This window comes from Cyrtonyx montezumae, unplaced genomic scaffold (assembly GCF_038088225.1).
Source record: "Cyrtonyx montezumae isolate F1298 unplaced genomic scaffold, pur_monq_1.0 scaffold_30, whole genome shotgun sequence".
NCBI lineage: Eukaryota > Metazoa > Chordata > Aves > Galliformes > Odontophoridae > Cyrtonyx > Cyrtonyx montezumae.
Genome location: NW_027072035.1, coordinates 2186356 through 2308251, shown reverse-complemented (window position 1 = coordinate 2308251; position 121896 = coordinate 2186356). Strand labels below are relative to the sequence as shown.

Genomic DNA, 121896 nt, shown 5'->3' with positions numbered 1-121896 from the left:
GTGGGGGCCGGCTCGCCCGCCTCTTTGCCCTTCCCTTTGCGAGGGAGGCCTCGCTGCGCGCTGCGGGGTCAGAGAGGGACAGCGCAGCGGCCAACGACCCCGCGGGTTAAGCGGGAGGCCCCGGCTGTCCGCTCTGCCCTCTGCGCCGGCAAGGAGGGACTGCGCCCTGGGAGGCATAGGAGAGACGAGACGGCCCTCACGCGGCGGCGCAGCCGAGCGGGTGGGGAGGGGCGGCAGGGGGCGGGCAGCAGCTGGGGCGGGCCGTGGGCCGGGCTCTCGTGTTGCCAGGTGAGCTTCCCTGGTGTGAGTCCGGAGAACCGCGGTTCGGCTCGCAGCGGCGCGTCTCGGCGCGCCCCAGGCTCGGCCGCTCTAACACTGCCGCCACCATGGCGAAGGCGGGCAGGAAAGGATGCAGCTGCCCGGGCTTCCTGAGGAAGAACTGGCTCCTGCTCAGCACGGTGGTCGCCGTGCTGCTGGGTAAGTGAGGGAAGGAGGGAGATAGGGAGCGCGGTGCCGTCGGCCCCTGCCCGGTCCTTCCCGGAACGAGCCATGCCGGGGCTCGAGCAGTGCAAATGAGGAGAGACCAAGGGGATGGACAGAGCGCGGCGCAGGGCGGCGGCTCCACGGCCCCCGCCAGCGGTTCTAACGGCAGGCGTGGAATCGGCCGCCCTCCCTCGGCGACGAGAGGCTAGGCGGGCTGCGGCGCGGTGCCATGCGGCCGGGGCGCGGCGTGGCCTGGCCGTGACTACAGAGAATAGGTCTGCGGTGACAAGGAGACGCGGCAGCAGGCTGGGCCTGGTTCCCGTGCCTCCATCTGTCATAGGCAGTGCTCGTCGCAAAGTCTGGTGACTAGCAGTAAGTAAAATTGTATGAGGAAAGCCCGCAAAAGCACTACGCTGCTGGAAAAATGGGAACTCTTCATACTTTGTTATGGGTCTCAGTGGGCCATGCCAGGCTGAGCCTTATGCTGTCTTTTCATCGGTAGAGTGACAGAAGACATGCTGGCCTTAGGAGCATGGTTGTGAGTGGCCTGTCAGAGAAAGCTGAAAGCCTATGAATGGGGACTGCCCTTGTACAGCCAGCTAGAATCATGGGATACAGCTGGGCTGACAGTGCCTTCAGTTTGATGCAGACTGGAGCCTTGCTGCAATTGAGGTTGCTGCAGGAAGGCATTGTAACAGCTTCAAGGTGGCCTAACTGGCTCGAAAAGTTTGTCGGTGGCACACAGCTTGCAGTGAGGTTCTCTGGGATGTCATTTTAAGTATAGGATTGCTCTTCAGCTTGCTGGCAATTTTCTGAAGGACAAATAAATTGAATGCTGTCTGATCAATAAATGGGCAAAAGAGCCCAAATAATCTGCCAAAATGACTAGTCTGGAGAGACTTTTCCTTAGGGCATAAGCCACACGCCTTCTTTGTTATCTTCTGGTGATTATTTTCATGATAAGCAAGGGGACCTTCCTTTACGTAGTTGCTTCTGTAGGGAAGAGCTGCTTTGGATGCTTCATTAATGGTGCTTGATGGCTTTGGATGCTTCTCTTTCAGGTGGTGTTTCTGATAAGGATTCTGTCTGGAATGCAACAATTTCTGCGCATGTTTGTTCATGAGAGAATTACTGTTTAAGAATTCTGATCAGCCACTTATAAGCTATGATCAGAGGAGTGCGTGTGTATATATATATATATATATATATCACACCTCCAATATATATATTATATATATATGTGTGTATATATATATATACATACAGGTTTTTTCCTCCGCACATTTGGTAATCAAAAGACCTTCATTTATTTTTACTTCTTTAGTGAGTGGAAGGATATCCGTAATTTCTATATACCAAGGACAAAGAGATTACACTGGAAATCTGTCTAACAACTGGAGATGTATCTGTGTGTGTTTTTGTATGTGCAGTCACCTTTTCATATGCTTCTGCCAGGTACTCTTTTATGAGTTTACACACATATCTTGCAGAAGTAGACAAAATGTATTTGCCTCTCATCATCATCATCAGTGAGTGTGGGTAGAGTACCAACCTAAATACCACAGAGCCTGGTAGCATGGGAGTGTGGTGACAGTTTGCTTCTAATCCCACTAATACCCATTGGACATTTGTCTTGAGATAGCGATGGACACCCACATTCATACCACATCTTTGAACTTTTTTACCTGCTACACCATAATGATAGTACAGAATTCAGGGGAGCTTTGTAATAGGGCGGAGTAAGTTTCTATAAAAATTCTTTGACTACATTTTGTAATGAGCTGTGTGTCTTTTGTGTTTGCAGTATTCCTAGGATGTTAAATAAAATCCTTATATGGATGGCTTAGTTGCCTTACATGTTGCTTTTTATGGCTTATCTTTTTATAATATACTCAGAGTCTACAAATACTTTCTAATTACATACTCTTTTTTAATATGCATTGGGAAGTTATTTTGAGGTTTATTGGTCAGTGTAATTTGGAGCAACAATGTTCATAGACAGAAGTATGTAACTAATCATTTTTAAAGCAGAAAATATGTTCAGAGTTTTCAAAAGAGTGCATCAGTGAGGTCTGGAAGTACCAGACATACCATATTGTGTGAGTGTAATTCAAAAGCTGTCCAGCTGTATTGAAAAGTGCCTGATAGTCCTGCACTTTGATGACATCATGCTCAGCATCCTAGCAAGGTGTGCCTGTATTTGCTAGTAGCCTTCCTCTGTGCTGAAAAATTTTCCAAATTATTTTCTGTTCTCACCTCTGTACAGGTAGAGACCTCCCCTAACTCCAGACAGCTTATCCTTTAGGAATAGTTACATTGTAATTACATTTGAAACATTGACTGTATGCCTGCCACTTGAATTTTTGAAAACACTGGACTTTGTTTTACTAAACAGTCTGCAGGGGGAAATGATTTAAAGTCTGTTCAGAAAATAACAGTGTTGCATATTTTTGGTGAAAACATGTGAATATATTACTCAAAGAAAAGGCTGCTGGAGACGTGATTACATATTTCTCTTACCTCAGTAGAAATTCTGTTTTAGACTACCAAACTAATTGAGGAGGGCCTTTAAAGTCATGCTTGGAGTTTTAAATTGAATGAATTTCAGATGCATGGCTAATTCTGAGGCTACTATAATTCAAGGTTTTTTATAATAATTTCAGTGAGAGATCTGTCTAAGTAGAGGATCTCAAATGTTCATTCATTCTTAGTATGTACTTAAAGTATGCACTATATCCTCTACGTTTACTGGTGACTCAGGAATGAAGGCTGAGCTCACCTACACTTTTTCTGTCTTGCTGACCTTCAGTCAGAGGTCAGCAAGACAGAAAGTCAGGAGTCAGGGGGAGAGGTTCAGGAGAGCAGAAGCTTTATGTAGCTAACTGGAAAGGAGAGATGTCTTGTGTCTTTTTGTTCTTTTGGACTTTCTGAATGCAAGGCAGTTGGGCTAGCAAAAGCAATTTACAAGTCAGATTGCTTCAACATTTCTTTTAATAAAGAAAGTTATAATTCTTCCAGTTTGTACAATCAAGTCGGAGTAAAACATAAATATCCCTGAAATTTACTCACCCTGAGACAGGTTTCCAAAGGACAATTGAAAAGGAATAATTTAAGTCACTTCATACGATTCTCATCTATTTTTATCATTTTGTTTCCAAGAGGTCAGTGCTGAAACACCACCAAACCAGTCATAAAGGTAAAAAATCTGATGTGTAAATATTGATTTGTTTAATCTGTGGGTCATAGCCTAGTAGCATGTATTCCTGAGCAATTTTTCATCAAAACAGTTGTTTTTCTTACAGAGAAAGTTAGTAGGAAAGGAGTATGAATGGTAAATACTGTAGAGTTAAGCACTGAGTTGCTGTAACGTGTCAGGCTTTTTGTCACCGCCGTGTGGAGGTGGCCGAATTGCACTGCCGGGAGGAGCGGGCGAGGGAGAGCAGGGAGCTGTCCAAGGTAGCTCATGTCTCGGGAGAGGGCCGTCATCAGAGCAGGCGAAACAGCAACGAAATTAGGAATCGGTACACGGTGGCAGTAGGCAGAGATGAAGTAATTGAAAGAGGGAGAAAGACGGTGATCATCACCAGCATGTCTGAATATCTGCTTTTGCACCTCTGACGAGGCAAGAAAGCTTGGTCAGTCTCTACAGCTCAGGCACCTTGTATGTGTTATTCTCATCTTGGAAGATTTTGACTAGCATCACACCTCCTTTTCTACCTGCACTTAAGAAAGAGAGTTAAATACACAAAGTTTTGATTTGTAACATAAATAGTACAGAAAATTTAAGCTGTGTCACTTGGTGGTACAACTTTTTCAACACTTTTTTTCAGGACTTGATGGTACAGCATCCACCTCTTACATCATTATGATATCACCCAAAAGCTCATTTACCAATTTTATTCTAATTTTAATTAAAATGATTATATTATCTTATAGTACTGTGTTTTAGTATCTCCATATAGTAATTTTATTTTTTCATTAAAATGTCTCTGTTAAAAACAAATGAACAAACAACACTGTCTAGTGTTATAGTTTATACCTACTAACTGTGGCTTGAAGGGGTAGGATTCCCCTGTAATCAGATGCAAAAGAATGCAACAATTGCTTTTAAAACACTAGTTTATTTAAAAGTCATCTGCATATACTAGCATTAATGGAGGCCCACTGGAGTGAAGACAAGAGCAGAATAACTAGTAATATTGATTTACTGATGAACTCTTGCACATGGAAGACTGCTATAAATGCAGAGACCACACAGTATTCTTCTGGATGGGAAGTTTCATGTACAGATGTAGCCCAGAAGCAATGAACCTCATAAACCTATAAAATCTTTCAATTTCTGTTAATAATCTGCTTCTGTCTCTAACACAGGTATAATTTAAAAATGAAAGCCCTGTTCTGAAAATAGATTAATGCTTCACTCATTCATCTCCATCTAATCATACCTTTACTGAAAAAATAAATAAAAAAAAAAGAAAAAATGAAAAGAAAAAATGTGGTTAGGTTAGATTGGGCTTTCTACTGTACTGTTTCTGTCTGCTTACACAATACAGTATCAGTTTTTAAAACAGTGAAGCAGATTAACTAAGTCTTACTCTAGTGAAAACTCTTTTGTCCATAGCAGAAAAATATAAATTTAGGGAGTATACTAAAGCAAAGGAATTCCTGTCCTGTTGGTTTCTGACAAGATGTATAGCAGACATTTGATTTCTTTCTGAAAAAAAAAAAAATATTAATTTGAAATTTATAACAGGTGAAGACCAGGTATCCTGCATAAATTGTCAGTATTTAGACGAACTCTAATAGAACAGGAGACTCTGATTTCTTCCTTGTTGTGATTTAGGGCAGCAGAGGTGACACTTGTGACATTTTATTCCTCTCTAGGCAATTGTAGTGCTTACCTTCTCATTCTTCTCTATTACACTGTATGCAGTTTGGTTCAGAAATGTGAGAGGCCCAGTTATTCTGCGAGAATATCTGAATTTAATTTTTAAAGCAAAAACTAAAATACAGAATGGTCAATGGTTTCATCTGAGAATTTTGCATACTACTGAAGAGCAAAAACTCTCTGAGATCAGAAAATAGCTAACAAGTGAAAGTGAAAATAACATCTAAGCATTGTGTCTTTTCTATAACCTAAAATCTAACTCCTAATCTGCCTCTAAGAAAAACAAATACAGCTTATACTCCTTTTAGCATGTAGAGTGTTTTCCTATTGTCTATGGGTTGTTTTCTTTTGTTGTTTTTGTGCATTTCAACATAAAACTTATATTTTACATTATACGTGTGAAGTAAAGCTGTCTCTAGTAGCTGAAACTTTAAACAAAGGAAGCTTTTGAACGAGCAAGTTTCTGATCAATTTGCAGTCCACAGAGCCCCAGAGTTAATAAAGCTAATAAAGTAAGTGAAATATTGCTTTCCAAATATTGCTTATCTTTTTAATTTAGTTGTCAAACCATTCTCAGTGATATGAGAAGATATGAGAGGATCATGGAATAGATTATCCTGGAAGATACACTCAGTCACATGGAATAGAGAGAGGTGATTCGAAACAATTGACAAGGCTTCTCCAAGGGCAAGTCCTGCCTGACAAACCTAGTGGTGTACCACTATTGCTTAAAGACAGTGAACAAGGGAAGAGCAACTCACATCATGTATCTGTATTTCAGTAAGGCCAGCAGATGTCCCTCTTTATTGCAAGGGAGTTGGAGAGGACTTCGAAGGTCATCTTGTCCACCTCTAAGTGTTCTGTATTTATATGAAATAGATTATTCATAACATTTCTCCGTATTTTTTCTGTATGTTAATGGACTGTTTGGGTAATTAACTTCTGTAAGGCAGTTCTTAACAGGGTTCCGAACAGAAATAAAGCACAATTTTAAAGTTTTTTCTTTCCTTCAATTGTATTGTTTTATTATGGCTTTATCAGATAGAAACTACATCTGCACATTGAAAATATTTGAAAGATATGTGTACATGAAATTCATCTAGGATATATTCAGGTGGATGGAGACTTTTTGGTTATCACAGTACTTTGCAATTTGTATGTTCCAGTCCTGTGGGAACACTGGTTATGTAGAACTATAGTCACTTAATAGCCAGTCTTCTGTGATTTTATTTTCCGTTTCCTGGCTGAATGAAATACCCTCAAAATAGACATCCTTGGTTTGACTAATGGTGTGGTGGCTCCTTTGTAGGTCTGCAGTGTGGAGAGGCTCATCAATGTAATCACTGACCTGACCTCATGTTCTTGTAGAAAACAGAAGTTTCATAACTTTGCTGGTTGCAGAGACCTTTCTACCTGCTGTGAGGGGGATACACCAGAGTGGAAAAGCTGGTTATTCCCCTCTGGCAAGTACTTACTTGCATCTACTGCATTCCTAAAGGTCCATTATAGAGATTTACTGTCCACCTGAACTTTCCTCTCACTCCACAGTCAGATGACAACGTGTTATTTGCATGAAGGAATTTATAGCTGCTGAACTAATTGCAGGTTAATCAGCAAGAAGATCCAGTGAAGTCTCACCACTGCTGAGAAATGAGCATAGCTTCCCCCTGTACTTTCCTACTAAATATTTTTGAGTAGACCAATGTTTCATTTTGGAGCCAAATACTTCTAGAAGGTTTTCCAAGATGACTGTTCTTTACATGTATTTTTAATTAAGCTAGTAGCCTTGGCAACGACAGCATTTGGAGAGTTAAGATTTGTTGCTCTACAATTAAGCCTCAGCAACTCTAAATCCTACTTCAATAGTTGTCTGTACTTTTCTAAGAATATTATATATTTTTTAGTCAACTTCACTATGTTTATTAGAGTGTTCTTCATGAAGTAAAATGGGAAACATGAAACATGTGAAGCAAAATGCATAACATTACCACAAGTTAAAAGTAATCAAAAGAGAGCTGGATTAATAGGTCTACAGTAATATTCTCCACCCTCTGTTTTAAAATAACAAAGTTGGCACTGTGTGCTCTTTTGTAGGCAAGAAGTAGCTGGTAATATATGAAAAATCTATTGAGAGAGCAGAAACAAAATGCATGTTACAAAATATTTGTAAAGAACTCTGAGTTCATTACAGACTGCACACATATTGCCTGCATGGACTGCAAGTTGATGTATTTATATTGAACGTTTTGTACTGTGTTCCAAATCAGATCAGTGAACTTTCTTTTGTCTTTATTGTCTTATGAATCATCTGTTGTAAAGATAACAGATTATCTTTACAATTAAGACCCATCAATGTGATATAAGTAGTTGTATTTTAGTTTGCCCTTCGAACAGCAAAATGTGAAAATATGAAGAGCTTAATCATTTTGTTGATAACACAATCCGTGTTGCTGCAGAACAATTAAATAATATCCGAATCGATCAATGACACTCATCTGCATTTGTTTATCTTTCAGTGCCATTATGAGAGTTAAATACCCATAATTTCCCCACTATCTTATCAGTATTGGGTAGAATCAGCAACTCTACTCCACTAAAATGAGTTCCTACACACCAAAATTACATGGAAACAGGGAATAGTAGTACTGTGTCTTTGACTGATATGAATCAACCAGTGTGGCTTCACCAAAGGCAAGTCCTACCTGCCCAACCTAGTAGTCTTCTGTGGTGGTGTAACTGTATCAGTAGACAATGGGACAGCCCCTGAAGTAATCTGTTTGGATTTCAAGTAAGGCTTTGAGCGTGGGCTTCTGTAGCACCCTTCTCTCTACATCCAGATGAGGACTCAGTAAGGGAGAGATGTGGGCCTCTTGTAGTGTGTCCAGAGAAGGGCCACAAAAAATAATCCAAGGGATGGAACACCTCTTGTACAAAAACAGGCTGAGAGAGTTGGGACAATTCAGCCTGGAAAAGAGAAGGGTTCAAGGAGGTCTTTCGTTCTTCAGACAGGAGCAATAAGGAAAAAGTGGGCAGAGTATGTTGTGACAGGACAAGTTTTACAAAAGTGAGAGATTTAGATTGGATATAAGAAAAACTTTTTTTACAAGAAAAATAATGAAGCACTGGAATAAGTTGATGAGAGAGGTAGTGAATGCCCCATCCTTGAGACATTTAAGATTGAACTGGACAGGGCTCTGAGCAACCCCATCTAGCTAGATGTCCCTGTTCATTGCAGGGGAGTTGATCTAGATGACTTTTAAAGGTCATAAGTTCATAAGTTCATAAGGTTGGAAAGGACCTATAAGATCATCTAGTCCAACCATCCTCCTATCACTATCTCTACCCAACTACTAAATTAAGTCCTTTAGCACCTCATCTAAACGCTTCTTGAACAGCGCTAGGGATGGTGCCTCAACCACCTCCCTAGGCAGGCCATTCCAGTGCCTGACCACTCTTTCAGAAAAGAAATGCTTCCTGAGGTCTAATCTAAATCTTCCCTGGCGCAACTTGTGGCCATTCCCTCTCGTCCTGTCATTACTTATCAGGGAGAAGAGGCCTATCCCCTCCTCACCACAACCCCCCTTCAGGAAGTGGTAGAGTGCAATAAGGTCTCCTCTGAGCCTCCTCTTCTCCAGACTGAACAATCCCAGCTCCCTCAGCCGCTCCTCATAAGACTTGTGCTCCAGACCCCTCACCAGTTTTGTTGCCCTTCTCTGAACACGCTCCAGGGCCTCAATGTCCTTCTTGTAGTGAGGGGCCCAAAACTGAACACAGTACTCGAGGTGCGGCCGTACCAGAGCTGAGTACAGGGGGATGATCACCTCCCTGCTCCTGCTGGCTACACTATTTCTAATACAGGCCAGGATGCTGTTGGCCTTCTTAGCCACCTGGGCACACTGCCGGCTCATGTTGAGCCAAGCATCAACCAACACCCCCAGGTCCTTTTCCTCTCTACATTCTTCAAGCCATTCTGCCCCAAGCCTATAGCATTGCATGGGGTTATTGTGGCCAAAGTGCAGGATCCGGAACTTGGTCTTATTGAACCTCATCCCATTTTGCTCAGCCCAGCTGTTCAGCCTATCCAAATCCCTCTGAAGGGCCTCCCTACCCTCAGGCAGTTTGACACATCCTCCCAGCTTTGTGTCATCTGCAAACTTACTGAGGGTACACTCAATTCCCTCGTCTAGGTCATCAATAAAGATATTAAACAAGATGGGCCCCAAAACTGACCCTTGGGGGACACCACTCGTTACAGGACGCCAGCTGGACTTAACTCCATTAACCACTACCCTCTGGGCACGGCCCTCCAGCCAGTTCTCCACCCAGAGAAGAGTGAACCTGTCCACACCACGGGCTGCCAGTTTCCTTAGGAGAATACTGTGGGAGACCGTGTCAAAGGCCTTGCTGAAGTCCAGGTAGACTACATCAACAGCCTTTCCCTCATCTACCTGTCTGGTCACCCAGTCATAGAAGGAGATGAGGTTGGACAAGCACGACCTGCCCCTGGTGAACCCGTGCTGGCTGGGTCTGATCCCTTTATTGCCATGCACGTGTCGTGTGATTTCCCTCAATATCATCTGTTCCATAACTTTCCCTGATACCGAGGTCAGGCTGACAGGCCTGTAGTTCCCCGGGTCTTCCTTACGGCCTTTCTTGAAGATGGGAGTCACATCGGCAAGCCTCCAATCTTGTGGGACCTCTCCAGATAACCAGGAATGCTGATAGATGGCAGAAAGTGGCTCGGCAATCACCTCTGCTAGCTCCCTCAGCACCCTTGGGTGGATCCCATCTGGCCCCATGGACTTGTGGCAGTTCAGATGGAGGAGAAGATCTCTGACCGTCTCTGCTTGAATCACAGGGGGTGCATTATGCACCCCGTCCTGGACTTCCAGGTCAGGGCAAGTACCATTTGGATAACTGTCCTGTCTATTAAAGACAGATGTGAAGAAGGCATTGAGAACCTCAGCCTTTTCCTTATCATCTGTGGTTATATTGCCTGCCTCGTTGAGTAAAGGAGGGAAATTTTCCTTAGTTTTTCTCCTGCTGTTAATATATTTGTAAAAGGGTTTCCTGTTCTCCTTTACAGCAGTAGCCAGCCTAATTTCAAGCTGGGCTTTAGCATTTCTAATTTTCTGCCTGCAGATCTTGGCCAGTTCTCTGTAGTCACCCCAAGTAGCCTGACCCATCTTCCAGAGGACATAGACTCTCCTTTTCTCCCGGAGTCTCAACAAAAGATCCCGGTTCATCCACACTGGTCTTTTGCTCCTCCGGCTTGATTTACAGGACTCCGGGACTGCCTGCTCCTGTGCCTTTAAGATTTCCATCTTGAAGAGCATCCAGGCTTCCTGGACCCCTTTACCCTTCAGGAGCAAGTCCCAAGGGACCCTTGCAACAAGTGTCCTGAACAGGTCAAAGTCTGCCCTCTGGAAGTCCAAGGTAATAGTTTTGCTAGTCACCCTCTTGACGGCACCCAGAATAGCAAACTCCACCATTTCATGGTCACTCTGGCCAAGACAATCTCCAACCTTCACATCCCCTACTAGTCCTTCCCTGTTAGTGAAAAGTAGGTCAAGCAAGGCATCTCCCCTGGTAGGCTCTTGCACCAGCTGAGTCAGGAAGCAATCATCCACACATTCTAGAAATCTCAAGGACTGCTTCCTCTGCGCAGTATTGTATTTCCAGCATATATCAGGGAAGTTGAAGTCCCCCATGAGAACGAGTGCTGGCCATCGTGCAACATCTACGAGTTGTTTATAGAACATCTCATCTATTTCTTCATCCTGACTAGGTGGTCTGTAACAGACCCCCACCACGATGTCACTCCTAAGGACTATCCCCCTGATCCTTATCCATAAACACTCTACTTTGTCATTTCCAACCACTAGTTCTTCAACATCAAAACACTCTTTGATATAGAGAGCTATGCCACCACCCTTTCTTCCCTGTCTATCCCTTCTGAAGAGCTTGTAGCCATCAATCCCAGTATTCCAGTCGTGGGAGAGGTCCCACCATGTTTCTGTAATAGCTACAAGGTCATAGTTAGCCTGCCTCACAATGGCTTCAAGCTCTTCTTGTTTATTGCCCATGCTGCGTGCATTGGTATAGATGCACTTCAGCTGAGATATCTGCCTCGCCCCTTTTTCCAGCACAGCCTCCTTAGGCTCTTTACTGGAGAGCCCTGTTTTATCCCCTTCCCCCGTCACAGCTAGTTTAAAGCTCTCTCAATGAGTCCAGCTAGCTCCTGTGCTAGGATTCGTTTCCCCCTTTGGGATAGGTGTGTCCCATCAACAGATAACAGGCCAGAAGCCGAGTAAACTGTCCCATGGTCAAAAAACCCAAAGTGTCTATCTCTACACCAACCTCTCAGCCAGTTATTCATCACTTGTGTTTTCCTAGCCCATTCTGTGTCCTTCACCGCCCCAGAAGGTATGGAAGCAAACACCACTTGTGCTCCCACCCCTTGAACTAATCGCCCTAATCCCCTAAAATCTCTTTTCATAGTTCGCAGACTTCTCTGAGATATTTCATTGCAGTCTGCCTGAACTACTAGTAATGGGTAGTAGTCGGTGGGGCGTATCAAGTCCGGGAGTCTTCTAGTAATGTCCCTGATTCGAGCCCCAGGGAGACAGCACACTTCCCTGCGGTTTGGGTCTGGTCTGCAAATGGGGCCCTCAGTTCCCTTTAGAAGGGAGCCACCCACTACGATCACCTTCCTTTCTTTCTTAGTAGCAGCAGTCTCAATGCACGGAGGTGACTGCCTTGCCATTGGTGACCTCCTGCGGGAATCTTCCTGCACTTCACCCCTTATCACCTCTTCAACTTCCAATGCTGCAAATCTATTGCTTAGGGGTATCTGGGGGCACTGGGGAGGCAGAGGGGGAGATCGCCCACGGCACCGAGTAGGGACTCTCTGCCAGCCCTCCCTATCCCTCAGATATCCCCCTTCTGCCCTACGGGGACAGGTCAGGGAGTCCACCAGAAACTGTGGGGGATCTCCCTGGTACCTTTCTCTCTGGCACTCTAGGGAGTTACTCCACCAGTCAATCTCCCTCTCACAGTCCCTGATGGCCCTCAGTCTCTCAACCTCCTCCTTCAATTCAACCACCATGTTAAGCAGATCTTCCACCTGCTCACACCTTGCACAGGAGAACTGCTTAGCACCCTCATCTAGTAGTAGCAGGCTCTGACACTCCTTGCAACCAGAGACCTGTGTAGCCACACTTCTAGGCAGACCTTCTGTCTGGGTCGCCACAGCCTTCTTAAGGCAAGCCCTCTGTCTTGTAGAGACCATGACAGAAAAAAATAAAAACAAAGAAACGAAAAAAAATTGAGAGTAAATAAATAAATAATGGTTTATAATAATATATATATAGATATGAATTGTAATGTGATACTTCGCGGCCCTCCCTGAGCCCTTCAGGGATATACCCCTTCAGCCCTAATCAGCTGAGGAGTGTGGGCGAGGGCGCTGAAACCCTGGCAACGCCTATGCCTCGTTAACACCTACCTCGTTAACACCTGCGCCTCGTTAACGCTTCGTTAACCTCTCGCGAGAACAGCCGTTGGGACTCGCTGCTCTCACTCGGTTCCCGAGAGACTGGAACCTCCCGAAAACCCACCCTGTACCTCAATCAGCCACTGCAGCTCCGGCTGTGCCGACTCCAAAGCAGTTGATCACGAGGACTGAGCGGTACTTCCGGGTTCTGATCGTTTTAAATCCCCCGCCGTTTCCCTGGCAACGCCTACGCCACGTCAGCCTCTCGCGAGAGAGAGCTGCCGGGGTCTGCCGGGACTAGCTGCTCTCACTCGGTTCCCGAGAGACTGGAACCTCCCGAAAACCCACCCTGTACCTCAATCAGCCACTGCAGCTCCGGCTGTGCCGACTCCAAAGCAGTTGATCACGAGGACTCACGAGGTCCCTTCCAACTCAAATGATTCTATGTTTTTATGATTTTTTGTTTTTCAGAGAGGAACGTGGTGTAATAGAGTAGGTCATTTACAAAATGTCTGATTGTTCTCCACTAATACTTACTGGATTTGTTTTCCTTATCTTCTTTATGGTTCATTCCTAAGGAACCTTCCCATAGTAATCAAAGTAGTGAATATTTGCTTTTTCTGTGGAGTCATCCATTTTTTCGGTGGAATAATAACTCCCTGCCAATTAACATCATACAACCCTATGTCAAGACTGTCATCCATGAATGCAAATAACATTTTAGGGAATTTCAGAGGATCCTGTTGATAATTATCATATTCTAGCTTATATTCTTTTTCAATTAGAAATAGCACTAGTCATGTCTTTTATGAGCATCAGTTACTTCTTTCTAAGTCGTAAGTTGTTTGACCTGCAAGAGAAAGTAAAGAAAGTAAATCCAAGAAGTGTCATGTTGTCTTGTTCTCCAAGGTATTATTATGTTGTGAAGACTATTTAACCCACAATGAAAATTGTATAAAACAATTAACTACAATCACTTCATACTGCATGCCCTGGTCTGTTTTAACTACTTTAGTGGTTCTGAGCTTTTAGATGCAAAATATGACTTGCACTGACTCCTCATTTTTATGCAGAAGTACCCTCAGGATTTAGCCATTACTGCCTGTAATCCAGAAAAAAGAATTGTAGATAGTCTCCTGGCTCCTAAGCGGACAACACACTTTGACAAGTTTACTGTGATTGTAGTACAGTCTCTGACATTCCCTTTGTGAGCTAGTATGGATGAGTAGAGATATATATATATATGTATTTTTTTTAAATATGTATTTCTTTTATTATTCATTTCCAAATCCATGGAATGATCTCTAGCATACTATTTAAAGAGAAACATAGTAGTTTTGTAGTTTTTCCAGTGCAGATAATATGCATTTTTCCTCACAGAAAGTTTCGGAATAACAACAGTATGGAAGTTAGCTGTAGGTCAGGTGATGAATAAATGAGTTTTCACCTGATGTCCAAATGTCACAGAGTTAGCTTTGCAGATAAGCAGAATCTACAACTTAGTGATCTTCCAAGATATGTTTTACTAGATTACCACTCAATGACTGATAGTCATCTGGTCCCCAAGCACAGGCAGCCCCTGCAGCCAGCTACCTCAGTTTCTCTGTTCACCATGACACCATATGGTGCAGAATATTGCTTTGGTCGGTTTATGTCCTATGTCCTGGTTCTGCCTCCTCCCAGGAACTTGTGCACATCCAGCCCCCTACTGGCAGGAGGGCAGAGAAAGCTGAAAAGTTCTTGGCTGTGTTTTTGTTAAGGGCTGCTCTGCAGTAACTAGAAGATTGGTGTGTTATCAGTATTATTCTCATGCTAAGTCCAAAACATGGCACCATAACAGACATTAGGAAAGGAATTGATTCTGTCACAGTTGAAAACAGGACACTGAGTAACACGACAGGAAAATGAATCACGGAATTGTAGGGGTTGGAAGGGACCTCTAGAAATCATCTAGTCCAACCCCTCTGCCAAACCAAGCTCCCTAGACTGGATTGCTATGATATACTACATAAATTAAGAAGTAAATTATTCCATGAAAGTAATATAAAATAGAAAAAAAGCTAATATCTCAGTGTACATATCTGCACTGGGCTAGTGACATTCCTCTCTGCTTCTGGCAAGGGCATAGTACTGACACCTTTTGTCTAGATTTTCCTGTTTCTGTCATGAATAATGCATTGTGGATGTCCATCTTTATTACTTTTTGAGGAATATATCTAGCATCAGGGGCATTTTGCATTAGCAGGTCCAGAGCAGAAGTGGTGGAGTCTGGCATTAGAACGAGGGTGGTACAGTTACATGTCTGTGATCTTGTTATGAGGCATGGAGATACTATTTATCTTGCTTAATGATATATGAAATGAAAATATCTTGCATGCTTCAGAAATGCAGTATCATCTGTACAACAGCCTTTTAAACTTGTATTTTGTATGTGACAAAGAATGCCCTATACCCTATTGTAAAATGGAATTGCACAACTTTTAACAGTTATATTGTCTAGTATTGCTGCAATTTAAGTATATGCCTATCCATCACATGAATAGTCTGAAGACACAAGGAATGTTCAGCTTTTTATATTGATATTTCCAGGACCAAAGCCTTAACAACTTCAATATGTGTAATCATTTTACAAGCTAACTAATGTTACCTGGGCCTATCTCAAAGTTTAGATTAATTATTTTCAACGCATCTAGTTTAGCCTCTAGGTTAGAAGTAGAGATCATAATGTCTTATCATTCACTGATGAAAGGCATTTACATAATACTGCAAACATCTTCAAGACTATTAAGACTGAAGATGTTGCAAGGAGTTTGTGTTCTCTGAGACAGATAAAACCTATGTCAGAAATCTTAATAGTTGCTTAGAGCAGTATATCTGCCTGGAATGGTTAACATTTTTGTTTTCTTTCTCATTATCATTAGAGAGTTGTTTGCTTCTAATCTTTGGTTTTCCTTCAACTTGTTTCTGCAGGTGCAACTGCAGAGGGAAGATGGTTCACTGTATTTGTCTCTGCTGTTGGAGGCAAATTCTGTGAAAGTAGCTAGTTTATATATTTTTGTCAACTAACTTGCAGATAGTAAAACAAATCTAGCACAGAATGCCCCCATGATGAGTCTTTAGGGAAGGATTTTTCAAAAATTCCTACTTTACAGGTGACAGTGTTAACAATTTTCTTCTCTGACAGATTATTTGATATGAAATCCTTGTTTATTTCCTTCAGTACCAACAATACAGATAAGTTATCTATGGATTTGCCTAAATCTGTTGGCAAATTATTTTTTGGTTTTGTTTGCCTCCACAATTTCAATCACTTAAAATGAGAGACCTATAAGCTGGTTTACTCTGTGCCAGCTTTTTGTGTATTATCTAATGTAATGCCTTGTGTTGCATTAAAATAAAACTAAGGGAAGAGGTAGGTTTGAGTAGGGCACTAGCAGTGTTACTGGGGCGCTTCAAGTTTGCTTGGGTCAATGAAGCTGGTAAAGGTAGGATGAAAGTACTTGAGATTTTGTACTGCAGAATACACATTACTGATGTCATTAAAATAAAAGGGGACTGTAAACAATTACATTAACTGAAGTGAAACTGTTAATAACTTAGTTGAGGTCATTCATATTAATAAAGTCTTTCAGCACTCAGTGGGCAGTGAAATCTTCTAAGTGGCTTTGTTGCTCATTGAATCATAGAGTTAGAAATTAGATCTCTTAATACTCAGTTTACCCAGGTCTATAGCATTTCAAAGTTCATATGTAATACAGATGTGTCTTTTTAAAAAAAAGTCTGTAACAGAGATAGGGTATAAGATGCTGAAGGCAAACAAATACTTGTGTAAACTGTTATTTATTTCTGTAAAAGCAGTGAAGGAAAAAGAGAAGAATGGATAAAGAGTAAGCAAACAAAATATAATCCATTGATGTGCAATGCAAAATCATAAATTCAGGAGTATCTTCAGAACATGCACCTGCAATTGCTTATGGAAACAGTAGTAATAATACTTCCTGAACACTACTGAAAATATTTCCTATATGAGGAAATATGTTTTTTGCTTTTTAGCTCATGTTGAAATAGAAAAATAAAGATTTTACCTGTCAATCTGAATAAGTTAATCTTTATGCCTATGGTTTATTTTATTTTGATAGAATTCTTACCTGTGGTTTGTCTAAACAGCTAGAATTATTTTTTATTTCATTTAATTTGGAGAGGATGTAAAAAGGTGCCTTATATCATGGCTGAATCATCACCACCTGGGGAACCTGAATGTCTGTAAGTCTGTGGTGCCGAAGAAATAGGCTGACATAATCTCCAAGCCTCTCTTGATGATACTTGGAAAGTCATGATGATCAGGTGAACTCCCTCATGACCAGAAAAAAAGGCAGTATCATTCCCATTCTTAGGAAGGGTAGAAAGGGTGACTGTGGAAGCTACCGATCTTTTAGCCTCACCAGTGTGCTGGGAAAGATCATGAGGCAGATCCTCCTGGAAGTTATACTAAGGAACGTGGAAGGAGGGAGGAAATGCAAGATAACAATCATGGCTTCACTAAGGACAACTCCTGATTGATAAAGCTATTGGGTGTTTTTTGGTTTTTTGGTTTTGTTTTTTTTTAATTGTGGTTTAACTGTGTCAGTATACAAGGGAAGAGCCACTGATGTCATATATCTGACCTTTGACAGAGTTCCCCTTAACATCTTTCTCTCTAAATTGGAAGTATATTGATTTGAAGATTATGCCAAGCTTTGTGGTGCAGTTGACCACACGTGCCTCAGGGATGGGGGGCCATCCAGAGTGACCTAGACAGGCTCATGCAGTGCACCCAAGTGAGCCTCATGAAGCTCAACATAGCCAAGTACAAGGTCTTGCATATGGGTAGTGGCAACTTGCTCTATCAGTACAAGTTGGGGGACAAAAGGATGGAGAGCAAAACTCTGTCAAAAATGGCTTTAGGGTACTGGTGGATGGCAGGCTGGACATGAGCCAGCAGTGTGCCCTCACAGCCCAGAAATCCAACCATATCTTGGGCTGCTTCAAAAGAAATGTAGTGAGCAGGTTGAGAGAGGTGATCCCCTCTCTCTACTCTGTGCTGGTAAGACTTTACCTGGAGTATTGTGTCCAGACATGAAATCCTCACTACAGGAGAGACATGGACCTATTGGAGTATGTCCAGAGGAGGGCCACAAAAATGACCCAAGAGGTGAAACACCTCTGTGAGGACAGGCTGAGAGAGCTGGGGCTCTTCAGCCTGGAGAAAGCTCCCTGGAGACCAGATAGTGGCCTTTCAGTATCCAATGGGAGGGGATGGTCTCTTGAGCAATGTCTGTTAAGACAGGACAAGGGAAACAGTTTCACACTACAGGAGGGGAGGTTTAAATTGGATATAAGGAAAAAAAATAGAGTAAGCATAATGTGACACTGGAACAGGTTGCTTAGAGATGTGGTGGATGGTTCATCCTTGGAGACATTCACCGTCATGCTGCATGGGTCTCTGAGCAACCTGATCTAGCTGTAGATGTCCATGTTAATTGCAAGGGAGTTGGACTAGATGACATTTAAGGGTTTCTTCCATCTCAAACTATTCTGTGATTCTGTGATTCTACTGACCCTACTGATTGTTTGGTATTTTGTAGATTGTTCATACAAAGGAATCAGTGTGAAATATTCTTAACAGTATTTCCATTGATCAATTTGCTGAAAGTAATTAAATCAATTTAGTGATTGTAGTCACTCTTTTCTTATTTCATAGAGTCAATTACTGAAAGTATTGCTGCTGAGTAAAGATATTTTCATCAACACAGATTATCCAATATTTTTATCACTTCATTTCTTAAATGTGCAATGAGGCTTCTGTATTACACTATTTACTAATGCTAGTTAGAGATTTTTGAGAGCTAGAGAAAGAAGGCAGAGTGTCATTGCTGGACTGGACTGATAATCAGAAGTACGGTCAAGATTTTTCTAGAGACACATCTAAAAAGCCATCCAACTTCACAATTATGTGTTTATTGCTATTACTGTCATCAATATATAGTACAGAAAAGTAATGCCCAAAGGAAACATCTCCAATTTGCTGTAGAAGTTCCAACATAGCTGTAAAAATACATCTATTCCTCTCTGTTTCTTGTTTTCTTTTTCTTTCTTTTCTTCCCCTTTCCCCATGTCTCTCTTATAAATTACTGCTAAATTTTGTTACGTTGTGTGTTTTTTAGGTATTGGAGTTGGCATGCTGGTACGAGAATATGGCAAGCTGTCTAACCTGGATAAATTCTACTTCTCCTTTCCTGGGGAGGTGCTGATGAGAATGCTCAAACTCATAATTCTGCCATTAATCATATCAAGTATGATAACAGGTATGATTGGAAATGGGCTGTTTGTATATGGGATTATCACTGTGGTTTAGGTTTTCTTTCTCAATGAAATAACCTTTAAAAACAACTTGATGAAACTAAGTAATGAAAAATATAGACATATACATTTAGATTAGGCTTCTCTATTTATAATGAAAGTGAATTTGGAAATATTATCACTATTATTTGATAATTAAATTAATAAAAACTATGAGGTAATAACTTCCATGTTTATCAGTTCTTCCTGTTTTCAGAAGGGGCTTCAATGGTTGCAGATTTTAAGCATAAAGCTGCAAATGTGTATTTTTGGGTACAGGATTAACTATTGTAACTTGCCTCATGTCACCTTTACATAAGGAGACCTATTGTCATACCTTATGGTCATAGAAAGAGTATACTTCTCACCTAACTTTCCCTAGTCTCTACAAAGTCTTATGAAGTACCTTGCATGAGATCTGTCATTTACTGAATCCCTCTGCATATCCATTAGATTCACAATAAATAAATAGTAATAAAAAATTCTGTTAAATATACATGGCTCAAAGGAGTTTTGGGGAAATGCAAGAGAGTTTATAGAAAGAGAGAAAAACTTCCTCTCTTGGAAGAAGCAAGCAAGCTCTTGTCATAGTAAAATTTTCTAACAACTAATCCGTTAGGAAATTTTTGGAAAGATCTGAAGGAGCAAACTGAAAATTAAGACAGAGAATTGTGTGTCAAATAAAATTGCAGACAAAAAGCGAAATGAAGTCAAACAAACTTATCTATATTCTTCAAACCTTTCTGAGGGAGCAAAGGTTGTGACTATTTTCTTTTAGCTTACTACAATGACTCATTACATGTTTGTCACTACCCTCTTCAAGATCTGTATTCTGGACCTGCTTGCATGTCCAGGTATTAGTTATTTAGTTGAAGGGTCATGGAATACATAAGATATTTAATTGCAGAAAAATGAGAAAATGAGAAAGGAATTTAGGTCATACTATGAAAATGCTTTCAAGGAGTATAGGAGTCAAATATAAGCTTCCAAGTTCCTCAAAGTTCATGCCAAAAGTATCACTTATTTCAGCAGCTCACCTTAAAATGAGCCTATGACAGGAAGAGCCTAAGACAAGCTGTGGAGGCCTTTGGGGCATATCTGTAATGCAGGGTGATAGGAACCCAATGTTAGAATTGAAAGGAAGAGTGGAAGAAGGTTCAATACAGACATATTAATTGCAAGAGGCACAGTAATAAAGGGCAGCAGAAATTAGTCAAGGTATATGTCCAAAGGAATGAAGGGGGATGAAACCATTGTCAGAGTATGTCAAGGACTGAAGAACAGAGGTCAAAATAAAAAAGGCTTGATATTTTAATTAATGTCAAAACAACAGTATTGTTATACAGAAGAAGAAAGGAAACTGAATACAAAAGAGAACTAAGCTGTACTTTTATGATAGTGAACGTGAATTTTTGACAGGAGATGCAGGAAAAAATGCCAGAAGAAGACTAATACATTTCTTTTTACAAGTAACATTTGATTTATTGTTAAATTTGGGCCTGTGTCTTCAAAATAAGAGATATAATTAGGATAACCATTATTTTAATAGTTTATTAGATATATCCCTGTCTGCCTCCTGAAGGAAAACAAGAATTGTGTTGTTAAAAGTTCTGTGCTCCTATTTAATGTACATTCAAGAATGAGTAAGCTCCATTTTTAACTAACATGGACATGGATTTTAAGGACTTCAGATGACTGAAGTTACATTCTCATAAAGAAAAAAAAAAAAAAGATAATGAGATACTTTGCTTCCAACTCAGGCATATCTAATTTACATGAAAAGGAACTTATTTTTCTATGCTTATATGTTATGCTTTTAGGTAATAAAAAGAAAACAAGACAAATAAATGAAGTTTTTATTGCACATGTAGAATTTCGTTGCTTTTGAAGCCAAGACTCCTTGAAGCCTGTGTGCAAATAACACTAAAATGTGTATCAGACCAAATGTACTAGGTATGTCTTCACATGATGGTTTTTGCTACTTCACTTTCACTGGGCACTTGAATCTTTTCTTCTGCATATTGGTTAGATATTTCGCCTATTTTAAAAGAAATATGATAACAAGTTAAGCATGAGAATTGCAAGTTTGAGTTGAATAAGTAAGCCTGTGCATTACCATGAAGAATATTAGCCATTAATCCTCTTTCATACAGAATCTCACAGAACAGTTGTGTCTGTAAGGGATCTTTTGATACCATCTAATCCATATCCCCTGCTTAAAGGTCAGCTAGGGTAGACCCTGCTCTAGATCATGTCCAATCTGATAATGAATATCTTCAAAGATGGAGACTCTACAACCTCTCTGTGCAGCTTGTTTGACCATCCACACAGTAAAACAGTGTTTTCTTGTGCTGAAATGAAATTCCATGGTTTTTGGCTCATGTCTTGTGGCCTCTTGCCCTGTCTCTGGGCACTGCTGGAAAGAGCCTGGCTCTGTCTCCATTTCCTTCCATCAGATATTTTTTAGTATTAATAAGGTCTGCCTAAGCCTTCTTTCCTCCAGAGTGAAGAGCCTGAGCTCTCAGCCTCTCCTCATGTAAGGTATGTGTCGGTCCCTTCATCATCTGTATGGCCATTTCTTGGACTCATTCAAATAAGTTCCCTTCTTGCACAGGGGAAACCAGAACTGGACACATTGCTCCAGGTATGGCCTTGCCAGTGCTGGGTAATGACCATTTCCCTCTGCATGTTTTCAGTGAGCCTACTAATATGGCCCAGAAGGCTGCTGGTAACCTTTGGCATGAGGTTACATCGTTGGCTTATGGTCAGCTTGTTGTTCAACAAGACCCTCAGATCCTTCTCTACTGAATAGTTCTCCAGCCAGCTGGCCCCTAGAATGTACTGATGACTGAGTTTCATCCTACCCAACCCTTTGTATTTCTCCTTGTTCATTCTGTCACACAAATTCTCCAGCCCAGGCAGTGTTTCTGAATAGCAGCACATCCTTCTCATCTATCAGCTGCTCCTACCAGTTTTGTGTAATCTGTGAACTAGTTGATGGTGTGCTCTACACCATCATCTGGATTACTAGTGAAGATATCCAGAAGTGCTGGTCCCTGTTAGGACACCTTGGGTCACTAGCCTCCAGCCAGACTTTGTGTGAGACCCTCTTGGCAGCTACTAAATCAGTGTTAAATCCACCTCACTACACACTTAGCTCACCTCTACTTTGTCAGCTTTTCTAGGAGGTTGTTATGAGAAAAAGCATCAAAATCCTAACTAAAATCAAGTTAGACAAAACAGCCTCTTTGCAGTTCTGAATTTTAGCTCCTAAGCAAAATGGACATTTTCAGAAACTACTGCATAGGATAAAAGAACTAGCAGAATGAAAAACTAAGATCCAGAATGCATCTTCATCTACACCTGTAAGCAAGGCAGGCACCTCATTGTTAGTATTAACAACACAGCCTGCATTTGACTGTGAACTTCCCAGCAAATAAGACAAAGTATTTACCTCAAAAGTAACCTCATCATTATTTTCTAAACACTGAATGTGCATGTATAGCGCCTCACCCTGCATGCTGTCTGCATTGTAGGACCAGAGGCCATCTGAGTATGCTCATCTTTTCAGTATCTGTACATGATGCAGGCAGGAGAATGTATGTTTTCAGAACCCTGTTGGGTATATATCTGATGATAAAAGCTGTCCTGTGTACATGTTCACGTGCTCAGTTACAGCTGTTTAGAACAAAACATATGAAGCTACTGCTCTAAAATTAGTGACAATAAGTGAGACTTTTGTGCACACACTTGTAGTTCAAAAGCTAAGGGGATTTAAGTTAGCTTACCATGAGAGTAGGTTAAATGTTGCCAAGTTATGTCATAGCAGCAGGCTAAGAATGCACAAAGACACAATTGTAGCTGGCATTTGGTGTATATTTCTAACCAGACCTTGTACCTGGGTCCATGGGCACCTAGAAAATTTTGTTGCCTATAAAAGCAGGAATGTATTTTGTGAGTCTTAAGTCATGTCAAAATGTATTATTTTGGTTACTAGTAACATTTTTTCAGAAGATGTTACTGAAAATGCAGTCTGTAGTTTTCCTTTTGAAAATTAGAATGTCTTAGTCTGGCAGTGTCAACCCTGAAAAGCATCACCTTATACATATGCTTTTAGGACAATGAACTGCCTACCTATCCATTTGGGATATAATGATGAAAATCATTTTTACATAGCAGTGATATTTATTGTGGAAGTGACTCCTTGATGTTCCAAAAAATTCTGCAGTTTTAAGTAATAATAATTATAACTTGTTGGTGCAATTCCCATGTTAGTGAGAAAAGATCTCATTAACTTCTTCAGTTAGAGCAAGAGCACTCTTAGACTCTATCCAAACTGAAGACAAAATTCTCCCTCTTGTGGTTAGATAGAAAGCTTTACAGAATGTTGTTCTCATTCACATACTATGTTTCTCAGAGTGTAAAGGAAGGAAAACATTACTTGGTATTGTAATTTTACATTACAATGTGAAATATACAGATTTTTTCTACTTACCTACATTGGAGGCTAAATTGTTGCATAATAAAAGACTAGCATAAGAACTAAGCATTTGTTTATTTGGAAACAATTGAAAAGAATGTTTAATAAATCTTTGGAGGACATGAAACTCTGAGTAGTGAGATGCTCTTTTAAGTTAGTCTGCCTTAGAGACCAACTTGTAATAATTTTCTTATCTTAATTATTTTAATGGATGTCAGATGAAAGTTTTATTCATTCTGGCCCATTAGCCCATACTAATAATTCAGTCCAAAATATGTAGTCTTTTTCTATCATCCTTAGATTGCTATCCCTCAAACTAACTTATAGTATAGTGATGCTCCATTCATGTGGAGGAATTATGTGTATTTTCTACTTCCCGCTATAGTGGCATGGCAAAATTAAAAATGAAGAGCCTAACGTCTTATTCAAGACAACTGCTATAGCATACGGAACTGTGCTGAACATGATACCCAACAAGCCAGATAGGCTTATTTGAAGTACTGCTTTAAAAGAATAAATGATTATTTTGAAAATACCTATTTTTAGGTGCCCTTTAGGGATAAGAAAAGAGGAGGGAATCTCCAGCATGCTTACTTGGAGCTCTGGGGCTTCAATCTAATCATTCCGGTCTACCTAACAACTGGGAACAGGGTCTCAGTTGATGGCTGATGGAAGGTTTCTTGAACAGGTTGATCGTTCTTTTCCTTTGTTCACAGTTGTACAATTTTGTACTACTATGTACAATTTTGTACTACAATTTTTGATCTACTTTGTGAAGTTACTAATTTGTTTCCATTTTGTGAAGGGAGATAAAATGTACTAAGTAGGAAACATCAGAGTTGGAATGCAGTGAGAAAAATGAGAGTATTAATAGGACTGTTTTTATTCCTCATGTTTGTCTTTAAACATCAGAAGAGTTCAGACAACTTTTTGTTTGTTTGTTTGGTTGGTTTTTTTTTGTTTTTTGTTTTGGTCTACTATCTTAATAATTGCCGTTAAAATGCATAGTGGATTCCAGTAAGACTATATCTTTTCTCAGAAGTAGATCTGCCAGCTCCATTGGGAACAAAATATCACAAATTTAAAATACAAAAGGACTGTAGGAAGGGAAATGGTGGGGGAACAATTTTCTTTTGGTGTCATCATTTCTGGGTGACAGTTACCTCAGAAGTTTCCATTCCTACCAGTCCAAGAAGTACAATTATTGAGGGGTGCTCTTCTATTGAGGAACTATTAACACACCTGGTGGTTTACCAGTAAAGAGACTAATTTCCACCCAATGGGGAAACCCTTAAGCCCTTAGCTTAATATACTCAGTGACTGCCTCTTGAAATATCTCTGCTCTCTTCTGTTACCTTTCTGTGTTTTCAAAGCCACAAGAATATTAATAAAATATATACCAGGGCATAGACAGATAACTCACATTGTTCCTTTGTATCACGTACACTGCGCAAAGGATGAAAGGTGTTACACTACTGTTAATGAGTTTTACTTTCAGTCGTACTGAGGAATGTGTGATGTCCTGTCCTCACTATCCATGTGCAGTCATTGAAGCAGGGAGGACTGCAGAATCGTGCTATTAATGGACAAAGCTTTGTGCCCATCATCTTCAGATAACACTTATAACATTCATCTACTCCTTTCCCATCAGTATCATTGACCTTGCACAATGGAGACAAATTCTATATTATTTAAGGCTTTTAGTTATGGTGATAAAACTATGAAATATACTTAAGGCTCATGGAGCATGGTTACCATCAACTGTAAAGGGCAAAGAGCTCCAGCACAGCAGCCATTCTGCAGCATTGACAGCCATTGCCTTCTGTCCAAGCTGTGTCACTACAGGGCTGCTAGTGGTTTCACTGTGTGTGAATGTGAAGTGAGTTAGTATTTTCAGCTTTTCTGTTCTGGAGCTCACTAATTCTAGTGTAAAAAGACTACATTCACTTTTTAAGTGAAGAGACTTGAAGACCAATTAAGAAATGTTAAAGTATTTTTAATTCACTCTACCACTTCCTGAAGGGGGGTTGTGGTGAGGAGGGGGTAGGCCTCTTCTCCCTGATAAGTAATGACAGGACGAGAGGGAATGGCCACAAGTTGCGCCAGGGAAGATTTAGATTAGACCTCAGGAAGCATTTCTTTTCTGAAAGAGTGGTCAGGCACTGGAATGGCCTGCCTAGGGAGGTGGTTGAGGCACCATCCCTAGCGCTGTTCAAGAAGCGTTTAGATGAGGTGCTAAAGGACTTAATTTAGTAGTTGGGTAGAGATAGTGATAGGAGGATGGTTGGACTAGATGATCTTATAGGTCCTTTCCAACCTTATGAACTTATGAACTTATGAATTAGAGTCTGGAAAGTAAAACTTGTTCATCTATGCCTTTTACCACCTACACTTTCAGGGTAATTCAAGAAGTTTTAGTATTCTTGAGTTTTCTATATTTGAGGTATATTTATTTCACCTGCAACACTGCAGGGGCTATGTTTGCTGCATTCATGAACTGAACCTGATTTCTTATGTAAATCTTGCTACTCTGTCCAGCCTAGCAGATTGAGGAATCATCTTCACTCCTTATAGGTTTCTATTAAATTCCACATGAAGAACATCCTGAAAAGGCCCTAACTTGAGTTTTCCTAACCTCTAAAAGCTTTCTAGAAAAAATTTTAATTATCCTACACGTGTGACTGCTCACGTGTACCGTGAAAATGGAAAGCAGTACTGATACCTTCCTTCTATATGTGTAGTACAATTAGTTCTATAGCAAAAGATCATAATACAATACAGCAATATTGATTTTGCCAGCGGCTCATGAGGTGGAACAGCAGTCACTTAACAAATTGACAATTGGGGTCAGAAATATTTCTGAACATCTTACCTGAACTATTCCATTTTATAATGAATTCTTTATTTGCCATAAACTTTAATTGCCATGAACTATTAATATCCCATTTATTTCCCCCCTTTCTATTTGGTATTTAGAAAGTTCATAACAACTTTTTCAAATCCTTCTTGAATCATTCAAGATGACCTGTTTCAGTATCTGGACAATTATTTGTAATTGTTACTGTGTTTCCTGCTTTGCTCTGTTTCTTGAGAAAAAAAAGAAAGAAAGAAAAAAAACAACAACAAACTCACTTTTTTCAGTGCCACTTCAAAGTCAGAAGACCAGTATTTATCATTCTAATCCAATGGTAGCTTTATTAGATCATATAAGCAGGAAATAAAAATTTTCTGTTTCTAAATGTATTTGTGTTTGAAGTACTAAAATGGCACTAGTAGATGCTTATTCATTACTTGCACACATTTTCTGCCCTTCCCCCTCCTCAGCCACTGATTTGCAAGATTTTGTCAGTTAATTTATAAGGAATTCTTATATTGCACTTATACAACAGTACTAGGTGAATAATTAACACACTTAAGAGAAGAAAAAGATTAATTATATTTCTGTCAAGTTTATTAAAAAGGCATTGCTACCAGCTGTCATAAAAAAAACTTTCCAGTAAATTTCAACAGACAGGAGAACTACTGTTATAAAGGAACTGATAGAATAGAAATTGAAGACTTCTAGTAACAAACACGAAGACAGTGGTGGTAGGTCACCAAAAATTTCATTTGAGAGATTGTATACTACAGAATTGGAGTCTTCCAAGGTATGGTTGGATTTCTGGGCTGTGAGGGCACACTGCTGGCTCATGTCCAGCCTGCCATCCACCAGTACCCTAAAGCCATTTTTGACAGAGTTTTGCTCTCCATCCTTTTGTCCCCCAACTTGTACTGATAGAGCAAGTTGCCACTACCCATATGCAAGACCTTGTACTTGGCTATGTTGAGCTTCATGAGGCTCACTTGGGTGCACTGCATGAGCCTGTCTAGGTCACTCTGGATGGCCCCCCATCCCTGAGGCACGTGTGGTCAACTGCACCACAAAGCTTGACGTAATCTGCAAACATGATGAGAGTGCCTTTGATTCCACTGTTGATGTAATCAGTTCCAGTACTGTAAGGGGCACCACTTGTCAGTGAACTTCATGTGGACATTGAGCCTTTGACCCCTACTCTATGGGTACATAATGATGTTGCAAACTGTTCCTCATGCATTGAATAGTTTAACCATCACGACTGTATCTTTCCTATTTGTAGAGAAGAATGTTATGCGGGCTGTGTCAAAGGCCTTACTGAAGTCCTGATGTATGACATCAGTTGCTCTTCCCTTGTCTACTGCTGATATAGAGATCAGACAGGATATATCCTTGGTGAAGCCATGGCAAATATTTAACTATTTCCCTTGTGGTATTTCCACTTAGTTTCCATATTGCCTTCTCCTGTTGTCTCAGTTTTCCTTTTTTCACTGCCATAAAATTTCAAGTATGCTGCAGTGTTGTCAGCAGTTTTCAGAGTGGGAGCTTTGACCCCCTTTTAGCTGCCTGTCCCTCTAATCTAGCAATGCTGTTTCACACTGTATCATGGTTATGCTTACTAGTATCCTCATCCTTCTTTAAACTTATTTTAAAGCCCTACCAACGAGTTCTGCTAGCTTTTGTCCAAGGACTCACTTCCTTCTTTGAGAGTGGTGAAACCCATATGGTGCTTGCAAGCCTGGTGCCATATATGCCACTCCACTATCAAAAAACAACGTTTTTGTGGTAGTATGTTCTATGAAGACAAGTGTTTGTAGATAGGGTTCTTCCATTTCTTTCTGTGTTGTTACAATCTACAGAAAGCCGATATGAGAAGTCTACCTGAGCCTTCATTTCCTTCAGCAGACTTCCCAAAGCTTGGTAGAGATAGCTGAGTAGAAAACTGAATTATTTGTTTGATCCTGACTGTCTTCCTCATCTACAAGAGAGGTATACTCCATTTCCTAGAGATTCTAAAGAGCAAAGTGAAAAATTGCTAAAGACAGACTAGACTCTTCAGTCCTTGGAAGGAAAAAACAGTGATTCCTAAGAAACTAATTAGTAAACTTATGGTTCAAGGTAAATATGGAGAAAGTGAACTCTCAGAAGATGAACTAAAGTCAGAATAAACTTGTACTGTAAGTTCATTCCAACTGAAGGAGTAGAGAAGGAAAGAAAAGGTTCAGAAACTGACATGGAAAGAAGAAAAAATGGCAGGTGAGTCAAGGGTGGCTTCAGTTACGTATAGGCTCTGAATTAACTACTGGTATGTTGATTACTAATACAGGTATTATTGACTGAAATTTATAGAACATGACCTTTCCTTCAAACTGTCATCATGTGAAGTACATAAGGAAGTAAAAATGGACAGATGATAGCTAATTTTGGCACTGTTCTGTTTTGGAAGACCTTAGAGGAACATTCTTCACATAGGAAATGATGAAGTAGTTGTATGGTGCCTTACAAAAGCAAGTCAACCAAAACTGTTATAGCCTATCAGGAAGAGACTGGATAGGTGAAAAAATGTTAGTTTTAGTTAAGAAGATTCATAGATTCATAGATACATTAGGTTGGAAAGGACCTACAAGATCATCTAGTCCAACCATCCTCCTATCACCATCCCTACCCACTAAGCTACTAAATCAAATCCCTTAGCACCTCATCTAAACGCTTCTTGAACAGTGCTAGGGATGATGCCTCAACCAACTCCCTTGGCAGGCCATTCCAGTGCCTAACCACTCTTTCAGAGAAAAAAATTTTCCTCAAATCTAATCTAAATCTTCCTCGGCACAACTTGTGGCCATTCCCTCTCATCCTGTCATTAGTTATCAGGGAGAAGAGGCTGACCCCCTCCTCACCACAACCCCCCTTCAGGAAGTGGTAGAGTGCAATAAGGTCTCCTCTGAGCCTCCTTTTCTCCAGACTAAACAATCCCAGCTCCCTCAGCCGCTCCTCATAAGACTTGTGCTCCAGACCCCTCACCAGTTTTGTTGCCCTTCTCTGAACACGCTCCAGGGCCTCAATGTCCTTCTTGTAGTGAGGGGCCCAAAACTGAACACAGTACTCGAGGTGCGGCCGTACCAGAGCTGAGTACAGGGGGATGATCACCTCCCTGCTCCTGCTGGCTACACTATTTCTAATGCAGGCCATGACGCCGTTGGCCTCTTGGCCACCTGGGCACACTGCCAGCTCATGTTAAGCCGAGCATCAACCAACACCCCCAGGTCCTTTTCCTCTCTATATTCTTCAAGCCATTCTGCCCCAAGCCTATAGCATTGCATGGGGTTATTGTGGCCAAAGTGCAGGACCCGGCATATGGCCTTATTGAACCTCATCCCATTGAGCTCAGCCCAGCTATTCAGCCTATCCAAATCCCTCTGAAGGGCCTCCCTACCCTCAGGCAGTTTGACACATCCTCCCAACTTGGTGTCATCTGCAAACTTACTGAGGGTACACTCAATCCCCTTGTCTAGGTCATCAATAAAGATATTAAACAAGATCGGTGCCAGTACTGACCCCTGGGGGACACCACTCATAACGGGATGCCAGCTGGACTTAACTCCATTAACCACTGCCCGCTGGGCACAGCCCTCTAGCCAGTTTTCCACCCAGAGAAGAATGAACTTGTCCACACCATGGGCTGCCAGTTTCCCCAGGAGAATACTGTGGGAGACCGTGTCAAAGGCCTTGCTGAAGTCCAGGTAGACTACATCAACAGCTTTTCCCTCATCTACCAGTCTGGTCACCCAGTCATAGAAGGAGATGAGGTTGGACAGGCACGACCTGCCCTTGGTAAACCCGTGCTGGCTGGGTCTGATCCCCTGGTTGCCATGCACATGCCATGTGATCTCCCTCAAGATCATCTGCTCCATAACATTCCCTGATACCGAGGTCAGGCTGACAGGCCTGTAGTTCCCCGGGTCTTCCTTACGGCCTTTCTTGTAGATGGGAGTCACATCGGCAAGCCTCCAATCTTGTGGGACCTCTCCAGATAACCAGGAATGCTGATAGATGGCAGAAAGTAGCTCGGCAATCACCTCTGCTAGCTCCCTCAGCACCCTTGGGTGGATCCCATTTGGTCCCATGTACTTGTGGCAGTTCAGATGGAGGAGCAGGTCTCTGACTGTCTCAGTTTGGATCACAGGGGGTGCATTATGCGCTCTGTCCCAGAATCCCAGGTCAGGGTGAAAAGTAACATTAACTTCTAGTCTAAGATCTTGGATCATCAGGCATGTTGATGTCTGATGGTATGTAACTCACCAAGAGGGGCAAGAATATACTAGGCAGGAAGCTGTCAGGGCTCATCAAACAAGACTTTAAACTACATTTGATGGGGGAAGGAGATGAACTTCTGAGTGACAGAAGAGACGCGCAAAACTGTCTCTTCAGGAAGAAGCAGGGAAAAAAACTCAGATTTGTCCCAGAGGAATTTGGTAGGATTTCTCCAGGAATAGCTCTGTATTCCTGATAGCCCAGCTGAAGTGCCTCTACAACAATAAATGCAGCAGGGAAAATAAGCTGGAGGAAATGGAAACCATTTGCAAATAGAAAACTATGACCTGTGCTAATTGGAGCCACAGAAACATAGTGGGGTGAATCACACAACTGGAATACTACAATTGAGAACTACATACTTCTTAGAAGAGAGGCTTGTCAAGAGAGATAGGGGAGAGACAGGCCAAGGAGAGTGTACCCCCTCTGTTAAATAAGAAGGGAGAACTGGCAGTCAGACTTCTCATGCCTCTCTTGCCACTAAACTCTAGGCAGGTTCTGGGGAGCAAAGTTTCTCCCACTGTAAAACCTGAGTAAGTTCATAACCATCTCATGTGACAGTATGTTTACAGATATATGGGGCTGGATGACATGAGTTCCAGAGTTCTGAAGAAAATGGCCGATGTGGTTGTCAAACTGCTCTCCATCATATCTGAAAAAAAGTCCCTGGTGACTGGAAAAAGGGAAACATCTCTCCTATTTCTAAGAAAGGGAGAAAGAAAAACCTGGACAGCTACAGGTGGGAGAACCTCATGTCTATGCCTGGAAAGGTCATGGAACAGACCCTCCTGGAATCTATGTTAAGGCACATGACAGATGAAGAGACGATCTGAGACAGCAAGCACAGCTTTGCCAAGGGCAAATCATGCTTGACCCATCTGGTGGCATTTTACACTGGAGTGACAGCATCTGTAGACAAAGAAAGGGTAACTGATATCATCTACCTGTATTTGTGCATGGCCTTTGACTTGGTCCCACACCACATCCTTATCTCTAAATTGGAGAAAAGTGGATTTGAAGGTGAACTATTTGGCAGATAAGGTGTTATTTGAATGGTTTCAGCCAGAGTTATATTTAACAGCTCTATGTCCAGGTGGAGACTTGTTATGAGTGGTCTCTCTCAGAGGTCTGATTTGGGGCCAGGACTCTTTAACATCTTTATCAATGACATGGACAGTGAGATTGATTGCATTCTCAGGAAGTTTGCAAGCAGCAGTAAGCTGATACAGTGGACGGGGGGAATGACTTCTCATGGGATCTGGACAGGCTTTAGAAATGAGCCCATCAGAACCTAGTGAGATCCAACAAGGCCAGGTACAAGGTGTTGTACTTGAGCTGAGGCAGTCCCAGGTGCACATGCAGACTGGGAGAAGAATTCCTTTAGTACAGTCCTGTGAAGATGGACTTCAGGTTCTGGTGGACCATCAACTTGACATGAGCCAGCTTCTGTGGAAGGCCAACAGTATCTTGGGCTTCATTGAAAAAGGGGTGGCCTGCAGAACAAGGAAGTTGACTATCCCCTCTAATCTGCCCTTACAAGGCCCCATCTGTACTACTGTGTCTGAGGTCCCCACACAAGAACGATGCAGAGCTGTTAGAGTGGGGTGAGAGGAGGGCCATGAGGATGGTCAGAGCACCTCTCTTATGAAGAGGTTGAGGAAGCTGGAGTCATTCTATCTGCAGAAGAGAAGGCCCCTGGGAGATCTCATTGCAGGTTTCTAGTACTTGAAGGGAGCTATCATGGTTTTCTATAAGTATTCCATATTATGACATTATGCAGTGAACTAAAGGAAATGGGACAGCTGCTAAGGGGGAACTACAGTTCCCAGAATGCTCTCATTATTTCCACTTTGTTTCCACAAGGTAGATACAAAGTAACATAGTCATTTAAGGAGGTACCTTTTAGCTCCTCCATGCAGAACTTGAGTACAGTTAGGAGGCACTCCTTTACCCGTTTGTTTGATTTATTACTCTTGATTCCTTCAATATTGTATTATCTCACATTCCTTTACCATTTGCAGTATGGATATAGTTTGCTCTTCATCTCTTCTGAGGAGCAACTCCTCACTTGTCTACTGGCTTCCCAGGGTGGGGGAAGGTGTGAGTGGAGAGAGCTAGGGGACTAGGCCCCTGTTTCATACAACAATGAGAAAAATTCAACCCATGACAGTTATTCATACCCAATATGGGGCATGATGGCAGTGAAGATAATAGATTTGACCACAGTGCACTGTGATTTTGATGGGAAATCTTCACACCATACCAACAGCAAAACTGTTTTTTTTTTCTCTCTTTCAACACAGTTTTTATAGGGATTGCATACATCATGCTTCTTATTGTTACTTAAAACCTATTGGAGCATTTCTAAGACCACTCTGTTTTTTGGGGCTGTATGTCTATATATACGACAGCCAAGAGCACTGGTGGTGACAGCCATCTGGTGCTTGTATACTATCTGGCACAGTTAAGCATTAAAAATTACACTCTAGAGGGTGTTTGTACTTCCTCCACTGCCTTCTCAGGGAATTTGCCAATGGAACAAGGGATACTCAAACATTTTCAATTTTAATTCCTCCCACATTTTTCCTTTTCTCCTCCTTGACATTTTCTCGTATTTCTGGAATGTCCAAACTAGCATAATGATAAATTCTCAGTATCATTATCAGTCAGGGATCTTCCCCAAAGATGAATAATACTGAGTGGCAGTGGATATGGAGGAATCTGGAAGAAAACTTAGAGGAGTGGGCACACCTATCATTATGAGGCTTTGCTCCCAAACACCTCCCTGAAAGTTGAGGCAAGTATTTAAGAGAGGAATATTGTAACTGGCAGATCTAAGAAGGCTCAAATTATTTGGGACCTGGCTTATGCTTATCGGGCCCTGTTTCAAGGGAAAGAGAGTGTCTCCAAACCTGCAATGGAGAAAAAGCCTGTGCTGGTGTCAATTGCCTCTATAGAAGAGGCAAATTGCAGTGAACCTCAGCTTGTCTATAATGGAAAGAGGAAGCAAAGAAAGAGGTAGAGAGAGAGACAGATGAAGCAGAGGGGCCAGTGAAAAAACAGTGAAAAATACTGGCAAAAACATCAGTCGAAACAAGCAAAGATGAGGAGATGAGAGATGAGGAGAGATGTCTGATCCAAACGCTTAAGCTTGAGTGTCGTGGTTTGGACTGGTCCAATATTGATAAGGGACCCATGGATCCAACCCTGGGAAAGGTGGGAGGAAAAGGTGGGGAGTTGGGCCTGGATGAGAAAGAACAGTGCAGCGAGCAAAAGGGAGAAAAAAAATTGTTTTCTAAATGTAGTAAAAGAATGTGAGATAATACCTTATAATACAATATGATTGAAATTTCCAGCTGGGATCTCTTACTTAAGGGCCTAGTTTTTAACAGAACAGTTGGCAGAAGGGATGATCAGGCTTGCAGCTTCTGCTAGTGAGTCCTGACAACCATGAGGGAGAGATATCCTTTTAGAGAAAATGTTATGCCCAATCTAATTAAATGGATCACAGTGGAAAAGTTTATCCTCTGCCTAAGAGAACTGGCTCTGGAATTTGCTGTATGACAATGTATTTTTGCTTGACAATCCACATACAATCCATGATCCTGTAAGAGTTAGGTGTTCACCAGTTAAGTGGCAGAAATTCATACTCTTTGTACCAGAAATGTTTGCCAGTACACTGGTAGTGATGGAAAGATGAATGAGAGACCCTAGTTGAGTAACTTGATTACCACTCATCAAGAATATTAAGAAAATTTTACCTCCTCTGTATGGGCCTGTGTCTCTCAGCTGTAGAGGAAATGTCCAACAAGCTCTAGATGATCAACAAGCATGACAAGTTTGTGAAGCTTGACAAATTTGACTGTGAGGTCCAGTAATTTAGAAACCCTGTATTCTACTTTCCACCTGTATGAGCTAACATCTCAGTTATTAGAAGCAGATGTCCTTGGGATCTTCCTGCTCAAGTGAGAGGTGACAATGAATATACTCCATGTGTCACCTTGTAGTTTTAACTCTATAGTCATGGAGAAGGTTTTTCCCCCTGTACTCAGCTCTGGTACAGCCGCACCTTGAGTACTCTGTTCAGTTTTGGTCCCCTCACTACAAGAAGGACATTGAGGCCCTGGAGCGTGTTCAGAGAAGGGCAACAAAACTGGTGAGGGGTCTGGAGCACAAGTCTTATGAGGAGCGGCTGAGGGAGCTGGGATTGTTTAGTCTGGAGAAAAGGAGGCTCAGAGGAGACCTTATTGCACTCTACCACTTCCTGAAGGGGGGTTGTGGTGAGGAGGGGGTCAGCCTCTTCTCCCTGATAACTAATGACAGGATGAGAGGGAATGGCCACAAGTTGCGCTGGGGAAGATTTAGATTAAATTTGAGGAAAAATTTTTTCTCTGAAAGAGTGGTCAGGCACTGGAATGGCCTGCCTAGGGAGGTGGTTGAGGCACCATCCCTAGCGCTGTTCAAGAAGCGTTTAGATGGGGTGCTGAGGAGTTTGATTTAGTGGTTTAGTGGGTAGGGATGGTGATAGGAGGATGGTTGGACTAGATGATCTTGTAGGTCCTTTCCAACCTAATGTACCTATGAACCTATAAGGTAGGAAGTGGGATGGAAAACCCACCTCAGTCCTAAGGACATGGATAATGAGTTACAGCGGAGATTAATCACAGATGAGGGCTCCTCCATGACAATTGCTGCTCCACTTACTACAGGACACTGTAGATGTTCTGATTTTGATAATCTTTTGCTGCACATCCATGAGAAATGAGTGATGGGTTCCGCAATTGGAATTAGAGGCATCCTGCCTCCAGCCAAAGGGAGAAAGGGAACAATTGAGTGTATTGGACTGTGTAGATTTGATGGCTTGGCACATCAGAACCACAGAGCTATGAGGCTCTGGTGAACACTGTTGCTCAGTGCACCCTAATGCCATGGAAACAGCAGAAGCTACCTACATTTGTGGAGTGACAGGGGGTTCTAAAGAGTGGACTTTGATGGTGGCTGACATGAGCCCTACTAGAAAAATCTGGCAAAATCATCCTACTGTGTCTGGCACTGGGGCACCATGCATCCTTGGTGTAGACTACATTAGGACAAGGTATTTCAAGGACCCAAAGGGGTATTAATGGTCTTTTAGAGCAGCTGCTTTAGACAGAGAACATTAGGCATGTGTCTGCCTTAGCTGTCCTTTACAGAGGACCCTTCCGTTGTAGGATTGGTGCAAGTAGAAGAACAGCAGGTACACTAATGCAGCAGTGTGCAGGCAGCAGTATTGCACTAACCAGAACTTCCTAATTCCCATCCATAAAGTTTTCTGTCAACTGGAGAGCCAAGGAGTGATCAGCAAGACTTGCTCACCCTTTAAAAGCTCCATAACAAGTGTGAAAAACTAGTGGAGAGTAAAGGCTGACCATAGACTGTTTTGGCCTGAATGAAGTTACACCACTGTTAAGTGCTGCTGTGCTAGACATGCTAGAACTTCAATATGAACTGAAGTCAAAGGCAGCCAGGTGACATGCCACAGCTGACATTGCAAATGCGTTCTTCTCCATCCCTTTGTCAGCAGAATGCAGGCCTCAGTTTGCCGTTACTTGGAAGGATTCAGTATACCTGGAACTGTTTGCTGCGTGGGTGTAAACATAGGCCAACAATCTGCATTATGCTAATCCAGACTGCAGTGGGGCAGGGTAAAGGTTCTGAGCACCAGCAATACATTGATGACATCATCATGTGGGGCAATACAGCAAAGGAAATTTTTGAGAAAGGGAGAAAATTATGAAATCATAGAATCATCAAGGTTGGAAAAGACCTCAAAGATCATCCACTCCAACCATCCACCTTCTACCTGCTACCAATAGTTCCACATTAAGCCCTGTCCACTAGTACAACATCTAAACACTTCATGAATACCCCCAGGGATGCTGGCTCCACCAGCTCCCTGAGCAGCCCATTCCAGCACCTGACCACTCTTTCTGAGGAGAAATTCTTTCCTAATTTCCAACCAGAACCTCCCCTGGCACTTAAGGCCATTCCCTCTAGTTCTATCACTAGTTATGCAGGAGAAGAGGCCAACATCTACCTCACCACAACCTCCTTTGAGGTAGTTGTGGAATGCTATAAGGACTCCCCTGAGCCTCCTCCAGATCAGCCATTATTCATATGACCAGCTTTGTTGCCCTTCTTTGTTGCCTTTCTCTGGACATTCTCCAGGGCCTCTATGTCTTTCATGTAGTGTGGGACCCAAAATGAGGCGGTGCCAGGAGAAAGAAGATAATTAAATTTGGGAGATGTTGAGATTTCTTTATTGATTCTTCTAGCATTTGGAATTCTTCAGTTAAAGTAATAAGACATAAGTCAATTTGGAACAATTTTACATTTTGTTTTTTAATCAGCATGTGAATTAAAGATGAGAAGATGTGAAAGCCATGCCATTCTGCTCCTTAAAAATATTTGTTTCCATAGTTTCATTACAATAGTGAACTAGATGTTAGTAGTACAAGGGAACTGTGCACAAGTTGATGTGTGACAAATTTCAGTTATTTCTCAACATAAATATTATTAGCTATGAAAGAGAGGATATCAAGGAGGAAGCTGTGATGTGGCTGCCAATTGTCTGAAGGCCCTTTAGCTGGACTTTTCCTTCCAGCACTCTGTAACATTTAAGGAGAAAGGCCTGCAAACAGTTCTAGTATCTGGACAAGTGGTATTGATCTCTGTACAGGGAAAACTCTTGTCTTGATCATAAAGTGCAGTGCTGATGGCTAAAGGAGATAAGCAGCCCAGCCTTTTGCTAATTATATTTAATGATTAATTTGTTGTGCAGATGAAGTGATATGGCAGAAGGAACAGATTCTGTCAGCTTCTGCTGATCTTCACTTAATTTCTTCTGGCCTTATTAGTAACTGTGAGAACAGCTAGAAAGTACTGCAGGAGATGATACCAGAATTTTTAGAGCAGAAAAAAAAAGCCAAACTGATAAGGTATGACTGCTGCTGTTGAACAAAGAAAATCACATGTAGTTTTTTATGTTGTTTGGGAAAAGGATACCTGGAAGCATAAACCTTTGTACTCTGCTAGGACAAGTCTATAATTGTATGTCAAATTCTTAGGGATGTAAATATTAACCCTTAGGCTTTTGGTATGATTGTAATCACTAGAAGTCAGAAGAGCCTTGGGATTGTTTCTAGTACTTAATGTGACCCTGTTCACTTCCATATCTCACAGGAACGCATAAGATCTGCATATAATACCCAAAGTGTAAGCCTCCTTTATTCAGCTGAGGTCCCTGTGGCATCCCTCATTCCTGTTGTGTTCTGATGCTGTCTAATACCCTGTCAGACAAAATGATTATAAGTTGTGTTATTTTTCCCATCCTTTCCTTAAATCGGATAAATAGGAAGTGCAACATTTGATTTTGGTTGGATCTTGAGGATCTGGGACAAGAAAGAGAAGATAACAGAGAATTCATTTCACTTTTTGTTTCCTTTTTCACTCCTTTGTTAAGTTTTTTAAATTAGACAACACTGGAGGAAGAAAAAGAGATTAAAAAAATACAGATAGCTTTGAGTTGGAGACTCATCATAGGGAACATGGAAGTTGAGGAGCGGGAGACTGGGCTATTGATTTCCAACTTTGGCTCCAGTTATTAAAGCTTTTATTCTATTCTCCAGTTAGTAAAGCTTTTATTCTATTCTACTGAAATCATACATATAACAGTTAGATAGATTAATAGATTTTAACATCAGTTAGCCTACCTTTGTGATCATCTCTCTTAAGACTTGTGTTTTATACTCACAAAATTGCATTCCATGCTTCAGTGTCCATGGCTGTTAGAATATCTCTTGAACAAACATTTAAGAAACTAATTTGAAGTACAACAATTTTGAGATGCCCAAGTATAGAGGAGAATCCTTCATGCCTAATAAAATTCTGTAAACTACAATTGCAGTCAATCTTCCCAAACCTATTTAAACAATATAAAACTTGGGGATATCTCAAGGAAGGAGTAAATAAAATAGATGTAAAAGTTAAGTGGCAATCCACAGTAGTTACAAAATTTTAACTACAGTTGTTTTGTGGTCTTCATTTACAACACTTCAGGCTTTCCATTTTGAGTAGGATATGTGCCACCTTAGAGGAAGTTTTCATATGAGCTAAGTCAGTTGTATGCTTTGTTTGTTCTTATCAAATCTTTCAGTTATTTGACAAGAAATTACAAAAACATGTTGGTTTTTTTTCAATAGAAATTCTATTATTAATTGGTTTGAGAAGAAGCCCCAATAATTATAAATTAAAATGCTGTCAATTACTCACTGTGATGGGATATGTCAGGAAAAACAACTATTTTTATATATTGTGTTTTCATGTACATTAACAAAATAAACTTGTGCAAAATTGTCTGTAGAATGGATTCTACTTCATTCCCAAAAGGAATTTTAATCCTGAATGCAGTTTTCTTGCAGAGAACAGCTGTCTTCCTAAAAATTCCCATACCTGTCATACTAAGAGCAGACTTATATGTACTCAGTTGTGTCTGCCTAACTTATTTGCATGTTTGTATAGGTTCTAGGAAAGCAGTTTCAACATGGCATTGTAAGCACAAGCTAGCTTCTAGCAGGGCTCACTTGCTCACAGAATCATTATCCAGTTCAAAAATTCAGGGACAAAGGTTACTATTAATTATGCCTCTGTACTTCTTAGTGAATATAGTAGTTTGCTAAGGGATTTCATTTGGAGCCAGTAGAGTTTCTTTCACAGGAATTTGGTATCTTACTAACTGTAGAATCCTTATAAGTGAGTACTCCAGGGAAATAACCTTGCATGATTATTAGGCTGTAGGCTGGCTCAGCAAGTTTATCAGGCAAAATATTGTAAAGCAAGCTTTGTGAAGAAATCCTACTCATGAGAAGAGTATTATCTGACCTCCACTGGCTATCTAATCAATATTGACAATCCGCATAGCAAACTTTAGTTCATATTTCAATTATTCATTATAAAATAGGGATCTTTGACAGTAACAGTTTGTTCTTCTTTACAAACATGAAGTAAAATCTTCTAAGTTAATAGAGCAGATGAAAAATTTTCAGCATGGATAACCATTGAAATCAGCTCTTCTATTGTCCATAGAACCCATTATTCATTATTATTTATTTCAAGACTTCTTATTATCATAATTGCCACAGCTTAGCTCACCACAGTGCAAATGTCCTCCTTTCCACTTGGTTTTACTCAATTGCCAAAGTGAGAAATGAACATAATGGCCTTGATTGCATGTCCACCATGTTGTTTGCTCCTCAAATAAGCTCTATGCTGACAAGTTACTATAATAGCTGCAGCAGTGCTTTTTTATTATTTTTTGTTTTATTTATTTTATCTTTTTGTGCACTGATCTGTGCTCCATAGCAATATATAATACATTTTTTTGTTATTATTTGCTGTACAAGTGTGCTAGTCTTTACATCACGATTTCTGCATGTGTATGCAGTTCTTCTGCAATCAATCTGACTATATGCTGTCCAATATCATCAAAAAGATGATACAATAACCTTCATACTCCCAGAGTTGTTTGCATTTTCAGTAACAATTAACAGTACGAGTAAGGCATTATATGAATGCTCTAGGTACAAGTTGTTACTGCTGCAGTATATATTTTGAAACAGGTTTTAACACACAGTTGAAGTATGCTTGCTGCAATCCCTTTTCAACTCAAAGATCAGAAAGTTACATTATCATTAGAAATCTTTGATGCTTTCCCCCATAGCTTTTGAAACTTATTCTTTATGCAAAATCATACATCTCTGAGACTAAATATCCTCATGGTATTTTTTCTTTCCTATATAAGGGAATCTGGCCAGTCTTTGATAATCTGACTCAATAAACATAAAAGTATAAGTGGATCACAAATGTGTAATAAAAAGTTAGTAGTGAATTATTAACTAGTGTGATTATAGACTGTCAAGTTTTACAGTCACAATGCTCATTTTGCCCTTGTTACTGAATTGTATGCCTACAGATACTACTGTAAAACTTCTAAACAATTAAAAAGTACTTCCTGAGCAGTCTGATGTAATATTTTTGCCAGTAGCCAAACTGACCTCAGAGCAACACCTTTCTCAGCACTTTCCCCACCTCTTTTAACAAAAACTGACCTCGGTTCCCAGCAATGAGGAGTGGGTACTGCCCACATGCAGAAAAACTAAAGTAGCTAAACCAGTTAATACAGGCAAGCCTGCTAGGAATAAGCCTAGCATGTCTGTGTGTGCCTGTGAACAGCCTGTGACAATAGCCCTCAGCAGCTCCTTTCCTGCTGTCCTTAGTTTTAAAGCTGAAATGTTACAGGTTTGATGAAAGTGAATTTGTTATTTAAGTGACAATACAAACAAATTGCAATGTAATGTCATTTAAACAGAAGTCTAATTCCTCACTCACATCAAGGAATCAGAAAATACAGTTACCTTATTTTTCCTAGAAAAATACAGTAAACCATTGCAAAGAAGCAGAAGCAAATGCCTGCTACAGAAATTTTTCAGAAATGCAACTGGCAATTAAGAAATATCTCAAATAAGGAAGTATTTCCTGAATAGAATTAAACCTCAACAAAAGTATTAAATTTCTTCTTAGAATATTTTTAGCATTTTGTTTTGTGGTTCTTTTTGCAGGAGTTGCTGCTTTGGATTCCAGCGTTTCTGGGAAGATTGGTTTACGAGCAGTCATATATTACTTCTGCACTACAGTCATTGCTGTAATACTAGGTACTCTGTGATAGTTATATGTTAAAATCCTCAGCATTGCCTAAACAGTGTACATTACTGTGACAATACTGATTTGCCAAGACAAGCATGGTGAGAAGAGACGGGAATCATACAGACATTATTATACACACTTGTAGCCAAATGCAATGAGAAGTTAGTCCTGCTGTTCATGGTGGAGCTTTGTTCATATCCAACATGTAATCACAGGCAATTTTGCTTTAAATTTCAAGCCATATTAAAAGCTGTCTAGTTAGGTAAACTGTGACCAACAGTGCAAATAGGAGTGAACATCTTTTTAAGGCCTTTCTTAACTACAAAGTAAATTTTCTCAATAGCAATATGATAGATTCTCAGATCCAAGAAAGTATTACCTGTATCACTGCTGCCCTTGTCACTCCGTTCCCTTCTTAAAAGGTTGTTATCTTCTTTGCCATTACTGGGTTCCACTTTGACCACTCTGAAGTCTGCATCTCTCACGAAAGTTCATTCCCTACAATGAGCATTGAAATGACCACACACCCTCAGGCCGTGTTCTTAAACAGGAAATAGAATTAAACTCTGCTGTCAGCTGCCATGTCACTTGTGTCTTATCTTTGTGTTCTGTTGAGCCTGAGTGAATACTGTGTGTAGATATCACACACTAAAAATAAACTGTAGTATAGTTATTTGAAGAATAATATATGCATTGTATGTTACCTGCTTGTAAATCAAACCAATATTTAACAGTATGAAAAAATCAAATACAGACATATCAGACCTGAATCGTTACAGATGTTAAATTATGGAGAATAGTATGTCACTAGGTAGGATAGTATCTCATCTGTCTGGGTATGTCTGGTGAATACTGTGAGAAAGACTTAACAAAGACTGACATGATATATACATGGAACTGGCTTTGAAATTGTCTGCGCCCTGAAAGAGAGATTAAACCAAATGACTTTCAGAGGTTAATTTGAGAGGCTAATCTGAGGTGCTGCACAATAGTATATTACTTTTTTTATTGTACAGAGCTATGCAAATGTAATTCTGCTTTTATTCATGTCTGTCATTAGAAAGTTTTCATTATATCTTGCTGAAAGACATCTGGATGCCTTGTCCTTCCTGCAGTGAGATTTAGTAGTTTGATTTACTTCAGGTTTGTTCAGATTAAAAAAAAAAAAAAGGGAAGGGACTGGTATTTCTAATAACATTAAAAATGCCTAAAATGAAGCCACTAATGTGAAGATGCGTTACATTAGCTAATGCCTCTGCTTGCAGTGTGAGCTTTTCCCCTGGTTCTTCTTCTGCAGGGATTGTCTTAGTTGTGACCATTAAACCTGGAGTGCCTCAAACAGCAGATGAAATAGACAGAGTGGGGAGCACCCCAGAAGTCAGTACCGTTGATGCCATGCTGGATCTGATCAGGTAAGTTTTGTTTGTTTGTTTGTTTCTGTACCCTTGTTTTGGGGTGTGGAATAATGATAAAATTGTGTACTATAATAATAAAAAATATATATGAATAATAAATAATAAATAACATATACTTAAAAAGTTGAAATGCATAACACAATAAACATGCTTTCCAGAGATGTTGGAATGAATAAGGAGAGAATAACTTGTTTGCTAACAATTTTGATGTTTTAGAGCATATTTAAAGTGATTTGTTAAAAATTGTTGCATCAACATTTTCTGAGGAACCTGATCACAATTTTTTTCTCAGTAGACTCCTGGCAAATAGTAGACATGTATATTGGATAGAATAAAGCATCCTCTATAAAACTGCAGAATACTTTTTTTTCAGGGTTGATTGGAAATGGAAAAATTCTAACTTGTTTAAGGAATTCAGTAAAATTAACAAAAACAGCAATAGTGACTAAGTACTTGTTGCCTCACAAGTGTTTCTGAGATCTTTTTTTTCCAAATGTCACTAGTCTCTATTCTATATCACTATTCCTGCCCTCTACAATTTTTTCTTTATCTATCATATAAAATAAACTGCATTCTATCTAAAAATGATCTTCTTATCATTCTTAATTTTGTGAAATGTGACTGACATTTGTAGATACAGCCCCAGTTTCACTGTTTTTTGACATTTGTTGCATGTACATATATTCCCATGTGTATATGTATGTGTGTATATGTCTTGAAAGAATCTTATTTAATAGCAAACGTTTATAGCCATCTGGTGCATCTCTGTCGCAGCGCAGATCAAGGAAGACCTCTTTGGCATGTACACACCTTGATTCCATGACCACACGTGACAATCCACAACTGTCCCAGCTTCTATCCCATCCTGCATTTCCTTGGAAGGTGCACTTAATTCCTTGTGGTCATTTGCAGCAGAAACACACTAGGGCACTATTTGATCAGCTGCATAAGAAAACCTAATGCAGTCTGCTACCAGTAACTTCCACATTAATATGTCCTTGCATATTCAAAGGGCTGATGAGAATCATTACATAAAAAAGTCCTTCCATAACAAGAAGCAATGTGAACCATAATTTAGACTACTTGGAGTTTTTACTGCACTTTGTAGTAAACAAATGTAGGACTGTAACTTGGGAGTTATAGTTGAGATCTAAAATTCTGTTTAAAAAGAACTATAGGTATTTTTCTATGTATTAATCAGATTTAAGATCCAAATCCAAACTGTTGTAAAGAAAGATGAAAATCCCAAGCTTATACAAACAACTCTTGCTTTCACTTAAATTTTTCTTTAAAAACTTAAAAAATAAAGACAAGAGTTTGTACAGGATCTCAAAGAGACACAAAAAATTCTCCTGCATTATAGAAATTGACTTTCTCTGTATGAGGTTGGTTATTCAATTAACACCTAATTAATGCTGTTTTCTACAATTGTTTGAATGTGAAATTGGGCACTGGAAAGGAGGCATATAACTGTGTTGCACTGCTTCTGATCTAATTTCTTAACTTCTCAGTGAATGAAAATCTGACACTGGAATAACATAAGTCTTTCATAATCAAGATTTATTTCTTATTTCAAAACTACAATAGAACACTAAATATATGGTGCTTCCAGTACAGTGTAAGTTATTCTTTTTCTCCATATGTTTTACAATTCACATGTAAGACTTCAAACTGTCTCCTATATTTCTCATTCAATTGGTGGAGATAACAGAGTAGAAAAAAAAAAGGAAAAAAAAAAGGACTAGTAGCTAACAAGCAGAAAAATAAAATATTGAAAAATAAGCCCAAAGATTCTATAGTACAAAAGCAGCCAACTGATCATTAGAAGTCCTGAATCTTTGATTTTTTATGGATTGGTTCTATCAGCGCAAATTACATTTTTCATGGATGAAGAAACACAGTCTGATCTGTCAAGCAGATTTTACAATTTTAGTTACATAAACAATTTGTTTGTAGTCTAATGTTGAAATTCTTCTATTAAATAGGAATATGTTCCCAGAAAACCTTGTCCAGGCCTGTTTTCAACAGGTGAGTTTAAACGCCTTTATTTGTTACTATAAGTTTAACTGCTGACTACAAATTTCATCTCACAAAATTATGTAATGTGAGAATTCTTATAAATCTAGGATTAACTTTATATCCCATAGAAATACTTCTTTTAAGGCATCATTTTACTTTTCATTATGATAAATACTCTGTTGCCAGCTCTGGATCAGCCTTTGCAGACGTATCTTTTTTTAGGACTTGGATACAGAAATAAACCATTGTGTTAATACATTTTTCCATTTGGGGACAGGAGGAGTTTCAAGAACCATGTCATGAGAATTTACTTCCTAGTTCTTAAAAATTCTCTGTTTGATGAAATCTGTATAACTAAGCCCTCATACCTCTGTATCTCACATCTAATATCCATTTCTAGAACTGATGATTCATCCTGAGGGAAAGGAGACATCTCTTTTGGAAGTAGTGAGATTTGAAAGATGAAAAAGGAAACCCCCATCTGTATAGCAGTCTTACTTTAAATTCAGTCATCTTTATCCATAAATACATCCAACTATATTTTGTGATGATCTCTGTCTTTACTTTTTGTCTTCTTCAGTGGCTACCTACCAGTTACTCTGAAGTTTGTATGTGAGGTAGTTTACCTTTCCCATCAGAAAAAAGATGTCCTATGCATGACACTGAGTGTATTTCCAGTTTACAAAACTTCTCCATGCAGATTATTTCATATGTTAATAACGTTAAGGGCAAGTGTTGTGCCTTTTTAAGCTACAAGACCCTGTATTAAACATTTTGGAAAGAACAGAAGTAGTCTATCTTTTCACAGGCGACATAATTGCTGTATTGGTTTAACTATCCTGATAGTAGGATGCTGTAAGCATCCTTTATAGACAGTGAGACTGTCACACCTCCTCCATTGGTGTAGAAGATACAAGCAGAGTGGGTTGAATCAGGTGCATCTGCACAACAGATCACTTCTAGAGTGGCTGACAATGATTCTTTCCATACTGGCTGTCTCAGAAAAAAAATTGCTTTGTCTTTCACTGGAGCTATGTCTCACCCCCGGCAATACTGTAGCAGATACACCAGATGGCTAGGAATCTGGAAAGCAGAGTTCATAGCAGATTACCATGAATCACTTTTTTTTGATATTGTCAACGGTTTACGGGCAGGTTCGGCCCGGTTCCGTGACAATTGGTGCAGGGGACCCACGGACCCACACCCCAGGAAAGGGGGAGGGGGAAAGGGAGAAGGGAAAAGGGAGATGGGCCTAGGAACAAAACAGCGGCAACGATCTGAGGAGGAAAGCTAATTTACTAAATAAGATATCGGAAAGCAAAATAACACAATATAATACAATATAATTGGAATTAAAGCTAATAAATCAAATAAAATGAGCAAGAGAGAGTGTCCGATAAACCGAAGGCCTTACGCTAACGCTGAAGGCGGACGGCAGCGAGCACCCACTGCTGAGTCGATCCCAAAGGAAAGAGAGTGTCCCGTGACCGCAGACAGTTTTTATCTTTCCCTCTGAGCGTAAACACGTAAGAACGCAAAGCATCGCAAAGTCCTCTGGGGAATGGAGTTCTTCTTCTCTTCTGAGACAGGTATACCTGGAACTATCGATGATGGATCATTAACTCTTTAACTCTAAATGCACTACATGATGTTATGATGTGGAATACCAGTACCAAAAGTCATAAAACCATGACAGATATACAGAATCAGAAGTAAGAAAAACCATAGTGGTTCATATTAATTGGGAAATAATGTGTGTGTGTATGTCAGGTTGCTTCATTTTCTCCTTATTTTTAGTGGGCAGTTATGCCTTTGTCTGTTCTATGGTTTCCTCATATTTCTAAATGAGATCTTTTTTTTTTGAAAAAATTTTTTCAGTATAAAACCAAACGTGAAAAAGTGGAAGCTACAACTGTCGAGGATAAAAATAGCTCCACATTCACAGAAGAACCTGTTACAACTGCTACGACAGCAGAAGTTTCAGAGGTGCGACCTTTATTGTTGTATTTCATTATAGTATATGAAGTGAGAAGGAAGAATATAGATTAAATTTGATATAATAGAATGGCTTGTGTTTGAAGAGACATTAAAAACTATTCAATTCCAGCCCACCTGTCATGAGCAGGGTTGCCACTCGCTAGGTCAGACTGCCCAAGACCCATCCAACCAGGCCTTGCATATCTCCAGGGGTGAAGTATCCACAGCTTCTATGGGCAGCCTGTGCCAGTGCCTCACCATGCTCTGAGTACAGAATTTACTTCTAATATCTAATCTAAATCTCCCTTCTTTTAGGTTTAAAATGTTCCTTCTCGTCCTATTATTGTCACTGTGTAAAAAGTCAATCTCTGACTTTTTATGAGCTCGATTTAACTACTGATATTGCAGCTAGTGACTGAGATAAGTAAGGACATGGTACACAGATATATCTTAGGAAGAGCAGAAAATGAAGTAAGTAAATTCTGCTGGTGATTTAGAGGATCTTCAATTAGGTTTAAGAAATTCTAAGAGCTTTACAGGTAAATAAGCAATATTAAGTTTCTTAGTATATTATATAAGAAAATGGTGGATTAATATACTCTATTGAATGTATATGCAAATTACTTGCCATTAATTAAGAAGAACAGTTATTACTGGAAGGTTACATATATATCAGCAGAAGACGCTTAAGCAGCAATTAAGTAACTGTGTCCCAGAAAGAAAGGAAGAGAAAATAATATTTTTTAATGAAATGGAAAGTAAAGTAATGGTAAACATTTGTCATGTAATAGTTTGCTATTCTGTAAAAAAAAAATTAAAAAAAGAGACAAGTTTCTGATTTGACGTCTGAAAAGCGTTTGAGTGTTTAAAGTTTGTAAATGTAAGAAAGGTATTCAATATACTGTAAAGACAGAACTGTGTGCAATAGTAAATCAATATTCTTTTTACTGTAGTTCTTCCAAATTTCATCTCATATGTAATAAGATCATGAAAATATGGGCTATATGAAAGGACATGAATTAAATCCTGAATGCAGTGCAGAATTCCATCTTTCATAAGTGAATATTACATAAACACAGAAGAATGCACAAATATCTACCTAGATAGTATGTTTTTTCTATGTGATGTGCTTCTGATTCTGCTGTAAAATATGCAATTTTACTGTTTTCAGCTGAAAAATAGATTTTTAACTGGAGGCAAAATCGGGCAGTTGCATCCCAGTTCTTACACAATTGACTGTTTTCATAGATCTGGACAAAAGACCTTGACTTGCTTAGAAGGGACCACAAGGATTCCACATCAGTTGAGTTTTGTTCCTCATAGTAGGAAGTAAGTCTTGAATATATTGAAGGCATGACTGAGGATACCTGCACCTTGCCATTCTTTGTGTCAGAAGTCTGTAAAAGATTGCTTTACTCTCACTTAAGATTTGGCTGGATTGCTCTGCATAGCTCTAAAATACACAATTTTTAAAGGATGTGTATTTAAGAACTAGTATTTAGTTCTATCTTCATTCCTGAAGTTGTCCATGCAGCACTGTCACAATGGGAGTAGAGTGATTGGGGAAGAACTTTACATCTTTTCAAAGAAGGTCTAACTATGTTTTCATTTTAGAAGTCTTCAAAGTAAACTCAGTGTTTTCAGATTTAACTTTTTTCCCTTGAATCTGATACATAGAACAAAACTGAAGAATATAAAATCGTGGGCATGTATTCCGATGGCATCAATGTTCTTGGCTTGATCGTCTTTTGTCTTGTTTTTGGAATGGTCATTGGGAAAATGGGAGACAAAGGACAAGTTCTAGTGGATTTTTTCAATGCACTGAATGAAGCTACGATGAGGATAGTTCAGATAATTATGTGGTAAGTCCAAGGACATACTGGCATTTTATAACAACTCCTTGAAGTGATTTTTTTCATTAAGTGAAAATATAGGAGCAGACTTATAATGCTTCTTGTTTGCTTTTGTATGTGTGCTTTTCAGCAAGCAGCTTTAAAGCAGTTTCATTTCTACATAATTTAATCCTTTTCAGGACATTAGAGACAAGGCTTTCACTTACTATATACTAAAAAACCTGTCCCACTGGTACACAACCTTTTCAGGCATTGTCACTGGAAGCTCATATCAAGATGTTGCAACTGTGCTAATGATTAGAGATCTGTAGAAGCATCACCACCCACATGTCTTCCTCAGTCTTGAACACTGTTCCCTATTATGTTCACAGGGTAGTTGTTCTTGGTGCTGAGTTTACTTAGAAATATAAATTAATGTACAAGCATGCAACTGAGCAAAATCTTTAGTGATATGAAAGATGTGATTTGGCATTGTTTACCTTGTGCTAATAGGCTTTGTGAGATAACAGTCTTGAAGGATTCTCACGTAATGCTCTTAGGGAAAAAAAAAGTGCTACAACTCATCTGATAGTATTTAATTGGACTTCATAGCAATTAACAAAGCTTGAGACTGTGCAGTAGTTGTTGTGCAGATCACAATTACAGGATCAGCTTCATAACCATGCTCAATTCTTTCCAGAGTCTGATCCTACATTCAAGCACATTGTGCCATTCTACTACTGTACTCTGCTCATACTTGCCTGTTTCTCTCTGAAAGTAACTTAAGAGTTCTTTTTCTTTCATGGATTTTCCCTCCATTACAGCACACTGAAACTTCCGCAAAACAGTAAGCATAGCTGCACAACTTCTGTCTACCTTTAGAGGTAGTTTAATTTCTGCAGCTTGCTCTGTACTATACAGCTGATTCAGTAAAGCCCTGTGGAATAGGCTGCCTCACTCTGCAGCTAACAAGGCTCTAGAGTTTGCACATGCTACACATACAGGCTTATCCCCATAAACTCACTATCCTTTGTCTTGCATCTGCCCAAGTTAGTAGCTATAGGCTTCCTATATCTCTAGAAGTATGGGAGCTGCTGCTGTGAATAAGATAACTTTGGACACTGACAGTGTGAGGAACTAGTTCTGCTTTCACCCTGTTCAGAGCCCAGAGGAAACTAGGAACCTCTATTTTGCACAGGAAGAATGTGCTACTTTATTAGTGAGGTAAAACACAGACATTTTAATAAATTAGCAATTAAAAATTTTAAATCTGTAATTTTCATAAATTCATTGATTTATAAATGATTCTATACTACACTTAATCAAAACTGAAAATTGACGTCTTGTCTGTGTCACACCCTGCGGTGTGGTGCTAAAAGAGCAAAGCAGAGCTGGTGCTAGTATAATCCCAGATTTTTGCCTTGAATCTCTCTGCTGGAGGCCACAGCTGATGCAACTATTAATTACTACTAGAAATGGCTTTGCACAAACTCACTGTGGAATGAAGCTCCTCCGTCAAGAAACACACTGATTACTGTGTTGTCCCAATATATTGAAATCACTCCTTAATGCATGTGATTCACACGTAGCCTCCAGCACTGTAGGACAAGAGGAAAAGCAGGAGACCTTTCATGTCTCTGTGATTTCAGACGGCACAGACTTTGGTCTCCGGCCTGAAAACATACTTTCAAATAAGATTATAGCCACTTATAACCATTTTCTAATAGGGCAAAACTCACTCCTTTTCCCAGTCTCTATGTATTCTGTGACACCAGGCCATGCAGTATTTGTTAGACTATGAACAGAGTTAAATTTATTCTGATTTCTCTGTCTTTTTTCACCTCTAATGAATTTTCCTGCAAGTGAGTGAAGTCAGATGTATAATGAAGTATCAAAGGAAATTCTTAAATCTCTTAAAAGTTATACTGCACAAGACAGTATTACTGGATGAGCATGCAGTATTTCTGAGAATAAATTTTAATTGTTCTGCTTTTGCTTTGTAGGTATATGCCAGTTGGAATTGTGTTTTTAATTGCTGGGAAGATAATAGAAGTTGAGGACTGGGAAATCTTTCGTAAACTCGGTCTTTATATGGCAACGGTATTAAGTGGGTATGTTATTTTGTAAAAAAAGATATTAAATGTGTACAATTTTGAGAAGTCAGTTGATTACAATTTAATTATACACAAAAACCAGTGTCTTCTTCTAGATCAGATACAAAAATTCCTGGCAGTGAAAATCATGTTTTGTTTTAAAAAGTGAGTGTTTTTTAGCTATTCTTGTATTCATTACTTCATCTTCTCATCTTGATGTTGAAACAGATTTTATCATTGCATTTTTGAAAAGAGTAATGTTTATTTTAGAAACTAGAAGAAGTTGGGAAAGGATAAGGCTGTGAATTTTGATTAAAAGGGGCTTTCTAGGACATTGAACATACATGAATATCAGGATAAAGTTAGGAATCAGTACGGGAGCTCAGAGCACACAGTATGTCAGTTCCACCACCCTATACAAACACTAGTAACTGCACTACACAATGAATTATGCTTAGCCCAAATGATGTTTAGCCCTTCTCACCTTGACACAGAGCAGGTTGCTGATACTGATAGATCACTTTGTTAGTTTATCTTTCAACACAAAAGTAGCTGGTGAAGCTGCAAAAACAGCAATTGCTATCTGTGTAACATAGCCAAGCATCAAAGCATCTTTTCTTTTTGTAGACTTCTGATTCTGAAGAGCAATATGAGTCAGAGGCACTGGCAGAAATTCTTTTGCAGATTCGAAATTTGAGAGGGGGCAACTTAACTGCTCCAAGTTATACAGATTGTAATACCAAATGATTATACATCTCCAAAGAATATTACTACAAAAAAACTCTTTGGAAATATACATGGTTATTACAGTCCCAATAATTTAAATGCATTTAAATTGCTATTTTTGGTTCAATTAAGCATAACTTCTAGGCTGTCTCGGTTCATTGCTGTAACATTCACTCCTATAATTCCTTTATTATACTAGTAACTTAATAATTTTTATCTAGAGGTGTGTGTTCTATCTAGAGGCCAGCATGTTGAAAAATCAGTTTATGTTTGTGTAATACATAATGCTAGTTTCTTTACGTTTCCATTTAATCTTGGAAAATAAATCTTGTTTTTAAAGGATTCAGAAGTTTATGTTTACCTCAATCAGTCTAAATTATGAAGACACTTTCTACAGAAATTATAAGTGAGATAGGTAGAAGTCATTTATAGAATACTACTATATAATAGATGCAGATTTTCTATGTTTTTATATCTTGTTAATTCAGAGTGGGAATATGCTAGATGGTTCATGACTGCCCTTTGGCTTCAGTTCCAGATCAAATAGCAATGTTAAATATGATAGGAAGTTTTATACTTGCTTATGTATTAATGGTTACTATTTGTGTTATAACAGGGCATGTCTTTCTTAGGATGTGTGTCAAGACACCATGCCTTTTCCATATTAATTCCTTTGTAGAGTAAAGAATCACCACATACAGTCTTCTGTTTGCCTGGTAACTAAGCAATGCAATGGCACACACAGCATGGATGCCCACCCTTATACCCTTGGCAAGAAAAAGTCTCTGTTCCACTGAATTCCATTACACAGTAATAATTTTCTGTGATGGCTTCTAGAATGTCATTTCTTTCTCTTATGGGAAGATCTGAAGAGGGTAATGCTCTGTGTTGCAGAGAAGGGCAAACATTATTTGCAAAACTGACTATGAAAGAGGGCACATTATAATCAGATCATAGAAATGAAGATAACGCTGTATGTACAAGTTCTATAATTGCTGCTTGCTCTAAAATTTTTGACCTTCAGGAATGCCCTTTTTCCCATCTCTTGTCAAGCAGAAGTTGTTTTGCTTTTTCTTTGTTATGAATTCTGTTCCACCATATTTTTGGTTTTCATCTTTATTTGCCTTATGTGTCTGTGCTGTGTTCTATTTGTCAGCATCTTCTGTAGCTCTCTCTCTATCATCCTTACTTCAAGTTTGGTCCTGAGAATTACAGGCTTCCTCTGACGTGTTTCTTGTTTTCTGTAACAATAAAAATGCGCAAGATCACTAGGGCTACTATTTCTTATCCTCATCTTCCATTCCTTTTCTATTCCTCTCTAACTTGTTTTATATCTCACCTACTTTCATGGCCTTTCACATCTTTGTCCCTACTAGCTCTTACCCACCATTGTCTGAAACACATGTCAACATTGATTTAGGTCAGCATGAGGCAACAATCTTACCCTAATTCATAAGCCTTTTGACTTGCCTGGGCTGCAGTAAGGGGAATTATCTTGGGTTGCAAATAAAATTCACTTTATATATATACATAAAAATTTATATTTATATATATACTTTTAAAAATATTTTTTTATAAAAGCATACAAAAAAAGGGAGCAACAAGAACATAAAACTAGTGGGAAGTTTGACCTTGTATTTACCAAACTAACATGACAGTCTGTTTGGTGGAAAGGGTTGCAATTCTTACTGACTTCTCAAGGAATTTCTGGTGAAATTTTATTCTTCTGTACTTCATCCTTGAAAATAGTTGTTCACAAATGTATGTACTGCCAAAAAGCAGTGATGTGAATAGAGTGACTGTGAAGTAAGGACATTTCTTTCTAATAAGATAGGTCTTAGAAACATGACCAGTTTTTTATTTTATTTTAATATTTAATTGCAACTCTGTGCATTCCATTTTAAACTTTGCAGCTAATTTATTAATGTTGACTGAAAATGAAGTCACAAATTACCAAAAAATTGATCATTTTTTCAGCAATCTTGAAATCTATTCTCAAATTCCATTATCAGAATAGAAAGCACTGTTGCATATTTTTCACAGTTCACAGCACTGTTCAGCCAATGTATCAAAATGTATAAAATTATTCGCCTTAACTTGAGTTGACATTGCATTGCACTTTATCTTCTCTGTATCCTGGTTTCTGCCCAGACAGTGCCAGTTGCCCACTGATGTTGCTGAGCAATGGGTGCATGCCTGGGGCTGTGCCAGGCTGCTCAGTGGGGAAGAGCCACCGCCACAATGGTGCAGGAGGGCAGCTGCAGTACAGGCTGGGCCAGAATGCATACTACTGGCAGGCCCCAGATTGCACGTGCCTGCCCTAATGCATGTGCTCCAGTTGGCTACTAAATATCTTCAGTCTGTCACTTTCTATCATAGCAGTGCAGAAGTAGGATGTGTTAGCAGTCACAGAGAAGAAAAATCAAAATACGAGGCATAAGGGCCAAAATCTCACAGTCTAAGGGATTAAAATGAAAAAGGAAACTGCAGCAAGCAGTCTTATCTATTTGTCTCATCTGAAAGCAGAAAGTCAGATGCATTTCATGAGTGCTGTAAAGTAAAACAAAAACTTCTGCCTTTTGCTATGAGTTGCATTTCATACATGTGAATAAATACTACTTCTATTTCTTTTCATGAAAATCAGTAGCAATGAAACTAATGCACACAAACATTGTTTTGGTTAATGCCATGTTCATGCTGGCAGTAGTTAAGTGAGGATCTAAAAGATTTTTGCTTGGAAATCCTGTTTCTAGACATTAATATTGCTTGAAAAGTTTACTCTCATCAACATCTTTGTTAAAACACCCAACAGTATTCATGCCTATATATTTTTTTCTCTATGTTGTGAAGAATTCAGTTTGTTCTCAGGCACCGTTGTATGAATCAGAAGTTTTGATATATATTTTTAGAAATTTTTATTGATACATATTATGTGCTCTCATTCACATTTTACTGAATAAACCCTTCTATTAATACGGAATGAATAGCTACATTTTGAGGTGGTTTGCTTTTGTTGTTGTTGTTTTTTTGTTTGTTTTTATGATGTTATGGATTTCTGTACTATTAACTACAGCTTTGTTTATTGCCTGATGTTGGCAGAACAGATAGTACCATGATATATTGCTATCTTTATCAAATACTCTAAAATAATAAATTGATATTACAACATAGTATTGTTCACAAGAACATTATGTGAAGACAGAATAAAAAAAAAATCCTGAGGTCAGGCCACAATTCTGGGCTTTATATTTCCATGCCATGATAATTTATCATCAAGAAGAGCTGATGCTGCCATAATTTTGTGACCTTGGAACACAGAAAACATTGCACAGATCTTTTTTGTATATTTCATTTCAAATATACTCATAGCAGGCTATTTACCTCTAATGGTAATGCCCACAAATTAAGACACATCCAATATCCAAGCAAATACAACTGAGCAATGTGTAACACCAAGAGGACAATCTGGTCTTTTTGCATGTCAACAGAATTAATTATAAAAGGTTATAATTTCAGAAGACAGTATTTCAGCACCTTGCAACATGAAAGGTGGTAGAACGATATATATTTCATTTATAGTATCTGAAAATATCATAGAATAACAGAATGGTTGAGGTTGGAAGATAACTTTGAGATTACCTAGTCAAACCTCCCTTCTCAAATGGAGTCCCTCATAGCATGTTATCCAGGATTGTCCATACAGCTTTTGAGCATCTCCAGGGATGCAGATTCTGTAACTTCTCTGGGCAACCTCTTTTACTGCTTGATTACTTGCACAGTATCTTTTCCTCATGTTCAGATGAACTTTCTGTGTTTCAGTGTGTTCCCATTGCCTCTTGTTTGCTTGGTACCACTCTGAAGACTCTAGTCACATTTTCTTCATACCTCTCCTTCATATATTACACACATTGAGCAAATCCCTCCTAAGCCTTTACTTCTCCAAGCCATAGTGGCTCAGATGCCTCTAACTTCCCTCATATGCTCCAGTACCTTCATTTTGTAACCCTTTACTACAGTACTCCAGTTGAGACTTCACCAGAGCTGATGGAGGAGGTGACTTACCTCACTTGATCTGCTGATAATACTCTTCTTAATGTAGCCGAGGATACCACTGGCATTCCCGGACACTAGGGCACTTAATTGGCTCGTGGTCAGCTTGTTGTCAAGCAGGATTCACAGGTCCTTCTCTCAGAGCTATTTTCCATCAGGTTAGCTCCCAGCCTGCACTTGTTCATAAAATTATTCCTCCCCAGATGTAGAACCCTACGCTTGCCTTTATAGAATTTCAAGAGACTCCTCTCCGCCCATCTCTCCAATCTGTTGAAAGCCTTGTGAATAGCAGCACAGTCTTCTGGGGAATCAGCCCTCCTCGCAGCTTTGCATTGTCAGCAAGCTTGCTGAGGATGCACTCTATCCCTCATCCAAATCTCTGATGAATAAGGTAAACCCAGTTCTTCAGGCTGAACAATCCCAGCTTCCTCAGCCTGGCTTCATAGGAGAGGTGCTTCAGTACTCTGATAATCTTTGTGGCCCTCCACTGGACCCACTCCAGCAGCTCAATATTTTTCCTGTGCTTAGGGCCCCAGACCTGGATGCAATACTTCAGATGAGGCCTCATGAGGAAAGAGGGGCAATCACCACCCATACCTTGCTGGCAGCCCAAGATACAGTTTGCCTTCCAGACTGCAGTGCACACTGCTGGCTCATGTCTAGCTTTCCACAAGGACCCCTTAGACCTTCTCCATAGGATTGTTCTCCTGGTCTGTATACATATCTGGGAATGCCCCAACCCAAGTGTAATACTTTGCTGAAAGTTACTAGGTTCTCATGGACCCACTTCTCAAGATTCTTCAGAACAGACCTCTATGGGGTACCACTCATGACTAGCTTCTATCTGAACATAGAGCCACTAAACACAACCTTCTGGCTGTGACAATCCAACCAATTCTTTATCCATCAACTAGTCCACCCTTTAAATCCATCTCTGTTCAAGTTGTAGTGCAGAACCATGTCGAAAACCTTGCAGAAGTCTAGGAAGACATCAGTTACTCCTCTGTCCTCAAGTGCCATTACTCCATCTTATCATAAAATCATAGAATCGTGGAATCATAAAGACTGGAAAAGACCACTAAGATCATCTACTCAACTGTCAGCCCACCACTACCATGGCCGCTAAACCATGTCATAGAAGTCTGCAAGATTTGTCAGTCATGATCTTCCCTTTGTCATGCTGTACTGACTGTCTTGAATCACTTCCTTATCTCACATGTGCTTTAACTTAGCTTCCAGGAGTATCTGCTACATGATCTTCCCAGGCAGAGGCATGAGACTTACTGACTATAGATCCCCAAGTCTTCCATTCCTCCTTTCTTAAAAAATGAGAGTGGTGTTTTCATTTTTCCAGTCACTGGAGACTTAATCTGACAGTCATGACTTTTCAAATATGATGTAGGTTGGAAGCCACACCAGCTAGCTCCTTCAGGACCCTGGGATGAATGTTGTCTAGCCCCATACACATTCTGTCTCACAAGGCAGTCTTGGATTTACTCTAGTCTTACAGAAGGAGGGGCTCTATTCTCCTAACCCCCACCCAAAAGTGATATTTACTAGATCTTCTGAGCACTCATAATTGCATCTCATCATGGTCCATGTACTTGTGGATGTCAAGTTTGCCTAAATGATCTCTAGCCCAACAATCCTCAATCTAGGGCAAGTCTTCCTTTTTCAGACTTTCTCTCCAATTTGGTCAGGGGTTCCTGAGGACAGATCTTTACAGTGAAGACTGAAGCAAGGAAGATGTTCAGTATCTTTGCTTTCTCTCCATCCTCTATTGTGAGGGCCCCTGCTCTTTCAGTAGCAGGCCCACATTTTCACTAGTTTTCCTTTGTTATTAATGTATATGAAGAAGCCATTCTTGCTTTTGGTGTCCCTATCCAAGAAGGCCTTAGCCTTCTTCATTGTGTTTCTGCATACTTCGACAACATCAGTATATTCATCCCAAATATCTTGTCCCTACTTCCAGTTCCTGTACCCCTTACGCTTATGTTTAAGTTTTGTCAGGAGTTCCTTGTTAATCCATTCAGTTCTCCTGTCCCCTTCTCTTATTTCTTGCATATAGAGATGCATCATTCTTGAGACTGGAGAAAGTGATCCTTGAATACTAAAGAACTCTCTTGGACTCCTTTTTTAGTAGGGTCCATTCCCATTAAATTCTAATGTGGTCCCTGGACAGTTAGCTTTCCTGAAATCCAGGGTTGTGGTTTTATTTATTGCCTCGCTTTCTCCTCACAGGATACTGAACTTCACAGTGTTGTCATTACTGTAGCCAAGGATGCCCCTAGCCTTCACATTTCTAGTCAGTGCTTCCTTGTTTGCTAGTAGAAGATCAAGCAGTACATCTTTCCTCACTGGTTCCTCCATCACTTGTGTAATAAAAACCACAGATGTTTGAGCATATTTAAAATCACTCTATGCATATCAGTTTATATATTATTTACTTTACCCTCAACGGTATTTCAAATATGTTGATTAGTCCTTGCTCTACTTTGGAAAGAGACACAAATAGTAATCTCTCCCTCCTTACAGAAGAGTGAAGGAACCTAATGTTTTGTTTTGCTTGTTTGTTTGCTTTTGTTTTGACAATGCTACTCTCTAAACTGTAAAATTTTAGATCATAAATCTAAAGAAACTCAATCTGTTTAACTAGTCTGTTTTCTTTTTCAGACTTGCAATCCACTCCACTATAATTCTGCCACTGATCTACTTAATAATAGTAAGGAAAAATCCTTTTCGTTTTGCCATGGGGATGGCTCAGGCTCTTCTGACAGCCCTCATGATTTCTTCCAGGTAAACAAAAAGATTTATCTTCTGAAATGTTTTTAGTAGTAATGGCATTGTTTCTGCTCATATTTTTTACTACTTTGTAAAATAACCTGATTTCACTTGGATAGTTGTAAATCCCATGGAAGTTGAAATACTACATTTAAAATTATTTCTGCAGTACCCAAAATGGCAGCACAGATTTCAGTGAAGTTATGCTGGCCTTTTACAAAACTAGAAAAACTGCCCTTCCCAATATATCTTCAGGAAATAATTTTCTTGCTATTCAGCTCATTGTTCACAAACTTCCTAGAGTTTAGTCTATTTCAAGGTTACATACATAATGAAGATTCTAATGTTTAATTTTGAGTGTAACTAAGTCTTTGTTATTTCCTCCTATAATTAGAAGGAAGATCCTCCTAGTTGCATTTATTTTTTGTGTTTATTTATGTGCCAGTTCAGCAACTTTGCCGGTTACCTTCCGCTGTGCAGAAGAAAAAAACTTAATTGATAAAAGAATTACCAGATTTGTACTTCCAGTTGGAGCTACCATCAACATGGATGGCACAGCTCTCTATGAGGCAGTAGCAGCTGTATTTATTGCACAACTGAATGACCTGGAACTAGATGTTGGCCAGATAGTTACCATCAGGTAAGAATAAATTCATAACATACATTTTGTTTGTGTTGTGTTTTTGTTTTTATTTTGTTTTTGGAATGAATACTACATTTATTTTGAATAATTAATGGAAAAAGGTGAAACATTCTCATATGTTATTTCATGACCTTGCCTATGTGACCTGATGAGGAGGTGGGGTGGGCCAGGTATGCAGCATTGTCCTGGAAACTGCCATTTATCTCTCAATGAAAACACTCGGAAACTTAATTCTTCCTGTGATCTATCTAATCTGTGGGTTAGACATTCATTTACCTATATATTAACATTTGTAACTGTAACAACTGTTTGTTTGCCCGAGGAGCTATGGATTCTCCTCCAAGTGTCTGAGATGGTACTGATTCAAACATGTCTCATAGTCTTGTCACCAAAATTGGTAAATAATACTCCAAAGGAAAATTAGAACATAAGGTCTTCTTTCTGTTAGTGAAATACGTATATTTGTGTCAGAAAATAGAATTTCTGTATGCAACATTTACTCTGAATGCCTTTTCCTGGCTTTATTTGGGATTTAGTGTCACAGCTACAGCAGCCAGCATTGGAGCTGCTGGAGTCCCTCAAGCTGGACTTGTCACTATGGTGATTGTTCTGAGCGCTGTTGGCCTGCCAGCTGAAGATGTTACTCTGATAATTGCAGTTGACTGGCTTCTGTAAGTTTAAAGTACTTGATATTCTTTTTCTTTTTAAATGTTTACACAAGCATGTGAGTCTACAAGATAAGACAGCAAAATCATGTCTTGTAGGACTGCTCTATGAGTTGGACAAATATTCTTGTTTTGGCCAATTGGTAATAGCAGTGGCTTTAATTCTGATAGAAATCTTACAATGTGGAATGTCAGATAGTAACCTCACATCCAGAGGTGCTGTTTAACCAGTGGGCACAGTGTTATTAGATGATTATTATAGTACTTAGGAGAGAAACATTTGATAGTACCAAGCAGTACCTTTGGAGTTTCTCAGCTCCTGCCATATTTCACTAAAGTAGATGCACCATTAATAAAAATCATATGCAGCCACAAGCAGAACATCTCAGTTGATTTCCACAGAACTCATAAAATACACACAGTGGTGAAGATGGAGTGGAGCTGAATGAACTAGGAAAAGCTGGTCCTTCATTGTATATCCACACATACAGTAGACTATATGTCCGTTCTGCCAATATTAATTTGCTAGAATTTTTCTTTACTGAGTCCAGTGTCCAGCAAGCACACACTTGCAAACTTGGAAAGCATTACTTACACCTGATCCCAACCACTTTACCCCAAAGCACAGAAAATCCTCTCAGTCCCGTTAAGATCTTTCTGGAGGGAGGTATTTAACCTAAAGTCTTCCGTGTTCAATTTAGATATTTCAATACTACTACTGCAAAAGGAAGTCAGTGTCCAGCTTTATCCGATGTTTTACTGGGAAAGAATAACAAGATTTCTTACTTTAGGACTATAACTTTATAATACAGTTTTGTTTTTTCTGTCTCCTAAAGTGCCTGGGCTATAATGTTCAGACTGAGGTCTTGTTCATTTGCATTAACTCAACATAACTCATCAGTACAAATGCAGAGAATCATATTATGTAATAGTCTTTGCACTTACTTTTATTGGGCTTAAATTTACCTTCAAAGAAAAAAATCTCTTGTCCTCATCCACCTTTTTCAATAATTTTCTTGAAGGTTTTTTTGGCCTGCAGTCTATATATTTCATGGATACATTTACTTGATTTGATTATATAACTCAGTTTCTCAAGCTGTGGAGAGAAACCCTGGTCTCCAGAAAGAGTAGAGCTGCTGAAAGAATTCAACAATCAACACAATTTCAGAATAACATTATTTCTAAAAAATATAATTAATTAATAATTAATTAAACGACAACAACAAACCAGCTCCAGTTACTGTGCATTCGCCCCATCAGCTCTCTGCAACAACATCTGTTTGTCATGCTGCACAACCATTTCGTTTTTTCTAGCTCTTTTCCCAATAGTCATTTAATTTGACTAACAATAGGGAAGATAAGTACAAGCCACTGGCTTAGAGGTGTGTAAACAAAAAAAGTAAGAACAGAAAAATTGTGTAGATACTTTTCCCAGCCTTAAGAATTGTGACTCAGAGTTCCTAAGATAGAGGTGTTACTTTTTAAACAGTTCTCAATAGATTTATTCTTACATTAAATTTCCTTATTGCACTTTGAAGCATCCATAAATTTTGTGGAGATGAATTCCACAATCTATCAATGTGCTGTACAAAGCGTATTTTGTATTGTTTGTTTTAGCCCACTTCCCAAGCCTTTTATATGATACCCTCTAATTCCTTTATGGGAGTGAGATAGATAAAATAAATAAATAAAAGAAAACCCAGTCATTTCCTAAATTCCACTATATTAATGATATTATGGGCCTCTTCTCTAGGTTAGAAATTCAATGTTGCACATTTAGGTGTTCCATGAATGTATAGAAAATACCTGTTCAACCATGACACAGATGAATAATTGGAACTGACTCTTAGTTCCAACTGAGTTATTTTTTCAGATGAAAGTGTCTTGCCGTATAAAGAAAATTAAAGATTAATTATATGTACCAAGGGTCATGGCAATGCATTTTGCACCTCAGCAGGTGGAATGCACATCTTGGTGCCATGTAGATTATTAACACTTGCCTTTTGTACTCACTACCTAAAATGTATTATTTTGCAACTTGCTGGTAGTGGCTCATTAACTATCCTCTAGTTAAACTGAACTTGCCAAAGTTTTATTCCATAACCTTGAAGGTATCTTCCATATTTTTAATGAAGAGGTAGAATAGAAGGATAATGCAAAATGAGTTTCCAATGTGTCTCACTTATCACACAGCTCCTACTAGAATTGATTGTACCTCATCCTTCCCATATCAGTTATTTCCTTTCAATATGGAGAATACATGCGTTCTCATAGGGGTGTTCAGCAGCTGCAGTAGAAAAACATGTTTTGGACTGCTTCACTTCACTGTTGTTTTTGAAGACCCCATTGGCAATTTACAAACATAACTATCTTGCATGATTTTCAGGCTTTTCTATGAAGTAGTGGCAGATTATTTTTTATCCTGAGAGAAAAATCAGTAGTAGAAAAGTTTCACATTCCTTAACATAGCAATACACCTTTGTACTTCAACCCTTTAAAAAGGCTTTGGTCCAGAATACTGAGCTAAGTGCTCCTCTGGCTGAGGAAACAACTGCCAAAAAAGACAGAAGACATTATGTGAAATCTTCTGTTTTACCTCAGTCTTTCCTCCCATCAAAAGCGACCCCATCACAAAGTGAACCATGCTTTGCAGCCTGAGAAGGACTCCCCACAAGACACTTCAGGCCTATGCACAGCCCTTTGGTTACTGCTGTTAATAGACCACTGATGTGACTTAAAAATTTACACATCCTGTACAAAGTCCTTAATTTGGGAAGTCACTTTTCATTCTACAACATTTTTAAATTTAGTTCTAGAATTATGCAGAATCTGTATTGTGGGGGAAAAAAATGAGTTCACCGCTTTCTACAGTAGCTTACATTTATTAATAGGATTTTCTAAGAAACATACAGAATGATTTGCCTGAGATTTTTATTCCATAGAGATCGATTCAGAACAATGGTGAATGTCTTGGGAGACGCCTTTGGTACTGGGATAGTGGAGAAGCTCTCTAAAAAGGAACTGGAACAGATGGATGTTTCCTCTGATGTCAACATAGTCAACCCTTTTGCCTTGGAAACTACAATACTTGATAATGATGAAACAGAGACCAAGAAATCATACATCAATGGAGGCTTTGCTGTAGATAAATCTGACACCATATCCTTCACACAGACGTCTCAATTTTAAGGTCAGTAGCAGATGAAACAGAAGCACTAATGGACATGGCTATATGCAAGATCTTTAAAAGCTTAGAAGAAAATTGAGAATGGAGTATGTCTCACAAATATATGATTTAGTGCACTGACTCTGATACTCTTCACCAATTCTTCTCCCTTCTAATCACCTCTCCCAGCAATTTGAATTCACTACTTTCGATCATTGTTAAAGACAAAGACAGATTTTTTTTTAATTTTTTTTTAAGCATATATACTATTGATGAGGATATGAAATGCCTCATTGGAATCAGCATGCTCATAAGTTAGATTAATAGCTGGAATAGCCAAATGTGTTTTTCTCAGGAGTAGCACAGCATTCCACATCTCACCTGTGTTACAAAACACCTGTACAAAGACTGTTTTAACATCTTTGCCTTCAAAAAACATTGCACAAGACACCTACTGTAACTTGATCATGTGCCAAAAGACTCATTTTTGAAGCTGAGAGGTCACCACTAGGGCAGCTTGGTTTGGAAAAAAGCAGACCCACAAGGCCATGTAATAAGGATTGTAGTGCAAACAAGATTTCATTTTTTTATCATTAAATAATTGGGCACAGAAAAGTTTCCACTGTTTACGTAACCATGTTTCCCCATGTCTTTCATGTAAATTCCAGCTGCTGGCATTGGCTTTCAGAGTTGAAACAAACTGCTGTGGGCTAACCATTCTTGTATTTGATGGGTTTAAAAAACTTAAAACTTCTCCAGTTTAGGTGCTTTAATAATAACCTGATACATTTTCATCAGAAGTATCAGTAGATTACCTATGGCCATAACCAAATGTTAAACAGCCCAAAGTAGGCAGAGGTCATGAAGATAAAAATAGACTATAGAGCAACATGTAATGCAGATTCTAAAGCTTTACTCCTTAGAACAAAAATTATTATAGTATGAGGAGTTTAGGAGGCATGCCTTGTTATGGAAAGCAGCCACTGTCACTAAGCTTTTTACACAGTTTGGTTGTGTAAACATGCAAGTTTGCAGCAGCAACGCTACTACAATGCCAGCATATCAGACAAATTGTATCTCACGAAGCCTATCTTAACCCAGAAAGTCATGTGTCCTCATGGCTTCCTGTAGGATAATAAGCACTATGAATTTCCTCATGAGAAATCTCAATTTTCTAACTGATTTTATAAAAGATTTCCATGGTGCAAAAATCACTCTCTCCAGGGGAGTTTCTGTATGAAACATTTTGCCTTGCATATTACAGTTTGTTAGCAATTTTACCTGTAAACTGAATTCTTTGTAAGTAAGCTTGTGGTAAGCCTACAATTGTACTTGTATGCTGACAAAAACCTTGTGTACCATGACAAAAACCTATGTACCTGCAGTGTTACATACTCAAGTCAGGCATAGCTCTTGAATTTAAATAAATTAGAAGTGTGCCAAAGAAAACTGATTAAGAAAAAAATATTTACTGTAGGTTTTCACACATTGCACGTTAAACCAACAAGTCAGTAAGATGTAATACTGTATTTAAATTAAACATTGTAACATGCAGAAAAATTAAGTACTGGTTTATTCACAAAAAGGAAAATGTACAGACAGAGTACATCAAATTTTGTACCTGTGCGTAAATAATTTGAAACAGACTTCATTTGTACAGCTTTGCTTACAAGAAGAAAGAAAACACCAGTATCCACAGTTAGTGTATGGTCTATGCCTCGTCCTTCCTTTGCTTTTTAAACTCACCCTTTTACAACCACCCCATTATCTAGTCACCCCATTAAGATATACTGTGAATTGTGTTCCTAACATGCTTTAAATAAATATTTTTCTCCTTCATTCTTGTTTTAAACTCCAATCCTCTTTGCACTGGAGAGTACTGTGTTCCTTTCACTAGGGTAAGGAAGACAAAACTGTGTGAATCTATGACTTATGAAATCGTCACTAGTGATTCAGCTGTAGTTTGGGAAACAGTAGCTTTTTTCAATAAAATAATTACATTGCTCTTGGAAAAATACAGCACTGAGCAAGCAAACCCTTTGACTAGGGAAGATCTAGGCTTGGGGTACTCGTTTAAACCTGTGCTAAGTAACAGATTATTTATTTGTATGGATGAGATTAAGTATTGTTGGTGCTTTGTTGCCATTCAGTCACTACCAGGACACCCTAAAAATACTGTTAAGTCTTAAGATATTTCTTCTGACATATGATTTTGATTATCTACCTTTCTGTATAGCAGGAAACACCCTGCACAGGCCATGAGCCAGCAGTTTACCCCTGTGGCTAAGATGTTCAGTAGGATCCTGGGCTGCATTAAAAAGAGTGTGGCTAGAAGGTCAAGGGAGATGATCCTCCCCCTCTACTCTGCCCTGATGATACCTGACCTGGAGCGTTGTGTCCAGTTCTGGGCTCCCCATTGTGTAAAAGACAGGGATCTCCTGGAAAGTGCCCAGTGGAGGGCTACAAAGATGATAAAGGGTGTAGAGCATCTTTCTTATGAGGAAAGGCTGAGGGACCTGTTCAACCTTGAGAAAAGGAGACTCAGAGGGGATCTGATCCATGTCTAGAAGTATCTAAGGAACAGGAGACAAAGGGATGAAGCTGGACTCTTCTCTGCACTGTGTGGCAATAGAACGAGGGGAAATGGCCACAAACTGAAGCATACAAAGTTCCACACAAATGTGTGTGGGAACTTCTTCACAGTGAGGATGACAGAGCACTGGAACAGACTGCCCATAGAGGTTGTGGAGTTTCTTTCTCTGGAGACGTTCAAGACCTGCTTAGATGCCTTCCTGTGCAACCTGGTCTAGGGAGCCTGCTTTGACAGAGGGGTTGAACTACATGATCTCTAGAGGTCCCTTCCAACTCCTACAGTTGTGTAATTCTCTTCAGCTTTCTGGCCTGGAGCTACTGGAGAGCAGTAGAGCATGTCCCATCAGAAAAGCTTCTGCCTGCCAGGCATCTCTTTCAGTACCACAGGAGTTCAAAGGTGACTGTGCATAAACACAGTCAGGGTGTGCAGGTCACTTGCTCTGTCACCTTCCCTCTTAAGAACAGGAAAGGCCCAGCTGGGCACCGAGAAGGGCACCAAGAACCTCCTCCCCAGGACCCGAGAAAGGGGCCAGCAACTCGCTGATAGCTATGGTCCTGCTCGCTGACTTCACGGTTTCGGGCTCATCTGACTACAGGCAGTGGGCAGCGCAGCACCCCCTGCCGCTCGGCCGGTGAGACACGGAGCAGTGAGGTGCGTGCAGCTGCTGCCGCTGCCGCTGGTGTTCTGCAGAGCGGAGCCTCCGTCGTGCAGCTCTTCCCGATGGCCAGCTGGAGGCGCTGCGCAGAGTGCGTGCCACTCTGTACGGGGAGAAGGAGAAGGAATGTTTTGGGAGGTTTTTGTTTTGTTTCAATCTCCCTTTTACATTGGAAAGCTACTGTTTCGTGAAACTTACTAAACTATATGTTTTTCGACTATTCTGTGATTATCTTAGCGTGCAACTGTTATAAAGGCTGTCATCAGATATTCCACTGCCCACTTCCTTTGGAGAAGTATGTGCTCTAATGACAAAAAATATACATTTCTATTCAATTTTACTCAGTATAGATTCTGTGATAGAAGAGTATTGTGAAAAAGATATCCTTGTAGACAAGTGGCACAGAGTTTTCCAAGTTCCTCTCTGCTTGATGTCTGTACTAACTCTGTAAACTCTCACTGAATAAGGCTTCAGGTACAAAGGTTACTTGACAATTGGAACTTAATAACTTTGGACTTAGTGCGCCGGCTTAATAGTCTAATTAGTACAAACTTCTCTACCCTGAGCACCATAAACCTGGATTTAGTTATACATCCAATACATGATACAAAGGGGAGTCAAATACAAGGGGGAACATATTTTAGGTGGACCAGAAAGTCTGTAAACTCCAAAAACTTCAACTAATGAGGGAAGGAGGACGGACCATACAGTTGAGAGACAGGGATAAAAATGGAGGTTGTGCCTTCTGATAATTTGAGAGATCCTATGGGGATTGTGATATCCTTCTTTTATTTGAATAAAGAAAGCTAAAGACTCTCCTCTGTCTCTTTTTTGGGATAAAGATAATTGATAATTGCCTATTCGAGCAAATTTTTTCCTAATAGTTTGAGGGTTTGTCTGGGTAATTTCACCCTCTGGGGTTGGTTGGCATCTGGATGAACTGATGTGTACCCTAAATGGATTTAAAGCAATCAGCTAATTCTGGGGGCTGTTGGCACTTGAGGTTTGTTTGGGTTCTCCGGGCCATCCCAGAGACAGATGAAACAATGGACTGGGATGTCTGTGAAGAGAGAAGATAAAGTAATAAAGGAGAAGCAGAGGACTCTGCAAAGAAATATACTGGTGAGTCAAATGGGGACTGTGGGGAGTAAAAAGGGAAGGATGCCTGAAGAGGGTGGTAGTTATAATCTCTCAATACCCCTGAATAGCCCCTTAGGAATTATGTAAAAGTTCTGGGATAGCCAGAGACATAGTATAGGACAAGGAACAATTAAAAAGAAAGGCTATAGTGATTGCCCAGTTCTTACAACCTCCTCATGGAGGAGTGAAGGACCAAGTAAGACCACAAGGCAAAGGGGTTGGGTGACTCGTGAGGGTTAGAGGATTTGAACATCCTGCAGGGTTCAGCACTGTGTGCTTGCAGCCCATAAGGCCAACTGTGTTCTGGGCTGCATTAAAAAAGGGATGGCCAGCAGGGAGAGGGAGGTGATTGTCCCCCTCTACTTAGCTCTTGTGATGCTCATCTGGAGTACTGCACCCAGGTCTGGGGCCCCCAGCAGAAGAAAGATGCAGAACTCTTGGAATGGGTGCAGAGGAGGACGACTAAAATGATCAGAGGACTGGAGCACCTCTCCTGTGAAGAAAGGTTGAGGGAATTGGGCTTATTTATCTTGGAGAAGGGAAGGCTCCATGGAGACCTCATTGTGGCCTTCCAATACTTGAAAGGAGTGTATAAACAGGAGAGGGAATGACTGTTTTTGTGAGTGGATAGTGATAGAACAAGGTGTATGGTTTTAAACTAAGATGGGAGATTTAGGTTAGATGTTAAGAGGAAAATTTTCATTCACAGGGTAGTGATGCACTGGAACACGTTGCCCAGAGAGGTTTTGGATGCCCCATCTTTGGAGGCATTGAAGGCAAGGCTGGAGGTAGCTCTGGGCAGCCAGGCCTAGATAGCTCATGGCAGAGGGGTTGGAAGTTGATGATCTTTGAGGTCCTTTTCAACTCAGCCATTCTGTGATTCTATGATAAGATGGGAATCTCCTTGACCTAATCCAAGAAGGGATCAGTGTTGGAAATGTGATTTGAGAAACTCTGTGGAGACAGGCAGATCCAGAGAAAAGCCTTAGTCAGGAAGAAGTCCAGAGCTTAATGCAGGCATTAGGGAGAAGTAACTGCATGAACCAGTACAGGCTGGGGATGACCTGCTGTAGAGGAGCTCTGCAGGGAGGGACCTGGGTGTCCTGGTGGACAGCAGGTTGACAATGAGCCAGCAGTGTGTCCTCGTGGCCAAGAGAGCCAATGGCATTCTGGGATGCATTAAAAAGATCATGGCCAGCAGGTCAAGGGAGGTGATCCTCCCCCTCTATTCTGCCCTGGTGAGGCCTCATCTGAAATACTGTGTTCAGTTCTGGGCTCCCCAGTACAAAAAAGACAGGGATCTCTTGGAAAGAGTCCAGTGGAGGGCCACAAAGATGATGAAGGGCCTGAAGGCTCTCCCCTATGAAGAAAGGCTAAGTGAACTGGGTCTCTTTAGCCTTGAGAAAAGAAGACTGAGAGGGGACCTGATCCAGGTTTATAAATATCTAAGGTGTGGGGGATAAAGTGGCGAGGCCAGACTTTTCAGAAGTGTGTGGAGACAGGACAAGGGGGAACAGCCAGAAACTACAGCACAGGAGATTCCTCACGAATGTGTGCAAGAACTTCCTTATGGTGAGTGTGACATAGCACTGGCACAGGCTGCCCAGGAGTGTTGTGGAATCTCCTTCTCTGGAGATACTCAAGACCCACCTGGACACCTACCTGTGCGACCTGGTGTAGGGAACCTGCTTTGGCAGGGGGATTGGACTCGATGACCTCTAGAGGTCCCTTCCAACCCCTATGATTTTCTGCAGGCAGAAAATTAGAAATGCTAAAGCCCAGCTTGAAATTAGGCAGGCTACTGCTGTAAAGGAGAACAGGAAACCCTTTTACAAATACATTAACAGCAGGAGAAAAACTAAGGAAAATTTCCCTCCTTTACTCAACAAGGCAGGCAATATAACCACAGATGATAAGGAAAAGGCTGAGGTTCTCAATGCCTTCTTCACATCTGTCTTTAATAGACAGAACAGTTGTCCACAGGGTACTTGCCCTGACCTAGAAGTCCGGGACGGGGTGCATAATGCACCCCCTGTGATCCAAGCAGAGATGGTCAGAGATCTACTCCTCCATCTGAACTGCCACAAGTCCATGGGACCAGATGGGATCCACCCAAGGGTGCTGAGGGAGCTAGCAGAGGTGATTGCTGAGCCACTTTCTGCCATCTATCAGCATTCCTGGTTATCTGGAGAGGTCCCACAAGATTGGAGGCTTGTCGATGTGACTCCCATCTTCAAGAAAGGCCGTAAGGAAGACCCGGGGAACTACAGGCCTATCAGCCTGACCTCGGTATCAGGGAAAGTTATGGAACAGATGATCTTGAGGGAAATCACACAACACGTGCATGGCAATAAAGGGATCAGACCCAGCCAGCATGGGTTCACCAGGGGGCAGGTCGTGCTTGTCCAACCTCATCTCCTTCTATGACTGGGTGACCAGACAGGTAGATGAGGGAAAGGCTGTTGATGTAGTCTACCTTGACTTCAGCAAGGCCTTTGACATGGTCTCCCATAGTATTCTCCTAAGGAAACTGGCAGCCCGTGGTGTGGACAGGTTCACTCTTCTCTGGGTGGAGAACTGGCTGGAGGGCCGTGCCCAGAGGGTAGTGGTTAATGGAGTTAAGTCCAGCTGGCGTCCTGTTACGAGTGGTGTCCCCCAAGGGTCAGTTTTGGGGCCCATCTTGTTTAATATCTTTATTGATGACCTAGACGAGGGAATTGAGTGTACCCTCAGTAAGTTTGCAGATGACACAAAGTTGGGAGGATGTGTCAAACTGCCTGAGGGTAGGGAGGCCCTACAGAGGGATCTGGATAGGCTGAACAGCTGGGCTGAGCTCAATGGGATGAGGTTCAATAAGACCAAGTGCCGGGTCCTGCACTTTGGCCACAATAACCCCATGCAATGCTATAGGCTTGGGGCAGAATGGCTTGAAGAATGTAGAGAGGAAAAGGACCTGGGGGTGTTGGTTGATGCTCGGCTCAACATGAGCTGGCAGTGTGCCCAGGTGGCCAAGAAGGCCAACAGCATCCTGGCCTGTATCGTAGCCAGCAGGAGCAGGGAGGTGATCATCCCCCTGTACTCAGCTCTGGTACGGCCGCACCTCGAGTACTGTGTTCAGTTTTGGGCCCCTCACTACAAGAAGGACATTGAGGCCCTGGAGCGTGTTCAGAGAAGGGCAACAAAACTGGTGAGGGGTCTGGAGCACAAGTCTTATGAGGAGCGGCTGAGGGAGCTGGGATTGTTTAGCCTGGAGAAGAGGAGGCTCAGAGGAGACCTTATTGCACTCTACCACTTCCTGAAGGGGGGTTGTGGTGAGGAGGGGGTGGGCCTCTTCTCCCTGATAAATAATGACAGGACGAGAGGGAATGGCCACAAGTTGCGCCAGGGAAGATTTAGATTGGACCTGAGGAAGCATTTCTTTTCTGAAAGAGTGGTCAGGCACTGGAATGGCCTGCCTAGGGAGGTGGTTGAGGCACCATCCCTGGCGCTGTTCAAGAAGCGTTTAGATGAGGTGCTAAAGGATTTGATTTAGTAGTTGGGTTGAGATAGTGATAGGAGGATGGTTGGACTAGATGATCTTATAGGTCCTTTCCAACCTTATGAACTTATGAACTTATGATTCTGTTATTCTGTGATGTCCAACCCACAGCCTGCTGGCCACATGCAGCCCAGCACAGCTTGAACTGTGGTCCACCCCCTGCCCTGCAACATAATGGTGGTGGCTCTGCACTGGGTGCATCCTTGCTGCTTGGCAACAATCAGACCACTGGTTTGTGATCAGTACTTCCTGGCCTGGAACTAGGGCATGGGGAGGACACAAAACAATGCTGACTGCCTCTCGTGGCAGTCACACACACACTGAGCTGCGTGTGTACTTGTAGGGCAAATAGTTCTAGAGAAAGGAATTTAGACAGTGATATCGCAGAAGATAGTGTATTTCTGTGAGGCTTTCTATGGATGGTATAGAAACTAGTAGTAAGTAAAGGGTGGCTCACCCTTTGCGATGATTAAGGCTCACCATTGACTCCACACAGTAGGGATCTCCAAGAAGAGATCCTTCCCTGGTGGTGGTCAGCCCTTAAATAGGGTCTGGGAGAGGTGGAGCCAGGCTCCACCACTTCCCATCACACAAGTACATTACCTTCACCTGTGCCCCTGCAGCTGACTAAGTTCTTGTCTCAGGTAACCAATCAGTGATTCAGGCCATGATTCAACAGTTCCCATACAGTACTACACATGGCATGTGCTTGAGCCACTTGCTGAGAAAAACACTGTCCTTGCCAATACTTATATTTCAACCTGCCTCATGGCATCTCAGAAGAAAGCAGAATTAAATAAATAAGAAATCATAGATGAAGGAAGAGTGTTCAAGGAAAAACTGAGAGATAAGTACTTTTTTGTCAAAACTAAGAATATGGCACTATGCTTGATTTTTAAGGAAATGTCAGTTTTCACATATTACAATTGAAAAGACATTATCTGTATAAACAGGCTGCCAAATCTGGTGCATATTAAGGAATGCAGACAAAACAGTGGAACTGAAAAAATACCTGCCATCTCAACAAAATCTTTTTTGAAAAGGTAAGAGTCAGACAGACTCCATTATAAAAGCTAGACTTATGATTGCAACTTTGAGTGAAAAAAAATCAAAACCATTTACCAATGGAGAGTATATTAAGAAGTGGTTGGAAAGCATGGCAGATAGAATGTGTCCTTGTTGTTGTTTTGATGCCTGTATTCCACACATCAGGACATCATGCTGGGAGTTAAGGAGTTAATGCTGTGGCGGGAAGCAGAAGAGGGGTGGAGCTCCGGAGGTGATGCCAGGCACTCCCTCTCTGCTCGCTCTCTCAGCTGCTGAGGAGATTCAGCTTGTGTGCTTCTCCTGCAGTTCTTCCCTGACTTAAGCTCTCAGATTTGGTTTGGAAACTTCGTCTCTCAATTGCTAGATTTTATTGGATTTAGTAAAGTTTCCATTGCTCCCCAGATTGTGCCATTGTTTTTTTTTTCTGTAGACCCATCTATTTTCTCTGTCCACCCTCCCCACCTGGAGTGCACAGCTCTGCTCAAGTGGCCACATGGCCACCAACAGTGCAGGATTTTTTTCCTCTCTCCCTTCTTCATTTCCCTTCTGTCCCTGTCATGGATAACACCATGACAGTTCTGATTAGAAAAAAAATTGATTTTTCTAAAATTGGTTTGTCTCATCAGACTGTAGCCAGGATAACTGAGGAAACAAGAAGATCTATAGAAAGAAATTCAGGGATGTCATGGTTTTATGATTTTTGGTATTAGTATTCCACATCATAACATCATGTAGTTCATTAAGAGTTAAAGAATTAATGATCCAGCTCCGTGGATCATTGATAGTTGTGGGTATACCTGTCTCAGAGGAGAAGAACTACATCCCCCAGAGGACTGTGTGATGCTTTGTATTTTTACGTATTTCTGCTCAGAGGGAAAGATAAAAACTGTGTGTGTTCACAGGACTGCCCCTCTCTCTTTCCTTTGGGATCAACTAAGCAGTGGGTGCTCACTGCCGACTCACCTTCAGCGTTAGCGTAAGGCCTTCAGTTCATTGGACACTCTCTTGCTCAATTTCTTTGATTTATTAGCTTCAATTCCAATTATATTGTATTATAATGTGTTGTTTTGCTTTTTGGTATCTTATTTAGTAAATTAGCTTTCCTCCTCAGATTGTTGCCTCTGTTTTGTTTCTAGGCCCGTCTCCTGTTTTCCTTTCCCTTTTCCCCCGTCCCCTTTCCTGGGGCGTCAGTCTGCGGGTCCTCTGCACCAACTGCTGCTGAACTGGGCCAAACCAGCCTGTAAACCATTGACATTTTTGGCGCCCAACATGGGGCAAACTTTTAGAATGAATCTCTCTGCTCTAGAGAGAGCTTTGTTAGGAAGCTTATCTGTACTGCAGGTGTTGTACTGTAAAACACGACCTTGAAGTCTGAGCATACTACCAGTTGTTCAGGGATATCTGTGTGGGGTAAATAACTCCCAAGGATGGTACTTCACAACAAAATAGTATAGATGATAGCATATTTTGAGTAGTTCTATATAGATGGGATACAAATAATACAAAAGAGAAGATGGCTCACCTTCAGATTGTCAAGGCTCACAGGAGACTCCATGTAGGAGGGATCTCCAAGAAGAGATCCTTCCCTGGTGGTGGTCAGCACTTAAATGGGGTTTGGGAGAGGTGGAGCCAGGCTCCACCCCTTCCAATCACACAGGTATATCACCTTCACCTGTGGCCCCATGGATGACTTGGTGCTCACATCAGTTGACCAATCAGTGGTTCAGGCTGTGATTCAGCCGTTCCCATACAATCTGTAAACTTTTTTGGGTGCTGCTAGCTTGTTTTAGTAAAGAGAAAAAAAATGCTTTCTCTTTTAAAGCTGCTCTTAAAGGGGCTGTGTTTCATAGTTTTTTCCCTTTTAATGGCCAAAACGTACTGGGAATTTTTCCCTGAACACCTGCAAGATCCTGAAAACCTAAGCAGATATCTGGGACAGGGATGTTGTGGCCTGAGGAGGCACAAATTATTTGGGGTCTGGCTTATGCCATCAGACCTGATTTAGTACTATCCAAGAGAGGCATGGAGTTTCTGAAATAGAGCATGAGAGTCTTGTAGGTGAAAGGGACAGTCTCCAGATCTAGAAAGAGAGTCTTTTAGCTGACAAGCAGACTCTCCAGTCCAATTTAAATGGTCTCCAGTCTGATCGAGACACTCGCTAGACCAAGCAAGTCACTTTTGAGTTTGAGAAAGACTCCCTCCAGACTGAAAGAGATGCCCTCCAAACTGAGCAAGATGCCCTCCAGTCCAAACTCAACAACCCTCAGTCTAAACAAGATGGTCTCCAATCTGAGCAAGATGCCCTCCAACCTGAAAGACACACCCTCCAATCCGAGCGAGACGTCCTCCTGTCTGAACGTTACTCCAGAACTGAGCAAGGTGCCTACCAGCCTCAATAGCCCCTGCCCCCAGACAGGTGAGGGAAAGGGATAATAGAGTGTAGTGGACTGTGTGGATTCGATGGCCTTGCACATCAGAACCTCAAAAATATAAGGTACTGGTGGACACTGGTGCACAGTGCACACTAATGCTCTCAAGTTACCAAGGGACAGAATTAATCTGTATTTCTGGGGTGACTGGGGGGTCCCAAGAGTTGACCATGCTGGAGACTGAAATAAGCCTCACTGGTAAAGACTGGCAAAAACATCCTATTGTGACTGGCCCAGGGGCTCCATGTATACTTGGTACTGATTACCTTAAAAGGGGGTATTTCAAGGATCCCAAAGGGTATAGATGGGCTTTTGGAATAGTTGCTGTGGACACAGATAACATTAAGCAGCTGTCTGCTTTGCCTGGCCTGTCAGAAGATCCATCTATTGTGGGGTTGCTACGAGTGGAGGAGCAACAGGTACCAATTGCTACAAAAACAGTGCACAGACAGCAGTACCGCACCAACAGGGATTCCTTGTTCCTTATTCATAATTTGATTGCCAGTTAGAGAGCCAGGGAGTGATCAGCAAAACTCACTCACCTTTTAACAGCCCCATATAGCCGGTGTGTAAAGCCAGTGGAGAATGGAGGCTGACGGTAGATTACCGTGGCCTGAATGAAGTCACACCCCCACTGAGTGCTGCTGTGCTGGATATGCTACAACTACAGTGTGAACTGGAGTCAAAAGCAGCCAAGTAGTATGCCACCACTGACATTGCCAATGCATTCTTTTCAATTCCTTTGGCCACAGAATGTAGGCCGCAGTTTGTTTTCACCTGGAGGGGCGTTCAGTACACCTGGAACCGTTTCAGGGGTGGAAGCACAGCCCAATCACTTGCCATGGGTTGATCCAAACTGCATTGGAACAGGGCAGTGTTGCTGAGCACTTACAATACATTGATGAACTACATGATTGGTCCTCGTGATCAACTGCTTTGGAGTCGGCACAGCCGGAGCTGCAGTGGCTGATTGAGGTACAGGGTGGGTTTTCGGGAGGTTCCAGTCTCTCGGGAACCGAGTGAGAGCAGCTAGTCCCGGCAGACCCCGGCAGCTCTCTCTCGCGAGAGGCTGACGTGGCGTAGGCGTTGCCAGGGAAACGGCGGGGGATTTAAAACGATCAGAACCCGGAAGTACCGCTCAGTCCTCGTGATCAACTGCTTTGGAGTCGGCACAGCCGGAGCTGCAGTGGCTGATTGAGGTACAGGGTGGGTTTTCGGGAGGTTCCAGTCTCTCGGGAACCAAGTGAGAGCAGCGAGTCCCAACGGCTGTTCTTGCGAGAGGTTAACGAAGCGTTAACGAGGCGCAGGTGTTAACGAGGTAGGTGTTAACGAGGCATAGGCATTGCCAGGGTTTCAGCGCCCTCGCCCACACTCCTCAGCTGATTAGGGCTGAAGGGGTATATCCCTGAAGGGCTCAGGGAGGGCCGCGAAGTATCACATTACAATTCATATCTATATATATATTATTATAAACCATTATTTATTTATTTACTCTCAATTTTTTTTCGTTTCTTTGTTTTTATTTTTTTCTGTCATGGTCTCTACAAGACAGAGGGCTTGCCTTAAGAAGGCTGTGGCGACCCAGACAGAAGGTCTGCCTAGAAGTGTGGCTACACAGGTCTCTGGTTGCAAGGAGTGTCAGAGCCTGCTACTACTAGATGAGGGTGCTAAGCAGTTCTCCTGTGCAAGGTGTGAGCAGGTGGAAGATCTGCTTAACATGGTGGTTGAATTGAAGGAGGAGGTTGAGAGACTGAGGGCCATCAGGGACTGTGAGAGGGAGATTGACTGGTGGAGTAACTCCCTAGAGTGCCAGAGAGAAAGGTACCAGGGAGATCCCCCACAGTTTCTGGTGGACTCCCTGACCTGTCCCCGTAGGGCAGAAGGGGGATATCTGAGGGATAGGGAGGGCTGGCAGAGAGTCCCTACTCGGTGCCGTGGGCGATCTCCCCCTCTGCCTCCCCAGTGCCCCCAGATACCCCTAAGCAATAGATTTGCAGCATTGGAAGTTGAAGAGGTGATAAGGGGTGAAGTGCAGGAAGATTCCCGCAGGAGGTCACCAATGGCAAGGCAGTCACCTCCGTGCATTGAGACTGCTGCTACTAAGAAAGAAAGGAAGGTGATCGTAGTGGGTGGCTCCCTTCTAAAGGGAACTGAGGGCCCCATTTGCAGACCAGACCCAAACCGCAGGGAAGTGTGCTGTCTCCCTGGGGCTCGAATCAGGGACATTACTAGAAGACTCCCGGACTTGATACGCCCCACCGACTACTACCCATTACTAGTAGTTCAGGCAGACTGCAATGAAATATCTCAGAGAAGTCTGCGAACTATGAAAAGAGATTTTAGGGGATTAGGGCGATTAGTTCAAGGGGTGGGAGCACAAGTGGTGTTTGCTTCCATACCTTCTGGGGCGGTGAAGGACACAGAATGGGCTAGGAAAACACAAGTGATGAATAACTGGCTGAGAGGTTGGTGTAGAGATAGACACTTTGGGTTTTTTGACCATGGGACAGTTTACTCGGCTCCTGGCCTGTTATCTGTTGATGGGACACACCTATCCCAAAGGGGGAAACGAATCCTAGCACAGGAGCTAGCTGGACTCATTGAGAGAGCTTTAAACTAGCTGTGACGGGGGAAGGGGATAAAACAGGGCTCTCCAGTAAAGAGCCTAAGGAGGCTGTGCTGGAAAAAGGGGTGAGGCAGATATCTCAGCTGAAGTGCATCTATACCAATGCACGCAGCATGGGCAATAAACAAGAAGAGCTTGAAGCCATTGTGAGGCAGGCTAACTATGACCTTGTAGCTATTACAGAAACATGGTGGGACCTCTCCCATGACTGGAATACTGGGATTGATGGCTACAAGCTCTTCAGAAGGGATAGACAGGGAAGAAAGGGTGGTGGCATAGCTCTCTATATCAAAGAGTGTTTTGATGTTGAAGAACTAGTGGTTGGAAATGACAAAGTAGAGTGTCTATGGATAAGGATCAGGGGGATAGTCCTTAGGAGTGACATCGTGGTGGGGGTCTGTTACAGACCACCTAGTCAGGATGAAGAAATAGATGAGATGTTCTATAAACAACTCGTAGATGTTGCACGATGGCCAGCACTCGTTCTCATGGGGGACTTCAACTTCCATGATATATGCTGGAAATACAATACTGCGCAGAGGAAGCAGTCCTTGAGATTTCTAGAATGTGTGGATGATTGCTTCCTGACTCAGCTGGTGCAAGAGCCTACCAGGGGAGATGCCTTGCTTGACCTACTTTTCACTAACAGGGAAGGACTAGTAGGGGATGTGAAGGTTGGAGATTGTCTTGGCCAGAGTGACCATGAAATGGTGGAGTTTGCTATTCTGGGTGCCGTCAAGAGGGTGACTAGCAAAACTATTACCTTCGACTTCCAGAGGGCAGACTTTGACCTGTTCAGGACACTTGTTGCAAGGGTCCCTTGGGACTTGCTCCTGAAGGGTAAAGGGGTCCAGGAAGCCTGGATGCTCTTCAAGATGGAAATCTTAAAGGCACAGGAGCAGGCAGTCCCGGAGTCCTGTAAGTCAAGCCGGAGGAGCAAAAGACCAGTGTGGATGAACCGGGATCTTTTGTTGAGACTCTGAGAGAAAAGGAGAGTCTATGTCCTCTGGAAGATGGGTCAGGCTACTTGGGGTGACTACAGAGAACTGGCCAAGATCTGCAGGCAGAAAATTAGAAATGCTAAAGCCCAGCTTGAAATTAGGCAGGCTACTGCTGTAAAGGAGAACAGGAAACCCTTTTACAAATATATTAACAGCAGGAGAAAAACTAAGGAAAATTTCCCTCCTTTACTCAACGAGGCAGGCAATATAACCACAGATGATAAGGAAAAGGCTGAGGTTCTCAATGCCTTCTTCACATCTGTCTTTAATAGACAGGACAGTTATCCAAATGGTACTTGCCCTGACCTGGAAGTCCGGGACGGGGTGCATAATGCACCCCCTGTGATTCAAGCAGAGACGGTCAGAGATCTTCTCCTCCATCTGAACTGCCACAAGTCCATGGGGCCAGATGGGATCCACCCAAGGGTGCTGAGGGAGCTAGCAGAGGTGATTGCCGAGCCACTTTCTGCCATCTATCAGCATTCCTGGTTATCTGGAGAGGTCCCACAAGATTGGAGGCTTGCCGATGTGACTCCCATCTTCAAGAAAGGCCGTAAGGAAGACCCAGGGAACTACAGGCCTGTCAGCCTGACCTCGGTATCAGGGAAAGTTATGGAACAGATGATCTTGAGGGAAATCACACAACACGTGCATGGCAATAAAGGGATCAGACCCAGCCAGCACGGGTTCACAAGGGGCAGGTCGTGCTTGTCCAACCTCATCTCCTTCTATGACTGGGTGACCAGACAGGTAGATGAGGGAAAGGCTGTTGATGTAGTCTACCTGGACTTCAGCAAGGCCTTTGACACGGTCTCCCACAGTATTCTCCTAAGGAAACTGGCAGCCCGTGGTGTGGACAGGTTCACTCTTCTCTGGGTGGAGAACTGGCTGGAGGGCCGTGCCCAGAGGGTAGTGGTTAATGGAGTTAAGTCCAGCTGGCGTCCTGTTACGAGTGGTGTCCCCCAAGGGTCAGTTTTGGGGCCCATCTTGTTTAATATCTTTATTGATGACCTAGACGAGGGAATTGAGTGTACCCTCAGTAAGTTTGCAGATGACACAAAGCTGGGAGGATGTGTCAAACTGCCTGAGGGTAGGGAGGCCCTTCAGAGGGATTTGGATAGGCTGAACAGCTGGGCTGAGCAAAATGGGATGAGGTTCAATAAGACCAAGTGCCGGGTCCTGCACTTTGGCCACAATAACCCCATGCAATGCTATAGGCTTGGGGCAGAATGGCTTGAAGAATGTAGAGAGGAAAAGGACCTGGGGGTGTTGGTTGATGCTCGGCTCAACATGAGCTGGCAGTGTGCCCAGGTGGCTAAGAAGGCCAACAGCATCCTGGCCTGTATTAGAAATAGTGTAGCCAGCAGGAGCAGGGAGGTGATCATCCCCCTGTACTCAGCTCTGGTACGGCCGCACCTCGAGTACTGTGTTCAGTTTTGGGCCCCTCACTACAAGAAGGACATTGAGGCCCTGGAGCGTGTTCAGAGAAGGGCAACAAAACTGGTGAGGGGCCTGGAGCACAAGTCTTATGAGGAGCGGCTGAGGGAGCTGGGATTGTTTAGTCTGGAGAAGAGGAGGCTCAGAGGAGACCTTATTGCACTCTACCACTTCCTGAAGGGGGGTTGTGGTGAGGAGGGGGTGGGCCTCTTCTCCCTGATAAATAATGACAGGACGAGAGGGAATGGCCACAAGTTGCGCCAGGGAAGATTTAGATTAGACCTCAGGAAGCATTTCTTTTCTGAAAGAGTGGTCAGGCACTGGAATGGCCTGCCTAGGGAGGTGGTTGAGGCACCATCCCTAGCGCTGTTCAAGAAGCGTTTAGATGAGGTGCTAAAGGATTTGATTTAGTAGTTGGGTAGAGATAGTGATAGGAGGATGGTTGGACTAGATGATCTTATAGGTCCTTTCCAACCTTATGAACTTATGAACTTATGAACTTATGATATAATTGTGTGGGGCAATACAACAGGGGAAGTTTTCAAGAAAGAAGAGAGAATAATCCAGATCCTCCTGCGAGCTGGCTTCACTATTAAGCAAAGCAAAGTGAAAGGGCCTGAACAGGAAATTCAGTTCCTAGGTATAAAGTGGCGAGATGGACATCGTCACATCCCTAAAGTTGTGATTAACAAAATCACTGCCATGTTTCCACCCACCAGTAAGACAGAGACCTAAGCTTTTTTGTGAGTAGTGGACTTTTGGAGAATGCATGTTCCAAACTACAGCCTCATTGTGAGCCCTCTCTTTCAAGTGACGCAGAAGAATGATTTTGTGTGGGTTCCTGAGCAGCAGCAGGCTTTTGAGCAAATTAAGCAGGAGATAGCCCGTGCTGTGGCCCTGAGGCCAGTAAGGACGGGACAGGATGTAAAGAACATCCTCTACACTGCTGCTGGAAATGAAGGTCCCACTTGGAGTTTGTAGCAAAGAGCTTCTGGAGAGACCCAAGGCCAACTCATTGGATTCTGGAGTCAAGCATACAGAGGGTCTGAGGAGTGCTACACTCCAACTGAGAAGGAGGTCTTAGCCATGTATGAGGGGGTTCTAGCTGCTTCTGAAGTAATCGGTACTGAAATGCAGCTCCTTCTGCTACCTCGATTGCCAGTGCTGAACTGGATGTTTAAGGGAAAGGTTCCCTCCACCCATCATGCTACTGATGCCACCTGGAGTAGTAAGTGGATTGCACTGATTACACAATCAGCTCGGATGGGGAACCTCAGCCATCCAGGAATCCTAGAAGTGATCATGGATTGGCCTGAAGGTAAAAAGTTTGGAACATCACCAGCAGAGGAGGCATCACGTGCTAAAGAGGCCCCACCATACAATGAACTACCAGGCAATGAAAAGAGATATGCCCTGTTCACAGATGGATCGTGTCGTACAGTGGGAAAGCACTGCAGATGGAAATCTGCTGTGTGGAGCCCCACAGGACAAGTTGCAGAGGCCACTGAAGGAAAAGGAGAATCAAGTCAATTTGCAGAGGTAAAGGCTGTCCAACTAGCTTTATATTGCTGAATGAGAGAGGTGGCCAGTGCTTTATCTTTACGTTGACTCATGGATGGTGGCAAATGCTTTATGGGGGTGGTTACAGCAATGGGAACAAAATGACTGGCAGCGAATGGATTAAGCCTATTTGGGCTGCTGAAATGTGGAGAGACATTGCTGCCCGAATAAAGAATGTGTTTGTAAAGGTGTGCTATGTAGATGCTCATGTTCCTAAGAGCCAGGCAACAGAAGAACAACAAAATAACCATCAGGTAGATCAAGCTGCCAAAGTTAAGGTGGCTCAAGTAGACTTTGACTGGCAATGTAAGAGTGAATTTTTTTAGCTTGATGGGCCCATGAGACCTTGGGCCATCAAGGAAGAGATGCAACATATAAATGGGCTAGAGAATGAGGGGTGGACTTAACTATGGATGCTATTGAGAGACCCAGGTCTCTCAGCATTTCCTCATGCAGTAGAATAACAAGGAATCACAGAACAGTAGTTGGAAGGGACGTTGAGAGATTGTCTAGTCCAACATACCTGCCAAAGCAGGCTCACTAGGCCAGGTTGCACAGGAAAGAATCTAAGCAGGCCTTGAAAATCCCAAGACAAGGAGACTCCACAGACTCTACGGGTAGCCAGATCCAGTGCTCTGTCATCCTTACTGTGAAGAAGTTCACACACACATTTGTGTGGAACTTCGTATGCTTCAGTTTGTGGCCATTTCCCCTCATCCTATTGCCATAGCTAGCAGTGAGTTCTTGGTGCCCTTCTCGGTGCCCAGCTGGGTCTTTCCTGTTCTTAAAGAGGGAAGGTGACAGAGCAAGTGACCTGCACACCCTGACTGTGTTTATGCACAGTCACCTTTGAACTCCTGTGGTACTGAAAGAGATGCCTGGCAGGCAGAAGCTTTTCTGATGGGACATGCTCTACTGCTCTCCAGTAGCTCCAGGCCAGAAAGCTGAAGAGAATTACACAACTGTAGGAGTTGGAAGGGACCTCTAGAGATCATGTAGTTCAACCCCTCTGTCAAAGCAGGCTCCCTAGACCAGGTTGCACAGGAAGGCATCTAAGCAGGTCTTGAACGTCTCCAGAGAAAGAAACTCCACAACCTCTATGGGCAGTCTGTTCCAGTGCTCTGTCATCCTCACTGTGAAGAAGTTCCCACACACATTTGTGTGGAACTTTGTATGCTTCAGTTTGTGGCCATTTCCCCTCGTTCTATTGCCACACAGTGCAGAGAAGAGTCCAGCTTCATCCCTTTGTCTCCTGTTCCTTAGATACTTCTAGACATGGATCAGATCCCCTCTGAGTCTCCTTTTCTCAAGGTTGAACAGGTCCCTCAGCCTTTCCTCATAAGAAAGATGCTCTACACCCTTTATCATCTTTGTAGCCCTCCACTGGGCACTTTCCAGGAGATCCCTGTCTTTTACACAATGGGGAGCCCAGAACTGGACACAACGCTCCAGGTCAGGTATCATCAGGGCAGAGTAGAGTGAGAGGCTCTTTTCCCTTGACCTTCTAGCCACACACTTTTTAATGCAGCCCAGAAATATTTTGATGCAACTAAGGATACAGTTATACTTTTGGTACGCAGGTGCAAAATACCAACTCAGGATGATTCTCACAATTACAAAAACAAGCAAATAATTCTCTTTCAGGTAGGTCTCAAGGAATTCTCTGCCAAACCTGAATCGATGCTTAGGAAAGGGCCAAACAACGTAAAAGACTGTCAGAGTGTTATCTGAGACAGAGACACAAGGGAATAAAAAACAAGATGAGGAAAAGAAAAAAATAAAATAGAACGAATACTTAGTGAAGATTCCAGTGTAAACCAAGGACGAGAATATGCAAGAAAAGGATTTGTAATGAGTAAGGAGGGAAGAAATAACCAATGGGAAAATATGATGCATGAGGAGATGAGTACACTGTTTAAAACTGTAGGAGAGCCGAGACAGAAAGGGCAGCTGTGGTTGGAGGAGCTCGCCAGCAGTAGAAAGTGGTGGTGACATCTGTGCTGACGTTTGTGCCGCAAGTTCAGGTGGCTCCCGGGGTGTGCTTAAGGAGCGCTGAAGCTTGCCTTAAGGCCGTCAGTGAGCAACCCGTGGACAAAGACGGGCGCAAGAGTGTTCAACCAGCTGGATTTGTTTTGGCAACGGCTGTGTGTTCTTGCCCGGTGCGTGGCTTGTGATGCTGAGAAGAGAAAGCACCTGGACACTAGCGCGTACAGGTCATCTCTGTCAGCGCCACAGGAGTTCAAAGCTGTGCATAAACAAAGTCAGGGTGTGCAGGTCACTTGCTCTGTCACCTTCCCTCTTAAGAACTGGAAAGGCCCAGCTGGGCACCGAGAAAGGGGCCAAGAAGCTCCTCGCCAGGACCGAGAAAGGGGCCAGCAGCCCACTGCTAGCAATGGTCCCGCTCGCTGACTTCACGGTTTTGGGCTCATCTGACTACAGGCAGTGGGCAGCGCAGCACCCCCTGCCGCTCGGCCGGTGAGACACAGAGCAGTGAGGTGCGTGCAGCTGCTGCCGCTGCCGCTGGTGTTCTGCAGAGCGGAGCCTCGGTCGTGCAGCTCTTCCCGGTGGCCAGCTGGAGGCGCTGCGCAGAGTGCGTGCCAGGACAAGGAATGTTTTGGGAGTGAAGGGGAGGTCCCAGAGCTACTGGGCCTGCCCACAGGGAGGATTGGCCAGGACCGGAAACCCCTCCCCTCTACCTCCATAGGGAGGCGCCATTTTGTTTCAGCCTGTGTTTCACGGCGAGGAGCCGCCATTTTGTGAAACTGCGGGGGCGCCATTTTGTTTCAGTCCACGTTCCATAGGGAGGAGCCTCCATTTTGTGACACTGTGTAAGCCACGTATTTTCGTAGCGCTCACAGATTGGCTTAGTGCCCTCACTTTTACCAGCCGTCTCTTTCTCGGGTCGCCCTCTGACAGGTTGCCAGCATCCTTTGGATCAGGAGGTGCTCAGACGCTCAAAGGCGCGTGTTTTGGTGCGCGTGTAAGGGGTGTAGGTGCTCAGGTGCTGTCACTGGACTTTGAGGATGGCGGCTGAGGAGGAAGCCGGTGTGCCGCAAGGCAGACGCGGTCGATTTGACCCAGCTCCTGTGGCAGCGTCACAGGGCAAAGCTGAGCCCGGCACGCCAGGCGGAGGTGCCTTGGAGCACGTATCCGCAGGGGAGGAGAAAGAGGACAGCCGATGCTGCCCAGCAGAGGGGAGAGAGGGAGGAAAATTGTGAGAAACAGCCCTGCTAATGCCAAGTTGAGCAGAGGAGGAGCGGGAGGCGGATCAGGAGGAGGAGCGGGAGGAGGAGAAAGAGGCGGAGCAGGCTCGGGAGGAGAAAGATGAGGAGCGGGAGGAGGAGGAGCCAGAGCGGGAGGAGCAGGAGGAGGTGGAGGTGGAGGTGCTCCAGGAGCTGGAGCAGAGCTTCCCGTGCAGCCCCAGCAGGAGAGCATGCCGCAGCAGGTTGATGCGTCCCGAGGGAAGCCGCAGCCCGTGGGAAGTTGTGGCCCACGGGGAGCCCAGCCCGCAGGAGCCTGCCAGAGGCTGCAGCCCACCGAGTGCCCGCGTGGCAGCAGGGGAGAAGTGTTAGGAGGAAGGAGCGTCAGGGAGGAGCTGTGACGGCCAGCCTGTGACGGCTGAGGTTCCCGAGGGACGTGGGCTGGTGAGGTCTGGGAACTGGGTATAAAGGAGTGAAATTGCGCCTGGGCAAGTAGATTTCAGGGGCAGCGTGTTGGGGGGAGGGGAGAGGCGGGGAAATGTTTTTGTTCCTTGCTGTCCACCGCCGTTTGCAATCGGCAATAAAATAAAGTCACTTCCTGCACGCTCAGATTGTTTTGCCTGTCAGCGGGATTGGTAAGCGAGCTCTGTGTCTTAGTGTTAACGCTGGAGCTTTCCCATCTTATTCGCCACCCCATCCTGCTGAGGACAGAGTGAAAGTGGGTCTGTGTGGGCTGGCATCGGGCTGCTGGCCAAGGTCGGACCCGTACAGCAAAGTGTACTCTCATCGAGTTCTAGAGAACGCACTTTCTCAATAAACCTTAGTAAATCTTTTTCCTTTCCTTATACGTAGGTGCTCCAGAGACTGTACACCACTCTGTCTGCAGTGCTTTAATGGTCATGATTTTGCCTGGAGTAGAGTTCATTGACGGTGCAGGCTCCCGCAGGACGCCAGTGTTTTGGTCCTGCCCATGAAGACGGGGGTGCTAACACTCGCATGTTTTCAGCCGTTGCAGAGCAGTGCTTGCACAGAGGCAAGGACTTTTCTGCCTGTTGCCCCGTTCATCCAGAGAGGAGGCAGGGGATGCACCAGAGGTTGGGAGTGGCCAGAGCCAGGGGACAGAGCTGCACAGCCGGCGCGAGGAGTCCAGGATGCCACGCTCAGCAATAGAAGCGGGTGTCAAGCTAGAGGAGTGGGTCAGGCCGGGATGGATGCCGTTGCCTTGCCAAGAGGTAGTTACGTGCAATGAGCCCGCTGTTCCCGGGCGCAGCGGAATATTTGCCTGCCTTTGGGAAGCAGCGAATGCGTTCCCTTTTTTCCTGGGCCTGAGGGGCCTGGCTTTAGGGCATTTGCTTTCCCCAGTAAAGGGTCTTCCTCTCAGCCCCACCACTTCTCGCACCGTTACCGTTCCTTTCCGCCTTTATCCCGCGCCCGACCTTGGGCCGACGGGACAGGGGTGTCTCTCAGTCTGCCGGCTTAAACCACGACAGTGCTAGGTAACAGACACACATGTGTCAAGGTAACAGAATTAGATACCTGTGCGTCCTCCTCAAACTGCAGTCGTCACAGGGGCAGACTGTCCTTTCCAGACAAGGTTTTGCTCAACTGCGTGGCTGTAGAAATTAAGCAGGCACGCAGAGCGAGGGCTGCTGTGGTTGGAGGAGCTCGCCAGCAGCAGAAAATGGTGGTTACATCTGCGCCGGCGATTGTGCCGCAAGTTCAGGTGGCTCCCGGGGTGTGCTTAAGGCGCGCTGAAGCTTGCCTTAAGGCCGTCAGTGAGCAACCCGTGGACAAAGACGGGCGCAAGAGTGTTCAACCAGCTGGATTTGTTTTGGCAACGGCTGTGTGTTCTTGCCCGGTGCGTGGCTTGTGATGCTGAGAAGAGAAAGCACCTGGACACTAGCGCGTACAGGTCATCTCTGTCAGCGCCACAGGAGTTCAAAGCTGTGCATAAACAAAGTCAGGGTGTGCAGGTCACTTGCTCTGTCACCTTCCCTCTTAAGAACAGGAAAGGCCCAGCTGGGCACCGAGAAAGGGGCCAAGAAGCTCCTCGCCAGGACCGAGAAAGGGGCCAGCAGCCCACTGCTAGCAATGGTCCCGCTCGCTGACTTCACGGTTTTGGGCTCATCTGACTACAGGCAGTGGGCAGCGCAGCACCCCCTGCCGCTCGGCCGGTGAGACACAGAGCAGTGAGGTGCGTGCAGCTGCTGCCGCTGCCGCTGATGTTCTGCAGAGCGGAGCCTCGGTCGTGCAGCTCTTCCCGGTGGCCAGCTGGAGGCGCTGCGCAGAGTGCGTGCCAGGACAAGGAATGTTTTGGGAGTGAAGGGGAGGTCCCAGAGCTACTGGGCCTGCCCACAGGGAGGATTGGCCAGGACCGGAAACCCCTCCCCTCTACCTCCATAGGGAGGCGCCATTTTGTTTCAGCCTGTGTTTCACGGCGAGGAGCCGCCATTTTGTGAAACTGCGGGGGCGCCATTTTGTTTCAGTCCACGTTCCATAGGGAGGAGCCTCCATTTTGTGACACTGTGTAAGCCACGTGTTTTCGTAGCGCTCACAGATTGGCTTAGTGCCCTCACTTTTACCAGCCGTCTCTTTCTCGGGTCGCCCTCTGACAGGTTGCCAGCATCCTTTGGATCAGGAGGTGCTCAGACGCTCAAAGGCGCGTGTTTTGGTGCGCGTGTAAGGGGTGTAGGTGCTCAGGTGCTGTCACTGGACTTTGAGGATGGCGGCTGAGGAGGAAGCCGGTGTGCCGCAAGGCAGACGCGGTCGATTTGACCCAGCTCCTGTGGCAGCGTCACAGGGCAAAGCTGAGCCCGGCACGCCAGGCGGAGGTGCCTTGGAGCACGTATCCGCAGGGGAGGAGAAAGAGGACAGCCGATGCTGCCCAGCAGAGGGGAGAGAGGGAGGAAAATTGTGAGAAACAGCCCTGCTAATGCCAAGTTGAGCAGAGGAGGAGCGGGAGGCGGATCAGGAGGAGGAGCGGGAGGAGGAGAAAGAGGCGGAGCAGGCTCGGGAGGAGAAAGATGAGGAGCGGGAGGAGGAGGAGCCAGAGCGGGAGGAGCAGGAGGAGGTGGAGGTGGAGGTGCTCCAGGAGCTGGAGCAGAGCTTCCCGTGCAGCCCCAGCAGGAGAGCATGCCGCAGCAGGTTGATGCGTCCCGAGGGAAGCCGCAGCCCGTGGGAAGTTGTGGCCCACGGGGAGCCCAGCCCGCAGGAGCCTGCCAGAGGCTGCAGCCCACCGGGTGCCCGCGTGGCAGCAGGGGAGAAGTGTTAGGAGGAAGGAGCGACAGGGAGGAGCTGTGACGGCCAGCCTGTGACGGCTGAGGTTCCCGAGGGACGTGGGCTGGTGAGGTCTGGGAACTGGGTATAAAGGAGTGAAATTGCGCCTGGGCAAGTAGATTTCAGGGGCAGCGTGTTGGGGGGAGGGGAGAGGTGGGGAAATGTTTTTGTTCCTTGCTGTCCACCGCCGTTTGCAATCGGCAATAAAATAAAGTCACTTCCTGCACGCTCAGATTGTTTTGCCTGTCAGCGGGATTGGTAAGCGAGCTCTGTGTCTTAGTGTTAACGCTGGAGCTTTCCCATCTTATTCGCCACCCCATCCTGCTGAGGACAGAGTGAAAGTGGGTCTGTGTGGGCTGGCATCGGGCTGCTGGCCAAGGTCGGACCCGTACAGCAAAGTGTACTCTCATCGAGTTCTAGAGAACGCACTTTCTCAATAAACCTTAGTAAATCTTTTTCCTTTCCTTATACGTAGGTGCTCCAGAGACTGTACACCACTCTGTCTGCAGTGCTTTAATGGTCATGATTTTGCCTGGAGTAGAGTTCATTGACGGTGCAGGCTCCCGCAGGACGCCAGTGTTTTGGTCCTGCCCATGAAGACGGGGGTGCTAACACTCGCATGTTTTCAGCCGTTGCAGAGCAGTGCTTGCACAGAGGCAAGGACTTTTCTGCCTGTTGCCCCGTTCATCCAGAGAGGAGGCAGGGGATGCACCAGAGGTTGGGAGTGGCCAGAGCCAGGGGACGGAGCTGCACAGCCGGCGCGAGGAGTCCAGGATGCCACGCTCAGCAATAGAAGCGGGTGTCAAGCTAGAGGAGTGGGTCAGGCCGGGATGGATGCCGTTGCCTTGCCAAGAGGTAGTTACGTGCAATGAGCCCGCTGTTCCCGGGCGCAGCGGAATATTTGCCTGCCTTTGGGAAGCAGCGAATGCGTTCCCTTTTTTCCTGGGCCTGAGGGGCCTGGCTTTAGGGCATTTGCTTTCCCCAGTAAAGGGTCTTCCTCTCAGCCCCACCACTTCTCGCACCGTTACCGTTCCTTTCCGCCTTTATCCCGCGCCCGACCTTGGGCCGACGGGACAGGGGTGTCTCTCAGTCTGCCGGCTTAAACCACGACAGTGCTAGGTAACAGACACACATGTGTCAAGGTAACAGAATTAGATACCTGTGCGTCCTCCTCAAACTGCAGTCGTCACAGGGGCAGACTGTCCTTTCCAGACAAGGTTTTGCTCAACTGCGTGGCTGTAGAAATTAAGCAGGCACGCAGAGCGAGGGCTGCTGTGGTTGGAGGAGCTCGCCAGCAGCAGAAAATGGTGGTTACATCTGCGCCGGCGATTGTGCCGCAAGTTCAGGTGGCTCCCGGGGTGTGCTTAAGGCGCGCTGAAGCTTGCCTTAAGGCCGTCAGTGAGCAACCCGTGGACAAAGACGGGCGCAAGAGTGTTCAACCAGCTGGATTTGTTTTGGCAACGGCTGTGTGTTCTTGCCCGGTGCGTGGCTTGTGATGCTGAGAAGAGAAAGCACCTGGACACTAGCGCGTACAGGTCATCTCTGTCAGCGCCACAGGAGTTCAAAGCTGTGCATAAACAAAGTCAGGGTGTGCAGGTCACTTGCTCTGTCACCTTCCCTCTTAAGAACAGGAAAGGCCCAGCTGGGCACCGAGAAAGGGGCCAAGAAGCTCCTCGCCAGGACCGAGAAAGGGGCCAGCAGCCCACTGCTAGCAATGGTCCCGCTCGCTGACTTCACGGTTTTGGGCTCATCTGACTACAGGCAGTGGGCAGCGCAGCACCCCCTGCCGCTCGGCCGGTGAGACACAGAGCAGTGAGGTGCGTGCAGCTGCTGCCGCTGCCGCTGATGTTCTGCAGAGCGGAGCCTCGGTCGTGCAGCTCTTCCCGGTGGCCAGCTGGAGGCGCTGCGCAGAGTGCGTGCCAGGACAAGGAATGTTTTGGGAGTGAAGGGGAGGTCCCAGAGCTACTGGGCCTGCCCACAGGGAGGATTGGCCAGGACCGGAAACCCCTCCCCTCTACCTCCATAGGGAGGCGCCATTTTGTTTCAGCCTGTGTTTCACGGCGAGGAGCCGCCATTTTGTGAAACTGCGGGGGCGCCATTTTGTTTCAGTCCACGTTCCATAGGGAGGAGCCTCCATTTTGTGACACTGTGTAAGCCACGTGTTTTCGTAGCGCTCACAGATTGGCTTAGTGCCCTCACTTTTACCAGCCGTCTCTTTCTCGGGTCGCCCTCTGACAGGTTGCCAGCATCCTTTGGATCAGGAGGTGCTCAGACGCTCAAAGGCGCGTGTTTTGGTGCGCGTGTAAGGGGTGTAGGTGCTCAGGTGCTGTCACTGGACTTTGAGGATGGCGGCTGAGGAGGAAGCCGGTGTGCCGCAAGGCAGACGCGGTCGATTTGACCCAGCTCCTGTGGCAGCGTCACAGGGCAAAGCTGAGCCCGGCACGCCAGGCGGAGGTGCCTTGGAGCACGTATCCGCAGGGGAGGAGAAAGAGGACAGCCGATGCTGCCCAGCAGAGGGGAGAGAGGGAGGAAAATTGTGAGAAACAGCCCTGCTAATGCCAAGTTGAGCAGAGGAGGAGCGGGAGGCGGATCAGGAGGAGGAGCGGGAGGAGGAGAAAGAGGCGGAGCAGGCTCGGGAGGAGAAAGATGAGGAGCGGGAGGAGGAGGAGCCAGAGCGGGAGGAGCAGGAGGAGGTGGAGGTGGAGGTGCTCCAGGAGCTGGAGCAGAGCTTCCCGTGCAGCCCCAGCAGGAGAGCATGCCGCAGCAGGTTGATGCGTCCCGAGGGAAGCCGCAGCCCGTGGGAAGTTGTGGCCCACGGGGAGCCCAGCCCGCAGGAGCCTGCCAGAGGCTGCAGCCCACCGGGTGCCCGCGTGGCAGCAGGGGAGAAGTGTTAGGAGGAAGGAGCGACAGGGAGGAGCTGTGACGGCCAGCCTGTGACGGCTGAGGTTCCCGAGGGACGTGGGCTGGTGAGGTCTGGGAACTGGGTATAAAGGAGTGAAATTGCGCCTGGGCAAGTAGATTTCAGGGGCAGCGTGTTGGGGGGAGGGGAGAGGTGGGGAAATGTTTTTGTTCCTTGCTGTCCACCGCCGTTTGCAATCGGCAATAAAATAAAGTCACTTCCTGCACGCTCAGATTGTTTTGCCTGTCAGCGGGATTGGTAAGCGAGCTCTGTGTCTTAGTGTTAACGCTGGAGCTTTCCCATCTTATTCGCCACCCCATCCTGCTGAGGACAGAGTGAAAGTGGGTCTGTGTGGGCTGGCATCGGGCTGCTGGCCAAGGTCGGACCCGTACAGCAAAGTGTACTCTCATCGAGTTCTAGAGAATGCACTTTCTCAATAAACCTTAGTAAATCTTTTTCCTTTCCTTATACGTAGGTGCTCCAGAGACTGTACACCACTCTGTCTGCAGTGCTTTAATGGTCATGATTTTGCCTGGAGTAGAGTTCATTGACGGTGCAGGCTCCCGCAGGACGCCAGTGTTTTGGTCCTGCCCATGAAGACGGGGGTGCTAACACTCGCATGTTTTCAGCCGTTGCAGAGCAGTGCTTGCACAGAGGCAAGGACTTTTCTGCCTGTTGCCCCGTTCATCCAGAGAGGAGGCAGGGGATGCACCAGAGGTTGGGAGTGGCCAGAGCCAGGGGACGGAGCTGCACAGCCGGCGCGAGGAGTCCAGGATGCCACGCTCAGCAATAGAAGCGGGTGTCAAGCTAGAGGAGTGGGTCAGGCCGGGATGGATGCCGTTGCCTTGCCAAGAGGTAGTTACGTGCAATGAGCCCGCTGTTCCCGGGCGCAGCGGAATATTTGCCTGCCTTTGGGAAGCAGCGAATGCGTTCCCTTTTTTCCTGGGCCTGAGGGGCCTGGCTTTAGGGCATTTGCTTTCCCCAGTAAAGGGTCTTCCTCTCAGCCCCACCACTTCTCGCACCGTTACCGTTCCTTTCCGCCTTTATCCCGCGCCCGACCTTGGGCCGACGGGACAGGGGTGTCTCTCAGTCTGCCGGCTTAAACCACGACAGTGCTAGGTAACAGACACACATGTGTCAAGGTAACAGAATTAGATACCTGTGCGTCCTCCTCAAACTGCAGTCGTCACAGGGGCAGACTGTCCTTTCCAGACAAGGTTTTGCTCAACTGCGTGGCTGTAGAAATTAAGCAGGCACGCAGAGCGAGGGCTGCTGTGGTTGGAGGAGCTCGCCAGCAGCAGAAAATGGTGGTTACATCTGCGCCGGCGATTGTGCCGCAAGTTCAGGTGGCTCCCGGGGTGTGCTTAAGGCGCGCTGAAGCTTGCCTTAAGGCCGTCAGTGAGCAACCCGTGGACAAAGACGGGCGCAAGAGTGTTCAACCAGCTGGATTTGTTTTGGCAACGGCTGTGTGTTCTTGCCCGGTGCGTGGCTTGTGATGCTGAGAAGAGAAAGCACCTGGACACTAGCGCGTACAGGTCATCTCTGTCAGCGCCACAGGAGTTCAAAGCTGTGCATAAACAAAGTCAGGGTGTGCAGGTCACTTGCTCTGTCACCTTCCCTCTTAAGAACAGGAAAGGCCCAGCTGGGCACCGAGAAAGGGGCCAAGAAGCTCCTCGCCAGGACCGAGAAAGGGGCCAGCAGCCCACTGCTAGCAATGGTCCCGCTCGCTGACTTCACGGTTTTGGGCTCATCTGACTACAGGCAGTGGGCAGCGCAGCACCCCCTGCCGCTCGGCCGGTGAGACACAGAGCAGTGAGGTGCGTGCAGCTGCTGCCGCTGCCGCTGATGTTCTGCAGAGCGGAGCCTCGGTCGTGCAGCTCTTCCCGGTGGCCAGCTGGAGGCGCTGCGCAGAGTGCGTGCCAGGACAAGGAATGTTTTGGGAGTGAAGGGGAGGTCCCAGAGCTACTGGGCCTGCCCACAGGGAGGATTGGCCAGGACCGGAAACCCCTCCCCTCTACCTCCATAGGGAGGCGCCATTTTGTTTCAGCCTGTGTTTCACGGCGAGGAGCCGCCATTTTGTGAAACTGCGGGGGCGCCATTTTGTTTCAGTCCACGTTCCATAGGGAGGAGCCTCCATTTTGTGACACTGTGTAAGCCACGTGTTTTCGTAGCGCTCACAGATTGGCTTAGTGCCCTCACTTTTACCAGCCGTCTCTTTCTCGGGTCGCCCTCTGACAGGTTGCCAGCATCCTTTGGATCAGGAGGTGCTCAGACGCTCAAAGGCGCGTGTTTTGGTGCACGTGTAAGGGGTGTAGGTGCTCAGGTGCTGTCACTGGACTTTGAGGATGGCGGCTGAGGAGGAAGCCGGTGTGCCGCAAGGCAGACGCGGTCGATTTGACCCAGCTCCTGTGGCAGCGTCACAGGGCAAAGCTGAGCCCGGCACGCCAGGCGGAGGTGCCTTGGAGCACGTATCCGCAGGGGAGGAGAAAGAGGACAGCCGATGCTGCCCAGCAGAGGGGAGAGAGGGAGGAAAATTGTGAGAAACAGCCCTGCTAATGCCAAGTTGAGCAGAGGAGGAGCGGGAGGCGGATCAGGAGGAGGAGCGGGAGGAGGAGAAAGAGGCGGAGCAGGCTCGGGAGGAGAAAGATGAGGAGCGGGAGGAGGAGGAGCCAGAGCGGGAGGAGCAGGAGGAGGTGGAGGTGGAGGTGCTCCAGGAGCTGGAGCAGAGCTTCCCGTGCAGCCCCAGCAGGAGAGCATGCCGCAGCAGGTTGATGCGTCCCGAGGGAAGCCGCAGCCCGTGGGAAGTTGTGGCCCACGGGGAGCCCAGCCCGCAGGAGCCTGCCAGAGGCTGCAGCCCACCGGGTGCCCGCGTGGCAGCAGGGGAGAAGTGTTAGGAGGAAGGAGCGTCAGGGAGGAGCTGTGACGGCCAGCCTGTGACGGCTGAGGTTCCCGAGGGACGTGGGCTGGTGAGGTCTGGGAACTGGGTATAAAGGAGTGAAATTGCGCCTGGGCAAGTAGATTTCAGGGGCAGCGTGTTGGGGGGAGGGGAGAGGTGGGGAAATGTTTTTGTTCCTTGCTGTCCACCGCCGTTTGCAATCGGCAATAAAATAAAGTCACTTCCTGCACGCTCAGATTGTTTTGCCTGTCAGCGGGATTGGTAAGCGAGCTCTGTGTCTTAGTGTTAACGCTGGAGCTTTCCCATCTTATTCGCCACCCCATCCTGCTGAGGACAGAGTGAAAGTGGGTCTGTGTGGGCTGGCATCGGGCTGCTGGCCAAGGTCGGACCCGTACAGCAAAGTGTACTCTCATCGAGTTCTAGAGAACGCACTTTCTCAATAAACCTTAGTAAATCTTTTTCCTTTCCTTATACGTAGGTGCTCCAGAGACTGTACACCACTCTGTCTGCAGTGCTTTAATGGTCATGATTTTGCCTGGAGTAGAGTTCATTGACGGTGCAGGCTCCCGCAGGACGCCAGTGTTTTGGTCCTGCCCATGAAGACGGGGGTGCTAACACTCGCATGTTTTCAGCCGTTGCAGAGCAGTGCTTGCACAGAGGCAAGGACTTTTCTGCCTGTTGCCCCGTTCATCCAGAGAGGAGGCAGGGGATGCACCAGAGGTTGGGAGTGGCCAGAGCCAGGGGACGGAGCTGCACAGCCGGCGCGAGGAGTCCAGGATGCCACGCTCAGCAATAGAAGCGGGTGTCAAGCTAGAGGAGTGGGTCAGGCCGGGATGGATGCCGTTGCCTTGCCAAGAGGTAGTTACGTGCAATGAGCCCGCTGTTCCCGGGCGCAGCGGAATATTTGCCTGCCTTTGGGAAGCAGCGAATGCGTTCCCTTTTTTCCTGGGCCTGAGGGGCCTGGCTTTAGGGCATTTGCTTTCCCCAGTAAAGGGTCTTCCTCTCAGCCCCACCACTTCTCGCACCGTTACCGTTCCTTTCCGCCTTTATCCCGCGCCCGACCTTGGGCCGACGGGACAGGGGTGTCTCTCAGTCTGCCGGCTTAAACCACGACAGTGCTAGGTAACAGACACACATGTGTCAAGGTAACAGAATTAGATACCTGTGCGTCCTCCTCAAACTGCAGTCGTCACAGGGGCAGACTGTCCTTTCCAGACAAGGTTTTGCTCAACTGCGTGGCTGTAGAAATTAAGCAGGCACGCAGAGCGAGGGCTGCTGTGGTTGGAGGAGCTCGCCAGCAGCAGAAAATGGTGGTTACATCTGCGCCGGCGATTGTGCCGCAAGTTCAGGTGGCTCCCGGGGTGTGCTTAAGGCGCGCTGAAGCTTGCCTTAAGGCCGTCAGTGAGCAACCCGTGGACAAAGACGGGCGCAAGAGTGTTCAACCAGCTGGATTTGTTTTGGCAACGGCTGTGTGTTCTTGCCCGGTGCGTGGCTTGTGATGCTGAGAAGAGAAAGCACCTGGACACTAGCGCGTACAGGTCATCTCTGTCAGCGCCACAGGAGTTCAAAGCTGTGCATAAACAAAGTCAGGGTGTGCAGGTCACTTGCTCTGTCACCTTCCCTCTTAAGAACAGGAAAGGCCCAGCTGGGCACCGAGAAAGGGGCCAAGAAGCTCCTCGCCAGGACCGAGAAAGGGGCCAGCAGCCCACTGCTAGCAATGGTCCCGCTCGCTGACTTCACGGTTTTGGGCTCATCTGACTACAGGCAGTGGGCAGCGCAGCACCCCCTGCCGCTCGGCCGGTGAGACACAGAGCAGTGAGGTGCGTGCAGCTGCTGCCGCTGCCGCTGGTGTTCTGCAGAGCGGAGCCTCGGTCGTGCAGCTCTTCCCGGTGGCCAGCTGGAGGCGCTGCGCAGAGTGCGTGCCAGGACAAGGAATGTTTTGGGAGTGAAGGGGAGGTCCCAGAGCTACTGGGCCTGCCCACAGGGAGGATTGGCCAGGACCGGAAACCCCTCCCCTCTACCTCCATAGGGAGGCGCCATTTTGTTTCAGCCTGTGTTTCACGGCGAGGAGCCGCCATTTTGTGAAACTGCGGGGGCGCCATTTTGTTTCAGTCCACGTTCCATAGGGAGGAGCCTCCATTTTGTGACACTGTGTAAGCCACGTGTTTTCGTAGCGCTCACAGATTGGCTTAGTGCCCTCACTTTTACCAGCCGTCTCTTTCTCGGGTCGCCCTCTGACAGGTTGCCAGCATCCTTTGGATCAGGAGGTGCTCAGACGCTCAAAGGCGCGTGTTTTGGTGCACGTGTAAGGGGTGTAGGTGCTCAGGTGCTGTCACTGGACTTTGAGGATGGCGGCTGAGGAGGAAGCCGGTGTGCCGCAAGGCAGACGCGGTCGATTTGACCCAGCTCCTGTGGCAGCGTCACAGGGCAAAGCTGAGCCCGGCACGCCAGGCGGAGGTGCCTTGGAGCACGTATCCGCAGGGGAGGAGAAAGAGGACAGCCGATGCTGCCCAGCAGAGGGGAGAGAGGGAGGAAAATTGTGAGAAACAGCCCTGCTAATGCCAAGTTGAGCAGAGGAGGAGCGGGAGGCGGATCAGGAGGAGGAGCGGGAGGAGGAGAAAGAGGCGGAGCAGGCTCGGGAGGAGAAAGATGAGGAGCGGGAGGAGGAGGAGCCAGAGCGGGAGGAGCAGGAGGAGGTGGAGGTGGAGGTGCTCCAGGAGCTGGAGCAGAGCTTCCCGTGCAGCCCCAGCAGGAGAGCATGCCGCAGCAGGTTGATGCGTCCCGAGGGAAGCCGCAGCCCGTGGGAAGTTGTGGCCCACGGGGAGCCCAGCCCGCAGGAGCCTGCCAGAGGCTGCAGCCCACCGGGTGCCCGCGTGGCAGCAGGGGAGAAGTGTTAGGAGGAAGGAGCGACAGGGAGGAGCTGTGACGGCCAGCCTGTGACGGCTGAGGTTCCCGAGGGACGTGGGCTGGTGAGGTCTGGGAACTGGGTATAAAGGAGTGAAATTGCGCCTGGGCAAGTAGATTTCAGGGGCAGCGTGTTGGGGGGAGGGGAGAGGTGGGGAAATGTTTTTGTTCCTTGCTGTCCACCGCCGTTTGCAATCGGCAATAAAATAAAGTCACTTCCTGCACGCTCAGATTGTTTTGCCTGTCAGCGGGATTGGTAAGCGAGCTCTGTGTCTTAGTGTTAACGCTGGAGCTTTCCCATCTTATTCGCCACCCCATCCTGCTGAGGACAGAGTGAAAGTGGGTCTGTGTGGGCTGGCATCGGGCTGCTGGCCAAGGTCGGACCCGTACAGCAAAGTGTACTCTCATCGAGTTCTAGAGAACGCACTTTCTCAATAAACCTTAGTAAATCTTTTTCCTTTCCTTATACGTAGGTGCTCCAGAGACTGTACACCACTCTGTCTGCAGTGCTTTAATGGTCATGATTTTGCCTGGAGTAGAGTTCATTGACGGTGCAGGCTCCCGCAGGACGCCAGTGTTTTGGTCCTGCCCATGAAGACGGGGGTGCTAACACTCGCATGTTTTCAGCCGTTGCAGAGCAGTGCTTGCACAGAGGCAAGGACTTTTCTGCCTGTTGCCCCGTTCATCCAGAGAGGAGGCAGGGGATGCACCAGAGGTTGGGAGTGGCCAGAGCCAGGGGACGGAGCTGCACAGCCGGCGCGAGGAGTCCAGGATGCCACGCTCAGCAATAGAAGCGGGTGTCAAGCTAGAGGAGTGGGTCAGGCCGGGATGGATGCCGTTGCCTTGCCAAGAGGTAGTTACGTGCAATGAGCCCGCTGTTCCCGGGCGCAGCGGAATATTTGCCTGCCTTTGGGAAGCAGCGAATGCGTTCCCTTTTTTCCTGGGCCTGAGGGGCCTGGCTTTAGGGCATTTGCTTTCCCCAGTAAAGGGTCTTCCTCTCAGCCCCACCACTTCTCGCACCGTTACCGTTCCTTTCCGCCTTTATCCCGCGCCCGACCTTGGGCCGACGGGACAGGGGTGTCTCTCAGTCTGCCGGCTTAAACCACGACAGTGCTAGGTAACAGACACACATGTGTCAAGGTAACAGAATTAGATACCTGTGCGTCCTCCTCAAACTGCAGTCGTCACAGGGGCAGACTGTCCTTTCCAGACAAGGTTTTGCTCAACTGCGTGGCTGTAGAAATTAAGCAGGCACGCAGAGCGAGGGCTGCTGTGGTTGGAGGAGCTCGCCAGCAGCAGAAAATGGTGGTTACATCTGCGCCGGCGATTGTGCCGCAAGTTCAGGTGGCTCCCGGGGTGTGCTTAAGGCGCGCTGAAGCTTGCCTTAAGGCCGTCAGTGAGCAACCCGTGGACAAAGACGGGCGCAAGAGTGTTCAACCAGCTGGATTTGTTTTGGCAACGGCTGTGTGTTCTTGCCCGGTGCGTGGCTTGTGATGCTGAGAAGAGAAAGCACCTGGACACTAGCGCGTACAGGTCATCTCTGTCAGCGCCACAGGAGTTCAAAGCTGTGCATAAACAAAGTCAGGGTGTGCAGGTCACTTGCTCTGTCACCTTCCCTCTTAAGAACAGGAAAGGCCCAGCTGGGCACCGAGAAAGGGGCCAAGAAGCTCCTCGCCAGGACCGAGAAAGGGGCCAGCAGCCCACTGCTAGCAATGGTCCCGCTCGCTGACTTCACGGTTTTGGGCTCATCTGACTACAGGCAGTGGGCAGCGCAGCACCCCCTGCCGCTCGGCCGGTGAGACACAGAGCAGTGAGGTGCGTGCAGCTGCTGCCGCTGCCGCTGATGTTCTGCAGAGCGGAGCCTCGGTCGTGCAGCTCTTCCCGGTGGCCAGCTGGAGGCGCTGCGCAGAGTGCGTGCCAGGACAAGGAATGTTTTGGGAGTGAAGGGGAGGTCCCAGAGCTACTGGGCCTGCCCACAGGGAGGATTGGCCAGGACCGGAAACCCCTCCCCTCTACCTCCATAGGGAGGCGCCATTTTGTTTCAGCCTGTGTTTCACGGCGAGGAGCCGCCATTTTGTGAAACTGCGGGGGCGCCATTTTGTTTCAGTCCACGTTCCATAGGGAGGAGCCTCCATTTTGTGACACTGTGTAAGCCACGTGTTTTCGTAGCGCTCACAGATTGGCTTAGTGCCCTCACTTTTACCAGCCGTCTCTTTCTCGGGTCGCCCTCTGACAGGTTGCCAGCATCCTTTGGATCAGGAGGTGCTCAGACGCTCAAAGGCGCGTGTTTTGGTGCGCGTGTAAGGGGTGTAGGTGCTCAGGTGCTGTCACTGGACTTTGAGGATGGCGGCTGAGGAGGAAGCCGGTGTGCCGCAAGGCAGACGCGGTCGATTTGACCCAGCTCCTGTGGCAGCGTCACAGGGCAAAGCTGAGCCCGGCACGCCAGGCGGAGGTGCCTTGGAGCACGTATCCGCAGGGGAGGAGAAAGAGGACAGCCGATGCTGCCCAGCAGAGGGGAGAGAGGGAGGAAAATTGTGAGAAACAGCCCTGCTAATGCCAAGTTGAGCAGAGGAGGAGCGGGAGGCGGATCAGGAGGAGGAGCGGGAGGAGGAGAAAGAGGCGGAGCAGGCTCGGGAGGAGAAAGATGAGGAGCGGGAGGAGGAGGAGCCAGAGCGGGAGGAGCAGGAGGAGGTGGAGGTGGAGGTGCTCCAGGAGCTGGAGCAGAGCTTCCCGTGCAGCCCCAGCAGGAGAGCATGCCGCAGCAGGTTGATGCGTCCCGAGGGAAGCCGCAGCCCGTGGGAAGTTGTGGCCCACGGGGAGCCCAGCCCGCAGGAGCCTGCCAGAGGCTGCAGCCCACCGGGTGCCCGCGTGGCAGCAGGGGAGAAGTGTTAGGAGGAAGGAGCGACAGGGAGGAGCTGTGACGGCCAGCCTGTGACGGCTGAGGTTCCCGAGGGACGTGGGCTGGTGAGGTCTGGGAACTGGGTATAAAGGAGTGAAATTGCGCCTGGGCAAGTAGATTTCAGGGGCAGCGTGTTGGGGGGAGGGGAGAGGTGGGGAAATGTTTTTGTTCCTTGCTGTCCACCGCCGTTTGCAATCGGCAATAAAATAAAGTCACTTCCTGCACGCTCAGATTGTTTTGCCTGTCAGCGGGATTGGTAAGCGAGCTCTGTGTCTTAGTGTTAACGCTGGAGCTTTCCCATCTTATTCGCCACCCCATCCTGCTGAGGACAGAGTGAAAGTGGGTCTGTGTGGGCTGGCATCGGGCTGCTGGCCAAGGTCGGACCCGTACAGCAAAGTGTACTCTCATCGAGTTCTAGAGAATGCACTTTCTCAATAAACCTTAGTAAATCTTTTTCCTTTCCTTATACGTAGGTGCTCCAGAGACTGTACACCACTCTGTCTGCAGTGCTTTAATGGTCATGATTTTGCCTGGAGTAGAGTTCATTGACGGTGCAGGCTCCCGCAGGACGCCAGTGTTTTGGTCCTGCCCATGAAGACGGGGGTGCTAACACTCGCATGTTTTCAGCCGTTGCAGAGCAGTGCTTGCACAGAGGCAAGGACTTTTCTGCCTGTTGCCCCGTTCATCCAGAGAGGAGGCAGGGGATGCACCAGAGGTTGGGAGTGGCCAGAGCCAGGGGACGGAGCTGCACAGCCGGCGCGAGGAGTCCAGGATGCCACGCTCAGCAATAGAAGCGGGTGTCAAGCTAGAGGAGTGGGTCAGGCCGGGATGGATGCCGTTGCCTTGCCAAGAGGTAGTTACGTGCAATGAGCCCGCTGTTCCCGGGCGCAGCGGAATATTTGCCTGCCTTTGGGAAGCAGCGAATGCGTTCCCTTTTTTCCTGGGCCTGAGGGGCCTGGCTTTAGGGCATTTGCTTTCCCCAGTAAAGGGTCTTCCTCTCAGCCCCACCACTTCTCGCACCGTTACCGTTCCTTTCCGCCTTTATCCCGCGCCCGACCTTGGGCCGACGGGACAGGGGTGTCTCTCAGTCTGCCGGCTTAAACCACGACAGTGCTAGGTAACAGACACACATGTGTCAAGGTAACAGAATTAGATACCTGTGCGTCCTCCTCAAACTGCAGTCGTCACAGGGGCAGACTGTCCTTTCCAGACAAGGTTTTGCTCAACTGCGTGGCTGTAGAAATTAAGCAGGCACGCAGAGCGAGGGCTGCTGTGGTTGGAGGAGCTCGCCAGCAGCAGAAAATGGTGGTTACATCTGCGCCGGCGATTGTGCCGCAAGTTCAGGTGGCTCCCGGGGTGTGCTTAAGGCGCGCTGAAGCTTGCCTTAAGGCCGTCAGTGAGCAACCCGTGGACAAAGACGGGCGCAAGAGTGTTCAACCAGCTGGATTTGTTTTGGCAACGGCTGTGTGTTCTTGCCCGGTGCGTGGCTTGTGATGCTGAGAAGAGAAAGCACCTGGACACTAGCGCGTACAGGTCATCTCTGTCAGCGCCACAGGAGTTCAAAGCTGTGCATAAACAAAGTCAGGGTGTGCAGGTCACTTGCTCTGTCACCTTCCCTCTTAAGAACAGGAAAGGCCCAGCTGGGCACCGAGAAAGGGGCCAAGAAGCTCCTCGCCAGGACCGAGAAAGGGGCCAGCAGCCCACTGCTAGCAATGGTCCCGCTCGCTGACTTCACGGTTTTGGGCTCATCTGACTACAGGCAGTGGGCAGCGCAGCACCCCCTGCCGCTCGGCCGGTGAGACACAGAGCAGTGAGGTGCGTGCAGCTGCTGCCGCTGCCGCTGATGTTCTGCAGAGCGGAGCCTCGGTCGTGCAGCTCTTCCCGGTGGCCAGCTGGAGGCGCTGCGCAGAGTGCGTGCCAGGACAAGGAATGTTTTGGGAGTGAAGGGGAGGTCCCAGAGCTACTGGGCCTGCCCACAGGGAGGATTGGCCAGGACCGGAAACCCCTCCCCTCTACCTCCATAGGGAGGCGCCATTTTGTTTCAGCCTGTGTTTCACGGCGAGGAGCCGCCATTTTGTGAAACTGCGGGGGCGCCATTTTGTTTCAGTCCACGTTCCATAGGGAGGAGCCTCCATTTTGTGACACTGTGTAAGCCACGTGTTTTCGTAGCGCTCACAGATTGGCTTAGTGCCCTCACTTTTACCAGCCGTCTCTTTCTCGGGTCGCCCTCTGACAGGTTGCCAGCATCCTTTGGATCAGGAGGTGCTCAGACGCTCAAAGGCGCGTGTTTTGGTGCACGTGTAAGGGGTGTAGGTGCTCAGGTGCTGTCACTGGACTTTGAGGATGGCGGCTGAGGAGGAAGCCGGTGTGCCGCAAGGCAGACGCGGTCGATTTGACCCAGCTCCTGTGGCAGCGTCACAGGGCAAAGCTGAGCCCGGCACGCCAGGCGGAGGTGCCTTGGAGCACGTATCCGCAGGGGAGGAGAAAGAGGACAGCCGATGCTGCCCAGCAGAGGGGAGAGAGGGAGGAAAATTGTGAGAAACAGCCCTGCTAATGCCAAGTTGAGCAGAGGAGGAGCGGGAGGCGGATCAGGAGGAGGAGCGGGAGGAGGAGAAAGAGGCGGAGCAGGCTCGGGAGGAGAAAGATGAGGAGCGGGAGGAGGAGGAGCCAGAGCGGGAGGAGCAGGAGGAGGTGGAGGTGGAGGTGCTCCAGGAGCTGGAGCAGAGCTTCCCGTGCAGCCCCAGCAGGAGAGCATGCCGCAGCAGGTTGATGCGTCCCGAGGGAAGCCGCAGCCCGTGGGAAGTTGTGGCCCACGGGGAGCCCAGCCCGCAGGAGCCTGCCAGAGGCTGCAGCCCACCGGGTGCCCGCGTGGCAGCAGGGGAGAAGTGTTAGGAGGAAGGAGCGTCAGGGAGGAGCTGTGACGGCCAGCCTGTGACGGCTGAGGTTCCCGAGGGACGTGGGCTGGTGAGGTCTGGGAACTGGGTATAAAGGAGTGAAATTGCGCCTGGGCAAGTAGATTTCAGGGGCAGCGTGTTGGGGGGAGGGGAGAGGTGGGGAAATGTTTTTGTTCCTTGCTGTCCACCGCCGTTTGCAATCGGCAATAAAATAAAGTCACTTCCTGCACGCTCAGATTGTTTTGCCTGTCAGCGGGATTGGTAAGCGAGCTCTGTGTCTTAGTGTTAACGCTGGAGCTTTCCCATCTTATTCGCCACCCCATCCTGCTGAGGACAGAGTGAAAGTGGGTCTGTGTGGGCTGGCATCGGGCTGCTGGCCAAGGTCGGACCCGTACAGCAAAGTGTACTCTCATCGAGTTCTAGAGAACGCACTTTCTCAATAAACCTTAGTAAATCTTTTTCCTTTCCTTATACGTAGGTGCTCCAGAGACTGTACACCACTCTGTCTGCAGTGCTTTAATGGTCATGATTTTGCCTGGAGTAGAGTTCATTGACGGTGCAGGCTCCCGCAGGACGCCAGTGTTTTGGTCCTGCCCATGAAGACGGGGGTGCTAACACTCGCATGTTTTCAGCCGTTGCAGAGCAGTGCTTGCACAGAGGCAAGGACTTTTCTGCCTGTTGCCCCGTTCATCCAGAGAGGAGGCAGGGGATGCACCAGAGGTTGGGAGTGGCCAGAGCCAGGGGACGGAGCTGCACAGCCGGCGCGAGGAGTCCAGGATGCCACGCTCAGCAATAGAAGCGGGTGTCAAGCTAGAGGAGTGGGTCAGGCCGGGATGGATGCCGTTGCCTTGCCAAGAGGTAGTTACGTGCAATGAGCCCGCTGTTCCCGGGCGCAGCGGAATATTTGCCTGCCTTTGGGAAGCAGCGAATGCGTTCCCTTTTTTCCTGGGCCTGAGGGGCCTGGCTTTAGGGCATTTGCTTTCCCCAGTAAAGGGTCTTCCTCTCAGCCCCACCACTTCTCGCACCGTTACCGTTCCTTTCCGCCTTTATCCCGCGCCCGACCTTGGGCCGACGGGACAGGGGTGTCTCTCAGTCTGCCGGCTTAAACCACGACAGTGCTAGGTAACAGACACACATGTGTCAAGGTAACAGAATTAGATACCTGTGCGTCCTCCTCAAACTGCAGTCGTCACAGGGGCAGACTGTCCTTTCCAGACAAGGTTTTGCTCAACTGCGTGGCTGTAGAAATTAAGCAGGCACGCAGAGCGAGGGCTGCTGTGGTTGGAGGAGCTCGCCAGCAGCAGAAAATGGTGGTTACATCTGCGCCGGCGATTGTGCCGCAAGTTCAGGTGGCTCCCGGGGTGTGCTTAAGGCGCGCTGAAGCTTGCCTTAAGGCCGTCAGTGAGCAACCCGTGGACAAAGACGGGCGCAAGAGTGTTCAACCAGCTGGATTTGTTTTGGCAACGGCTGTGTGTTCTTGCCCGGTGCGTGGCTTGTGATGCTGAGAAGAGAAAGCACCTGGACACTAGCGCGTACAGGTCATCTCTGTCAGCGCCACAGGAGTTCAAAGCTGTGCATAAACAAAGTCAGGGTGTGCAGGTCACTTGCTCTGTCACCTTCCCTCTTAAGAACAGGAAAGGCCCAGCTGGGCACCGAGAAAGGGGCCAAGAAGCTCCTCGCCAGGACCGAGAAAGGGGCCAGCAGCCCACTGCTAGCAATGGTCCCGCTCGCTGACTTCACGGTTTTGGGCTCATCTGACTACAGGCAGTGGGCAGCGCAGCACCCCCTGCCGCTCGGCCGGTGAGACACAGAGCAGTGAGGTGCGTGCAGCTGCTGCCGCTGCCGCTGGTGTTCTGCAGAGCGGAGCCTCGGTCGTGCAGCTCTTCCCGGTGGCCAGCTGGAGGCGCTGCGCAGAGTGCGTGCCAGGACAAGGAATGTTTTGGGAGTGAAGGGGAGGTCCCAGAGCTACTGGGCCTGCCCACAGGGAGGATTGGCCAGGACCGGAAACCCCTCCCCTCTACCTCCATAGGGAGGCGCCATTTTGTTTCAGCCTGTGTTTCACGGCGAGGAGCCGCCATTTTGTGAAACTGCGGGGGCGCCATTTTGTTTCAGTCCACGTTCCATAGGGAGGAGCCTCCATTTTGTGACACTGTGTAAGCCACGTGTTTTCGTAGCGCTCACAGATTGGCTTAGTGCCCTCACTTTTACCAGCCGTCTCTTTCTCGGGTCGCCCTCTGACAGGTTGCCAGCATCCTTTGGATCAGGAGGTGCTCAGACGCTCAAAGGCGCGTGTTTTGGTGCACGTGTAAGGGGTGTAGGTGCTCAGGTGCTGTCACTGGACTTTGAGGATGGCGGCTGAGGAGGAAGCCGGTGTGCCGCAAGGCAGACGCGGTCGATTTGACCCAGCTCCTGTGGCAGCGTCACAGGGCAAAGCTGAGCCCGGCACGCCAGGCGGAGGTGCCTTGGAGCACGTATCCGCAGGGGAGGAGAAAGAGGACAGCCGATGCTGCCCAGCAGAGGGGAGAGAGGGAGGAAAATTGTGAGAAACAGCCCTGCTAATGCCAAGTTGAGCAGAGGAGGAGCGGGAGGCGGATCAGGAGGAGGAGCGGGAGGAGGAGAAAGAGGCGGAGCAGGCTCGGGAGGAGAAAGATGAGGAGCGGGAGGAGGAGGAGCCAGAGCGGGAGGAGCAGGAGGAGGTGGAGGTGGAGGTGCTCCAGGAGCTGGAGCAGAGCTTCCCGTGCAGCCCCAGCAGGAGAGCATGCCGCAGCAGGTTGATGCGTCCCGAGGGAAGCCGCAGCCCGTGGGAAGTTGTGGCCCACGGGGAGCCCAGCCCGCAGGAGCCTGCCAGAGGCTGCAGCCCACCGGGTGCCCGCGTGGCAGCAGGGGAGAAGTGTTAGGAGGAAGGAGCGACAGGGAGGAGCTGTGACGGCCAGCCTGTGACGGCTGAGGTTCCCGAGGGACGTGGGCTGGTGAGGTCTGGGAACTGGGTATAAAGGAGTGAAATTGCGCCTGGGCAAGTAGATTTCAGGGGCAGCGTGTTGGGGGGAGGGGAGAGGTGGGGAAATGTTTTTGTTCCTTGCTGTCCACCGCCGTTTGCAATCGGCAATAAAATAAAGTCACTTCCTGCACGCTCAGATTGTTTTGCCTGTCAGCGGGATTGGTAAGCGAGCTCTGTGTCTTAGTGTTAACGCTGGAGCTTTCCCATCTTATTCGCCACCCCATCCTGCTGAGGACAGAGTGAAAGTGGGTCTGTGTGGGCTGGCATCGGGCTGCTGGCCAAGGTCGGACCCGTACAGCAAAGTGTACTCTCATCGAGTTCTAGAGAATGCACTTTCTCAATAAACCTTAGTAAATCTTTTTCCTTTCCTTATACGTAGGTGCTCCAGAGACTGTACACCACTCTGTCTGCAGTGCTTTAATGGTCATGATTTTGCCTGGAGTAGAGTTCATTGACGGTGCAGGCTCCCGCAGGACGCCAGTGTTTTGGTCCTGCCCATGAAGACGGGGGTGCTAACACTCGCATGTTTTCAGCCGTTGCAGAGCAGTGCTTGCACAGAGGCAAGGACTTTTCTGCCTGTTGCCCCGTTCATCCAGAGAGGAGGCAGGGGATGCACCAGAGGTTGGGAGTGGCCAGAGCCAGGGGACGGAGCTGCACAGCCGGCGCGAGGAGTCCAGGATGCCACGCTCAGCAATAGAAGCGGGTGTCAAGCTAGAGGAGTGGGTCAGGCCGGGATGGATGCCGTTGCCTTGCCAAGAGGTAGTTACGTGCAATGAGCCCGCTGTTCCCGGGCGCAGCGGAATATTTGCCTGCCTTTGGGAAGCAGCGAATGCGTTCCCTTTTTTCCTGGGCCTGAGGGGCCTGGCTTTAGGGCATTTGCTTTCCCCAGTAAAGGGTCTTCCTCTCAGCCCCACCACTTCTCGCACCGTTACCGTTCCTTTCCGCCTTTATCCCGCGCCCGACCTTGGGCCGACGGGACAGGGGTGTCTCTCAGTCTGCCGGCTTAAACCACGACAGTGCTAGGTAACAGACACACATGTGTCAAGGTAACAGAATTAGATACCTGTGCGTCCTCCTCAAACTGCAGTCGTCACAGGGGCAGACTGTCCTTTCCAGACAAGGTTTTGCTCAACTGCGTGGCTGTAGAAATTAAGCAGGCACGCAGAGCGAGGGCTGCTGTGGTTGGAGGAGCTCGCCAGCAGCAGAAAATGGTGGTTACATCTGCGCCGGCGATTGTGCCGCAAGTTCAGGTGGCTCCCGGGGTGTGCTTAAGGCGCGCTGAAGCTTGCCTTAAGGCCGTCAGTGAGCAACCCGTGGACAAAGACGGGCGCAAGAGTGTTCAACCAGCTGGATTTGTTTTGGCAACGGCTGTGTGTTCTTGCCCGGTGCGTGGCTTGTGATGCTGAGAAGAGAAAGCACCTGGACACTAGCGCGTACAGGTCATCTCTGTCAGCGCCACAGGAGTTCAAAGCTGTGCATAAACAAAGTCAGGGTGTGCAGGTCACTTGCTCTGTCACCTTCCCTCTTAAGAACAGGAAAGGCCCAGCTGGGCACCGAGAAAGGGGCCAAGAAGCTCCTCGCCAGGACCGAGAAAGGGGCCAGCAGCCCACTGCTAGCAATGGTCCCGCTCGCTGACTTCACGGTTTTGGGCTCATCTGACTACAGGCAGTGGGCAGCGCAGCACCCCCTGCCGCTCGGCCGGTGAGACACAGAGCAGTGAGGTGCGTGCAGCTGCTGCCGCTGCCGCTGATGTTCTGCAGAGCGGAGCCTCGGTCGTGCAGCTCTTCCCGGTGGCCAGCTGGAGGCGCTGCGCAGAGTGCGTGCCAGGACAAGGAATGTTTTGGGAGTGAAGGGGAGGTCCCAGAGCTACTGGGCCTGCCCACAGGGAGGATTGGCCAGGACCGGAAACCCCTCCCCTCTACCTCCATAGGGAGGCGCCATTTTGTTTCAGCCTGTGTTTCACGGCGAGGAGCCGCCATTTTGTGAAACTGCGGGGGCGCCATTTTGTTTCAGTCCACGTTCCATAGGGAGGAGCCTCCATTTTGTGACACTGTGTAAGCCACGTGTTTTCGTAGCGCTCACAGATTGGCTTAGTGCCCTCACTTTTACCAGCCGTCTCTTTCTCGGGTCGCCCTCTGACAGGTTGCCAGCATCCTTTGGATCAGGAGGTGCTCAGACGCTCAAAGGCGCGTGTTTTGGTGCGCGTGTAAGGGGTGTAGGTGCTCAGGTGCTGTCACTGGACTTTGAGGATGGCGGCTGAGGAGGAAGCCGGTGTGCCGCAAGGCAGACGCGGTCGATTTGACCCAGCTCCTGTGGCAGCGTCACAGGGCAAAGCTGAGCCCGGCACGCCAGGCGGAGGTGCCTTGGAGCACGTATCCGCAGGGGAGGAGAAAGAGGACAGCCGATGCTGCCCAGCAGAGGGGAGAGAGGGAGGAAAATTGTGAGAAACAGCCCTGCTAATGCCAAGTTGAGCAGAGGAGGAGCGGGAGGCGGATCAGGAGGAGGAGCGGGAGGAGGAGAAAGAGGCGGAGCAGGCTCGGGAGGAGAAAGATGAGGAGCGGGAGGAGGAGGAGCCAGAGCGGGAGGAGCAGGAGGAGGTGGAGGTGGAGGTGCTCCAGGAGCTGGAGCAGAGCTTCCCGTGCAGCCCCAGCAGGAGAGCATGCCGCAGCAGGTTGATGCGTCCCGAGGGAAGCCGCAGCCCGTGGGAAGTTGTGGCCCACGGGGAGCCCAGCCCGCAGGAGCCTGCCAGAGGCTGCAGCCCACCGGGTGCCCGCGTGGCAGCAGGGGAGAAGTGTTAGGAGGAAGGAGCGACAGGGAGGAGCTGTGACGGCCAGCCTGTGACGGCTGAGGTTCCCGAGGGACGTGGGCTGGTGAGGTCTGGGAACTGGGTATAAAGGAGTGAAATTGCGCCTGGGCAAGTAGATTTCAGGGGCAGCGTGTTGGGGGGAGGGGAGAGGCGGGGAAATGTTTTTGTTCCTTGCTGTCCACCGCCGTTTGCAATCGGCAATAAAATAAAGTCACTTCCTGCACGCTCAGATTGTTTTGCCTGTCAGCGGGATTGGTAAGCGAGCTCTGTGTCTTAGTGTTAACGCTGGAGCTTTCCCATCTTATTCGCCACCCCATCCTGCTGAGGACAGAGTGAAAGTGGGTCTGTGTGGGCTGGCATCGGGCTGCTGGCCAAGGTCGGACCCGTACAGCAAAGTGTACTCTCATCGAGTTCTAGAGAACGCACTTTCTCAATAAACCTTAGTAAATCTTTTTCCTTTCCTTATACGTAGGTGCTCCAGAGACTGTACACCACTCTGTCTGCAGTGCTTTAATGGTCATGATTTTGCCTGGAGTAGAGTTCATTGACGGTGCAGGCTCCCGCAGGACGCCAGTGTTTTGGTCCTGCCCATGAAGACGGGGGTGCTAACACTCGCATGTTTTCAGCCGTTGCAGAGCAGTGCTTGCACAGAGGCAAGGACTTTTCTGCCTGTTGCCCCGTTCATCCAGAGAGGAGGCAGGGGATGCACCAGAGGTTGGGAGTGGCCAGAGCCAGGGGACGGAGCTGCACAGCCGGCGCGAGGAGTCCAGGATGCCACGCTCAGCAATAGAAGCGGGTGTCAAGCTAGAGGAGTGGGTCAGGCCGGGATGGATGCCGTTGCCTTGCCAAGAGGTAGTTACGTGCAATGAGCCCGCTGTTCCCGGGCGCAGCGGAATATTTGCCTGCCTTTGGGAAGCAGCGAATGCGTTCCCTTTTTTCCTGGGCCTGAGGGGCCTGGCTTTAGGGCATTTGCTTTCCCCAGTAAAGGGTCTTCCTCTCAGCCCCACCACTTCTCGCACCGTTACCGTTCCTTTCCGCCTTTATCCCGCGCCCGACCTTGGGCCGACGGGACAGGGGTGTCTCTCAGTCTGCCGGCTTAAACCACGACAGTGCTAGGTAACAGACACACATGTGTCAAGGTAACAGAATTAGATACCTGTGCGTCCTCCTCAAACTGCAGTCGTCACAGGGGCAGACTGTCCTTTCCAGACAAGGTTTTGCTCAACTGCGTGGCTGTAGAAATTAAGCAGGCACGCAGAGCGAGGGCTGCTGTGGTTGGAGGAGCTCGCCAGCAGCAGAAAATGGTGGTTACATCTGCGCCGGCGATTGTGCCGCAAGTTCAGGTGGCTCCCGGGGTGTGCTTAAGGCGCGCTGAAGCTTGCCTTAAGGCCGTCAGTGAGCAACCCGTGGACAAAGACGGGCGCAAGAGTGTTCAACCAGCTGGATTTGTTTTGGCAACGGCTGTGTGTTCTTGCCCGGTGCGTGGCTTGTGATGCTGAGAAGAGAAAGCACCTGGACACTAGCGCGTACAGGTCATCTCTGTCAGCGCCACAGGAGTTCAAAGCTGTGCATAAACAAAGTCAGGGTGTGCAGGTCACTTGCTCTGTCACCTTCCCTCTTAAGAACAGGAAAGGCCCAGCTGGGCACCGAGAAAGGGGCCAAGAAGCTCCTCGCCAGGACCGAGAAAGGGGCCAGCAGCCCACTGCTAGCAATGGTCCCGCTCGCTGACTTCACGGTTTTGGGCTCATCTGACTACAGGCAGTGGGCAGCGCAGCACCCCCTGCCGCTCGGCCGGTGAGACACAGAGCAGTGAGGTGCGTGCAGCTGCTGCCGCTGCCGCTGGTGTTCTGCAGAGCGGAGCCTCGGTCGTGCAGCTCTTCCCGGTGGCCAGCTGGAGGCGCTGCGCAGAGTGCGTGCCAGGACAAGGAATGTTTTGGGAGTGAAGGGGAGGTCCCAGAGCTACTGGGCCTGCCCACAGGGAGGATTGGCCAGGACCGGAAACCCCTCCCCTCTACCTCCATAGGGAGGCGCCATTTTGTTTCAGCCTGTGTTTCACGGCGAGGAGCCGCCATTTTGTGAAACTGCGGGGGCGCCATTTTGTTTCAGTCCACGTTCCATAGGGAGGAGCCTCCATTTTGTGACACTGTGTAAGCCACGTGTTTTCGTAGCGCTCACAGATTGGCTTAGTGCCCTCACTTTTACCAGCCGTCTCTTTCTCGGGTCGCCCTCTGACAGGTTGCCAGCATCCTTTGGATCAGGAGGTGCTCAGACGCTCAAAGGCGCGTGTTTTGGTGCGCGTGTAAGGGGTGTAGGTGCTCAGGTGCTGTCACTGGACTTTGAGGATGGCGGCTGAGGAGGAAGCCGGTGTGCCGCAAGGCAGACGCGGTCGATTTGACCCAGCTCCTGTGGCAGCGTCACAGGGCAAAGCTGAGCCCGGCACGCCAGGCGGAGGTGCCTTGGAGCACGTATCCGCAGGGGAGGAGAAAGAGGACAGCCGATGCTGCCCAGCAGAGGGGAGAGAGGGAGGAAAATTGTGAGAAACAGCCCTGCTAATGCCAAGTTGAGCAGAGGAGGAGCGGGAGGCGGATCAGGAGGAGGAGCGGGAGGAGGAGAAAGAGGCGGAGCAGGCTCGGGAGGAGAAAGATGAGGAGCGGGAGGAGGAGGAGCCAGAGCGGGAGGAGCAGGAGGAGGTGGAGGTGGAGGTGCTCCAGGAGCTGGAGCAGAGCTTCCCGTGCAGCCCCAGCAGGAGAGCATGCCGCAGCAGGTTGATGCGTCCCGAGGGAAGCCGCAGCCCGTGGGAAGTTGTGGCCCACGGGGAGCCCAGCCCGCAGGAGCCTGCCAGAGGCTGCAGCCCACCGGGTGCCCGCGTGGCAGCAGGGGAGAAGTGTTAGGAGGAAGGAGCGTCAGGGAGGAGCTGTGACGGCCAGCCTGTGACGGCTGAGGTTCCCGAGGGACGTGGGCTGGTGAGGTCTGGGAACTGGGTATAAAGGAGTGAAATTGCGCCTGGGCAAGTAGATTTCAGGGGCAGCGTGTTGGGGGGAGGGGAGAGGCGGGGAAATGTTTTTGTTCCTTGCTGTCCACCGCCGTTTGCAATCGGCAATAAAATAAAGTCACTTCCTGCACGCTCAGATTGTTTTGCCTGTCAGCGGGATTGGTAAGCGAGCTCTGTGTCTTAGTGTTAACGCTGGAGCTTTCCCATCTTATTCGCCACCCCATCCTGCTGAGGACAGAGTGAAAGTGGGTCTGTGTGGGCTGGCATCGGGCTGCTGGCCAAGGTCGGACCCGTACAGCAAAGTGTACTCTCATCGAGTTCTAGAGAACGCACTTTCTCAATAAACCTTAGTAAATCTTTTTCCTTTCCTTATACGTAGGTGCTCCAGAGACTGTACACCACTCTGTCTGCAGTGCTTTAATGGTCATGATTTTGCCTGGAGTAGAGTTCATTGACGGTGCAGGCTCCCGCAGGACGCCAGTGTTTTGGTCCTGCCCATGAAGACGGGGGTGCTAACACTCGCATGTTTTCAGCCGTTGCAGAGCAGTGCTTGCACAGAGGCAAGGACTTTTCTGCCTGTTGCCCCGTTCATCCAGAGAGGAGGCAGGGGATGCACCAGAGGTTGGGAGTGGCCAGAGCCAGGGGACGGAGCTGCACAGCCGGCGCGAGGAGTCCAGGATGCCACGCTCAGCAATAGAAGCGGGTGTCAAGCTAGAGGAGTGGGTCAGGCCGGGATGGATGCCGTTGCCTTGCCAAGAGGTAGTTACGTGCAATGAGCCCGCTGTTCCCGGGCGCAGCGGAATATTTGCCTGCCTTTGGGAAGCAGCGAATGCGTTCCCTTTTTTCCTGGGCCTGAGGGGCCTGGCTTTAGGGCATTTGCTTTCCCCAGTAAAGGGTCTTCCTCTCAGCCCCACCACTTCTCGCACCGTTACCGTTCCTTTCCGCCTTTATCCCGCGCCCGACCTTGGGCCGACGGGACAGGGGTGTCTCTCAGTCTGCCGGCTTAAACCACGACAGTGCTAGGTAACAGACACACATGTGTCAAGGTAACAGAATTAGATACCTGTGCGTCCTCCTCAAACTGCAGTCGTCACAGGGGCAGACTGTCCTTTCCAGACAAGGTTTTGCTCAACTGCGTGGCTGTAGAAATTAAGCAGGCACGCAGAGCGAGGGCTGCTGTGGTTGGAGGAGCTCGCCAGCAGCAGAAAATGGTGGTTACATCTGCGCCGGCGATTGTGCCGCAAGTTCAGGTGGCTCCCGGGGTGTGCTTAAGGCGCGCTGAAGCTTGCCTTAAGGCCGTCAGTGAGCAACCCGTGGACAAAGACGGGCGCAAGAGTGTTCAACCAGCTGGATTTGTTTTGGCAACGGCTGTGTGTTCTTGCCCGGTGCGTGGCTTGTGATGCTGAGAAGAGAAAGCACCTGGACACTAGCGCGTACAGGTCATCTCTGTCAGCGCCACAGGAGTTCAAAGCTGTGCATAAACAAAGTCAGGGTGTGCAGGTCACTTGCTCTGTCACCTTCCCTCTTAAGAACAGGAAAGGCCCAGCTGGGCACCGAGAAAGGGGCCAAGAAGCTCCTCGCCAGGACCGAGAAAGGGGCCAGCAGCCCACTGCTAGCAATGGTCCCGCTCGCTGACTTCACGGTTTTGGGCTCATCTGACTACAGGCAGTGGGCAGCGCAGCACCCCCTGCCGCTCGGCCGGTGAGACACAGAGCAGTGAGGTGCGTGCAGCTGCTGCCGCTGCCGCTGGTGTTCTGCAGAGCGGAGCCTCGGTCGTGCAGCTCTTCCCGGTGGCCAGCTGGAGGCGCTGCGCAGAGTGCGTGCCAGGACAAGGAATGTTTTGGGAGTGAAGGGGAGGTCCCAGAGCTACTGGGCCTGCCCACAGGGAGGATTGGCCAGGACCGGAAACCCCTCCCCTCTACCTCCATAGGGAGGCGCCATTTTGTTTCAGCCTGTGTTTCACGGCGAGGAGCCGCCATTTTGTGAAACTGCGGGGGCGCCATTTTGTTTCAGTCCACGTTCCATAGGGAGGAGCCTCCATTTTGTGACACTGTGTAAGCCACGTGTTTTCGTAGCGCTCACAGATTGGCTTAGTGCCCTCACTTTTACCAGCCGTCTCTTTCTCGGGTCGCCCTCTGACAGGTTGCCAGCATCCTTTGGATCAGGAGGTGCTCAGACGCTCAAAGGCGCGTGTTTTGGTGCGCGTGTAAGGGGTGTAGGTGCTCAGGTGCTGTCACTGGACTTTGAGGATGGCGGCTGAGGAGGAAGCCGGTGTGCCGCAAGGCAGACGCGGTCGATTTGACCCAGCTCCTGTGGCAGCGTCACAGGGCAAAGCTGAGCCCGGCACGCCAGGCGGAGGTGCCTTGGAGCACGTATCCGCAGGGGAGGAGAAAGAGGACAGCCGATGCTGCCCAGCAGAGGGGAGAGAGGGAGGAAAATTGTGAGAAACAGCCCTGCTAATGCCAAGTTGAGCAGAGGAGGAGCGGGAGGCGGATCAGGAGGAGGAGCGGGAGGAGGAGAAAGAGGCGGAGCAGGCTCGGGAGGAGAAAGATGAGGAGCGGGAGGAGGAGGAGCCAGAGCGGGAGGAGCAGGAGGAGGTGGAGGTGGAGGTGCTCCAGGAGCTGGAGCAGAGCTTCCCGTGCAGCCCCAGCAGGAGAGCATGCCGCAGCAGGTTGATGCGTCCCGAGGGAAGCCGCAGCCCGTGGGAAGTTGTGGCCCACGGGGAGCCCAGCCCGCAGGAGCCTGCCAGAGGCTGCAGCCCACCGGGTGCCCGCGTGGCAGCAGGGGAGAAGTGTTAGGAGGAAGGAGCGTCAGGGAGGAGCTGTGACGGCCAGCCTGTGACGGCTGAGGTTCCCGAGGGACGTGGGCTGGTGAGGTCTGGGAACTGGGTATAAAGGAGTGAAATTGCGCCTGGGCAAGTAGATTTCAGGGGCAGCGTGTTGGGGGGAGGGGAGAGGCGGGGAAATGTTTTTGTTCCTTGCTGTCCACCGCCGTTTGCAATCGGCAATAAAATAAAGTCACTTCCTGCACGCTCAGATTGTTTTGCCTGTCAGCGGGATTGGTAAGCGAGCTCTGTGTCTTAGTGTTAACGCTGGAGCTTTCCCATCTTATTCGCCACCCCATCCTGCTGAGGACAGAGTGAAAGTGGGTCTGTGTGGGCTGGCATCGGGCTGCTGGCCAAGGTCGGACCCGTACAGCAAAGTGTACTCTCATCGAGTTCTAGAGAACGCACTTTCTCAATAAACCTTAGTAAATCTTTTTCCTTTCCTTATACGTAGGTGCTCCAGAGACTGTACACCACTCTGTCTGCAGTGCTTTAATGGTCATGATTTTGCCTGGAGTAGAGTTCATTGACGGTGCAGGCTCCCGCAGGACGCCAGTGTTTTGGTCCTGCCCATGAAGACGGGGGTGCTAACACTCGCATGTTTTCAGCCGTTGCAGAGCAGTGCTTGCACAGAGGCAAGGACTTTTCTGCCTGTTGCCCCGTTCATCCAGAGAGGAGGCAGGGGATGCACCAGAGGTTGGGAGTGGCCAGAGCCAGGGGACGGAGCTGCACAGCCGGCGCGAGGAGTCCAGGATGCCACGCTCAGCAATAGAAGCGGGTGTCAAGCTAGAGGAGTGGGTCAGGCCGGGATGGATGCCGTTGCCTTGCCAAGAGGTAGTTACGTGCAATGAGCCCGCTGTTCCCGGGCGCAGCGGAATATTTGCCTGCCTTTGGGAAGCAGCGAATGCGTTCCCTTTTTTCCTGGGCCTGAGGGGCCTGGCTTTAGGGCATTTGCTTTCCCCAGTAAAGGGTCTTCCTCTCAGCCCCACCACTTCTCGCACCGTTACCGTTCCTTTCCGCCTTTATCCCGCGCCCGACCTTGGGCCGACGGGACAGGGGTGTCTCTCAGTCTGCCGGCTTAAACCACGACAGTGCTAGGTAACAGACACACATGTGTCAAGGTAACAGAATTAGATACCTGTGCGTCCTCCTCAAACTGCAGTCGTCACAGGGGCAGACTGTCCTTTCCAGACAAGGTTTTGCTCAACTGCGTGGCTGTAGAAATTAAGCAGGCACGCAGAGCGAGGGCTGCTGTGGTTGGAGGAGCTCGCCAGCAGCAGAAAATGGTGGTTACATCTGCGCCGGCGATTGTGCCGCAAGTTCAGGTGGCTCCCGGGGTGTGCTTAAGGCGCGCTGAAGCTTGCCTTAAGGCCGTCAGTGAGCAACCCGTGGACAAAGACGGGCGCAAGAGTGTTCAACCAGCTGGATTTGTTTTGGCAACGGCTGTGTGTTCTTGCCCGGTGCGTGGCTTGTGATGCTGAGAAGAGAAAGCACCTGGACACTAGCGCGTACAGGTCATCTCTGTCAGCGCCACAGGAGTTCAAAGCTGTGCATAAACAAAGTCAGGGTGTGCAGGTCACTTGCTCTGTCACCTTCCCTCTTAAGAACAGGAAAGGCCCAGCTGGGCACCGAGAAAGGGGCCAAGAAGCTCCTCGCCAGGACCGAGAAAGGGGCCAGCAGCCCACTGCTAGCAATGGTCCCGCTCGCTGACTTCACGGTTTTGGGCTCATCTGACTACAGGCAGTGGGCAGCGCAGCACCCCCTGCCGCTCGGCCGGTGAGACACAGAGCAGTGAGGTGCGTGCAGCTGCTGCCGCTGCCGCTGGTGTTCTGCAGAGCGGAGCCTCGGTCGTGCAGCTCTTCCCGGTGGCCAGCTGGAGGCGCTGCGCAGAGTGCGTGCCAGGACAAGGAATGTTTTGGGAGTGAAGGGGAGGTCCCAGAGCTACTGGGCCTGCCCACAGGGAGGATTGGCCAGGACCGGAAACCCCTCCCCTCTACCTCCATAGGGAGGCGCCATTTTGTTTCAGCCTGTGTTTCACGGCGAGGAGCCGCCATTTTGTGAAACTGCGGGGGCGCCATTTTGTTTCAGTCCACGTTCCATAGGGAGGAGCCTCCATTTTGTGACACTGTGTAAGCCACGTGTTTTCGTAGCGCTCACAGATTGGCTTAGTGCCCTCACTTTTACCAGCCGTCTCTTTCTCGGGTCGCCCTCTGACAGGTTGCCAGCATCCTTTGGATCAGGAGGTGCTCAGACGCTCAAAGGCGCGTGTTTTGGTGCGCGTGTAAGGGGTGTAGGTGCTCAGGTGCTGTCACTGGACTTTGAGGATGGCGGCTGAGGAGGAAGCCGGTGTGCCGCAAGGCAGACGCGGTCGATTTGACCCAGCTCCTGTGGCAGCGTCACAGGGCAAAGCTGAGCCCGGCACGCCAGGCGGAGGTGCCTTGGAGCACGTATCCGCAGGGGAGGAGAAAGAGGACAGCCGATGCTGCCCAGCAGAGGGGAGAGAGGGAGGAAAATTGTGAGAAACAGCCCTGCTAATGCCAAGTTGAGCAGAGGAGGAGCGGGAGGCGGATCAGGAGGAGGAGCGGGAGGAGGAGAAAGAGGCGGAGCAGGCTCGGGAGGAGAAAGATGAGGAGCGGGAGGAGGAGGAGCCAGAGCGGGAGGAGCAGGAGGAGGTGGAGGTGGAGGTGCTCCAGGAGCTGGAGCAGAGCTTCCCGTGCAGCCCCAGCAGGAGAGCATGCCGCAGCAGGTTGATGCGTCCCGAGGGAAGCCGCAGCCCGTGGGAAGTTGTGGCCCACGGGGAGCCCAGCCCGCAGGAGCCTGCCAGAGGCTGCAGCCCACCGGGTGCCCGCGTGGCAGCAGGGGAGAAGTGTTAGGAGGAAGGAGCGTCAGGGAGGAGCTGTGACGGCCAGCCTGTGACGGCTGAGGTTCCCGAGGGACGTGGGCTGGTGAGGTCTGGGAACTGGGTATAAAGGAGTGAAATTGCGCCTGGGCAAGTAGATTTCAGGGGCAGCGTGTTGGGGGGAGGGGAGAGGCGGGGAAATGTTTTTGTTCCTTGCTGTCCACCGCCGTTTGCAATCGGCAATAAAATAAAGTCACTTCCTGCACGCTCAGATTGTTTTGCCTGTCAGCGGGATTGGTAAGCGAGCTCTGTGTCTTAGTGTTAACGCTGGAGCTTTCCCATCTTATTCGCCACCCCATCCTGCTGAGGACAGAGTGAAAGTGGGTCTGTGTGGGCTGGCATCGGGCTGCTGGCCAAGGTCGGACCCGTACAGCAAAGTGTACTCTCATCGAGTTCTAGAGAACGCACTTTCTCAATAAACCTTAGTAAATCTTTTTCCTTTCCTTATACGTAGGTGCTCCAGAGACTGTACACCACTCTGTCTGCAGTGCTTTAATGGTCATGATTTTGCCTGGAGTAGAGTTCATTGACGGTGCAGGCTCCCGCAGGACGCCAGTGTTTTGGTCCTGCCCATGAAGACGGGGGTGCTAACACTCGCATGTTTTCAGCCGTTGCAGAGCAGTGCTTGCACAGAGGCAAGGACTTTTCTGCCTGTTGCCCCGTTCATCCAGAGAGGAGGCAGGGGATGCACCAGAGGTTGGGAGTGGCCAGAGCCAGGGGACGGAGCTGCACAGCCGGCGCGAGGAGTCCAGGATGCCACGCTCAGCAATAGAAGCGGGTGTCAAGCTAGAGGAGTGGGTCAGGCCGGGATGGATGCCGTTGCCTTGCCAAGAGGTAGTTACGTGCAATGAGCCCGCTGTTCCCGGGCGCAGCGGAATATTTGCCTGCCTTTGGGAAGCAGCGAATGCGTTCCCTTTTTTCCTGGGCCTGAGGGGCCTGGCTTTAGGGCATTTGCTTTCCCCAGTAAAGGGTCTTCCTCTCAGCCCCACCACTTCTCGCACCGTTACCGTTCCTTTCCGCCTTTATCCCGCGCCCGACCTTGGGCCGACGGGACAGGGGTGTCTCTCAGTCTGCCGGCTTAAACCACGACAGTGCTAGGTAACAGACACACATGTGTCAAGGTAACAGAATTAGATACCTGTGCGTCCTCCTCAAACTGCAGTCGTCACAGGGGCAGACTGTCCTTTCCAGACAAGGTTTTGCTCAACTGCGTGGCTGTAGAAATTAAGCAGGCACGCAGAGCGAGGGCTGCTGTGGTTGGAGGAGCTCGCCAGCAGCAGAAAATGGTGGTTACATCTGCGCCGGCGATTGTGCCGCAAGTTCAGGTGGCTCCCGGGGTGTGCTTAAGGCGCGCTGAAGCTTGCCTTAAGGCCGTCAGTGAGCAACCCGTGGACAAAGACGGGCGCAAGAGTGTTCAACCAGCTGGATTTGTTTTGGCAACGGCTGTGTGTTCTTGCCCGGTGCGTGGCTTGTGATGCTGAGAAGAGAAAGCACCTGGACACTAGCGCGTACAGGTCATCTCTGTCAGCGCCACAGGAGTTCAAAGCTGTGCATAAACAAAGTCAGGGTGTGCAGGTCACTTGCTCTGTCACCTTCCCTCTTAAGAACAGGAAAGGCCCAGCTGGGCACCGAGAAAGGGGCCAAGAAGCTCCTCGCCAGGACCGAGAAAGGGGCCAGCAGCCCACTGCTAGCAATGGTCCCGCTCGCTGACTTCACGGTTTTGGGCTCATCTGACTACAGGCAGTGGGCAGCGCAGCACCCCCTGCCGCTCGGCCGGTGAGACACAGAGCAGTGAGGTGCGTGCAGCTGCTGCCGCTGCCGCTGGTGTTCTGCAGAGCGGAGCCTCGGTCGTGCAGCTCTTCCCGGTGGCCAGCTGGAGGCGCTGCGCAGAGTGCGTGCCAGGACAAGGAATGTTTTGGGAGTGAAGGGGAGGTCCCAGAGCTACTGGGCCTGCCCACAGGGAGGATTGGCCAGGACCGGAAACCCCTCCCCTCTACCTCCATAGGGAGGCGCCATTTTGTTTCAGCCTGTGTTTCACGGCGAGGAGCCGCCATTTTGTGAAACTGCGGGGGCGCCATTTTGTTTCAGTCCACGTTCCATAGGGAGGAGCCTCCATTTTGTGACACTGTGTAAGCCACGTGTTTTCGTAGCGCTCACAGATTGGCTTAGTGCCCTCACTTTTACCAGCCGTCTCTTTCTCGGGTCGCCCTCTGACAGGTTGCCAGCATCCTTTGGATCAGGAGGTGCTCAGACGCTCAAAGGCGCGTGTTTTGGTGCGCGTGTAAGGGGTGTAGGTGCTCAGGTGCTGTCACTGGACTTTGAGGATGGCGGCTGAGGAGGAAGCCGGTGTGCCGCAAGGCAGACGCGGTCGATTTGACCCAGCTCCTGTGGCAGCGTCACAGGGCAAAGCTGAGCCCGGCACGCCAGGCGGAGGTGCCTTGGAGCACGTATCCGCAGGGGAGGAGAAAGAGGACAGCCGATGCTGCCCAGCAGAGGGGAGAGAGGGAGGAAAATTGTGAGAAACAGCCCTGCTAATGCCAAGTTGAGCAGAGGAGGAGCGGGAGGCGGATCAGGAGGAGGAGCGGGAGGAGGAGAAAGAGGCGGAGCAGGCTCGGGAGGAGAAAGATGAGGAGCGGGAGGAGGAGGAGCCAGAGCGGGAGGAGCAGGAGGAGGTGGAGGTGGAGGTGCTCCAGGAGCTGGAGCAGAGCTTCCCGTGCAGCCCCAGCAGGAGAGCATGCCGCAGCAGGTTGATGCGTCCCGAGGGAAGCCGCAGCCCGTGGGAAGTTGTGGCCCACGGGGAGCCCAGCCCGCAGGAGCCTGCCAGAGGCTGCAGCCCACCGGGTGCCCGCGTGGCAGCAGGGGAGAAGTGTTAGGAGGAAGGAGCGTCAGGGAGGAGCTGTGACGGCCAGCCTGTGACGGCTGAGGTTCCCGAGGGACGTGGGCTGGTGAGGTCTGGGAACTGGGTATAAAGGAGTGAAATTGCGCCTGGGCAAGTAGATTTCAGGGGCAGCGTGTTGGGGGGAGGGGAGAGGCGGGGAAATGTTTTTGTTCCTTGCTGTCCACCGCCGTTTGCAATCGGCAATAAAATAAAGTCACTTCCTGCACGCTCAGATTGTTTTGCCTGTCAGCGGGATTGGTAAGCGAGCTCTGTGTCTTAGTGTTAACGCTGGAGCTTTCCCATCTTATTCGCCACCCCATCCTGCTGAGGACAGAGTGAAAGTGGGTCTGTGTGGGCTGGCATCGGGCTGCTGGCCAAGGTCGGACCCGTACAGCAAAGTGTACTCTCATCGAGTTCTAGAGAACGCACTTTCTCAATAAACCTTAGTAAATCTTTTTCCTTTCCTTATACGTAGGTGCTCCAGAGACTGTACACCACTCTGTCTGCAGTGCTTTAATGGTCATGATTTTGCCTGGAGTAGAGTTCATTGACGGTGCAGGCTCCCGCAGGACGCCAGTGTTTTGGTCCTGCCCATGAAGACGGGGGTGCTAACACTCGCATGTTTTCAGCCGTTGCAGAGCAGTGCTTGCACAGAGGCAAGGACTTTTCTGCCTGTTGCCCCGTTCATCCAGAGAGGAGGCAGGGGATGCACCAGAGGTTGGGAGTGGCCAGAGCCAGGGGACGGAGCTGCACAGCCGGCGCGAGGAGTCCAGGATGCCACGCTCAGCAATAGAAGCGGGTGTCAAGCTAGAGGAGTGGGTCAGGTCGGGATGGATGCCGTTGCCTTGCCAAGAGGTAGTTACGTGCAATGAGCCCGCTGTTCCCGGGCGCAGCGGAATATTTGCCTGCCTTTGGGAAGCAGCGAATGCGTTCCCTTTTTTCCTGGGCCTGAGGGGCCTGGCTTTAGGGCATTTGCTTTCCCCAGTAAAGGGTCTTCCTCTCAGCCCCACCACTTCTCGCACCGTTACCGTTCCTTTCCGCCTTTATCCCGCGCCCGACCTTGGGCCGACGGGACAGGGGTGTCTCTCAGTCTGCCGGCTTAAACCACGACAGTGCTAGGTAACAGACACACATGTGTCAAGGTAACAGAATTAGATACCTGTGCGTCCTCCTCAAACTGCAGTCGTCACAGGGGCAGACTGTCCTTTCCAGACAAGGTTTTGCTCAACTGCGTGGCTGTAGAAATTAAGCAGGCACGCAGAGCGAGGGCTGCTGTGGTTGGAGGAGCTCGCCAGCAGCAGAAAATGGTGGTTACATCTGCGCCGGCGATTGTGCCGCAAGTTCAGGTGGCTCCCGGGGTGTGCTTAAGGCGCGCTGAAGCTTGCCTTAAGGCCGTCAGTGAGCAACCCGTGGACAAAGACGGGCGCAAGAGTGTTCAACCAGCTGGATTTGTTTTGGCAACGGCTGTGTGTTCTTGCCCGGTGCGTGGCTTGTGATGCTGAGAAGAGAAAGCACCTGGACACTAGCGCGTACAGGTCATCTCTGTCAGCGCCACAGGAGTTCAAAGCTGTGCATAAACAAAGTCAGGGTGTGCAGGTCACTTGCTCTGTCACCTTCCCTCTTAAGAACAGGAAAGGCCCAGCTGGGCACCGAGAAAGGGGCCAAGAAGCTCCTCGCCAGGACCGAGAAAGGGGCCAGCAGCCCACTGCTAGCAATGGTCCCGCTCGCTGACTTCACGGTTTTGGGCTCATCTGACTACAGGCAGTGGGCAGCGCAGCACCCCCTGCCGCTCGGCCGGTGAGACACAGAGCAGTGAGGTGCGTGCAGCTGCTGCCGCTGCCGCTGATGTTCTGCAGAGCGGAGCCTCGGTCGTGCAGCTCTTCCCGGTGGCCAGCTGGAGGCGCTGCGCAGAGTGCGTGCCAGGACAAGGAATGTTTTGGGAGTGAAGGGGAGGTCCCAGAGCTACTGGGCCTGCCCACAGGGAGGATTGGCCAGGACCGGAAACCCCTCCCCTCTACCTCCATAGGGAGGCGCCATTTTGTTTCAGCCTGTGTTTCACGGCGAGGAGCCGCCATTTTGTGAAACTGCGGGGGCGCCATTTTGTTTCAGTCCACGTTCCATAGGGAGGAGCCTCCATTTTGTGACACTGTGTAAGCCACGTGTTTTCGTAGCGCTCACAGATTGGCTTAGTGCCCTCACTTTTACCAGCCGTCTCTTTCTCGGGTCGCCCTCTGACAGGTTGCCAGCATCCTTTGGATCAGGAGGTGCTCAGACGCTCAAAGGCGCGTGTTTTGGTGCACGTGTAAGGGGTGTAGGTGCTCAGGTGCTGTCACTGGACTTTGAGGATGGCGGCTGAGGAGGAAGCCGGTGTGCCGCAAGGCAGACGCGGTCGATTTGACCCAGCTCCTGTGGCAGCGTCACAGGGCAAAGCTGAGCCCGGCACGCCAGGCGGAGGTGCCTTGGAGCACGTATCCGCAGGGGAGGAGAAAGAGGACAGCCGATGCTGCCC

At 46.8% G+C, this 121896-nt stretch overlaps 1 protein-coding gene across 1 annotated transcript; it reads left to right on the top strand.

Moving 5' to 3' along the window:
* Positions 1-347: 347 nt before the first annotated feature.
* Positions 348-63236, top strand: SLC1A1 (solute carrier family 1 member 1). The gene is made up of 12 exons (XM_065744178.1): positions 348-477; positions 19070-19210; positions 41545-41637; positions 42927-43041; positions 45030-45072; positions 46942-47049; positions 48718-48902; positions 50876-50983; positions 58415-58537; positions 58968-59162; positions 59702-59836; positions 62773-63236. The coding sequence occupies exons 1-12, from the start codon at positions 387-389 to the stop codon at positions 63017-63019; spliced, it is 1584 nt and encodes a 527-aa protein (XP_065600250.1). The 5' UTR covers positions 348-386; the 3' UTR covers positions 63020-63236.
* Positions 63237-121896: the final 58660 nt, after the last annotated feature.

Coding starts and splice junctions, on each gene's coding strand:
- SLC1A1 (XM_065744178.1), top strand. CDS start 387: ATGGCGAAGGCGGGCAGGAAAGGATGCAGCTGCCCGGGCTTCCTGAGG. Junction 41,638..42,926: donor AGTCATTGCTGTAATACTAG/GTACTCTGTGAT, acceptor CTTCTTCTGCAG/GGATTGTCTTAGTTGTGACC. Junction 47,050..48,717: donor CGACAGCAGAAGTTTCAGAG/GTGCGACCTTTA, acceptor TCTGATACATAG/AACAAAACTGAAGAATATAA.